At 45.8% G+C, this 144,179-nt stretch overlaps 1 protein-coding gene and 1 pseudogene across 1 annotated transcript; both read right to left on the bottom strand.

Annotated features, from left to right (window-relative positions):
* Positions 1–54,894: 54,894 nt before the first annotated feature.
* On the bottom strand, positions 54,895–55,951 carry LOC111751513 (zinc finger and BTB domain-containing protein 2-like; annotated as a pseudogene).
* A 4,610-nt stretch (positions 55,952–60,561) lies between these two features.
* Positions 60,562–138,491, bottom strand: TMEM51 (transmembrane protein 51). The gene is made up of 4 exons (XM_003413456.4): positions 138,328–138,491; positions 76,181–76,255; positions 71,558–72,090; positions 60,562–66,022 (listed from the first exon to the last, which is right to left on the bottom strand). Exons 3-4 carry the CDS (start codon positions 71,899–71,901, stop codon positions 65,617–65,619), a joined length of 750 nt encoding a protein of 249 aa, XP_003413504.1. The 5' UTR covers positions 71,902–72,090; positions 76,181–76,255; positions 138,328–138,491; the 3' UTR covers positions 60,562–65,616.
* Between the last annotated feature and the right edge of the window lie 5,688 nt (positions 138,492–144,179).

Below are 144,179 nucleotides of genomic sequence, written 5' to 3'. Positions count from 1 at the left end.
CACTCAGGAGGAAATGCTGCATTTCTCCTAGCCGTGAGGCCCTAGAGAAATGAAAGGAAACATCCCGGCTGTGGGCTGCAGGGCACACATGGTGTTCATCTTTTCAGGACACTGCCTATGGGACAGCCATTCCAGCCTAACACTTTGTAATTATCTTCCAAGTTCATCTTCTCAGGACGCCCCATCCAATTTTCATACAGAGCATTTGCACTTAGAAATCTACACTAAAGTTCCATGTAGATAATAATGAAAAGCTTATATTAATTTAACATTGTTGTTGGATGATGTTGAGTTGATTCTGACTCATAGCGACCCTACAGGACAGAAGAGAACTGCCCCACAGTGTTTTCTTGACTGTAATCTTTATGGAAGCAGATTGCCAGGTCTTTCTCTCATGGAGCCGCTGAGCAGGTTCAAACTGCCAACTTTTTGGTTGGCATCGAGGGCTTAACCATCGCACCACCAGGGCTCCTCAATTAAACATTACATGCCAGGAAATGTGTTAAGTGCTTTATTGCATTATCCTAGTTCATCTTCACAACAACCCAACATGATAGCTCTCCATTTCGTAGATGAGGAAATGGAAGCACAGAATGATTTTTAATTCGCTCAGAGATACCCAGCTCAGCAAGGCTGGCTCGCACCTAGGTTTTCCTGATTCAAAAGTCTCTGCTCTTACCTGCTATGCAAATTTCCACCAAACGCTTTGACATTGAAAACATTAAAACACAAGAGAAAGCTGGGGTAGCTGAAGTAATTTCAGACAAAGTAGATTTCAGAACAAGGAAAACTATCAGGAATAAAGAGAAACATTACATAACAAGCAAGGGGTCTATTCTCAAAGAAGACGTAACAATCCTTAAGGTGTATACACCAACCAACCAACCAAAACCAGCCCACTGCTGTTGAGTCGATTCTGACTCACAGCCACCCTATAGGACAGAGTAGTACTGACTGCCCCATAGAATTTCAAGGCCGTAACCTTTACGGAGGCACACTGCCACATCTTTCTCCCACAGAGAGGCTGGTGGGTTTGAACTGCCGATCTTTTGGTTGGCAGCCGAGCGCTTAGCCATTGTACCACTAGAGCTCCCACCAAACAATAGGACATCAAAATACGTGAGGCAAAAACAGAACTGCAAGGAGACATAGACAAAACCTACTATTATAGCTGGAGTTTTCACCACACCGATAGATGCAGCAGGCAGAAAATCAATAAGTATATAGTTTAACTAAACAACATTGCCAATCAACTGAATCTAACTGACATTTATGGAATACTTCATCCAACAACAGCAGAATATACATTCTCCTCAAGCTCACATGGAATATTCACCAAGACAGATCACATTCTGGGCTGTAGAACCCACCTCAACAAATTTAAAATGGTTGAAATCACACAAAGTATGTTGTTGTGGGTTGAACTGTGTCCTCCCCCGCCACCGCCCCCCCCCAGATCTGTGTTTTAAATCCTAACCTCTATGCCTATGGTTATAATCCCACTTCGGAACGCGCTGTATTTGTTACGCTAATGAAGCAGGATTAGTGTCCCTTGTATCTTGAGTCAATCTCTTTCGAGATATAAAAGTGATTAAACAAGCCAGCAGAAGACAGAAAAGGTAAGAGAGATGCCAAGACCCATGAAGATCTCCAAGGAACCAGGAAGTAGAAGCTGAAGAGACAATGACCTTCCTCCAGAGACAACACAGAGAGAAAGTCTTCACCTAGAAAAGAGCCAGTGCTCTAAATTCAAACTTCTAGCCTCCTAAACTATGAGAAAATAAATTTCTGTCGGTTAAAGCAATTCACTTGTGGTATTTCTGTTACAGCAGCATTAGATAACTAAGACAGTAAATTGGTACCAGAAGAGTGGGCTGCTGCTCTAACAGATATCTAAAATGTGGAAGCAGTTTTGGAATTGGGCCATGGGTAGAAGCTGGAAGAGTTTTAAGGTGCCTAATAATTTTAAGGTGCCTAATAATTTTTTTTGTTTGTTTTAATAGTAAAAGCCTAGACTGCCTTGAAGAGACTCTTGGCAGAATTATGGATGTCAAAGGCATTCTTACAAGGGTTCAGAAGGAAGTGAAGAGAGCAATAGAGAACGTCTCTATTGTCTTAGAGAATGCATACGGTGTCCGCAAATGTAGCTAGAAATGTGGACGTTAAATGTGCTTCTGGTGAGGCTTTAAAAGAAAATGATGACCATGTGACTGGACAATGGAGGAAGGACGATGCTTTTTATGCAGTGGCAATGAACTTGTCTGAATTATGTTCAAATGTTTGGTAGAAGGTAGAACTTGTAAGTGATGAACTAGGATATCTGGTTGATGAGATTTCTAAGCAAGGTTGTAAGGGCAGCATGGTTTTTCCTTGTTTATAATAAAATGCGAGAGGCTAGATATGGACTTAAAAATGAACTGTGCAAAATGAAAACACAACTTAGACATTTGGAAAATTCTGTTGTACAAACTAAGGACACAGGTCCTAGAATGTTCACCAAAGACATAGCTATACAATCTTTTGTTAAAAAGATTAAGCCTGTGACTGATTGGTCCAACCAGCTACCACAGCAATGACCTTTTCAATAATTTGATTAGACAATTCTTCCTTCCAGAAAGAAAAAATTTTTTAAAATAATAATAGTAGAAAATAAATAATGATGTTAGGATCCTCGGTGATTTACATTACTGCTTTGTTGTTGGTAAGTGCCATCAAGTCACTTCCTCTCATAGTGACTGAACAGCCCTGTACAGGCGGTTCTATTATTATCCCAATCTTAGAAGTGAGGATGGTGAGACTTTGGTCTGCTTACTTAGGACATGTCATCAGAAAGACCAATTGCTAGAAAAGGACATTATGGTTGGTAAAGTAGAGGGTCAGTGAAAACAAGGGAAACCCCTCAATGAGATGGATTGACACAATAGCGACAACAATTAATTGAAACAGCGACAATCATGAAGATGGCACAGGACCAGGCAACATTTCGTTCTGTTATACATAAGGTTTAGGAGCCCTGATAGTACAATGGTTAGGCGCTCTACTGCAAATCGAAAGGTGGAGGCACTTCGAACTCACCAGCAGCTCCGCATGAGAAAGACGTGGCAGTCTACTTCCGTAAAGATTAAGCCTTGAAAACCCTATGTGGCACTTCTACTCTGTCCTATAGAGTCACTGTGAGTCGGAATTGACTCGACTGCAAAGGGTTTGGTTTTTTGGTTTTATACATAAAGTTTCCATGAGTCGGACACGACTTGATGGCAACTAACAACAATAACAACAACATAGATGAAGCAGCTGAGACTCAGAGTGGTGAAGTGACTCATCCAAGGTCAAGTTACTAGCACATGGCAATGTCAGGATTGGAACCCATGTCTAATTCCAAAATCCATACTCTTGATATATATCCTATGCTTTTCAGGGTAGAGAGTGATTTAATAATAAGAGAGGGAAGGGATGGAACTGAATATAGAAAACAAAAACATTTTTAAATGTTTCCTACATTTTAAATATTTTATTTAAGTACATAGTAAGTCTTTAAAATACCTAGACTTCAGAAAGAATCTACTAACAACACACATCCACTCCAATGACCACAGGGCTCTGTAAAGTCTCCCTGAGAAGCTGACCGTTAATCACAACATGCCAAGGCTCCACCTGTATGTGGAGCCAGTTTTTTATCTTGTATTGTCTGGAACTTGGAAGCCCATCCTCCACCATAACCTCCCAGCCTCGAGACTTCATTCATCTTGGTCTTTGCTTCCCTTCCAATCCCTATTGGTATCCCTCTACCTCTACTTCCTCCTCCGCAGCCTGGGTCCCTGCTCTACCTCCCTAGCTCCTTCAAGTCTCCCCACTCCGAGTCATTGGTCCATGGGCTGTTCCCCTTGGGCCCCTGGTCTTTGCCTCCATGCCACTTCATTAACAGGCTCCAAGATCTTCCAGAAGATTGGTGACTTGGACCCACCCAGTGGCACGGCAGAAGACAGGCCAGTTGATCTGCTTCCATAAAGATCACAGCCATGAAAACCCTGTGGAGCACAGTTCTATTCTGTCATACATGGGGTCGCCGTGAGTCGGAATTGACTTGACAGCAACAGGTTTAGATCTTCTACCTCGTCCTCCACTCCAGCTGCCAGGCGCCTTCCATTTGCTCCCCTGGATCTTCCCTCCTCCTGTCTCCACCACCCTCTGGCCCAGCAGGCTGGCCTGTGTGGAGGCATCAGTGGCCTCCTCGCCTCTGGTTTCTGGTTGAGTTTAGCCAATGGGGGATGGGAACAGGGAGAAGAAAGGTGAGGAGGGGGGTCACTCCGGGCAAGCTGTTACCCTCCACCAAAAGCCACAGCTCCCCAGGCAGCTCTCTCCAGCCAGCCCTCTTTGTCTCTGGGTTCCACAAAATGCCTCTTCCCCCCTCCAGGTCTGGGGGTGGGACCGCCCCTCACTCATGCTAGCTCTAGGCATTGCATTCCCCCTGTGGCTTCTCTAAGCCCTGCCTGCCCTCTGTAAAGAGACCCTTTGCTAAACTCCCTCTGTCACCTCACACACACTTTGGGGGTGCCCTCTGCTCCCTGCCAGGGCTCAGCTTCCCCAGCTTAGAGAGGCACTCAGATACAACAGCTCTCAACTCCCCTTCCCTCAGCCACCAGGGGCTCAGTGCCATCTTGCCTTTGTTCCCTTTCTTCCCCAACGATCTTCTCTTTGTATTTGAAGCCTCACCTTGGACACCCACAGGTGACCTCCACCCAACCTATGAACATGCTCACCATGGTCCCTAGCCTAAAAATGCCTCCCCCTCCCCCTCCCCCATTCCTTTCCTTTATTGTCAAATGGCTTCAAGAGGAGCTCCGTTCCCCTGAGTGCTCCACCTCCGGCCATTCAGTGTCCCTCCTACCACCTCCCTAAATCTGCCCTTGTGAGGATCACCAGTGGCCTCCTGGTGGCTCTCACTATCCCTGGCCTCTCCATGGCACTTGAAATTGTCATCAGAGGGAGGCATGTGGCCTATGGGTAAGGCATTAGGGAGGCAGGAGAGTGTGGTGGTTATTTGGCTGGCTTTTGAGGTGGGTGGCCTGGGTTCAAACTCCAGCTTTCCTACTTCCTAGCTGGATGACCTTGGGCAAATGACCTATTCTGCTGGTACCTCAGTATCCTCATCTGTAATCAGGGATAATAACAGACCAGCCCTTGTAAATCTGTGGTGACGATTAAATGAAAGGATACCTATGAAAGCTCTTAAAAGTACCTTGAAACATAGAGCAAATGTCAAAATGTTTAGTATTATTATCAAGAGGATGGCTCTGGAGTTAGAAAGCCTGGAGTTCAAGTCCGTCTTCTACCACTGTCCAGCTGTGCAGCCTGGGGCAAGTTTCTCTGCTTCTCTGAAGCTGCTTTCTGAACTGCAAAAATGAGTGTGATATGCTGCACCTCGTAGGATTGGCAAAAGATACTGCTGGGCGCATTGTCAACGTGGTAGGATAACTTTTTTTGTTTTTGTTTTAAATTAACTGTTGTGTGTGTGTGTAACTGTATTTCTTTACCTTTTGGTCCTTGGCCATGTCACCTCCACTCTCACTGCCTTGAGAAAGAGATGGAGTAGAGAAGCAGTGAAAATGGGGTTTTCAAAAGAATAAGGATGACAAGAAACAGAATGGGCTCTGGTGAGGCAGAGGGTCTGGGAGGCATAGGGAAAGAGGAAACTTCTCTGTTTTCCTCCTGCTAACTAGCTCCTACCTCAGCTTCCCTGGGGGAGCCCAGAGGAGCGGGGAGAGGTTGGTTCATGAGGTGTCTCTGAGAGCTCCCTGGAATCTGTGCAACCTCTGAGAGGGGATGAGGCGCATCTAGAAGTGACAGAGATTCAGTAACATTCGCCTCAGTGCACTGGGGACTTGAAATAACCGGAACCTGAAGAGTGAGCCGCCATCTGTGCCTACTTCCTGGGCATTCACAATAGAACACCAATTGCTCACACTGGTGTCCACACCCCCATCCTGAAAAGCCTCTCTTCCAGAAGCTTCCTGCGTGGTGCCAGCTGCCTGAGCATGTGTCCCAGCTCTCCACATCCTCCCTCTGTGACGTCAGCCAGGCTACTTAACTGCCTCTGCCTCAGTGCCCTCATCTGCGAGACGAGGAAAACGGCAGTCCTGACGTCAGAGGCTGCCATAAGGATCAAATGAGTTAATAGGCACAGAAGTACAACAGTGCCTGGCGAACGTCAGCCCGCCATAAACATTTGCTATTTCTGTAACTAATGTTCCCCCAGGCGCGGCGCCAGCTTTTCTGACCTCCTCCTGCCTCTCTACTTCTAGGTTGCCATATGGGGTTTCTCCATCTCTGCCAGCCCCTCGAATGTCACCATTTCTCAGATTTCAAGGGCTGTCATCCTTCTCACTCTGCCCACAGGCTGGGGCAGCTGCACCAGCCTTTCAATTCTCAGACATGTATTTGCAGCCCTCAGTTAACCTACAGGCTCCTAACTGCCCACCTCCCTCTGGGTGTTGAGGCACTCACATGACTCCAGCCATCTTACCTCCTGTATAACATCTCTTAGTGATATTAACTCCCTCCCAGCTCATCTGGTCATTTTCTTCATTGCTCTTTGCATTGATCCATACCGATTCTTCTGGAAAGTTCTCAAATGAAATCCATAACTCCCCTCCCATACACACACTACAATAGTCCAGGCAAGAGACAGGAATAACTGTGGTAGACAGAAGAGTCCCTGGGTAGTGCAAACAGTTAAGCGCTTAGCTGCTAACCAAAAGGTTGGAGGGTTCAGTTCCCCCAGAGGCACCTCAGAAGAAAGGCCTGGTGATCTCCTTCCAAAAAATCAGCTATTGAAAACCCTACCGAGCACAGTTCTACTCTACACATATGGGATCACGATAAGTTGGAATCAACTCAATGGCAACTGTTTTCTTTCGCTGGTGGCATACAGAATGGTCCTCTGAAGACGTCCACGCCCTAGTCCCTGGGGCCTGTGAATATGCTACATTGCGTGGCAAAAGGCACTGTGCAGATGTAATAAGGATTATTTATCACTGACCTTAAAATAAGGAGATTATTTTGGATTATCTGGGTAGGCCCAATCTAACCACCAAAAAAACCAAACCAAACCCAGTGCCGTCGGGTCGATTCTGACTCATAGCGACCCTATAGGACAGAGTAGAACTGCCCCATAGAGTTTCCAAGGAGTGCCTGACAGATTCAAACTGCCGACCCTTTGGTTAGCAGCCATAGCACTTAACCACTACGCCACCAGGGTTTCCAATCTAACCACATATGCCCTTAAAAGCAGAGAAATTTATCTGGCTGGAAATGGAACGAGTAGTCAGAAAGGGAGGTCAGACAGATTTGAAGCAAGTGAAGGACTCGATCTGCTGTTACGAGCTTTGACGATGGAGGAGGCCATGAGCCAGGGAATGTGGGCAGTCTCTACAAACTGAGAAGACCTCCAATAGCCAGCAAGGAAACCAGACCTCGGTCCTGCAACCATACCACATGCAACTGAATTCTACCACAACATAAATGAGCCTGGAAGAGCCTTCAGATAAGAGCCCAGGCCAGCCAACAACTTGATTTCAGCCTTGGGAGACCTAGAGAAGAAAAGCCAGCTGCATCCACTCAGATCCAGCCTGAGACTGACCTAGAGTACTGTGAGGTAATAAACGTGTGTTGTTTTAAGCCATTAAGTTAGTATGATTTCTTAGGACAGCAATAGAAAATTAATAAAATAGTTGAAATTTACGACAATATTTCCCACCCACTAGTCATTGCTCTCAGCATTTCACAGTAATTCAGTCTCATCACACTGCGATTATCTCCATTTGTTGTTGGTTTTAGCTGCCATCGCTTCTGCCCCTGATGTATAGTGACCTCATGCACAACTGAACGAAACACTGCCTGATTATGTACCATCCTCATGATTGGTTGTGATCCACTGGGTTTCATGGGCTGATTTTTTGGAAGTAGATTGCCAGGCCTTTCTTCCTAGTCCATCTTAGTTTGCAAGCTCTGCCGAAAGCTGTTCAGCATCATAGCAACACGTGACAGATGAGTGGCGACCGTACATCAGGTGCACTGGCTGGGATTTGAATCCAGGTCTTCCACATATGGAAGGCGAGAATTCTACCACTGAGCCACCATTGCCTGCGAATATACAGAAATCCCAACCAAGAGTGGCTGACTGGCTTCCTGAGATCCTACAGCTCACCAGGGGCAGGGCCAGGCTCTGAGCCAGGTGCTTACCTGCTCTGCTCCAGGTCCGCTCTGCCCGCTCCTCTCCCACCCACTCTGTTCACTGTCACCAGTGTTTGCTCTCAAAATGACAATCAATTCCTCCCCAGGTTAAAAACCTTGGAAGGGGAGGGAGTTTCCATCTTCTAAACAAGTTAAGACTTAAATGCTTAGCAGGCCTTACAGGACCTTCTTAGACTTTGGAACCAACATGCCAATTTAGCCCTCTCCTCCCACGTCAATGATACACCAAACACCTCCAGACCTTTGCACATACTGTTTCTTACACCTGGATGCCCCTTCCTGCCTCCACGCCTGGAAAATTCCCAGGCTTTTCTTTAAAGAAGCAGTTCAGCTTGGTCTACTCCGAGGAGCAGCACTTCTCTTTCATCCGCACAATCGCGCAGCCTGGGTCAGCATTTGCTCTTTACCCAAATCGCCCACTAGATGGAGCCACCTCAGCTTGTTGCGTGAATGAGAATCACCATTTCACTGTATTACTGACAATCCTTATTTCAGATTCCACACTGCGGTATTTCCCTAGCTTGGTTATCTACCTTTTATTGATCCCAATTAATTCACGAGGAATTTCAGATATTTAGATTTTCAGATGCTTCCAAAAGCCAAAATTGCATCCAAAGAATGAAGCTTCTTTTTGTAGAAGCTCTGAAGTCTGACACTCAGCCCTTTCCCCTACTAGCTGGTGACTTTGGGCAAGCTACGCGTAGCTTTTCTGAATCTCATTTTCACATATTTAAAATGCGGAGAATAAAAATAGTAGCTCCTACTCCATACGGTGGTTTTGAATATAAAATTCTGTAATACGTATACGACGTATTGCACGGGGCAAACCTGCTGCAAAAAACCTCTTTAAAGCGTTAAAAAGCAAAGATGTCACTTTGAGAACTAAGGTGCACCTGATGCAAGCCATGGTGTTTTCAATCACCTCATATGCACGTGAAAGCTGGACAATGAATAAGGAAGACGAAGTATTGATGCCTTTGGATTGTGGTGGTGGAGAAGAATACTGACTATACCATGGGCTGCCAGAAGAACAAATCTGTCTTGGAAGTACAGCCAAAATGCTCCTTAGAAGTGAGGTTGGCAAGACTTCATCTCAAATACTTTAAACATGTTATCAGGAGGGACTAGTCCCTGGAGAAAGACATCATCAGGCTTGGTAGAGGAGAAAGTCAGCAAAAAAGAGGAAGACCCTCAGTGAGATGGACTGACACAATGGCGACAACAATGGGCTCAAACACTGCAATGATTGTGAGAATGGTGCAAGACCGGGTAGTGTTTTGTTCTGTTGCACACAGGGCTGCTCTGAGTTGGAACCGACTCAATGGCACCTAACAACACAACATATACAGGACATACATAGAATGCATCTATTAAACTGTGCGAGATACATAGTAAATAGTGTATAAAACCAGCTGGCATCAAGTCAGCTCCGACTCGTGGCAACGCCATGTGTGCCAGAATAGAACCGTGCTCCATAGGGTTTTCAATGGCTGACTTACAGATGCAGATCGCCAGGCCTTTCTTCTGAGGCACCTCTGTGTGGACTCAAACCTCCAACCTTTTGGTTAACAGCTGAGCGTGCGTTACCCAGGGACTCCTTAAATAGTTTACAGATGTGCACTGTAACTATTTTTATTATTTGTGGTATTCAAAAGATTATGATCTAGTCCTCTTCTCAGAACTCTTTCCTCTTGGAGGCCCTCCACCTGCCGGAAGGAAAGTAGGCCCATGAAGTGGGAACCGAACGATGAAATCTGCCTGAAGTCTAGCTGCCAGCTCTCAAGCAGGGGAGTGAAAAGTTCCCTGAGGACGATGAGAACAGACAGGGTGAGTGCCCAGAGCAAGAGCACTGGGTGAAGCCAGGGCAGGCGTGGGAGTCACGTCTGGGCACGAAGACAAGCAGGCAAATTCAGGTGGGAGAGGAGGCAATTTGACTTTTCCCTCAGGCTTGTTTCTTTCTGTGGACTTTCTCACAGAGACAGAGGAGGGGCCAAAATCTTTATTCGAGTCCACGTCCTAGCCCTCAGGACCTGCCACCTGATCTCTCAAAATTTAGGCGTTCCTGCCTATTAAGAGAAATGCAAGTTAAGAATGGCATGGATACTATATTTCACCTCTTCAGTCAGTAAAGATCAGCCAGTGGGTAACGTATTGCACTGGGGAGGGAGTGGAAAAGAGGCGCTCTTTGCTGAGGGGAGAATAAATTTGTGAGCTTTCTCTGGAGGGCAATTTGGCAATGCCCATCAGAGTTCCAGGAGCCCCGTAGTGCAGTGGTTAAGAGCTTGGCTGCTAACCGAAAGGTCGGCAGTTCAAATCCACCAGCTACAGCTTGGAAAACCTATGGGGCAGTTCTACTCTGTCATACAGGGTTGCTATGAGTTGGAATCAACTCGATGGCGATGGGTTTGGTTTTCAGTATGAGAGTTACTACTGGGCATGCCCTTAAACAAGCAGATGTACTCAAACATAGGCAACCCTGGTAGTGTAGTGGTTAAGTGCTACGGCTGCTAACCAAAGGGTCAGCAGTTCGAATCCGCCAGGCGTTCCTTGGAAGCTCTATGGGGCAGTTCTACTCTGTCATATATGGTCACTATGAGCTGGAATCAACTTGATGGCAACTGGGTTTGGTTTTTTGGTTTACTCAAACATAGGACGGGAATAAAAGGATAATCACTGCAGCCTTGTTTAAAAAAAAAAAAAATTATCATCTAGGCTTCCACGGCTCTTTTCTAAGTGGCGGTCCAGAAACGTCAGGTGTGGTTAAGCACACAGCTATTAACTGAAAGGCTGGCAGTTCAAAACCCACCTATAGGCACCCTGGAAGAAAGGCCTGGTGATCTGCTTCCAAGCAGTCACAGCCACTGAAAATCCTATGGAGTGCAGTTCTATTCTGACGCACGGGGTCGCCATGAGTCTGAATTGACCCAAGGGCAACTGGTTTGTTTATTTGGTTTAGGCAAAGTGATAGGCTTATTTGGCTGTATGGGCTCTGCAGTGTTTGTTAAATCGGTCTCGCGCCAGGATCCCAGGATCGTCTGATTCCATATGAGGACGGGCTGACACATGCTACAGAGAATGTTCCACCAGTGAGAAGTGGCAGCTAGCAGGAAGCTGACCACGAAGGGCAGAGACGCAGGCACCAGTGCGAGTGTTTCACTCCCCCGTCATTTCTGCCCTTCGCTTTTCTCCATCTCCACCCCTCAGCCCTGGTACTGCATTCGTTCCAGTTGCTCTACAAAAAAAAAAAAAAAAATAGTTGTCATCTCATCAACCTGACTCATGGCATCCCTGTGCGTATCAGAGTGGAAATGTGCTCCATAGGGTTTTCAATGGCTGATTTTCAGAAAAAGGGCACCAGGCCTTTCTGCTGAGGTGCCTCTGGGTGGACTGAAACCTCCAACCTTTTCGTCAGCAGGGAGCTTGTTAACCTTTTGCACCACCAAGTGACTTTAGCTGCCCTTCAGTTCAGTCTTAAAGGGAATCCTGACACCTCCCCAGCATGGGGCTGTGCGAATCATTGGGCTGGGGCTAGGGTCTGTCAGCTCTGCACTGTTCAACAATGCTTCTCTTTTCCTCAAAACAACCTTTATTGAAATAGTACACACACACACACACACACACACACAGACCAAACAGGAGCTCCCCCACATCAGAAGAGAAGAAGCACAGGTAAGGAGAAGACCTGGAAGCAAAAAAATACAGATTCCTGGGCCCCCCAGAACTCCTGGGCCAGGATGTCTAGGAATTCATATTTAAGAAGCATTCTTAAAAAAAAAAATAAGGACATGGAAAATTCAACCACCATTGGGTTAATTGTGGTATTTCTTCATTCCAGAAGAATTGAGCCCTGTCTCAGCAGAGTTTAAGCAACGGCCACAACCAACTATAAAAATGAGAGTTCACAAAGCCACATACAATTATACAAATTCCAGTTCACAAGGTTTAGCTGAGAAGGGAGTGAGGCTAGTGGGCCAAGGCTTTCCAATGGTGTCAAATGGGGGAAGGGAGACTCTGAGCAGGGCTCCTCTTTTCCAGTCTGCACCTGGCTGTCAGAACTCTCATTTCAAAGGGCAGGTCGTCTCTTTGCTTAGAATCCTCCAGTGCCTTCCTCCCATTGTGCTTCAGATAAAGACCAAAATCCTCATGGTGGCAAGAAGTCTACCTGCGTCTTCAGCCTCCCCCTTCCTGCTTTTACTTCCACGCACTGGTCTTCTCTGTCCTTTGTGCTCCCCACACTCTCTTCCCCCCCCCCAGGGCCTTTGCACATGCTGTTTCCCTAATCCCTCCCTTGTCTAGTTAAGCTGTCTTTCTCCATACTCCTTTTCTTTGGAGCCCCAACCTCAGTGTATAACTTTATACATGCCTTTGTGGGGTGCTTTGACCTATGTCCCTCCCTCCTGGCAGCTTCCTGATTGTAGGATCATTTTTCCTATTGATGTGCCCCAGGCTAGGCTCAGTGCTGAGGCTCCAGGTAAATATTTATGCAATGCATGAGTGATAATAACAGATAACCCTGAGCCAGTGAAAACAGGCTTCCTATTGCCATTAGGGAACCAAACTCCTTACAAAATTTAGAAAAAAGTCAGGAAGGCAAAACCCTGCAAAAATCAATGTTGATTGTCCCTGAGCCAGGTGATTACAGGTGACTTTTGTTTTCTTCCTTGTACTTTGCTGCAGTCTCCCAATGTTTTTTGACAATAAGTATGTCACTAGCAGAAAAAGTAAATGATGTCAAAATATAATAACAGCAACCAAAATAATATGTCAGCCTTGCAAATGAGAATACATCTTCAGAAGCATGGCTTCCTATTCTTTAGGACTTACCCAGGTAAGTAAAACAAAAATCTCTTTTATTTGCTAGGTGTACCCTCTGGGAAATTACCAGGCTGGCTTACTTTTTCAGATTTCTGAACTTTATTTAGTAGAATGACTTCTAGCAGCACCAATAGTACAAATTATAAATTGATTGTTGAATTATTACTCAGGTGGCCTGTAGCTGATCAAGGGTGACTCAGGTAAATTAGAAAGGCCCAGTTTTCAGCAGAGAGGCGATTTTCACCTTGCCTCCTCTCATACAACTGGAAAATGTTGACATGTCTGCACGTTTCAGTTCTTTAAAACAGACCCATGTTCCCGTACCCCTATTTTAAAACAAGTCTCCTCTTCAAAACCCATTTAAGCTTTGGGCAGAGGATTTGTTGAAGACAAGATATAAGCACTCACCAAAAGTCTATTCAGGAAGCATTTGGCAATCCGTGTCTCATCCGCCCTCTGGGGAGCCAATGTGAGCTCACGCTTCTAGAAATACGGCTGATTCCTTCATAAATCAATGTGACCATCGCTGGCAGCGAGGACTTACTTCTTAAACTAAGGCCGAGGCGCAGTAAGCGGTCAATTATTTTTATACAATGAATGCAACTCAACCTCTCTCTGTCTAATGATTTGCCCCATTAGTTTCTCTTTCCAAACATCAGCGGGTCCCCATTTCGACACTGTGTCTCCCTGAAAATTCCTCTCAGTCTCTCTTTTATGAGACCGTAATAGTGACCACGTGCGTGCCTTTACCGAGCACCAGGAGCCAGGCCCTCTATACCCACTGTCTTGTGCAGTCCGCATCCCAGCCCCAGGAGCTAAGTGGTTGACAGACGGGAAATACGAGCTTGCTTCAAGTCACACCACCAGAAAGTGACCTAAGGAGATTCAAACCCAGGTCCATCTCTAAAGCCTGTGTTCTTCTTTACTACTGCTGTTTTCTAACATCATAAAAACAAAACAGAAAGATGCCCTCGAATTGGTTCTGGCTCATGGCGACCCCATGTGTGTCAGGGTAGAACTGTGCTCCACAGGGTTTTCACTGGCTGAGTTTTTTGGAAGTGGGTTGCCAGGACTTTCTTCTCAGGCACCTCTGGGTGGACTCGAACCTCCAACCTTTCTGTTAGCAACTGAGTGTGTTAACCGTTTACACCATCCAGTACTCCTCTGACACCATAGTCAGGTTCAAAACAGAAACTCCCTGTCTCCATCTTGGCCAGTCAGAAAGTAAAAATACCTAAAACCTACCCCTCATTATGATAAAGAAGAAATTGCAACTCTTTTTCCTTTTTTCCTCATTTGTACCTAGAACAGATGTTCTGTGTCCTTGTAGGGAGATCGTGTCACGGATGAGAATCGCAAGGGGAGGTTCTTTATTTTAAAATCTGTTGAGCTCATGATAAACACTCCCAGGAAACTAGGAATAGAGGGGAACTTCCTCAACTTGACAAGGCACATCCACAAAAAAACCTACAGTTAACCTCAGACTGGTGAACGCTTTTCCCCTAAGATCAGGAACAAGGCAAGGATGTCTGCTCTCATTACTCGTATTTAACACAGTCCTGCAAGTTCTAGCCAGTGCAATAAAGCAAGAAAAGGGGATACAGATCATAAAGGAAGAGTAAAACTGCCCCTATTAGCAGATAATACGATTGTCTATGATCCCAAGAAATCTACAAAACAAAGCAAAACTTTCTAGGACTAGTAAGTGAGTTCAGCAAGTTCAGAGGATTCAAGATAAACATACAAAATCAATGGTATTTCTATACTGGCAACATGTGGATGCCTACATCAGAAATACAAGATCATTTGCAATTGCTAAAAAAAATACTTAAGTGTAAACCTAACAAAACATACACAGGGCTTGTATGCTGAAAACTACAAAAACACTGATGAAAGAAATAATAAAAAAAAAATCCACTGCCACTGAGTCAATTCCAACTCAGAGCAAACCCATAGGACAGAGTAGAACTGCCCCATAGAGTTTCCAAGGAGCAGCGCCTGGTAGATTCGAACTGCCGACCTTTTGGTTAGCATCCGTAGCTTTTAACCACTACGCCACTAGGGTTTCCGAAAGAAATCAAAGAAGGCCTAAATAAATGGATAGACATACCATGTTCATGGTTTGGAAGACTCAACATAGTGAAGATATCATTCTTCCCCACACTGGTTTATAGGTTTAGCACAATTCCTAAAAAATCACGGCGAGATTCTTTGCAGATATAACCCACTGCCGTTGAGTCATTTCTGACTCATGCAACCCCCTGAGTTACAGAGTAGAACTGCTCCATAGAGTTTTCTTGGCTATAATCTTTACGGAAGCAGATCGCCAGGCCTTTCTTCTGTGGCACTGCTGGGCAAGACTGAGCCACAAACCTTTTGGTTAGTGGTCAAGTGAAAACCATTTGACCTACCCTGGGACCTTTGTAGATAAACCTAAGTTCATACTAAAATTGATAGAGAGAGGCAAAAGAACAAGAATAGGTCAAAACAAGTTTGAAAAAGAATAAAGTGGAAGCAACCAGTTTATCCAATTTCAAGACTTATTATATAGCTTCAGTCATCAAGACTATGGGGCACTGGTAGAGGAACAGACACATAGATCAATAGAACAGAACGGAGAACCCAGAAATAAGCCCATACAGGTACAGCTAACTAATTTTTGACAAAGGTGCAAAAGCAACTCAACAGAGGAAAGACATTCTTTTCAACAAATGGTGCTGGAACAAGACATCCATAGACAAAAAAATGAACCTCAACCTAAATCTGACATCAAATAAAAAAAAAAAACAAACCCATAATGGATCATAGATTTAAACATAAAACTATAAAACATTTAGAAGAAAACATAGGAGAAAATCTTTAGGATTGAGGGCTTGGTGAAGTATTCTTAGACATGACACCAAATGCATGGTCCATAAAAAAAATTGATAAAATGGACTTGATCAAAAGTTGACCCTTTCGCTCTGTGAAGGATTCTGTTAACAGAATGAAAACAAAGGAGAATGAAGAAAACTGAAGAAACAAGGAAAATATTAGTCCAAAGGACTAATGAAACACATGAAACACAGCCCTCCCCACCAGCCTGAGTCCAGAAGAACTAGATGGTGCCCAGCTACCACTCTGACATGGGTCAGAATAGTACTAGAACAGTAGAGGGTCCTGGGTAGAGCGGAAGAAAAATGTAAAACAAAATTCAAATTCACAAAAAAAAAAAAGACCAACTTACTGGTCTAACCCAGACTAGAGGAACCCCTAAGCCTATGGCCCCTAGACACGCCACTAACTCAGAAGTGGAACCACTCCCGAAGTCTACCTTTCAGTCAAAGACTAGACAGGCCTATAAAACAAGCAATAATATACATGAGGAATGTGCACCTTAATTCAATCAAGTATACGAGATGGGCAACACCTGCCCAAAAGCAAAGATGAGAAGGCAGGAAGGGACAGGAAAACTGGACAAAAGGACATGGAGAATCTAGAGTGGAAAGGGAAAGAGCGAGAGTGCTGACACATTGGAGGGATTGCAACCAATGTCACAAAACAATTCGTGTGTAAATTTTTGAATGAAAAACCAATTTGCACCATAAACTTGCACTTAAAACACATTAAATTTAAAAAAGAGAGAGAAAGAATGAAAAGACACACCACAGAGTGGGAGAAAATGTTTGCAAATCACTATTCTGACAAAGGACTCATATCTAGAATATATAAAGAACTCTCAAAACTGAACAGTAAAAAAATGAGAAAATGAGCAAAAGACATGAAGAAAAGACTGTCAACATTAGTAGCCACTAAAAACCAAAAAAGAACCCCAAGCCTGTTACCAGTGAGTTGATTCTGACTCATAGCGACCGTATAGGGCAGAGTAGAACTGCCCCATAGATTTTCCAAGGAGCACCTGGTGGATTTGAACTGCTGACCTTCTGGTTAGCAGCCGTAGCTCTTGACCACTATGCCACCAGGGTTTCCCAGTAGCCACTAGGGAAATGCAAATTGAGACCACCATGAGATACCACTACATACCTATTAAAGAACAGCTTTAAAAAAAAAAAAAAAAGCAAACGTTTGTGAGAATGCAAAGCAACCAAATCTCTTCTATATTGCCGGTGGAATTATAAAATGGTACAGCCATTCTGGAAAATAGTTTGGCAGTTCTTCACAAACCAAACAGAATACTTACCAGATGACCCAGATATCACATTCTAGGGCTTTTATCCCAGAGAAATGAAAAACTTATGTCTAGACAGAATCCTGTACACTAATGTTTATAGCAGCTTTATTTGTAACAGCTTCAAATTACAACCAACCAAAATGTCATTCATACCAGGGACTGTTCCTTAGCAATAATAAGGAACAAACTATTGTGACACGTAACAATCTAAGTGGATCTCAAGACAATTATGCTGAGTGAAAGAAGCCAACCTCAAAAGATCACATAGTGTGTGATTCCATCTATATAGCATCCTTTTTTTTTTATTGTTATTATAAAAACATATAAACAACATTTGACAATTCAACATTTTCAAGGGGTACAATTCAGTGACACCAATTGCATTAATCATGTTGTGCAACCATCACCCATAACTGTTGCTAAATTTCCCATCGCCAGGTTTTTATAGCATTCTTGAATTACCAAAATCAGAGACAGAGACCAGACTAGTGGTTGCCCGGGGTTAGGGATGGTGGGCGCGAGGGGGCGTCGAGGTTATACGGGGGTAGCACAAGGGAGATCTTCATGGTGATGGAATCAAGTTCTGTATCTTGATTGTGGTGGTGGTTACACCAATCTACACAGGTGATAAAATGTCACAGAACTGACACACACACACCATACTAACGCCGATTTCCCGGTTTTGAAATTGTTATAGTTACATAACCATTGGGGGAAGCTGGGTGAAGCGTTCACAGGATCTCTCTAGACCATTTGTTGGAACTCTCTGTGAATGAATAATTATTTCAAAACAAAAAGATAAAATAATTTGAATACTCTTTTGAGGGAGGTCTGAGACTCGCCACCTTTCACACTTACAAAGAGATTCCATCTCATTTCCTTTTCCCTTGCAATACTGAATCCCCTCCAATGTTTAAAAAGGCTCAAGGCCACTGTTTTTATTATTCCTCTTTCGTCTACCTTCCTTGGCTGTTAATAAGCTGAGGCTCTGGACCAAACTACAGCTAATTCGGAGGATGAAATGAAGTGAAAGAACGCTGAGGCTAAGCCCAGGGCTTACCCTGATGCCCCACGTGGCAATCCATGGGCTTCGAGGGGCCCAGAACAGTGCTGGGAAACTATGAAAAGGACGAGAGGCCCTTGCCCCAGCTAGGCACTCCTGGTGGCCCTGGCTGACTGGCCAGAGCAGGTAAAGGCCAAAACACCAGGTTTCCACCCTGCCCTCCAAACCACCCATCAGGCTGCTGGGGCGAGGGTGTTGGGTGGCAGGGAGACAACCACAGACAAGCCCATTCAAGGATGGAGGGCATACCCTGTTTGGCTTATGTCCATTTTCACTACCTCTGCCTGGGAAACCCAATTCGATGGGTGATTGGGAGCATATCAAGGAAAGATGTGGCTGTTAGAGGTTGTGCTTTCAAAGCGATTTGAGTCCACAGGCCAACAAGAACCTTTTAGGGAGCACAAAGGGCTGTCTAGGTTGAGGGAGCTGCGGAGAGCAAGGAGGAAGCGTTCTTACCTTTAAAACAAGGTCTGAATCCTCGTGCCTTCCAATCGTCGTACTCTTATTCAAGACGAAAAAGCCTTCTGCGCTCTTTAGATAGGCTTTCATACTCTCTTCTTTCCCTGTCAGGTTTTCAGAAACAAATCTTGTTAGAAAAATGTAGTCCTTAAAAAAAACAAAAACAAAAACGCAGTCCTCTAATTATTCAAAAACACAACATTTAGAATGAATGGAATACACTGTAGAGCAATGGCTAGAGGGAGAATTCAGCAGAGGTGAGAGTGGAAAGATGGACATAACAATGATCACAATTACAATTCTGCATGTTATTAAAGACTATCTTTTTTAAAAGTGATATTTAGTAAAGATGAGCTCGGTACTGATAATCAAACAGAGTACACACTACACATTTTAAGTAACTCAGGACACAGACAAACAAAGCTAAAACAACCCAACAACAAATCTGAATTCTACTGATAAGTGTTCTCTACCTCTCATTAAGCTTATTTGGGGTTAGTTAGCTGACTATATCAAGTATTCGCTCAATAGTCCTCTTCTACCACTTACTAGCTGTTGGGGATTGAATTGTGTCTTCCCCCCACCCCAAATATGTGTTGGAATCTTGACCCTATACCTGTGGATGTGAACACATTTGGGAATAGGGTTTTCTTTGTTCGGGTGGGTCCTAAACCTAATGACTTCTGAGTTATAAGAAGCAGCAGAGACACAAAGACAAGCAGCAAAACCAAAACCAACCCTGTTGCCATCGAGTCAATTCCGACTCTTAGTCACCCTATACGACAGAAGAGAGCTGCCCCATAGGGATTCCTGGGGTGTGATCCTTATGACAGCAGATCGCCAGGTCTTTTCTCCTGTGGAATGGCTGGTGGGTTTGAACCACCGACCTTTTGGGTAGCAGGCAAGCACTTAACCACTGAGCCACCAGGGCTCTTTAGACAAGCAGCACAAACGGGAAAATAGATGCCATGTAAAGATCACCAAAGAACCAAGGATTTCTGGCAATTGGGAGCTGAAAAAGAAGAAGAACCTCCCCCTAGAGTCACATTCTGAATTCAGATTTCTGGCCTCCTGAACTGTGAGAAAATAAATCTCTGTTCTTTAGAGCCACCCACTTGTGGTATTTCTGTTACGGCAGCACTAGGAAATAAGACACTAGCTCTATGACCTTGGGTGAGTTACATATTCTCTCTTTACGCCTCAGTTTCCTCATCTGCAAAATGGAGATAATAACACACTGCCTCCCAAAGCGTTCTGTGAGGGTCAAAAGTGATAATACAGTGAGGCATCTAGAACAGTGCCCGGCACACACTAAACACACATTTGTACTGTTACTATTATTGCTATTGTTGTTAGCCCTGGGCTTCTTGAACTCTGAGCCAAAGAATCCTAGGCTTCTACAAAAAGCTCTTGAAGTGTCAAGAGTCAGTCACTGAAGAAGGGGGCATTAGATAATACTTTCTTTTTAAATCACTGCATTTCTTCATATTTTTAGTTAGAAAAAAAAAAATATATATATATAATTTCCAAAGGCAGAGTATTAAGATTAGAGCTTGGCCATGTGACCAGGACCCTGTATGTATTTTTTTTCCAAACACTTTATTATGAAAATGTCTAATATATAGAAGAGCTGAAAGAAGTGGATGGTGAGCTCCTATAATATACCATGTAGATTTGACATTTTGTTCCATTTGCTTTATCACATAGCCATCCATTCATTTGTCTATCTATCCATCCATTTTACATTTTTGATTCATTTCAAAGAAAGGTCTGCACATGGTTTTAAAATATAAACATTTCGGTGACATCAGAAGGTTCCAAAACGTTGACCCTTCATTTTGATGCTTGAATTCTGATTTCAGATATGTCCAAGTAGACAGTGTGACATCTTCCATCAACTGAAGAAGTCACTGAAATCCAAAGTTGTGAGACTGTGGATAAAAACAAAGATCACCTCATGGTGATCATAGAGACTGTCAGATTTGGTTCTGTTCTTCATCACCGTCTCTGTCATCATCTACTGAGACCTCACTAAGTGCCAGGCACTGTGATATCCTTTTACAGACATGGCTTCTTCTGATTCTCGGAGTAATCTTGAGAGGTAGGTATCATTAACGTCACCATTTTACAGATGAGGAAACTGATGCTCAGAGAGGTTAAGGTCATACAACTGTAAGTCACAGGGGAGAACGCTGAGCCTTTGTACCTGACTACTGTACTATCCTTCAAAAGAAAAGAAAAAAAAAAAAACCAAGCCCATTGCTGTCAAGTCGATTCTAACTCATAGCGACCCTATAGGATAGAGTGGAACTCCCCCCATAGAGTTTCTAAGAGGTGGCTGGTGGATTTGAACTGCAAAACTTTTGGTTAGCTATGAAGCTGTTAACCACTACACCACCAGGGCTCCATACTATCCTTCAAAAAACAAAACAAAACTCGGTGCTGTTCAGTCCATTCCAACTCATAGCGACCCTATAGAACAGAGTAGAACTGCCCCATAGAGTTTCCGAGGAGCACCTGGTAGATGTAAACTGCCAACGTTTTGGTTAGCAGCTGTAGCACTTTGCCATTATGCCACCAAAGCTTCCTGTACTATCCTTAGGCAGCTCTATTTTTCACACCTCCCTTGTTGCTGGGAGGGGCGCGTGTGGGAGGCTGGAAGAGTGGGGGAGGGAGGGTTGCACTGTTGGTTGACAATTGGGGCATGTGATAACAAAAAGTCTTGAAACCAGGACTCCATCCTCTGAAAGGAAGAAAAGACACTACCTGGGGGTAAGAGAAATAGAAACAAGCCAAATAGTCTAATAGTTTCATTTTATGTTTGTAAACTCTGAGGCCTATTAGAAAGACCCCCCTCCCCACATCCAAATATGATGCTTTCATATAATGAGAAATAAATTTTACTGTTAAGTTCACTGTCATTAATATGTTGTTGTTAGGTGCCATCGAGTCAGCTCCAACTCACAGCAACCTTATGTATAACAGTACGAAACACAGCCTGGTCCCGAGCCAACTGCACAATAGTAGGTATGTTTAAGCCCATTGTTGTAGTCATTGTGTCAATCCATCTTGAGGGTGTCCCTCATTTTCGCTGCCCTTCTAATCTACCAAGCATGATGTCCTTCTCCAGGGATTGGTCTTTCCTGATAATATGCCCAAAGTAAGTGAGACAAAGTTTCACCATCCCAGCTTCTAAGGAGCATTCTGGCTATACTTCCTCCAAGACAGATTTGTTCATTCTTCTGGCAGTCCATGGTTTATTCAGTATTCTTCACCTACACCATAATTCAAAGGTGGCAATTCTTCTTCAGTCTCTCTTACTAATTGTCCAGCTTTTGGATGCATATGAGGCCCCGGAAAATACCATGGCTTGGGTCAGGCCACCTTAGTCCTCAAAGTGACATCTTTACTTTTGAACACTTTAAAAAGGTGTTTTGCTGCAGATTTGCCCAATGTCATGTGTCTTTTGATTTCTTGACTGCTTCTTCCATGGGCATTGATTGTGGATTCAAGTAAAATGAAATCCTTGACAACCTCAATCTTTTCTCTGTTTATCATGATGTTGCTTATCGGTCCAATTGTAAGGATTTTTGTTTTCTTTATGTTGAGGTGTAATACATACTGAAGGCTGTAGTCTTTGGTCTTCATCAGTAAGTGCTTCAAGTTGTCTTCATTTGCAACAAGCAAGGTTGTGTCATCTGCATATTGCAGATTGTTAACGAGTCTTTCTCTAATCCTGATAAATTTCCTTTTCCAAGAGAACAATGATTGGTTGTCAGTAAAATCCCTTGAGTTATTCATCTTTAATTGCAGAGGGTCATGCCATCAGGCAACACACCTAAGCCTAATAACTTGTGAGGGGCATGTCTCTTCTGCAGGAAAACCACAGGAAATGCCTCTAGACTAAAGCCCCAAACTTGGATGATATGCATATTAGTTTTCTAGCTCTTCCCTCAGATGTTCCCAAGGCTGATGCCTTCTCTCTGCTCAGGAGCCCACCCCTTTCCACAGGCTTCCCTGACCACCCTGGCTAAAGATGTCCTCCTGCCATTTTAGGGGCAATGGCAGTTCAGTGGTAGAATTCTCGCCTTCCGTGCAGGAGACCGGGGTTCAATTCCCAGCCAAGGTACCTCATGCACAGCCGCCAGCATGCTTGCGTGTTGCTCTGATGCTGAACAGGTTTCAGCAGAGCTTCCAGACTATGATGGACTAGGAAGAAAGGCCTGGAGATCTACTTCCAAAACTCAGCCAATGAAAACCCTCTGGATCAAAATGGTACAATGTGCAACTGATCATAGGGATGGTGCCGGACCTGGCTGCATTTTGCTCCATTGTGCATGGGGTCGCCATGTGTCGGAGGCCGACTCAACAGCAGCTAACAACAACCTGTCACCTTCACTTTCTAGCTAACATATCTTACTGCAATTTATCTTGTTCCTTTATTTAGTTATGTGTTTGCTATTTGTTTCCCCCTCACTATGATATATGCTTTAAGAGAGCCGACTGTGTTGCTTTGCTGGGAAACTATTCTCCATGGGTCTCTTGTGTCATTATCCATCTTCTGAGCAAACTCATTGACTTTGTTCTGGATAACCTTTCCAAGAATGTATGACAAACAGCCTGGGAAGATAGTGTGCCCTTCCAGGGCAGAGGGCAGATTTGTTTATAATAAAGATAAAACTTTCAGTACGGATTGTGTGAACGTGAAGAAAACAAAAACCTTACAACTGGACCGATAAACAATATCATGATAAATGGAGAAAAAATTGAAGTTGTCAACAATTTCATTCTACTTGGATCAACAATCAGTGTCTACGGAAGAAACAGTCAAGAAATCAAATGACATACTGCACTGGGAAAATCTGCAAAAAAAACTCTTTAAATTTTTAAAAAGCAAAGATGTCACTTTGATGACTAAGATATGCCTGACCCAAGCCATGATCTTTTCAATTGCCTCATATGCGTGCGAAAGCTGGGCAATGAAAGAGGAAGACAGAAGATTTGATGTATTTGAATTGTGGTGTTGGCAAAGGATACTGAATGTACTATGGACTGCCAGAAGAATGAACAAATTCAGTGTTAGAACGAATGCAGCCAGAATGCTCCTTAGAAGTGAGGATCATGAGATTTTGGCTCACTTACTTCGGACATGTCATCAGGAAAGACCAATCTCTAAAAAAAGGGCATCATATGTGGTAAAGCAGAGGACCAAAAAAAAACAAGGGAAACCCTCAATGAGATGGCTTGACGCCATAGCCACAGCAGTGGACTTAAACATACCAACAATCAGAAGATAGTACAAGACCTGACAACGTTTTGTTCTGTTATACACAAGATTGCCATGAGCCTGTGCCAACTCCATGGTAACTAACCAGGGCCAGATTAAGGGATATGAGGGCCCTAAACACTGATAATCTGTGGTGCCCCCTCCTCTCCTTACTCATGCCTTCGAATGGGATTTGTGAGTTACACATATAAAAAAAATTTTTTTTTTTATTATACCCTGTTTATTAGCATACAGAGAGTAGTATCAAGCACCGTGTATTGCGCAACAGATAGTAAAAAACAAAACTTGCTTGATACATAAATTAAAACCTCTCATGTTAAATATACATTAATATTTCCAGTAATTTTTCGGCATTTGCTATGTTAGTATTATAGAAAGTTATTACTTATGTTAGGATTATATTAAATTATGCTAGACTGCATCTGTGTGTATGCCAAACATGTTTTAAAATTAAAAGTTATAAATATGATTGTTTACAAAACTTAGGACATAACTCTGTACATAAAAAGTAACTTGGTTGAATTCACTACAATGGTTGACTTATTCGAGTTCCCTTGCTTTTGTGCATCATGTGGGACCAGAGCTCCCATTGACTGTTTACCCCGTGTTTGTTTCATGGCAAAGAGCACTGCTGGCCCTCCTGGATAGCGCTGCTGGATCAGCAGATGTGGATACACAAAACGGTTCTCTGAAAATGTGTTACAGACCTGTTATCTATTAATATAATCCGCCCTTGCCCAGTAACTGCTCTTGTTAGGTTCAGTTGCATACTGGGTGAATGTAGCAAGAGTTAAACTCGACAGCCCACCCCCAACTCTTGTTTATTAGAAAGGAATTGTATACTCCCAAGAGGCTCGTCAAGATAAGGAGTTTCAATTACAAGGGAGGGTGCTTTAGGAGACATATGTCAATGAAGGTGTTGAAGTGGTAGGGGCCTCATAGCTTAAACAACCGTGCTCACGGGTGTCCTTGTGACCCTGCGTGAACTTTATTTCCAGCTGGCACATTCTCATGCATCGGTGGTGGTGGTTGTTGTTAGGTGCCGAGTCGGTTCCGACTCATAGCAACCCTATGCACAACAGAACGAAACACTGCCTGGTCCTGAGCCATCCCTACAGTCGTTGTTGTGCTTGAGTGCCTTTCAACCGGGGAGCAGGGCGGTCATCTTCCAGCACTATATTAGACAATGTTCTGCTGCTGTTCATAAGGTTTTTACTGGCTAATGCTTTTCAGAAGTAGACTGCCGGGTCCTTTTTCCTAGTCTGTCTTAGTCTGGAAGCTCAGCTGAAACCTGTCCTCCATGGGTGACTCTGCTGGTATCTGAATACCGGTGGTATAGCTTCCAGCATCACAGCAACACGCAAGCCCCCACAGTAGGACAAACTGACAGACATGTGGGGGTCATGCACTGGAGCTGGTATCAATTTCATTTAGTGCTCTGCCAGCTCACTTTTCCTTGTGTCCTGTCTGGTTGGCATCTATGGGTGTTTCCTTTGGACAACTGGTGCCTCTGTTTTGTTGATGCCCTGGATACATGCTTACCTTGCTTATTGGGTAATCCATCCCTGCAACTAATAATAACAACAATGTCTCCTTACAGGGCAAACATTGGGCAGTGTTATGGATTGCCTGTGTCCTCTAAAAGTATGTGTTGTAAATCCTAAACCCCTTTACCTGTGGATGTAATTCCATTTGGTAATAGGACTTTCTTTGCTATGTTGAGGAGAAACAGAAGCTGAAAAGAGATAAGGGTCTTCCTCCAGAGCCAACAGAGAGAGAAAGACTTTTCCCTAGAGCCAGTTCCCTGAATTCAGACTTCTATCCTCCTAGTGAGAAAAATGAATTTCCGTTCATTACAGCCACTCACTTGTGGTATTTCTGTCATAGCAGCACTAAGAAATGAAGGCAGGTTTACCAGCAGCCCCTGTAAGACTGAGTTTTCCTGGCTCAGGCTCCTCAGCTGGGCTGCAGACCCACTGTGTACACAGCATCTACCTGGGCTGTTCTGCATCTCCCAAGAGACTTTTGGGACAAGGGGAACTAATTCAAACACGAAGCTCATTCTGCCTGTTCTACCTGCTATGCCATCCTTTGTATCTGACCTAAGAATCTTGTTTCTTCTGTCAACATGTATGAAACTAGCAGGTTAAAGTTAGTTTGCAAGTAGAGTAAAATTTCAGGCCCTCGTCAACTGATGGTTTTGTTCGTTACTCCATCTCCAGCACCCAGAGTAGCACCTGACACATAATAGGTGCTCTGTAAACACTTGGTGAGGCAATTGGCGATACATTGGTAGAATTCTCACCGTTATTCGGGAGACCTAGGTTGGATTCCCAGCCAATGCGCCTCATGTATAGCTACCACCCGTCTGTCAGTGGAGGCTTGCATGTTACTATGATGCTGAACGGGTTTCAGCACAGCTTCCAAACTAAGAAAGACTAGAAAGAAAGGCCTGGCGATCAACTTCTGAAAATCAGCCAATGAAAACCCTATAGAACACAATGAAACAATGATTAATCTATAACCAATCACAAGGCTGGTGCAGGCAAGGCGATGTTTGGCTTCACCGCAGGCAATAACAACAACAAATACTTGCTGAATGAATGAAAATACAAAATGAAACCTAAAAGCAAGTCAGTCAAGCCAGCTGGCTAGGAATCTTTGGTGGTAACTCATTTTTCCCTTCAGTATCTATCCTAGATGATTCCTTGCAAAGGTAAATTCGATTTCTTTAGCTGTCTGGGTTGGTCAGTATTTCTCCACCTTCCTTTTGCCCTCTGCCATCACTATTCTGCCTGAAAACACTGCAGAAAGTGACTTGAATGTGTTGAACTCTAAATTAGTTCTTAGTCAGTACCACAGAGCACCAGACACAGGAAAGAGCAAAACAGCTTCGTTCATCTGCATCCCCCTCCCCGACCACTTGGGATGGGTCAGAATTGGGCTAAAGGAGCAAAGTCTCTTTTGAGGGTCGCAAGGTTTTAAGTGGCCCGGGAGCTGTTCTCAAGGTTATAAATGGGTGTGTCATTAAACCAGGCGAAGCAGAGGGTGCTCCTCCCAATCCCAGGTGTTACTCCCCAGGGCACCCAAGAGCAGCTGCAGCAGGTGCCAAAGAGGGGTGGGCCTAGGGTAACCCCGGAAGTGGGGTGGAGGGATGCACGTAGGCTTCAAATGTTTCCTCTGGGGTGACCCTGGGACCGCAGCCCGGATCGGAGAAGAGTTCGGGCCCCGGATGCGGCCCCTTAACCTCGTAGGACCTACCCCTGTCTGTCCCTGGTCTCGGCCCGTTGCCTCCTCTAGTCCCGCACTCACCTGGCCGCAGGAAGAAGCCTACCCTGCGTCCTCCGCCGGGAGCCCTGCCGGCTCGGGAGGTGCGGGGCCCGCTCGCGGGCGAGCCCGCCCGGCCGCGCTCCCGCGGAGTCTCCAGCCCGCAGCCCGCACCCGCGCGCCCGCCCGGCCTGTGTACGCACGTCGCCATAGCAACGCCGCCGGGCCAGGCGGGGCCGATGAGGGGCGTGGCTTGCGCGGCTGCAGCCGGGAGCGTGGGGGCCGCTGGAAGGGACTCCCTACGGGGTTACCACCAGGCTCAGTGCCCGGGGGCGTTTTGACCTTGCATTTAGAGGCCTACAGCCCCACTTCACAGATGGGGAAACGAGTCTCAGAGGTTACCCAAGTGGCCCGAGGTTTTACAATGAGGAAGGAGCAGAGAGGGGATTTGACTCGAGGATCCTTATCCTTTCCATCACTTTTGCTCATGGCTGTGGACAGTGGTCGGGGGCTAATTGGACTCAGGAGAAGCTTGGAGGTTAGTGTTCCCCTACCTTTTGTTGTTCTTAGGTGCCGTCGAATGGATGACTCATAGTGACCCCATGTGACAGAGTAGAACCGCTCCGTGGGGTTTTCTAGGCTGTCATCTCTAATGGAAGCAGATAGTCAGGTCTTCTCCCGGAGCCGCTAGTTCCAACCTCCAGCCTTTCAATTAGCAGCCAGCGCTTAACCAAAGTGCCACCAGGGCGCCCCCCCCCCCACCAACCACCCCCACCCAAATCTCTAGGCCTCTCTGTCGAAGACCACAAAGTAGAAAGAGTAAATTGAGGGGACCACCACTTCTGGGGTGTGGGAGATGGAGATTGGGGAAGGGACAGGGTGGAATGAGCAATTTTGTTTTGAGGTTTTCTTCCATGTGCTAGGGAAAGGCTATTACCAACCCTACCAGCCTTCTGCTCTTTGCTTTCCTACTCAAACAAAAAATAAATAAATAAACCTGTTGCTATCCTGTCGACTGACTCAGTCAAAAGTGACATTTATTCTCTGCTGATGGGGAACCCAAAGTCGAGAAGGGGACAGTTTTAACATGTAGTGGTGTTGGCAACCAATGTCACAAAACAACATGTGTCTTAATTATTCAACGAGAAACTAATTTCCTCTGAAAACCATCTAAAGTACAATATATAAAAAAAAGTGACGTTTATTCGTTCTTTTGTTCTTCCTTAATTACAGCTCCTGTAACTGTCAGGCTGTGGACCAGTCATTGTCCCAGTGGGTATGACTAGGGGATGGAGTGTCTCGAGGAAAAGACAGGCAAATCTGAGCTGTCTCCCCTTGCCCCCCACCCCTTACCATTTTCAGACCAATTCCTTCTGCCTGTGAACAGAACAACGCGGCCAAATTCCACCTAGACGAAGTCTCCTTTCAGTGGCAGGAAATGACTGAAAAAGTGCTTCAAGAAAAACTGAAAATGATTTTCCAAGAGAGGTGAATTATGGCTGACGCTACCCTGGTCAAAGAGCCCTAGTAGCGCAGTGGTTAACTGGTTCTAACCCACCACCCAATCAGCAGAATAAAAATGTGGCAGTCCACTTCTGTAAAGATTTACAGCCTTGGAAGCCCTATGGGACAGTTCCATTCTGTCTTACAGGGTTGCTTTGAGTTGGAATCCATTTGGCAGCAATGGGTTTGGTCTTGCTTATTCTACCCTGGTCAGCTAGAATAAAAGAGAGAAATAACATGGAAATGGATCTGAATCAATCTATGGGGAAGTTCTCAAACATACCTGGAGGCTCCTAAAATGCAGCTGCTCAGGCACAAACCCTAGAGCTTCTGATTGAGCAGTTCTAGAGCATGGCCCTGAGGAGTCCTGGTGGCACAACAGTTAAGCACTCAGCTGCTAACTGAAGGGTCATGGATTAGAACTCACCAGCAGCTCAGCTAGAGAAAAGACCTGGCTATCTTCTCCTGTGAAGATTGTTGTTGTTGCTGTTAGGTGCCATTGAGTTGGTTCCAACTCATAGCGACCCTATGTATAACAGTACGAAACATTGCCGGGTCCTGTGCCATCCTCGCAATCATTTTATGCTTGAGCCCATTGTTGCAGCCACTGTGTCAATCAATCTCATTGAGGGTCTTCCTCTTTTTTGCTGACCCTCTATTAAGCATGATGTCCTTCTCTAGGGACTGTTCCCTCCTGACAACATTTCCAAAGTATGTGAGACATACTCTTGCCATCCTTGCTTTTAAGGAGTATTCTGGTTGTAGTTCTTCTAAGACAGGTTTGTTCACTCTTTTGGCAGTCCGTAATATATTCAATATTCTTCCCCAACACCTCCCTGGAACTCCATCACAGAGCAGGCCCTCAAGAATATTTGTTGAATGAATGAATAAATGACTGAATTAGCAAGAGATGGCATTCCAGGCAGAGTGTGCAAAATCTAAGCTGTCTTGCTGGACCTGAAGGCTTGCAGCCCCTGACACCCTCCCACAGCCTGCCCCTTGACCCCTGAGGCTACTGAGCCAGCCTGCTCTTACCCCAGGATGTCAGTTTCTCTAGCCAGCTGCCCAGCTAGTCAGCTTTATAGGTGGGTCTGAGCACCCCTCCTTTGTGCTGGTCTTTACTCAAACTCTTGTCGTTCACATGAACACAAGACACAAATTTGTTCACTACCAGACAGCCATCAATGAAACCCAAGCCGGCCAGGAGCAGGAACAGTCCCATGACCCACCAGGCTTCAGAAATCAGATGTTGCAGTTATTCGATCTCTCAGTAAAGAAATATTAAGCTGAGAGCAAAGCTGATGTTCAGATCCACAGGAGCAGAGATGGCCACGTCTTGATTGAACTTCCCCCACCCCAACCCAGGGTGCCGCAGTTATCTCAGAGGGCGTGTCAAACTCTTGAAACCCAATTCCATGTAATCCATTTTAATTTCAAAAACAGAAAGTAAAATACCCTGATAACTTCTGACTTACAATATCATTTCCTGGGCCAAGTGAGAGATTTGTGCCTTGTGATTAAATGATGGTGTGTTAGAAATACTGCCCCTGTAGAAAAACAGAGGCTTCTAGGTTATTTGGCTCCTTGACGGTGTCTGTAAATCCTCTGTTTTTATTGAGCTCTGGGTAGCTAGGAAGGCTGTATTGTGGCCTGGTCAAAATCAGAAGCCCTGAAGTCTGAAGGGCCCAAGTTCGCATCCCAGTTTCATTGTTCCCAGCTGTTTTGAGTTGAATTGTGTCCCTCCAAAAGTTATGTTGAAGTTCTAACCCCTGAACTTGTAAATATGACCCTGTCTGAAAATTTGGAAAGGAGTCCTTGGGTGGTGCAATTGGTTAATAAGCTGGGCTGCTGTCATGGATTGAATTGTGTTCTCCCCAAAACGTGGAAGGTTCCAGGAGCTGATGGAATACCAATTGAGATGTTTCAACAAATGGATCCAGTGCTAGAACTGCTCACTCGTCCATGCCACGAAATTTGGAAGACAGCTACCTGGCCAACCGACTGGAAGAGATCCACATTTATGCCTATTCCCAAGAAAGGTGATCCAACAGAAAGTGGAAATTATCGAACAACATCATGAATATCACACAAATTAAAATTTTGCTGAAAGTCATTCAAAAGTGGCTACAGCAGTACATAAACAGGGCACTGCCAAAAATTCAAGGCAGATTCAGAAGACAATGTGGAACGAGGGATATCAGTACTGATTTCAGATGGATCCTGGCTGAAAGCAGGGAATACCAGAAAGATGTTTACTTGTGTTTTATTGACTATACTAAGGATCATAACAAATTATGTGTGGATCATACTTCAAATAATGGGAATTACAGAACACTTAACTGTGCTCATGAGGAATATGTACATGGATCAAGAGGCAGTCATTTGAACAGAACAAGGGGATACTGCATGGTTTAAAGTCAGGAAAGGTGTGTGTCAGGGTTGTATCCTTTCACCATACCTATTCAATATGTATGCTGAGCAAAGAATCTGAGAAGCTGGACTATATGAAGAACGGGGCATCAGGATTGGAGGAAGACTCATTAACAACCTGCGTTATGCAGATGACACAACCTTGCTTGCTGAAAGTGAAGAGGATTTGAAGCACTTACTGATGAAGATCAAAGACCACAGCCTTCAGTCTGGATTACACCTCACCATAAAGAAAACAAAAATCCTTACAATTGGACCAATAAGCAACATCATGATAAATAGAGAAGAGATTGAGGTTGTTAAGGATTTCATTTTACTCTGATCCACAATCAACACTCATGGAAGCAACAGTCAAGAAATCAAAAGACGCATTGCATCGGGCAAATTTGCTGCAAAAGACCTCTTTAAAGTGTTGAAAAGCAAAGACGTCACCTTGAGGACTAAGTTGCACCTGATCCAAGCCATAGTGTTTTCAGCTGCCTCCTATGCATGCGAAAGCTGGACAATGAATAAGGAATACCCAGTAAGAATTGATGTCTTTGAATTATGGTGTTGGCAAAGAATATTGAATATACCATGGACTGCCGGAAGAACAAACAAATCTGTCTTGGAAGAAGTACAAGCAGAATGCTCTTTAGAAGCAAGGATGGTGAGACTATGTCTCCTATACTTTGGACATGTTATCAGGAGGCATCAGTCCCTGGAGATGGACATTATGCTTGTTAAAGTAGATGGTCAGTGAGATGGATTGACACAGTGGCTGCAACAATGGGCTCAAGCATAACAACAATTGTGAGGATAGTGCAGGACCAGGTAGTGTTTCGTTCTGTTGCACATAGGGTCGCTATGAGCTGGAACCAACCACTTAACAATAACAAACTGTGAGAAAATAAATTTCTGTTTGTTAAAGCCATCCACTTGTGGTATTCCTGTTATAGCAGCACTAGATAACTAAGACAGCTACTAACTGAAAGGCTGATGGTTCAAGTCCACCCAGAGGCACCTCTGAAGAAAGGCCTGGTGATCTACTTCTGAAAAGTCAGCCGTTGAAAACCCTATGGAGCACAGTTCTATTCTGACACACATGGGATCACCGTTAGCTGGAATCAACTCAGCTCCCAACTGCTTTGGAAATAGAAGGGTTTTTTGTTGTTGTGTTAATGAGGCCATACTGGAACAGGGTGGTTCCTAAGCCTAATCCCTTTGGAGTGGTGTCTTATGAAAACAGAAAACAGACACAGAAAGACACACCCAGAGGAGCGGAGGCAGATAAGCCTATAAGCCCAGGGTGTGCTGAGGATTTTCTGCAGCTACTAGAAGCTGAGGAAACCCTGGTGGTGTAGTGGTTAAGTGCTATGGCTGCTAACCAAAGGCTGGCAGTTCAGATCCACCAGGTGCTCCTTGGAAACTCTATGGGGCAGTTCTACTCTGATGTATAGGGTCGCTATGAGTAGGAATCAATTCGAAGGCAACGGGTTTGGTTTTTGGTTTTTACTAGAAGCTGAAAGAGACAAAGAAGGACCTTCCCCTAGAGCGAGCACCCTGAATTCACACTTCCAGCCTCCAGAACCGTGAGAAAATTAATTTCCTTTCTTTACAATCACGCACTTGTGCTGTCTTTTGCTATGGCAGTCCTAGGTAACTAAAACACCAGCTGCCTTAGTAATAGTGAAACAAGTGATGTTTGCGGAGGGCTTTCTTTCCAGGCACTACTCTCAGTACCTCACCTGGGTCATCGCATTTAATCCCAAGGATAACCTGTGCAGCAGGTATGCGTGAAACCCCAGAACAGTGAGCAGTGCAGAGAAGCACACAAAAATGTCAGTGACCATAATTTCTGTTAAATCATCCCCCATTTTCACAGGAAAATGAGGCTCAGAGACATAGGAGGATGTGCCCAAGGTCACACAGCTAGAAAATCTGGCAGGATTTGACTCTAGGTCAGTGTGACAGGAAAGGTATTTCCCATGGGGCCAACAAGTGACAGCTGCCGAAACCACAGATGACAGTGTGGCACCTGTTGCCTACCTGCTTTCGCTCATCTCTGAATAGGCGGGTCTTCTGTCCTGAAGGTCCCAACAGTCCCTGAATGTCTTAGTTACATTTGTTGTTGTTGTTCATAGGTGCCATCGAGTCAGTTCCGACCCATAGCCAACCTGTGTATCACAGAACGAAACACTACCTGGTCCTGTGCCATCCTTAAAATCCTTGCTCTGCTTGAGCCCATTGGTGCAGCCACTGTGTCAATCCGTCTTGTTGAGGGTTTTCCTCTTTTTCCCTGACCCTCTACTTTACCAAGCATGATGTCCTACTCCAGGGACTGATCCCTCCTGACACCATGTCCAAGGTATGTAAGATGCAGTCTCGCCATCCTTGCTTCTAAGGAAAATTCTGGTTGTACTTCTGAGACAGATTTGTTCATTCTTTTGGCAGTCCATGGCATAGTCAATATTCTTCGCCAACACCACAATTCAAAGGCAACAGTGCTTCTTCGATCTTCTTTATTCATTGTCCAACTTTCATGTGCATATGATGTGACTGAAAATACCATGGCTTGGGTCAGGCGCACCTTAGTCTTCAAGGTGACATCTTTGTTTTTCAACACTTTAAAGAGGTCCATCGCAGCAGATTTACCCAATGCAAAGTGTCTTTTGATTTCTTGACTGCTGCTTCCATGGCTGTTGATTGTGGATCCAAGTAAAATGAAATCCTTGACAACTTCAGTCTTTTCTCCGTTTGTCATGATGTGGCTTACTGGTCCAGTTGTGAGGATTTTTGTTTTCTTTATGTTGAGGTGTAATCCATGCTGAAGGTTGTGGTCTTTGATCTTCATCAGTAAGCACTTCAAGTCCTCTTCACTTTCAGCAAGCAAGGTTGTGTCATCTGCATAACACAGGTTTTTAATGAGTCTCCTTCCCATCCTGATGCCATGTTCTTCTTCATACAGTCCAACTTCTCAGATTCTTTGCTCAGCATACAGATTGAATAGGTATGATGAAAGGATACAACCCTGACACACACTTTTCCTGACTTTAAACCATTCAGTATCCCCTTATTCTGTCTGAACAACTACCTCTTGATCTACGTACGGGTTCCTCATGAGCACAATTAAGTGTTCTGGAATTCCCATTCTTCGCAACATTATCCATAACTTGTTATGACCCACACAGTCAAATGCCTTTGAATAGTCAATAAAACACAGGTAAACATCCCTCTGGTATTCTCTACTTTCAGCCAGGATCCATCTGACATCAGTAATGATATCCCTGGTTCCACATCCTCTTCTGAAACCAGCCTGAATTTCGGGCAGTTCCCTGTCAATATACTGCTGCAGCCATTTTTGAATGATCTTCAGCAAAATTTTGCTTGTGTGTGATATTAATGATATTGTTCTATAATTTCCACATTCGATTGGATCACCTTTCTTGGGAACGGGGATAAATATGGATCTCTTCCAGTCAGTTGGCCAGGAAGCTGTCTTCCATATTTCTTGGCATAGATGAGTGAGCACTTCCAGTGCTGCAGCCGTTTGTTGAAACATCTCAACTGATATTCCGTCGACTCCTGGAACCTTGTTTTTTGCCAATGCCTTCAGAGCAGCTTGGACTTCTTCCTTTAGTACCATCGGTTCCTTATCATATGCTACCTCTTGAAATGGTTGTACATCGACCAATTCTTTTTGGCATAATGACTCTGTGTATTCCTTCCATCTTCTTTTGATGCTTCCTGTGTCATTTTCTATTTTCCCCATAGAATCCTTCACTATTGCAACTCGAGGCTTGAATTTTTTTTCAGTTCTTTCAGCTTGAGAAAGGTCAAGTGTGTTCTTCCCTTTTTGTGTTCTATCTCCAGCTCTTTGCACATGTCATTATAATACTTTATCTTCTCGAGCCGCCCTTTGAAATCTGTTTGGTTCTTTTACTTCATTGATTCTTCCTTTTGCTTTAGCTGCTCAGTGTTCAAAAGCAAGTTTCAGAGTCTCCTCTGACATCCATCCTAGTCTTTTCTATTTCCTGTCTTTTCAGTGACCTATTGCTTTCTTCATGTATGATGTCCTTGATGTCATTCCACAACTCATCTGGTCTTCGGTCAGTAGCGTTAAACATGTCAAATCTATTCTTGAGATGATCTCTAAATTCAGTTGGGATATACTTAAAGTCATATTTTGGCTCTTGTGGACTTGCTCTGATTTTCTTTAGTTTCAGCTGGAGCTTACATTTGAGCAATTGATGGTCTTCTGTTCCACAGTCAGCCCCTGGCCTTGTTCTGACTGATGATATTGAGCTTTTCCATCGTCTCTTCCACAGATGTAGTCAGTTTGATTCCTGTGTGTTTCATCTGGTGAAGTCCATGTGTATAATCGCTGTTTATGTTGGTGAAAGAAGGTATTTACAGTGAAGAAGTTGTTGGTCTTGCAAAATTCTATCATTCGATCTCCAGCATTGTTTCTGTCACCAAGGCCATATTTTCCAACTACTAATCCTTCTTCTTTGTTTCCAACTTTTGCATTCCAATCACCAGTAATCAGTAATGCACCCTGATTGCACGTTCGATCAATTTCAGACTGCAGAAGCTGATAAAAATCTTAAATATCTTCGTCTTTGGCCTTAGTGGTTGGTGCATAAATTTGAATAATAGTTGTACTAACTGGTATTCCTTGTAGGCATATGGATATTATCCTATCACTGACAGCACTGAACTTCAGGATAGATCTTGAAATGTTCTTTTTGACGATGAATGCAACACCATTCCTCTTCAAGTTGTCATTCCCAGCATAGTAGACTATATGATTGTCTGATTCAAAATGGCCAATACCAGTCCATTTCAGCTCACTAATACCTAGGATATTGATGTTTATGCATTCCATTTCATTTTTGACCCCCACGTGTCTGTCAGTTTGTCATACTGCGGGGGCTTGCATGTTGCTGTGATGCTGGAAGCTATGCCTCTGGTTTTCAGAAACCAGCAGGGTCACCCAATGAGGACAGGTTTCAGCTGAGCTTCCAGACTAAGACAGACTAGGAAGAAGGACCAGGCAGTCTACTTCTGAGAACAATTAGCCAGTGAAAACCTTATGAATAGCAGCAGAACATTGTCAGATACAGTACCCGAAGGTGAGCCCTCCAGGTTGGAAGGCACTCAAAAGACGACCGGGGCCGGGGTAGAGGGGAGAGAGCTGCCTCCTCAAATTAGAGTTGACCTTAAAATTACGTGGATGGAGTAAAGCTTTCAGGACCTTCATTTGCTGATGTGGCATGACTCATAATGAGAAGAAACAGCTGCCAACATCCATTAATAATCGGAACCTGGAATGTACGAAGTATGAATCTAGGAAAATTGGAAATCATCAAAAATGAAATGGAATGCATAAACATTGATATCCTAGGCACTGGGTGGCTTTAATGAACCGAAATTTATTTCTCACAGTTTAGGAGGCTAGAAGCCCACACTTAGGGCACTGGCTCTAGGGGCAGGCTCTCTCTCTGTCAGCTCTGGGGAAGATAATTGTCTCAGCTTCTGCAGCTCCAGTATTCCTCGTTCCTTGGCAGTTTCCTCCTGGCAACTACCTTCCGCTTCTTTTGCACTTACTTCTCCATGGAATTTGACTCATAGACAATAGGTTTTCTCTGTGTCTAATTGGCTCCCTTTATATCTCAAAAGTGAGTAGGTTTAAGACACACCCTACACTGATATGGCCTCATTAACACAACAAAGAAAACCCTATTCCCAAATAAGAATTAAAAAACCAGAGGAAACCCATTGCCTCCAGTCAATTCGGACTCTTATCAACCCTACAGGATAGAGTAGGACTGCCCCGTAAGGTTCTCAAGGCTGTAATCTTTATGAAAGCAGACTGCCACATCTTTTTCCTGAGGAGATGCTAGTGGGTTTGAACCATTGACCTTTTTGGTTAGCAGCCGAGCACTTAAGCACTGAGCCACCAGGGCTCCTTATCCACACATACAGGGGTTAGGATTCCAACACATATCTTTGGGAAACCCAACTCAATCCATAATACCAAGACACGGAGAAAAAGGGAGAATAGGCTATGAGGGGGCAGTTCTGACCTGTCACCCACTCCATCCACCAGACACTGAGTGCTGGGCTTCCTTCTGTAAAGTCTCCTTCCTCCTCAGCCACATTCCTGGGCTGCCCTTGATGGATGGGAGCCCACTCACTGTGCTCCCTCCCTGAGGAAGATCTATGGGTTGTTTTGCCTGCTGTCCTGCATTCCAGCACAAAATGAATGCTGGCCTCAGGCCCCAACCCAGCCACCAGGACAGGTAGGGAAGCAGCCCCAGCCTCTACTGTGTGATAGAGCCAGAGACAGAGAGAACAAGAGCAAACGAGAAAGAGAGCAAGCAGGAGAACTGGAAATGGCCGAGCTGTTGCCTAGGGTGATGGATGACAGCAAAGGGCCCACTAGAGACTCCACGACCCATTGCTAACCTGAACATATAAGCTGAGGAAACACAGGTTTTTATGTATGCACTCACACAGACTCACAAAAAGAAATCAAACCACAGAAAGAGTGACTGGTAACCGAGGCCTTCTGTGGCTGTCCTCACCCCCTCCTACTGGCAAGAAAATGGTAAAAAAAAGAACCCAGGTTTTCCTCAAACCGACTCTGCTGTGGCTTGTTTGGGGCATTTATTTCTCTTTCACATCAGTCTGCAAAGATAGTTCCCCTGGATTTCTTGTGCTTTCCTGTGGGAGTCTGTCTGTACTTTTGAACACTGTGGAAGTGTGCCGATCCCACCTTTGATGGTCTCTTCTGTGTTTTATTGCGTTCCTGACTCACTTCCCTCTTCTGTAAAATGGGGAAATAACTGTAGTGACCCTAAGGATTCAATGGGTTAATACATGTAAATCCTTAGAACAGTGTCTGCTAAAACAGAAGTGCTCTGTGAGTGTTTGCCGTTGTTATAGTTAATTGTCACTGTCTGTACTATTTTTACTTGGATGATAATGGGTGGACAGCGCCAGGCTCAGCCAGATCACAAACACCTTGGGAAAGTTTTGATTTGCATCAAGACTCAGCCTCACCCCAAAGCAAACCTGACCTTCTGAATAATCCCCCATCATCTGGCCTGCTACCCTGGGACTTTTCTGGATGCATACTGGGGACAGGCTGAGTCTCTACTCTGGTGACCACCTAGAGGGCATTCCTGGGAGCCCAGCTGGTCTCTGTGGGGTGGTTCCTGCTAGACAACACCATAAATTCTACTCCGAGGCAGCTGGGCAAACTTCCGCTCTTTTTTTCAGATAACAATGAGCCTTTATGAATGCGGTTAACGATAAATATAGCTAATATTTATTGAGACTTACTAGGTTTCAGCTGCCATGCCATGCATTTTATGCACAATTTTATTCTCCGTCTAACCCACTTTACAGAAGGGGAACCTAAGGCACCCATACCCATTGCCATGAGTTGATCCCGACTCACAGCCACTCTATAGGACAAAGTAGAACTGCCCCATACAGTTTCCAAAGCTGTAACCTTTACAGAAGCAGACTGCCACATCTTTCTCCTGTGGACCAACTGGTAGGTTCAAACAGCCAACCTTTCAGTTAGCAGCTGAGCACTTAACCACTACGCCACCAGGGCTTCTTAACCTAAGGCACAGATAGATCAAATAACTTGTCCAGTCACAAAGCTTGTAAGTCATGGGTCCAGGATTCAAACCCTGGCTATTTGACTCTTTATCGTTGTTAGGTGCTGTTGAGTTGGTTCCGACTCAGCAACTCCATATACAACAGAAGCCAAATTTTTTTTTTTTTTATAAATAGATCGCCAGGTTCTTCTTCCTAGTCTGTTCTCAGTCTGGAAGCTCTGCTGAAACCTGTCCTCCATGGTTGACCCTGCTGGTATTTGAAATACCCATGGCATAGCTTCCAGCATTACAGCAACACACAAGCCACCACAGTATGAGGAGCAAGTCGTGGTGTTTGACTCTATAACCCTGTATTTTCTGTAAACTGTTTATTGAAGAATAACATACATATTGAAAGACGCATAAATTGTAATTGTACGCTTGGTGAATTTTCACAAAGTATACGCACCCACCTAACCAGAACCCTGGTGGTACAGAGATTAAGAGCTTGGCTGCTAACCAAAACCTCGGCGGTTCGAATCCACCAGCCCCTCCTTAGAAACCCTGTGAGGCAGTTCTACTCTCTCCTATAGGGTTGCTACGAGTCAGAATTGACTCGATGGCAACAGTTTTTTTTTTAACCCAGAACCCATGTCAAGAAGCAGAACATCACCAGCACCCCTAGAATTCTCCTCCTGCTCCTTTCTAGTCATTACCCACCCCCAAGGGTAACTAGTATCCTGACTTCCAATGCCATAGATTACTTCTGCTTGGTTTTGAACTTCATATAAATGGGATCATACAGATTCTATTTCTGTCCACATTCTTTCCTTCAACATTATGTTTGTGAGATTCAACCATGTTGCAGGTAGCTGTGGTTTGTTCATTCTTATTGCTGTATTGTATTCTGTTGCGTTAACTATCTGTGGCTGGGTAACAAATTACCATAAACTTCGCGCTTAAAACAGCATACATTTTTCACCTCACAGTTTCTGTGGGTCGGGAACCTGGGCATGGCCTAACTGGGTCCTCTGCCACAGGGTCTCCCACAAGGCTGCAATCAAAGTATGGGCCAGGGCTGGGGTCTCACTGGAGGCCCAAATGGGGAAGGATCCATTTCTAAGCTCTCGTGGCAGGATTCCATTCTTTGTGCGTGGCTGGACAAAGTGCCTCAGCTCCTTGCTGGCCAGAGGCCACCTCTGTTCCTTGCCATGTGGGTTTCTCCACATGGTGGCTTACTTCATCAAAGCCAGCAAGAGTCAACAGAAAGCCTTTTAGCAAGATGGAAGTTATAATCTGTTGACCCTGCTCATAGTGCTGAACTGTCAAGCCAAGGTCTGAGGTCACCAAAAAAGACATGGATCACACACAGACATTGAATGGAACAATGCATTCTGCACATAAAGAAGAGACAGAGCAAGATCAGCTTCAACTGTGGTTGTGGGTCCCCCATGGCCAGCAGATACAGGACTGGTGGTCTGCATACACACCTCCCCTCATGTTACAGTTGATGGGCCCCATTGCCTCCCCACTGGAAACAGATATAGTAGTGGGGTTGGCCAGGTGCCATATGATACTCATGCATAAGCAGAACAAAGAGGTACTCATCAGGCCTGTAACAGGAAAAAAGTTTCACTGATAAGTAAAAAGAAAAAGAACCCGGGACAGAGGAAGGCTTGGTTCCCGGCCTCCATTATCAGGGAATATTCTGGGTCCAAGGCTCCTGATTAGGAGTCTCAGGTGAGAGTCACAAGGGCCATGGCAGACTGTCCCCCATAACACAATCTTATGTAATTTAATCATGGAAGTGACATCCCAGTTACCTTTGCTATTCTATTGTTTAGAAGCAAGTTACATATCCCACCTACAATTAAAGGGAGAGGGTTACATAGGGCTATTGTGTATGTCTTTTGATATGCACATGCACACATTTCTGTTGGGAATTTACCTAGGGGTAGACTCCCTAGGTCTTAGAATCCATGCATACGTCCAGTTTTAGAAGATTCTGGCAAACATTTTTCCAAAGTGGTAGTACCAACTTACTCTCTTCTAGGAGCTCATCAACGTTTCAGTCAGAGCACATGATTTAAACATTATTCTCCACTCTCTCCTCATAGATGGTTTTTTAAACCTGGCTGATTTAACAGAATCAGAGGCAGTGGTGGTTGCACGAAGGAGATCTGGGTTTGATTCCTGGTCAGAGCACCGCATCTGCAGCTACCACCTGTCTTTCAGTGGAGGTATTCATGTTGCTATAATGCTGAACAGGTTTCAGCAGAGCTTCCAGACTAGGACAGACTAGGGAGAAAGGCCTGGTGACCTACTTCTGAAAATCAGCCCATGAAAACCCTATGGATCACAACAGTCCTATCTGCAACCCATTATAGGGATGGTGCGGGACTAAGCAGTGGTTTGTTCTGTTGCGCCTGGAGTCACCGTGAGTCAGGGCTGACTTGACAGCAGCTAAAAACAGTATCAGAATCACCTGGGGTGCTTGTTAAAAACACACATTCCTGGGCCATGCCTTCAGACTTTCTGATGGCTTCAGGGCTAGAATGTAAACTAGACTGCACATTCCTTGGGGCCAGGACCCTTGTCTCTTTTACCAAAGTATCCCTGGTGCCTAGAAGTGTTCCTGGCACATAGTTAGCACTCAATAGGTTTTTTTTGGGGGGGTTAAATGAATGAGTTTAGGAACTATTGTCCAAGGGAATCTACAGATGGGCCTCAGGGAGGGTGTGAATCCCTGAAATCAGGAGAAAACTTTGGTGTGTCGGAGCCCAGGCACATTTTTCTCGGAAGAGGGCCCAGAGTTTAATCAGATCTCCACCCTCACCCCCCAAAATGGTTAAGAACTTCTGTGATTGGATATGGTTTGGCTTAGTTGTTTTATCACATAAAGAAAACAGTTCCTCAAAAATTTAAACATAGAACTACCCTAAAACAAAACCAAACCCAGTGCCGTCGAGTCGATTCCGACTCATAGCGACCCTATAGGACAGAGTAGAACTGCCCCATAGTTTTCAAGGAGCGCCTGGTGGATTTGAACTGCCGACCCTTTGGTTAGCAGCCGTGGCACTTAACCACTACGCCACCAGGGTTTCCAGAACTACCCTATGACCCAGGAATTCCAATCCTAGGTACATACCCAAAAGACATGAAAGCAGGGCCCCCAGCATGTACCTGTACACCAATGTTTACCGCAGCATTATTCACAAGAGCTGAAAGGTGGAAACAGCCTAGATGTCCATCAACAGATGAGTGGATAGACAAAATGTGGTACATACATACAGTGGAATAGTGTTCAGCCGGAAAGAGAAATAGAGTCCTGATGTATGCCACAACATGGATGAACCTTGAAAACATGACGCTGAGTGAAATAAACCCATTGTCACTGAGTCGATTCTGACTCACAGTGACCCTGTAGGACAGAGTAGAACTTCCCCATAAGGTTAGCAAGGAGCACCTGCTGTACTTGAACTGCTGACCTTTCGGTTAGCAGCTGTAGCTCTTAACCACTACACCACCAGGGTTTCCTTATTATACATGTGTTACCACAATTAAAAAAAAAAAAGTTGGTCCCAGGGAAGGAGGCATAGGAGCTGTGTACAAGGCTCCATGGTGCTTGCTGGTGTTTAGAAAGTGGTAAGAGAGAGTGGTCGCCTGGGATAGCTGATAAGCTGATACGCTTGCTTGCTTTGACCTCTGGCCTTTGACCTCTTTGGGCACATGTAGCCACTGCCTGGTTCCTGGGGCCCTCCTCTCTGCCTGCTTGTTAAACAGTGAATTCCAGAAGGCTTCGGTTGCCCTGAGTTCCCATCAGTGGCAAACCAACATGAGCACCACCTTTGGAGAAAGCCTCTGTCAATCGTCAGAAAGCCTCCCTGCTTATCCAGTTGGAGGTGACCTCATCCTTTGCCATGTACTCTAACGTTCTCCGGAGGTTTGCAGCGTCTTGCTGCTGCTGTCTGCGTTCTTTTCTCCTTTGAACAGGGCTACTCATCGAGCATTTTTTTGTTTCTGGTCATTCCGGTCACTGGCTTTTTATCTCCCCCTCTAAGGCAGATCAACCTTGCGCCTCTCTAGACATTTCTTCTCAGGTTTCCTCTGAATCATTTCATTTGGCCGAAGTATATCCTGTTTTTCCTCCTTCCTCACAACACTCAGCATAGACCTCTTCTTTTCCCCAGAACAACTGTTCTTTTCTTTCAGCTCCCTTACCCAAATCCTCATCTTTCACCATGCTCTCTGACCTTTCCTGAGAACAGATTGTTTTTTGAAACTGAAGCCGCAAAAAGCATCTCTTCTGATCTGGGTCTGATCTAGGATCACTGTCAAGAAGTAAGGGAGACAGGAATGTTTCTGGGTAATTGGGATCCTCATCAGAGGGGCCTGGTGCTGCAACGGGGGCTCAAAGGGATCTGGGGACAGAAGCTGGAAGGAGATCCTTCTGCTTGGGATGGACCTCGGGGGTCAGGAAAGACGCTACGAAAAAGGAAGACTTTGACCTAAGTCTTCAAGGATAGGTGGGATTTCAGGAGGCAGAGGAGATAGAAGAGCATGGTGCAAACACAGAAGAGTGGGAATAGAGGCTCAAAAAACTCAAACCCGTTGCTGTCCAGTCAACTCTGACTCATGGCGATCCCATATTTTACAGAGTAGAACTGCTCTATAGGGTTGTCCTGGCTGTAATCTTCTCAGAAGCAGATCACCAGGCCTTTTTTCTGGGGCACCACTGGTTGGGTTTGAATCACCAACCTTTAGGTTAGCAACCGATGGCAAACCACTTACGCCTCCCAGGGATCTGGAATAGAGGCTTGTAAAAAACGGCTTGAGGCAGTGTCTGACCTCCTCTAACTTCACCAGGGGAAAGGAGAACCAAGGTCAACAACCCAAGGCTGATTCCTATGAGGTAAGGATCAAACACGCCTCCTCTCTCCACCAGCTTTACCGATTCCAACACCAACAATTCAGCACTCTCTACTTCTCTGCTGGGTTTGATAATTCATTGTAGAATTCACAGACAATACTCACAATTATGGGGTTTATTAGAGAAGTAACAGTTACAGTATTCCTGGCTCAGGAATACTCAAGGATACAGTTCTTCCAACAGGACAGCTTCTTCCCAGCCATGCTTGCAGGTACACCTCTCCCTGGCCCTAGGTGTCTGCCCAAAGGCACTCAGCTTTCTCTCTCTGTGAGCCGGGAAGGGAAGCCAACTCCTGCTGCCAGGTCTCTGCTGTTGGGTCTCTTCTGCCACCACTTCTCATGGTCTTAAGGGTAACAGCTCTCTCTCTGCAACTCTGCTTCCGGGAGCTTCTCAACACAGGAATCCCAGGTCCAAAAGACCTGCTGGCTCTTGGCTGTTCTTCCTTGGTGGTGGTGGGATTATTCTCTTCTCTGCCTCTGGGGTGGCTTACCTCAAGCCCAGCGGGATGGCAAAACTGACCAATCCACTTAATGGGCCATAATCGCCATATCTGCACAGTCCCACACTATCACTTGGATGGAAGTTATAAGACCATGTCTAGAAAAGCCACACACAAAAATGATCCATCACATGGAAAGCCTAGAAGATGGGTAATAAGAGAAGCTAAGTACATGATACAGAGGGAGAGGGAAGGCCAGGTGCTGAGATCGCAGATGGAAAGTGCAGGGTCAGCCTTCAGACATGTTTGTTTGGCTTGCCCAGTGTGTTAAAAGACTGAACTAGTTGGTAGGTGTTATGGATTGAATTGTGTTCCCCCAAAATATGTGTTGTAATTTCAAATCCCTGTATCTGTGTGTGTGTGTTTTTTTTTTTTATATCTGTGGTTATAATCCCATTTGGGAATGGATTTTCTTTGTTACATTGAGAGGTCATATCCATGTAGGGTGTGTTTTAAGCCAATCACATTTGAGATATTAAAAGAGCAGATTAGGCATAGGGAAGTGTCATGGATTGAATTGTGTCCCCCAAATATCTGCCAACTTGGCTTTTTTTTTTTTTTTTGGCTAGGTCATGATTCCCTTGTATGGTTGTCTACCATTTTATCTTCTGATGTGATTTCTCTATGTGTTGTAAATCCTATCATTATGATGTAATAAGATAGATTAGTGACAGTTGTATAGATAAAGTCTACAAGATTAGATAGTGTCTTAAGCCAATCTCTTTTGAGATATAAAAGAGAGAAGTGAGCAGAGAGACATGGGGACCTCATATCACCAAGAAAGCAGTGCCAGGAGCAGAGCACGTCCTTTGGACCTGAGGTTCCTGAGCTGAGATGCTCCCAGACCTTGGGAAGACTGATGACAAGGACCTTCATCCAGAGCTGACAGAGAGAGAAAGCTTTCCTCTGGAGCTGATGCCCTGAATTTGGACTTGTAGGCTCCTAGACTGTGAGAGAATAAATTTCCCTTTGTTAAAGCCATCTACTTGTGGTATTTCTGTTATAGCAGCACTTAGATGACTAAGACAGGAAGCAAGCAGAGATGGGAGAAGATAGATGCTATGCCACATGCAGATCACCAAAGAGCCGAGGAACAAGGAGCTTCCCCCAGAGCTGACAGAGAGAGAAATCCTATGCCTCCATTGTCTTAGTTATCCAGTGCTGCCTGAGTCAGGGGCACATCCAGTCAGCAGCTAACAATAACAACAACATGTTCGTACAGCATTTGTGTAATCTTTAGGCAAATATCTTTCCCTCAGCTTCCTTCCTTGTATAAGGAAGTTGGGCAAGATATACTCTAGAACCATTCCTGCTCATAATTTGAATTTTGTAGCATTTTCATATATATTTGCTCTTTTGATTCTCCAGTGTTGCAACCTAATGCTGTTATCAACGTCTTCATTTCGTTGTGTTGTTGTTGTATGCTGTCGAGTTGATTCCAATTCATAGCGACCCTATATAACAGAGTAGAACTCCCCCATAGTGTTTCCTAGGCTGTAAATATTTATGGGAGCAGGTCACTTGGTCTTCTCCCCCTCGGAACAGCTGGTGTGTTCGAACAGCTGACTTTCCAGTTAGCTGCTGAGTGCTTTAACCATTGCACCACTAAGGCTCCTTGTCTTCATTTTAGACATTGGAAATGGCCATGCAGGTGACAAAGTCCTTTCTACTTTTCTAGACTGCATGTTTTTCATTAGGCTTAAAGTAGTGATTCTCAACCAGGGGCAATTTTTTTCCCCTCAGGTTACTTTTGACAATGTTTGGAGACATTTTTGGTTGTTGTAACTGGCATCTAGTTAGCAGAGACCAGGGAAGCTGTTAAACATTCTACAATGTGCAGGACAGCCTCCCAACAACAGAGAATTATCCTGCCCCAAATGTCCATAGTGCCGAGGCAGAGAAATCCTGACTTGAAGTAATCCGTAGAGATAAAATCACGTTCCATGCAATTCAATGTTTATTCAATGAAAGGATGTATAAAAATGTCCACATCTGAGAACCCAACCATACATCAGGTAGAACAACGGAATAGTCCCTTTTTAATATATCCACGCAGCTTAGCCATCTGATATTCTTCTGCACTTTCCCCTTTGGAATTATTTCTGGCTTCTATTTTGCCTGTTGAGGCCTCTCTATTATTGGCCAAAGGGAAGATTAATGGATATTTTTTTATTGCTTTCAAGCCAATGGAAGAATTTTAGACCTTAAAAATTTTTTTTCTTAATTTGGAAAATAAACTGCAAAATAAATTTAATTCCAAATAGCAATTAAATTTTTGGGGTGGTCACGATTCCTCTTTGCATTTTGTTGGCTTAATGGATATTTTCAATAAACTATTAGCATTAACTTTTTTTTCTATTAACTTTTATTGAGCTTCAAGTGAACGTTTACAAATCAAGTCAGTCTGTCACATATAAGCTTATATACACCTTACTCCGTACTCCCACTTGCTCTCCCCCTAATGAGTCAGCCCTTCCAGTCTCTCCTTTCGTGACAATTTTGCCAGCTTCCAACTCTCTCCATCCTCCCATCCCCCCTCCAGACCGGAGAAGCCAACACAGTCTCAAGTGTCCACCTGATATAATTAGCTCACTCTTCATCAGCATCTCTCTCCTACCCACTGTCCAGTCCCTTTCATGTCTGATGAGTTGTCTTCGGGGATGGTTCCTGTCCTGGGCCAACAGAAGGTTTGGGGACCATGACCGCCGGGATTCCTCTAGTCTCAGTCAGACCATTAAGTATGGTCTTTTTATGAGAATTTGGGGTCTGCATCCCACTGATCTCCTGCTCCCTCAGGGGTGCTCTATTGTGCTCCCTGTCAGGGCAGTCATCGATTGTGGCCGGGCACCAACTAGTTCTTCTGGTCTCAGGAGGATGTAAGTCTCTGGTTCATGTGGCCCTTTCTGTCTCTTGGGCTCTTAGTTATCGTGTGGGCTTGGTGTTCTTCATTTTCCTTTGCTCCAGGTGGGTTGAGACCAATTGATGCATCTTAGATGGCCGCTTGTTAGCATTTAAGACCCCAGACGCCACATTTCAAAGTGGGATGCAGAATGTTTTCATAATAGAATTATTTTGCCAATTGACTTAGAAGTCCCCTTAAACCATGGCTCCCAAACCCCTGCCCTTGCTCCGCTGACCTCTGAAGCATTCAGTTTATCCCAGAAACTTCTTTGCTTTTGGTCCAGTCCAATTAAGCTGACCTTCCATGTATTGAGTGTTGTCCTTCCCTTCACCTAAAGCAGTTCTTATCTACTAATTCATCAGTAAAAAACCCTCTCCCACCCTCCCTCCCTCCCCCCTCCTCGTAACCACAAAAGTATGTGTTCTTCTCAGTTTATACTATTTCTCAAGATCTTATAATAGTGGTCTTATACAATATTTGTCCTTTTGCCTCTGACTGATTTCGCTCAGCATAATGCCTTCCAGGTTCCTCCATGTTATGAAATGTTTCAGAGATTCGTCACTGTTCTTTATCGATGCATAGTATTCCATTGTGTGAATATACCACAATTTATTTACCCATTCATCCGTTGATGGACACCTTGGTTGCTTCCAGCTTTTTGCTATTGTAAACAGAGCTGCAATAAACATGGGTGTGCATATATCTGTTTGTGTGAAGGCTCTTGTTTCTCTAGGGTATATTCCGAGGAGTGGGATTTCTGGGTCTTATGGTAGTTCTATTTCTAACTTTTTAAGATAACGCCAGATAGATTTCCAAAGTGGTTGTACCATTTTACATTCCCACCAGCAGTGTATAAGAGTTCCAATCTCTCCACAGTCTCTCCAACATTTATTATTTTGTGTTTTTTGGATTAATGCCAGCCTTGTTGCAGTGAGATGGAATCTCATCGTAGTTTTAATTTAGCATTAACTTTTAATGTTATTAAAATTATTGCCCTCTTCTGTTCCTAGCTTCTCCTGCAAAATATAGATTCCAGTATCATTTTTTCTGCTGTATTTGCACTGATTTAAAAAAATACAGTTGGTGATAAATTAATTTTCTATTGGCCCCTGTTATAATGGAAACCCTGGTGGCATAGTGGTTAAGAGCCATGGCTGCTAACCAAAAGGTTGGCAGTTTGAATCCACCAGGCACTCCTTGGAAATCCTATGGTGCAGTTCCACTCTGTCCCATAGGGTCACTATGAGTTGGAATTGACTCAACTGCAATGGTTTTTCTTTTTTTCTTACTGCTATGGTGTCATGTCTTTTTCTATTCAAAGAGTCAATTTCTGCACTAATACTTTGGATCTGATTTTTAAAACAGGCAAATAATTTGTCAGAGACAAAAAAAATGCAGCTTTTTCTCCTTTTTTTTTTTTTTTTTGTTCAACTTTGAAGGACAGAAGTGCTTTTATTCCCTTTATATATTCACACAGTTTCTCTTACAAAAACATATACTCACAGCTTGTTATACTTTATCTACAAATTAAAAGAAAAAGTTTGCTATCACATTATGACATTGTTTTGTCTCTCTTTTGTGTTTTGTTAAAGTGGATGTCATAGCTAAGGAGTTTTCTTGACTGGACACAATCACCAAGGACGCATTCTGAAGTAAGGCACCTTGAGAATAAATACTGAGAACATTTTCTTGGATTTAAAGTTCGCTCACATCTCCTAAATTTTATACAGTACCAAGGCCAGCTGGCTATCTGTGAAGTATGCTGTATTATCTGACATTGCTTTCTGAGAAGAAAACTTACAACCTGGAAAATGTCACGTCTTCATTTCTACTTCCCAAATTTATTCTAGAGATTTATATATCCTTTAGAAATCCCTAGAATAAACTTTTTCTAGAGATTTTATTTTTTTATATATCCTTTCTTCCACGTGTCTGTCAGTTTGTCGTACTGTGGGGGCTAGCATGTTGCTGTGATGCTGGAAGCTATGCCACCGGTATTCAGATACCAGCCAGGTCACCCATGGAGGACAGATTTCAGCTGCGCTTCCAGACTAAGACAGACTAGGAAGAAGGACCCAGCAGTCTACTTCTGAAAAGCATTAGCCAGCGAAAACCTTACGAAAAGCAGCGGAACATTGTCTGATATAGTGCTGGAAGATGACCCCTCCAGGTTGGAAGACACTCAAAAGATGACTGGGGAAGAGCTGCCTCCTCAAAGTAGAGTCGACCTTAATGACGTGGATGGAGTAAAGCATTTGGGACCTTCATTTGCCAATATGGCACGACTCAAGGTGAGAAGAAATAGCTGCAAACATCCATTAATAATTGGAACCTGGAATTTCCAAAGTATGAATCTAGGAAAATTGGAAATCATCAAAAATGAAATAGAATGCATAAAGATCGATATCCTAGGCATTAGTCAGTTGAAATGGACTGGTATTGCCCATTTTGAATTGGACAATCATACACTCTACTATGCTGGGAATGACAACTTGAAGAGGAATGGTGTTGCATTCCTTGTCAAAAAGAACATTTCAAGATCTATCCTGAAGTTCAGTGCTGTCAGTGATAGGATAATATCCATACCCCTAAAAGGAAGAACACTTAATATGACTACTATTCAAATTTATACACCAGCCACTAAGGCCAAAGGTGAAGAAATAGAAGATTTTTATCAGTTGCTGCAGTCTGAAATTAATCGAACATGCAATCAGAATGCATTGATAATTACTGGTGATTGGAATGCAAGAGTTGGAAACAAAGAAGAAGGATCGATAGTTGGAAAATATGGCCTTGGTGATAGAAACAATGCCAGAGATCGAATGATAGAATTTTGTAAGACCAAGGACTTCTTCATTGCAAATACCTTCTTTCACCAACATAAACAGCAGCTATACACATGGACCTCGCCAGATGGAACACACAGGAATCAAACTGACTACATCTGTGAAAAGAGACAATGGAAAAACTCAATATCATCAGTCAGAATAAGGCCAGCGGCCAACTGTGGAACAGACCGCCAATTGTTCATATGCAAATTCAAGCTGAAACTGAAGACAATCAGAGCAAGTCCACGAGAGCCAAAATATGACCTTGAGTATATCCCACCTGAAGAATAGATTTGATGCATTGAACACTAGTGACTGAAGACCAGACGAGTTGTGGAATGACATCAAGGACATCATACATGAAGAAAGCAAGAGGTCATTGAAAAGACAGGAAAGAAAGAAAAGACCAAGATGGATGTCAGAGGAAACTCTGAAACTTGCTCTTGAATGTTGAGCAGCTAAAGCAAAAGGAAGAAACAATGAAGTAAAAGAACTGAACAGAAGATTTCAAAGGGCAGATGGGGAAAACAAAGTATGATAATGACATGTGCAAAGAGCTGGAGATAGAACACAAAAAGGGAAGAACACACTCAGCATTTTTCAAGCTGAAAGAATTGAGGAAAAAATTCAAGCCTCAAGTTGCGATACGGAAGGATTCTATGGGGAAAATGTTAAATGACGCAGGAAGCATCAAAAGAAGATGGAAGGAATACACAGATTTATTATACCAAAAAGAATTGGTCGATGTACAAACATTTCAAGAGGTAGCATATGATCAGGAACCGATGGTACTGAAGGAAGAAGTCCAAGCTGCTCTGAAGGCATTGGCGGAAAACAAGGCTCCAGGGATTGACGGAATATCAACTGAGATGTTTCAACAAACGGATGCAGCACTGGAGGTGCTCACTCGTCTATGCCAAGAAATATGGAAGACAGCTTCCTGGCCAACTGCCTGGAAGACATCCATATTTATGCCTATTCCCAAGAAAGGTGATCCAACCAAACGCGGAAATTATAGAACAATATCATTAATATCACACACAAGCAAAATTTTGCTGAAGATCATTCAAAAACGGCTGCAGCAGTATATCAACAGGGAACTGCCAGAAATTTGAGCCGGATTCAGAAGAGGACGTGGAAGGAGGGATGTCACTGCTGATGTCAGATGGATCCTGGCTGAAAGCAGAGAATACCAGAAGGATGTTTACCTGTGCTTTATTGACTGTGCAAAGGCATTCGACTGTGTGGATCATAACAAATGATGGATAACACTGTGAAGAACGGGAATTCCAGAACACTTAATTGTGCTCATGAGTAACCTTTACATAGATCAAGAGGCAGTTGTTCGGACAGAACAAGGGGATACTGATTGGTTTAAAGTCAGGAAAGGTGTGCGTCACGGTTGTATTCTTTCACCATACCTATTCAATCTGTATGCTGAGCAAAGAATCTGAGAAGCTGGACTATGTGAAGAAGAACAGGGTATCAAGATTGGAAGAAGACTCATTAATAACCTGCGTTACGCAGATGACACAACCTTGCTTGCTGAAAGTGAAGAGGACTTGAAGCGCTTACTGATGAAGATCAAAGACCACAGCCTTCATTATGGATTGCACCTCAACATAAAGAAAACAAAAATCTTCACAATTGGACCAATGAGCAACATCATGCTAAACGGAGAAAAGACTGAAGTTGTCAAGGATTTCATTTTACTTGGATCCACAATCAACAGCCATGGAAGCAGCAGTCAAGAAATCAAAAGATGCATTGCATTGGGTAAATCTGCTGCAAAGGACCTTTTTTTTTTTTTTCAGATTTGAAAAGGTTAGTTTATTAAAAAATAAGTCATGTGGCAACCACATAATTTTTACAAATTCACATGCAATCTTGCATTTGTTCATTTCTTATTTTTCTTCCCAACCTTTATCCCTGGGCATACACAGCTCCTACTCTTGTCCAAATAGCACATATACAAATTTCTGCTATTGCATCATAAGTGTCTTTATTCATTTGTTTTAATAATTTTTATTGAGCTTTAAGTAAACGTTTACAAATCAAGTCAGTCTGTCACATATAAGCTTATATACACCTTACTCCATACTCCCACTTTCTCTCCCCCTAATGAGTCAGCCCTTCCAGTCTCTCCTTTTGTGACAATTTTGCCAGCTTCCAACCCTCTCTACCCTCCCATCCCTACTCCAGACGGGAGATGCCAACACAGTCTCAAGTGTCCACCTGATACAAGTGGCTCACTCTTCATCAGCATCTCTCTCCTTCCCATTGTCCTGTCCCTTCCATGTCTGATGAGTTGTCTTCAGCAATGGTTCCTGTCCTGGGCCAACAGAAGGTTTGGGGACCGTGACCGCCGGGATTCCTCTAGTCTCAGTCAGACCATTAAGTCTGGTCTTTTTATGAGAATTTGGGGTCTGCATCCCACTGATCTCCTGCTCCCTCAGGGGTTCTCTGTTGTGCTCCCTGTCAGGGCATTGGTTGTGGCCAGGCACCATCTAGTTCTTCTGGTCTCAGGATGATGTAAGTCTCTGGTTCCTGTGGCCCTTTCTGTCTCTTGGGCTCATAGTTATCATGTGACCTTGGTGTTCTTCATTCTCCTTTGATCCAGGTGGGTTGAGACCAATTGATGCATCTTAGATGGCCGTTTGTTAGCATTTGAGACCCCAGACACCACATTTCAAAGTGGGATGCAGAATGTTTTCAAAATAGAATTATTTTGCCAATTGACTTAGAAGTCCCCTTAAACCATAGTCCCCAAACCCCCACCCTTGCTCAGCTGACCTTTGAAGCATTCAGTTTATCCCAGAAACTTTGCAAAGGACCTTTTTAACGTGTGGAAGAGCAAAGATGTCACCTTGAAGACTAATGTACGCCTGACCCAAGCCATGGTATTTTCAATCGCATCATATGCACGTGAAAGCTGGACAATGAATAAGGGCGACTGAAAAAGAGTTGATGCCTTTTAATTGTGGTTTTGGCGAAGAATTTTGAATATACCGTGGACTGCCAAAGGAATGAACAAATCTGTCTTGGAAGAAGTGCAACAAGAATGCTCCTTCAAAGCAAGGATGGTGAGACTGTGTCTTACATACTTAGGACATGTTGTCAGGAGGGATCAGTCCCTGGAGAGTGACATCATGCTTGGCAAAGTACAGGGTTAACGGAAAAGAGGAAGACCCTCAACAAGGATTGACACAGTGGCTGCAACAATGAGCTCAAGTATAACAACGATTGTGAGGATGGCGCAGGATCAGGCAGTGTTTTGTTCTGCTGTGTATGGGGTCGCTATGAGTCAGAACCTACTCAACAGCAACTAACAACAACAATATATCCTTTATTAGTTCCGAGTATGCTTTTTAAGTAATTCACAATTTCTGAAAATCTATTTGAGTTCATAAGTAGTATACCAATCCAAAAAAACAAATCAAACCCATTGCCATCAAGTTGATTCTGACTCACAGCTACCCCACAGGACAGAGTAGAACTACTTGTAAAGCTTCCAAGGAGTGCCTAGTGGACTGGAACTACCAACCTTTTGGTTAACAGTCTTAGCTTTTAACCAGTACACCACCAGGGTTTCCAAGTAGTATACCAGTTGCTGTCAGTTCTGACTTATAGCAACCCTACAGGACAGTGTAGAACTGCCCGATGGGGTAACCAAGGAGCGGCTGGTGAATTTGAATTGCTGACCTTTTGTTAGTAGCTGAGCCTTAACCACAGCACCACCAGGGCTCCAGAATACGTAGAAACCCAGTCTAAACCCTAAAGAGGTCACACTCTGACGCAGTTAAGGTATACATGTGCCCAAATCCTCTCCTGGTGAGGGCTGGTAATCAGCTGATAAGTACATGACAGCCGGCTGGTTGTTAAAATATAAAGGTAACTTCCATATCGGTTGGCAAATAGCTGCTGCTGTCTGTCACTTTTTGTCTAGGGCAAGGGTTCTCAACCTTAGTGCTATTGATATTTGGGGCCAGATAACTCTTTGTTGTGGGTGCATTATAGGATGTAGGATAATTCTTTTTTCTGTGCATTGTGGGATGTTTAGTATCATCCCTGGTCTCTACCCAGGCTATGCCAGTAACCCTCCCCCCTCCCCCCAACACACACAGTTGTCACAACCAAAAATGTCTCCAGACATTGATTGCCAAATGCCAGTTGCAAAATCATTCCTGGTGGAGAAACACTGATCTAGAGTGAAAACGTCCAGCTCTGGTGTGGGCGTGAATGGTTAACAGCCTGACTGGGAGCTGAGAACATTTGGCCACGTGTGGCACCTGGGAGCTGGTTGGTTTGTTCTGGTGTGTGGTCCATCTGACTGCCTTCCTTGAACGTGCAGAGCTCCAGGGTCTGCTCGTCACCCTCTGGTATGTTCATGTTGATGCTCTGGTTGGGGCACATAGCGGTGGGCAGTCTGGTTGGATCTGTGAAGCTTCTTGTCTCAAGCGTTGCATTTTAAAGGCTTCAGGTGTGTATCCATTTGTTCCCTCTGGTGGCTTTTCCGGATAAATTTATGTCCACACATTATGGGTTCAAACTTCTGTCTCTTTATCTCTCTCTTGGTCAGCTTACTCCAAGTTGCCCTTGCCCATATTATGGACTGACTTGTGTCCCCCCAAAATACGTTTTGTAAATCCCAACCTTTATGCCTGTGGTTATAATCCCATTTGGGAATGGGTTGTCTTTGTTATGTTAATAAGGCAGGATTAGTATAGGGTGTATCTTGAGTCAATCTCTTTTGAGATATAAACCAAAAAAAAACCAAACCCAGTGCCATCGAGTCGATTCCGACTCATAGCGGAGATATAAAAGAGATTAAACAAGCAATCCAGAGGTGCAGAGATGGGGGAAGAGAGATGCCAAGCCACATGAAGATCGCCCAGGAGCAGAAGCTCAAAGAGACAAGAACCTCCTCCAGAGCCAACAGAGACAGGATGCCTACCCCTAGAGCTGGCACCCTGAATTCAGACTTCTTGCTTCCTAAGCCGTGAGAAAATAAATTTCTGTTTGTTAAAGCCACCCACTTGTGGTATTTCTGTTATAGCAGTGCTGGATAACTAAGACACACCACGCCTGAAGAGAGTGGGTTTCCCCACTACCGCTGCCCAGCAATTATTGATGTGCTGAAGCTCACTGTCACTTGTTACCCCAGCTTTAGGCTCTCTCAGACATCATTTCTTAGATCATCTGTGTTGTTACAAAGATGCAGGGGAATGGCTTCCTCCATGTTGGCTTGATGTGAAAGGTACTCCTGAATGAACCTGGAGGTATTCTCGCAAATCTCCTGGAGGGCAAGCCGCAGTCCACATAGGTGGCAAGCACAGAACTATGGAAAGTGTCCACTCCTCTTTATGGTCTTCAGCTTGGCAAGGGCTATCGTGAGGGATGCAGGCTTCTCATCAGAGGAAGAAGCTTCCATACTGCGAAGTGGACACAGGTTCTGAAGACAGGGAGGTCTGCAGTGGCTCTGAGAGCTGGGAGGCCTTAGGCACCTGTGCCTGGCTATCCTGGATCCATGGCCTTGGTCTTCCAGGTTGTCAGGTACCAAGGCCATCTTAGTGGCCTGCCTTAAGTGATCTGTGATCTGAATGCCATACAATGAGGAAGATAACATAACCTGGTCAATGATCCATAGGACTTCAGACAAGTCTCTTGTCTTCTCTGGTCTGTTTGTGTCCCTGTAGAATGATTGGGTTGGGCTGTATCAGAATTCACTGAAGGCTGTCCAGTGGAATGCTGGCCATGGAAGATGCTTGGTGGGGACAAAAGAATCTGTGGCCAAAGAGGCTCAGGAGACACCATGTCCTCCAGCATCTGCTAGAGACTCATAATGTGCATAAACATACAAGAGGCTCTCTGGAACCCTCTGCACCCAGATATCCATGTGGCTTACTCCTTACTTTTCTCCAATGTCACCTCCCCAGAGATTTTCCTCATCACTCAAGCGCAAGATCCCCCCATCACCTTCTATTCCATCCCCTGCTTTTTCATCACAGCACTTCTCATTTTCTGATATATCATGCTTTTAATTGTTCATTATCTGCCCACCTCCCCACCCAGAATATGAACCCCATGAAGTCAATGGTTTGGTCCATTGGTTGCCAGTTTTAATCCTAGCACTTAGTAGACACATAGTAGGTGCTCAATAAAAAATGTATTGGGGTGCCCGGCCACAACTGATGACTGCCCTGACAGGGAGCACAACAGAGAACCCCTGACAGAGCGGAACAGTGGGATGCAGACCCCAAATTCTCATAAAAAGACCAGACTTAATGGTCTGACTAAGACTAGAAGAATCCCGGCGGTCATGGTCCCCAAACCTTCTGTTGGCCCAGGACAGGAACTATTCCTGAAGCCAACTCAGCAGACATGGGTTGGACTGGACAATGGGTTGGAGAGAGATCCTGATGAGGAACGAGCTACTTGCATCAGGTGGACACTTGAGACTATGTTGGCATCTCCTGTCTGGGGGGGAGATGGGAGGGTAGAGGGGGTTAGAAACTGGCAAAATTGTCATGAAAGGAGAGACTGGAAGGAGGTAGCAGGCTGACTCATTAGGGGGAGAGTAAGTGGGAGTATGTAGTAAGGTGTATATAAGTTTATATGTGAGAGACTGACTTGATTTGTAAACTTTCACTTAAAGCACAATAAAAATTATTTAAAAAATATGTTGAACAAATAGACTTTAAAATGGGAATTCCCAAAGTGATTTAATGATGGGCCCTTCTTTACATCCATTCATTAAAATGAGGGGACATGCTCAGGAAATCACCAGGTGAGAGGGTCTCTAAAGTCCAGGTAGCTGTGGTCTTCTAGGATTCACGTACCTGATATGAGCCATTTGGTTCTAATATACTGACGATATGGCATTAAACTAAAACCGGACAAAACGGACTGACTCGTCCAACTATCCATGACAGGAGTGGCTGTCTTGTGAACTGGGAGCCAAGCTGTGTGCGAGGCGGACCCCAGGACCGGCTCAACTGGCTGAAACCACGCGGTCCTACAGCTGCATTCCTGAAGCTAGCTTTCTGCAAAGATTCTTCACAAACTGCTCATGGCACTTGGTGAATTTTCTCAGAATATGTTTTCAGAAATGAGTGTGAAGCTAATGGTTATGGGTTGATTTCTGTCCCTCAAAAAGAGACATACATTGAGTCCTAACCCCCAGTACCTAAGTGTGGCCTTCTTTGGAAATAGCATCTTTGCAGATAAAATTCATTAACATGAGGTCATTCTAGAGAAGGACGAGCCCTAATCCAATGTGACTAGTGTCTGTATAAAAAGAGAAGAGACACAGACACAGAAAGACACGGGAAAGATGGCCAGTGAAGAAGGCAGAGATTGAAGTGAGGCTGCCAAAAGCCAAGGAATGCCTGGGGCCACCAGAACCTGAAAGAGACAAGAAGCGATCATCCCCTAGAGCCTTCACAGAGAGCACGGCCCTGCCAACATCCCGAATTCAGACTTCTAGTCTACAGAACTGTGAATAAATTTCTGCTGTTGTAAGCACCCAGTTTCTCGTGATTTGTTAGAGCAGCTGCGGGAAATAACTACATTCTCCCTTTGAAGAAGTGCTTATATCTCAGACCAGTTCTCCATCTGTATGTTGTGGGAGAGTCATAAAAATAAATAAACAAAACCCGTTGCTGTCAATTCCAACTCACAGTGACCCTATAGGACAGAGTGGGACTATCCCCATAAGGTTTCCAAGGAGCACCTGCTGGTTTCAAACTGCCAACCTTTTGGTTAGCAGCCATAGCTCTTAACCACTAGGCCACCAGGGTTTCCGGGAGAGTCATAGCTGTCACTTATTCCACACTTTCTCCATGAGAGGTGCAGGGTATGCATTTTTCTCACATACCCACAATAAAACTACTAATCCTCATTTTACTGGTGAAGAAACTGAGGCTCAGAGTGGTCAGAATCCTTGCCCAAGCTCACACTTTTAGCAAGTGGCAGTGCTAGGCTTACAACTGAGTCCTTGCACAACACAAAGATTGAGCCCTAATATAAACTATGGACTTCAGTTAATAATAACGTACACCTGCTCCTCACTTATCAACTATCTTGTTCTGCGAAATTTTGTATTTACAACAACAGTAAAAAATCTGCTATCTGGCTATTTTGTACATTAACAACGTACGTCTGGCTGTAACGAATCCTGAGGTGTGAGGCAAGAGTAATGCTGGCTGTGATGGTTAAGATTATGTGTCAACTTGCCTGGGTCATGATTCTCAGGGGTTTGGCAGTTATGTAATGATGTAATTTGGAAGTTATGTAATGATGTAGTCATCCTCCATTTGGAGATCTGATGTGATCATTCTCCATTTTCATATAACGACCTGGTCTTTGGAACCTAGTCAATAAGTGAGGAGTTGGTGTATTAATATTGGTTCATCAGTTTCAACAAATATACCACAGTGATGCAAGATGTTACTAATGGGAGAACTGTGCAGAGAGAGAGTGAACATACGGGAGCTCTGTACTTTCTGTGCAATTTTTCTGTCAACCTAAAATGGCTTTAAAAAATAACACATACCACAATATGAACGAACCTTAAAAACATCATACTAAGCGAAATAAGTCAGTCACAGAAGGACAAATACAGGTATGATCTCACTTATATGAAATAAGCAAATATAGAAACCAAAGATTATTAGTGGTTACCGGGAGTGTGAGGGGGAGGGGGAAGGGGGAGCTTTTGTTTAGAGGGCAGTGAGTCTATGTTAATAGTGGTGGAATGATTTGGAAAAGGATAGCGAGAATGGTGGCACAACTTGAAGAATGTGATCAATGTCACTGAATTGTCCATGTAGAAATTGCTGAATTGGTGTATGTTTTGCTTTGTATATTTTCACCATAAAAAAGTAAATAAATAATAATAATAATTAAAAAAAAAAAAAAAAAAGCCCCGAGTCTTCCCTGGTGAAAGCTGTCTCTCTCCCTCCATGCTCACAGACAGAACTGGGGCTGCCCTTTTATAACTCCGCATAGGTTTGTCTGAGGAGTTAAGGGCTCTTGTCGGAGCTTTTAAGACAACAAACGTGCCCAGTAATCTCCGTGTACTGCCTTTTGCAGCCTGTGGTGCAATCGATCCGTCCATTTCTGGTGATACAGCAGTGTCCTATTGTCAGTATTGCTGCACACTTGCGGATTTATTTTGGCTTTGCCATCTCACGCTAGTCCATACAGAACTGAGTTATCTCAGGACAGCTGGCCTTCAGTAACAGAAACCCACTCCAGCTTGCTTAAAGAAAGGCAGGACATTATCGAAAGCAAACTTCAACAAGGGGTAGATGCAAAGGGCAGGGAGTGTGCCCAGGCTGAGGCGTGTCCAGAGCCGGGAAATGCAAACCAGCTAACCTCCAAGTCTCTTTCTGGGTAGGCTGTTTGCTCTGTAACCCTCTGCTCCATTCGCCTCTTTTTGCAAACCAGTTTTCTCTGTGGACAGGGCTACCCTGCAGCTTTCAAGTTTACTGTATTCAATTTAAGTAGCCAGTCCAGATGACCACAGTCAGTGTTGCCCAAGGCTATGGGACCTACTTTGGGAAACACTGCCCAAGCCATAACCCTTCCTATGGAGAGCAGGGCTTTAACTTCACTGCTGTATCCCAGAGCCTAGAATAGTGCCTGACACGTAACAGGAGTTCAAAAAATATTGCTGGAACAGAAGAATCCAGTTGGTTCAGCAGCACAAACCAGGAAGCACTCTACACTGCAAGTTAAGGTCATGCTTCATGCTTCAATGCCTCAATCACCTGGGGTGGCTCCCCTTGGCCAGGATGTAACCAGCCTGAGAACAGTGAAAATAAAAACCAAGTTCAGGTGGAGTATCAACTGCGGGTCCAGCGCTGAGGACAGCGCAAAGGCAGCCCCTGTCTTCAAGGACTTTAGCTAAATTTAGGATCAAAGCTAAAAAGGGGAATTTATTGGAAGGTCACAGTGTCTGTCATGGAACTCAAGGGTAGTATTATAGCTGGGCTTACCACAGGACAAGGACCAAGGACCGGGGAGTCATCAGGAAATGAGGCACCCACGCCTGAGACCTCATTTTTCCTGTCTGAGTTAGCATCACTCTCTCTGCAGAAGTTTCCCATTTCACTCACTTATGGTCTGGCATGCTGATCCCCAAATGGCTCTTAGCTCCTGTTCCACATGACCCAGCCCGCCTTTAGAGCCCAGGACCCAATGCCTGGGAGAGACTGGCCCCGTCCTGCTAGGCTTCTGATTGGTTCTCTTTGGTCAAGAGGACACATACCTCAGGCCCAATCAGCTCCGGCCTGGGGGGGCGGTGGGCGGGGGGTGGAGGTCACATGATGCAAAGATGGCTACCAAGATTTATCCTTCAGGGTGGGGTGGAAGTCTTAAGAACCCTTAATGAGTTCAGGTTTTTTCTGTCTGCTCTTTCACAGCCCCAGGGACATTTTGGGCCCAAGACTAGACAGGCAGCTTGTATTTTCTCCCTCATCTCTGCCTTCTTATATTTACCCCAAGAGCAAAGGCGTGGTGCAGAGTAAAGGAAAGGGCTAGCGTCTTCCTTCTGGTTTTTGGCTTTTTTTTTTTTGGGGGGGGGGGATAGTCAGAAGACAGAGTTCTGAGGATAAGGATAGACCTCAGTGGCATCACTAGTGGGATGTGGACTGCATCAGGTGACACTGTCAGGCAGTGACACTAAAATGATGGTCTACGAAATTTTCATGCAGGGTTTCAGCCGAAATTTACTAATTTTTAAAAAATATCCCTGTAGTTAGTTATAACAACAAAAACATTTTTCATAAGCCCAGCTTAATCTTATCAATATACCTACAAGGCTAAAAATCTATGCTAATTTACTTTTTTTTTTTAATGCCCTCTAGTCAGAGCTGTCATCATAACCCAATTACAATGACGCTTCGAGTCGTGTGGTTTTTTCTGCACCTGCTACAAGCAAGCACTGTTTTTTTTATTGCTGTTGCCGGTGTTTTTATAATCGCTGATTGTGTCCAATTTTCTGGTGTTTTAGCTACGATATGATGGTAATTAGTATTTGTGAACCTATATCAATAATTTTTTGGAGTTGCTGATAATGCTATAACTAATAACGTCATAATTCAACGCAGAAAGATTTTACAAAATAATTTTGTTGTTCGTATTCATATAACCTAAGAAATATTACATTTGAACAATGTACAACCATATTTATCACACATTATTCTATGATTAAAACTAGTAACATTAGTACAAAAAACATCACTAAGGATTTTGTATGGTCTGGTTCGGGAGGAGGTCCAAGGGAGGAGGAGTGATACCATGAGTGACTGTGCTGGGTGACACCAACTAAAGTGACACCACTGATAGGTCTGTACCAATGAGCAACGGGAATGAGAGCACCTGGTGGAATTTAACTTAATATTATAGGTAATTTCCTCACCTTTCTAGGCACCATCTCAGGCCTCCAGTCTATGGTTCACATTTCCAGCTAACATTCTCTCTGCCTTCATTTTAGACAGAGGTGAACCTATACACTATGTTTTGCATATCACATTGTTGTTCTTAGCTGCGCTCAAATTGGCTCTCGATTCATGGTAACCCCTTGCACAACAGGATTGGACTGTTGTGATCCATAGGGTTTTCATGGGCTGATTTCCCAAAGCAGGTGGCCAAGCCTTTCCAGTGCACCTTAGTCTGGAAGCTCCAGTGAAACCTGTTCAGCATCACAGCCACACGCAAACCTCCACTGACACACGGGTGGTGGCTGAACATGGGGGATACTGGCCAGGAATCGAAGCGGCGTCTCCTGCATGGAAGGCGAGTTATGTATCATATATTCTCTGAATCATATGAATAATTTTCCATGTGATCATTTCCACACATACAAAACAGTCGGGGTCCCCAACTGCTATTCCCACAGCACTCCCACCCTCTAGGGAAAGTCACCACAGCATGCAGGTACAAAGGGCCCTAGTGTCTAATGAGTTGAAGATCGAATCCAGTATTACTTTCCTACAGTCACTATAAAAAATGACCACAAAATTGGTGGCTTAAAACAACAGAAGTTCATTTTCTTACAGCTCTGAAGGCCAGAAACCCAAAATCAGTGTCACTGGGCTGAAAACAAGGTGCTGGCAGGGCTGCACACCCCCTGGAGGCTGTAGGGGAGAATCTGTTCCTTGCCTTTCCCAGCTCCTGGAGGCTGTCTGCGTTCCTTGACTTGTAGCTGCATGACTCCAAGTCTCTGGCTCTGTGGTCACACTGCCTTTTCCTGCGTGTGCGTGTGAGAGAAATCTCCCTCTCTCTCTCTTAATTTAATTGCACCTGCAAAACCTTTACCATGGGAGGTAACTGTCTTAGTCATCTAATACTGCCATAACAGAAATACCACAAGTGGATGGCTTTTACAAAGAGAAATATATTTTCTCACAGTCTAGTAGGTTACAAGTCCAAATTCAGGGCGTTGGCTCCAGGGGGACGGTTTCTCTCTCTGTCAGCTCTGGAGGAAGGTCCTCGTCTTCAATCTTCCCCTGGTTGAGGAGCTTCTCAGACTCAGAGACCCCAGGTCCGAAGGACATGCTCTGCTCCTGGTGCTGCTTTCTTGGTGGTATGAGGTCCCCAACTCTCTGCTTGCTTCCCTTTCCTTTTATCTCTTGAGAGAGAGAAGTTGGTGCGGCCCACACCCCAGGGAAACTCCCTTTGTGCGGCCCACACCCCAGGGAAACTCCCTTTACACAGGATCAGGGAGGTGACCTGAATAAGGGTGGTGTTACAATCCCACCCTAATCCTCTTTAACATAAAATTACAATCACAAAATGGAGGACAACCACACAATACTGGGAATCCTGGCCTAACAAAGCTGACACTTATTTTTGGGAGGCACAATTCAATCCATGACAGTAACATCCACAGGTTCCACTGGATTAGGGTCTGAGTGTCTTTGGCGGCCATTATTCAACCCAATACAAGCTCCAAACCTCTTTCTCCCTCAAAGAGGGTCAAAGATGGGCAGACACCCCAAAAGATGCCTACCCAAGGCCAGACTAAGAGCACTTTTAGAATGTTGTTTCTCAGCTCCCTTGGGACCTCACTATTCTCCTTTGTTTTCCCTCCCCCTTGGCCCTTCCTTAGGAAGAAGCATAGGGAGAAACTGGTGAGCAAAGTCCAGGCAGGAAAGGATACACAGAAAAGCTCAGGTTGGCTCAGAAGTGGGCTGGGGAACAAATCAGCTCTCTAGGACTCCATTTCATGAGGCCGGATTTTTGTCTCTTCTTTTTTAAATAATTTATTTGCATAAAGAAAGTGAAAGGTTGGAACTGTAGGTACTGATGCCAAGACTGAGATAAGAAGGTAATTTTCACTTCCTCACTGCTGCCTCTTCCCTCCCGTGGGAGCTTGTTAGGAAACATCCAAACAATCAAACAAACCCATGGCCATTCCCTCTGTTATAGAGTAGAACTACTCCACAGGGTTTTCTTGGCTGTAATCTTTATGGAAGCAGATCTCCAGACCCTTCTTCTGTGGAGCAGCTGGGTGGGTTGAACTGCCGACCTTTAGGTTAGTAGTTGATTGCACCACCCATAGCTAAGCATCTACTCTTCCAGCAAAGCACCTAGTTGCATAGACCCCTCAGCAGGCCCACTCCATGCTCGACAATACCAGGAATCCACCCTCTGGACTTGTGCTCCAGGGTTAAGACCTTGGCCCCAGACATCTCTGCTCCCAGCTTTAGTAGTCTCTGATTCCCTGGGCATTTCTCACTGGTGAAACTGCTTTCCTGGGCCCCAGAGGTAGTCAATGTCCCCACTCCATGAGGACACACTCACCCACCCCATATACTCATATAGCTTGTCAGTGAGCTCCCTGCCTGGGGCCAGTTGTCAGGAGTGGGATGTAGGAAGAGATGCGTTTAAAGCCCACGTAGAGAGCTGCTGTCTAAACAGCCAAAACTTTCTGTTGGGCACATGGGTCACTGGGGCCAGTCTCAGGTCTCAGCGAATGGAAGTCCTCATTCACGTCTAGAACAGCTCTTTACACAAAGCTGCTCAGGCCTTGGAGCTGGATGGCCTGGGTTCAAATTCTAGCTCCGCCACTTACTAGCGGGCTATTTTAATTAAACTAAGCAAGCTAACCTACAAAATCTCAATAATACCAGGCTTTTTTTTTTGTAGCAGAGTTTAAATAAGATAACTTAGTTCAGTGCCTGGCACATATTAAGTGTTGAGTACTGGTGGCATAGGGGTTAAGAGCTACAGCTGCTAACTAAAAGGTCGGCAGTTTGAATCCACCAGGTGCTCCTTGGAAACTGTATGGGGCAGTTCTACCTCTGGCCTATAGGGTCGCTGTGAGTTGGAATCGACTCAACAGCAATGGGTTTGGTTTTGGTATTTTTGGGGTGGTACAAGGAGTCCTGGTGGTGCAATGGTTAAGCACTTGGCTGCTACCCCAAAGGTTGCTGGTTCAAACCTACCAGATGACCCATGGGAGAAATACTGGCAGACTGCTTCTGTAAAGACTTATAGCCTTGGAAACCCTATGGGGCAGCTCTACTCTGTCCTATAGAGTCACTATGATTTGGGATCGACTTGATGGCAGTGAGAACAGGGATGGCACAAATGGTTTGTGCTTGGCTATTAACCAAAAGGTTGGGGGTTTGAAGCCGCCCAACGGCACCTTCGATAACGCAAAATTGCAGCCACTTGAAAACCCTGTGGAGTGCAATTCTACTCTGAAACACGTGGGGTTGCTATAAGTCAGAAATGACTCGACAGCAGTGGGTTCAGTTTTTTGTTTTACATATTAATTTTTATTATTGATATTTCTCCTAAGGGAGTCAGTCTTGGAAGAGCTCCTAAAGCAATTCAACACCCAAATGAACTACATATAAAATATTTTATTATGAAAAGCACAGTTGCGCGGCATTTTAGAAGGAATAGAACATCTCATACGGCTTTCCTTCTTTGCGGTTACGGGAGAGTTGTAAAGTGTACCAATTAGGATGATTATATTATTCATCGTTTGCTGAAGTTCATCAGGCCTTGGCCCTCATAGAACCAACACCTTCGTGGGCTATGAGAGAGCCACCACCTGGGCCTCACCCCTTGCAATCATCTCGCCTGTTTCGCTCAATTAATGAAACGCCCCACGCCCTTTCTCCAAAGCTGAGTCATATTTCCTATCCCCCAGGTGAAGACTCCAGTGAAGAAAGCAAAGGCAGCACTTGTTTTCTTCTGGAAACAAAACAGTCCTAGTGGAAGCAACACAAAACCCACCATGATCTAAACCAGTCGCTGGGTGTCCTTTCTTACTCAGTAAGAGGAGTGTTCTTGTCACCAATTCTGAGTTGAGGAAAGACGAGAGAGAAGACACATATGACAAGCCCTTTGACATGATCCATAAAACATGAATCCAGAGGCACCTCTCTTCCCAGTCTGCCTGCTAGATAAGGTCCTGTGGGACATCAGAGTCACCCACATACACAGAACCCCCCCACCCTGCCCACACCCCACCCACAGAGTTAAATTTGCATCTGGCCCACCTGCTCCTTAGTGTGGCTGAAGTGGCTTTGTGTGGAGTCTGTGGTGCCAAGGGTGTGAGAGGACCACAGGGCAAATGGCTGAGGGGACACTCAGTCGGGTGGCCGGGCATCTGGGGCCTTCTCCTGGACCTCGTCGTACTGGGGAGGAGGGGTCAGGGGCTCGATGGAGGGAGGAGGCACGTTCTTGTCTGGGAGGTTGATCCTAAAGTCTTTGAGGTGAAGCTTTTCGGATTTAATCCTTCGAACTTTCAGAGGCTTCAGGCGTTTGGCCAGCTTGGAGTTCTGTCTGTCGGGCGGGTTCCCCGGGCTGGTTTCCACGTCTGCCCTAGTGGTGGTGGGCATCGTCTCGTCCAGCCCTGTCAAGGACTCGTAGGAGGGGAGGGACATGCTCATCCTGGGGTTCTGGTCCAATTCCCTTGCTCCAGAGTAGTCTCTGTTCATCACTTCCTCATAACTGGGAACGTAGTACCTTGAGGTGACCTCTTCCTCCTCCTGGCTGCAAGACAACAAATAACAACAGGCAATGTTAGCACCTGCTTAGACCACTTCAGATCACAAATAAAAGGACTCTAAAGCTCACGTTGGCACTGGGTCCACCAGACCTCATACCCTAGCCATGTAAACAACCAATGAGCCCTAAAAGCTAACACTTAAAACGTTTGCTACGGGCTGGGCACTGTTCTACGGACTTTAACATATATGAACCAGTTCAATCTTCTTAGCAACACTATATCGAGGTCAGTGGTGGTTCAGTGGTAGAACTCTCGCCTTCCACACAGGCAACCCAGGTTCAACTCCCAGTCAATGCACCTTCTGCGCAGTCACCTCTCAGTGGGGGCTTTGTGTGTTGCTATGACGCTGAACAGGTTTCAGTGGAGCTTCCAGACTAAGATGGACTCGGGAGAAAGGCCTGGTGATCTGCTTCCGAAAATCGGCCCATGAAAACCCTATGATTCACAATGGTCCAATCCTGTTGTGCGTGGGGTCACTGTGAGTTGTGGGCTGACTCAACAGCAGCTAACAACAATAATAATGCTATGACATAAGTATATTATTATCGCCATTTTATGGATGAAGACACTGATACACTGAGGCTAAATGACTTAGTCATACCTTTAGGAAGAGGGCAGGAAATAAAGACCACACTCTCAAGTACTACACTCTATTATCTGGATGTTAAACCCCTCTTGCCCTAAGCCTCACACTTAATAACAAGCAGGATGGGCTACTCCAGTGCCCAGGAGGTCCTTTGGCCAAAAGGCAACATAAAAATGTAGCCGCCAATTTGAAGCAAAACAGTTGTCCCCAGGAAGAGAAGGAATTATCTAAAAATGTACACATATTTCAAATTATTCAGTAATTTTATTTTGTGAGTTCAACATGAGACTCAAAGGACAGGTCAGTTCCTCAACCTTATTCTCACTTGACTGTGGAAAGAGAAAACTGAAAAGGCAGGATGAGTTTTACACATTGTTTTTAGTGCCCTTGAGTCCCCCCTCCCTTCCCCAAGTCTCATGGTGACTCCATGCACAACAGGATCGGACTGTTGAGATCCATATGGTTGTTATGAGCTGATTTTCTGTAGATAACCAGGCCTTTCCTCCTAGTCCATCTTAGGCATCATAGCAACAAGCAAGCCTCCACTGACGGATGGTAGCTGTGCGTGAGGTTCATTGGCAAGGAATCAAACTAGGGTCTCCCGCATAGAAGGGGAGAATTCTACCACTGGACCACCGATGTCCCCCTTTTAGACATTAAGTAGGGAATAAAGCCAATAACCATTTTCCAGGACCTTACACTTGAATCTGGGAGGTGGCGATGGCCAACATCAGAAACTTCATTTAGTTCTACATATTAATTAAGGTCCCTGGGTGGCATGAGGAGCCCTGGTGGGACAATGGTTAAGCACTCGGTTGCTAACCCAAACATCTCTCTGTCCATATTAACCTCATTGGCCTAGCTGTCCCCTCAGCCTCCTTATGAACTCTTGTGTGCTCGCGACTACGTACATACCTGTTCCCGTAGAGTTGATTCCAACTCATACTGACCCTAGGGGACAGAGCAAAACTGCCCCATAGGGTTTCCAAGGAGTGCCTAGTGGATTCCAACTGCCAACCTTTTGGTTAGCAGCTGAACTCTTAACCACTGCACCACCAGGGTTTCCATGCTCATGACTAGGTGGGGTAATTATGGGTGATTGCTTTTTCCTTCTTTGTTCTTTTCTAAATAAGCATGTATTATCTTTTATTATCAGAAAATTAAGTTCAATTTTTCCAAAACAAAAACAACTCCACTCTCACTATAAAGCTAAGACATGCTTTTTGTAGAAAATTCAAACAACACAGAAAAATCTAATAAAGGAAAAACATCCCCGTGATGGTTAATTTTATGTGTTAACTTGGCCAGGCCATGGTGCCCAGTTGTTTGGTCCATATTAATCTCATTGGCCTAGCTGTCCCCTCAGATGCTGTCATGAAGTAGTTACATGTTGTTATGGACTGAATTGTGTACCCCCAAAAATGTGTGTCAATTTGGCTAGGCCAAGCTTCCCAGTATTGTATGGTTGTCCACCATTTTGTCATCTGATGTGATTTTCCTGTGTGTTGTAAATCTTAACCTCTATGATGTTAATGAGGCAGGATTAGAGGAAGCTATGTTAATGAGGCAGGACTCAATCTATAGGATTAGGTTGTATCTTGAGTCAATCTCTTTTGAGATATAAAAGAGAGAATCTAGTAGAGAGGAGAGGGACCTCATATGCCCAAGAAAGAAGAGCCAGGAGAATAGTGTGCTCTTTAGACCCAGGGTCCCTGCACTAAGAAGTTCCTAGACCAGGGGAAGATCGATGACAAGGACCTTTCCCCAGAGCTGACAGAGAGAGAGTCTTCCCCTGGAGCTAGCTCCCTGAATTCAGACTTTCCGTCTCCTAGACTGTGAGAGAACAAATTTCTGTTTGTTAAAGCCATCCACTTGTGGTATTTCTGTTATAGCAGCACTAGATAACTAAGACATGTGTGATTAATTAATTGACCTTAAGAAAAGCAGATCACCCTCCATAATGTGAATAGGCCTCATCCAATCAGGTGCAGGCCTTAAGGGCAAAAAAGGAATTTTCCCTAGGGAGTATTCTACCTCCAGACCATAAACAGACATTTTTCCAGAAACTTCTGCTCTTCCTGTAGCCTGACCTATGGATTTTGGGTCACAAGACTGGTGAACTCTCTAGCTTATTGCCTAACCTACAGATTTTGAACTTGCTAGTCCCCACAACTGTGTGAGCTAATTCCTGAAGACAAACCTCTCTTTCTCTCTCTTTCCATATAAAACCAACCAGTTGCTGTTGAGTCAATCCTACCTCACGGTAACCCCATGTGTGTCAGAATAGAACTGACATACGGTTTTCAGAAGTAGTTCGTCAGGACTTCCTTCTGAGGTGTCTCTGGGTGGACTTGAACCTTGAACTTTTGGTTAGCAGCCAAGCGCATTAACCACTTACACCACCTAGGGACTCCTTCTCTGTACCTTCCTTCCTTCCTACCTACCTACCTACCTATCTTACTGGTCCTGTGTCTCTAGAGAAACCTAAGGTAGTCTCAGATCCCACCACCTGAAGATAAACACCGTCAACGTGCCAGTATATATCTTCCCAAATCCCTCTCTAATCCCACATTCGCATTGGGACCTTACCAAAGATGCTCTTTTATAACCTCTTTAGTTCAGTGTTGGATATGGTCCCACATTAATAAATATAGATGAAAAACAGCTGCACAGAACTCCACGGAATGGATATGTCATTGATTTGACTCGATTGATGGATACTTAAGCCCACTGCCGTGGAGTCAATTCTGACTCATAGCAGCCCTATAGGGCAGAGTAGAACTGCCCCATAGAGTTTCCGAGGAGCGCCTGGCGGATCTGAACTGCCGACCTCTTGGTTAGCATCTGTAGCACTTAACCACTATGCCACCAGGGTTTCTGATGGATACTTAGGTTGTTTCTAAGTTTGTGCTATTTTAAACAATGCTCCCTTGTATACTTGTGAGATTGTCTTCCAAGAATAAATTATTAGAAATAGAATGGATAGCCACACACATCTTTAATACTGTCCCTTATTGTGACACTTCTGCAGGAAGGTTATGTCAATTAATACTCCCATGAGCAACCCATCTTCCCTACAACTCTTCAACATCTTGGCCAATAGGATGCAAAATATGACTAACGATGTTGAAGATCTATTGGTTGAATATCTATGAAAAACTTGTTCGTCTCTTTTGTCCCTTTTCCCACTGGTGTGTCCATCTTTCACATTCATCTGTAAGGGCCCTTTTTATAATGGAGTAGTAACATTTATCCTATCTTCCCCAAATGATCGCTTATATTTTAAAATTATTTGTGGCATTTCCATTCAAATAGAATACTTCCTCCCAATTGTACTGGATTGAATTGTGCCCCCCCCCCAAACATGTCCAAGTCCTAACCCCACAGTACCTGTGAATGTGACCTTATCTGGAAAAAAAGGCCTTTGAAAATGTAATTAAGTGAAGGATCTCAAGATGAGCGTATCCTGGATTAACCAGGTGGGACCTAAATCCAAGGGACGCGTCCTTATCAGAAGATGTCTTCGTCATCTAGTGCTGCTATAACAGAAATGCCACAAGTGGGTGACTTTAACAAACAGAAATGTATTTTCTCACAGTTCAGGAGGCTAGAAGTCCAAATTCAGGGCACTGGCTCTAGGGGAAGGCTTTCTCTCTCTCTGTCGGCTCCGGGGGTGGTCCTTGTTCTTTGGTTCCCTGGTGATCTTCATGTGGCCTAGCATCTACCTTCTTCCATCCCCGCTTGCTTCTCTGCGCCTAATCTGCTCTTGTTATATCTCAAAGGAGTTGGCTTAAAACATACCCTACAATGCTAATGGACCCTTAACATAACAAAGAAACCCATTTCCGGATGGGATTATAACCACAGGTATAGGATTTACTACACATATTTTGGGGGGGACATAGTTCAATCCAAAACAGAAGAGGAGAAACACAGGGCAGGAGTCCATGTGAAGACAGAGGCAGAGATTAGTTTTGGTGCCACAAGCCAAGAAACGCTAGGAGCCACCAGAAGCTGGAAGAGGCAAGGACGGATTCTCCCCCCTGGAGCCTTCAGAAGGAGTACAGCCTGCTGGCACCTTGACTTTGAACTTCCGGCCTCTAGAGCTATGAGAGAGTAGATTTCTGTTGTTTCAAGCCACCAGTCAAAAACAGAAACGAAACCCACCACCGTGGGGTCGATTCCAACTCATAGCAGCCCTAGGGGGCGGAGTAGAACTGCCCCACAGGGTTTCCAAGGCTCTAAATCTTTATGGAAGCTGACAGCCACATCTTTCTCCTGCGGAGCGGCCGTTGGGTTTGAACCATCGATCTTTAGGCTCGCAGCCGAGCGCTTTAACCACTGCACCACCAGGGCTCCTTCCTAATTTGTGGTAATTTGATTTGACAGCACTACCAACCTTCTTGAATCCAAGCATATATATACAGCACGCTGGATGAACAGACAAGCAACCAGTCTGGGAACCCTGGCCACCCCAGATCCCGTTAAGCTTTACCTGGGGCTGTCAAAATCCTGGCACATCTATCATTCATTTACGTCACCTCATTTAGGATGCTCTGCTACAGAAGCGCTGTTATTTGTAAAATTATGAACTGTTTCACAAAGCCTTAGTGGAAGCAAATAGGGGCTGGGGTGGCTGCTTGGCTGCTAACCAAAAGGTTGGCTGTTTGAAACCACCGGCCACCCCTCGGGAGAAAGATGCAGCAGTCCACTTCCGTAAAGATTTCAGCCTTGGAAACCTTATGGGGCAGCTCTGCTCTGTCCTACAGGGTTGCTGTGAGTCAGAATTGACTCAACAACAATGGGTTTGCTTTTAAGGGAAGAAATTGTGAATGCAAAGCCTCCTAGACTAAAATATTCTAACCACTGAAGCATGTATATATGAGCGTGTGTGCCCACCCTCTGGTCTGGGGGGTGGACGCCCCATCCTCACCTGTCTTCCTCCTGGACGCGAGGCACGGCCCCTGCCTGGGGCTGGATCCCTGCGATCTCCTCGCCGTGCTGCTGCTTCCTCTTGTCCCGGATGCTCAGGCAGATGGAGAGCAGCAGCAGCATCACCCCGGCCCCAACCAGCACATAGGCCACAGAGAAGGTCTTGCTCTTGAGAATGCCACTGCCTATCTCGGTCTTGTTGTTCCCCTGGCCCGTCGGCTTTTCTGTGGCACTGAACCCCGGCACCAGGTTCCACATGGCCATGATGACCCCTAGGACCAGCATGCCCAGGCCGATGGCAGTCAGTGCATAGTGTGAGCCGTTGGCTTTGGACTGGGCCATCATGCCAGCTGGAGCAGGGAAGGCCCAGTGAAAAGAAAGAAAGAAAAACCCCAACAGCAGCAAGAACAAAAACTTCTTAAATGTGGTCAACAAAATCTCTAGCGTCACACTAAAAAAATATCAACCAAACTCTTGAAGGATGGTTCCAAGTATACGTGAGACATCCTGTGTGGACAGCTGCAGCCGAGAAGTCTGAAAGGCAAGCAGAAAGAGGAGAGAGGAGTGAGCTCTGATTCAACACGCTCCGCTGGAAGGAGTTAAGGGGCAGTGCTGTGCTACCGGCTCCCGGCTGGGCCTCCCTTTGATGCTTTCCAGATGTCTTCCGCGCATTCTCTGAGCCTGCAGAAGGGAGGCTGGGCTGCCTACCCCCACTCCAAAAGGAAAAGCCAGACCTTCCCTGCAGGAGGCCAGAAAGGTCAGAACTGGGGCCAGTCAAACATTTTGTGGAATTTAAAGGAGTGGAGTGGAATCTCAGCTCTCACTGGGTGCAGCAAGGAGAGTGAACTCATGGCATGAATGAGCTGTGATCGAGTCTTAATGGAATCACCTGGGCGACAGCATCCAGCCCATGTTCAAATAGCCTACTGCAGTCAGTGCACCATCCTCAATGGCTCCCCATTTCCTGCAGGAGAAAATCTAGATGCCTTAGCATGACCTACAAAGCCGCCTTAACCTGGCTCCTGCCTCTCCCACTTCCTCTCTCTGTATCCCCCGTCAGCACTTCTGCAGTTTGCATCCCTCGCACCCTTCTTTGCACTCCCCTCCAGCTCCCATGTGCTCCCAGAAGCCCCCCAGCAACTATGGGGGCAGTCTCTTCTTCCTGTGACTGCACCTTCCTCATCTGTGAGCCTGGCACATACCAGGGACTCAAAAAATGTTTGCCTACTGAACATTGGTGTTTGAATGAAATGAATAGAAGCCACCCAGCAAGACATGCTTCCCTTCACCCACACGGAGTTTTCCTTTTCTTAAAGAGGCAGAAGCCTGCGTTCCCCTCCCCTGAGCTCTGTGCCCAAGCTGGATGAGAAATCCCCTTCCTAGGAAGCAGCTCAGGGACCTTGTGCCAAAGGGAGCAGCCAGCAGTCCTGGGATTCCATGAGCAGCTGTTGGCTGGGTGTGTGGGCCAGAGAAGCAAGTTGTCTTAAGGATTTCAGTTAGAACACTCTCAGGGTCCAAGGAGGGGGAATGAGCCATGCTCCTTGCTGACCACTCCTCAGCCAGTTATTCCTGAGGCAGGCGCCTTTGGAGAACAGTAAAACTTTACAGATGTTTGGATGGGCACGGTCCTGTCTTCAATTCTGTGTGCTTTCCAATCTTTCCATGAAGGATGGCTAATGAGGCTGCCTGAAACCCGATGCTGCGAAGGTATTTTCTCATCAAACAACTGGCTTAATCTGGCCACTCTGTTAAAGATACTATAAAAACATTTGGGGCAACATCACTGAACAGCTTGAAGCTTGTTCCATCTTCTTTTCACTCAGCAAACATTGATTGGGCATCTACTATCTGCTAAGCAGTGTGCCAGAAACACTGATGAGCAAGGTAAGGAGTGGTGGGGCTTCGCGGTCAGCAGAGAAACCACCAAGGAGGAATAACAAAGTGGGAAGAAAGTACAGGAATTGGGGGATTAGGTAGCAGGTGTCCTAAGCCAGCCCAGGGGACACAGGAAGACTTTGTGGGAGAGAAGCCCTCTGGTGTAAGGGGCCTGCGCTCTACGTGTACTATACCACCTATGTGCACCCAAGTACGCACACATCTGTAAGCACAAGTGTGTGAGTGCACGTGTGTGTATGCATGCTTGTGTGCAGGGCACTGAACACGAATCCTGCTGCAGACAGCTGGAATGGGACCACTTGGCAACTGTCTATAGTACACACAGGGGTACTTGTTTCTGAGAATATCACTCATGGCCAGTGGCTTGGTCATCTGGTGCTCCTATAACAGAAGTGCCACAAGTAGATGCCTTTAACAAAGAGAAACTTATTTTCTCGTAGTCTAGTAGGCTAGAAGTCCAAATTCAGGGCTTTAGCTCCAGGGCAAGGCTTTCTCTCTCTGTTGGCCTTCTCATCAATCTTCCCCCAGACTAGGAGCTTCTCCATGCAGGGACCCTGGGTCCAAAGGATGCGCTCTGCTCCTGGCACGGCTTTCCTGGTGGTATGAGGTCCCCAACTCTTTGCTTGCTTCCTTTTTATCTCTTCTAAGAGAAAAGGTGGTGCAGGCCACACCCCAGGGAAACTCCCTTTACATTGGATCAGGGATGTGACTTTAGTAAGGGTGTTACAATCCCACCCTAATCTTCTTTAGCATAAAATTACAATCACAAAATGCAGGACAACTGCACAATACTGGGAATTATGCCCTAACCAAGTTGATACACATTTTTGGGGGGACACAATTCGATCCATGACAGCCAGCAAACATGAGTGAGGGGTTTGACAGCCGCAGGGATGCGTCAGTTCTGCCAAATGGATGAGACGAGATCAGACTTTGAAGGGTCAGTGGCGAGAGGTGCACGACTCGAAGTAGGAGAGACGAGAAACCCATTTGTTGAGCACCTGCTGAGCGTCCAACAGGCAGGCCCTGTACATGGAGCGTTGACACTGCGTTTATTAGATTCAGTAACTGGGGCCACTTTAACTTCCCTCACCCATACCCCATGGTAATTCTCAAGTTCAGCTTTGCCTTCACTGTCACGTGGGTAAAACAGGCCTCAGATGAGAATCAGGCTTCTTGACATGGGTTCTGGTAAACTGTTGTTGTTGAGATGATTCCAACTCGTGGTGACCCCATGTGTTACAGAGTAGAACTGCTCCATAGATTTTTCCAGGCTATAATCTTTACTGAAGCAAATTGTCAGGGCTTTCCTTCCTTGGTGCCACTGGGTAGGCTGGAACCGCCAACCTTTAGGTTAGTAGATGAATGCAAACTGTAGCACCCAGGGATTTTAGATTGCCCCCAACTGGGCAAAAATTGGTTCTTGGTGGGGGGGTGTGTGAAAACATCTTGGTTATTACAGTGGTTTGTGGCCTCCCCAAAGAGCCACTGTGCATAAACAGATATACGACATATCTGTGGTATTAAAATTTCATGGGTTGGGGGAGCATTTAAAAAGAGTTTCTAAGAAAGACTCCTTAGGGGAGTGATAATGGGAGAAATAGGTTGAGAAACACAGATTTAATGTGCTGTATTAAATTTCAAAGCCTCAAATTATGTATACCATGATGCTTATAGTTACCTTCTTCATGAGGTGAGATTAAGGGTGATTCTCCCCCGCCCCGGGAAAATAAGAATTGGAAAACCTAGAAACGTGCATAATAAGAAAGTAAAATACAGTTTTTTTCTTTTTTGGGTTAATGGCAAGGTTATGTGCCCAATGGTAGCTTAAAATTGTTCACCAGATTCAGCCCGCCCTCTGGAGACCAGGGTTTTGATGGGTTCGCTGGGGTATGTGGACTACCCGAGATACAGCCAGCCAGCTGTTTATCTTGTTACTGGCTTGTTGACCCTGGATGGAATCAGTGTTATATTTAGTACAGTGTTCTTTCCTTTTCAAAGTATGGAAAAGAAGCTAATTTTGTGCTCAGAGGATTTGGGCCACATGGCTTCTGGCATGTTCCTAAAACGGAACAGCCTTGATGGGCAGCCTCGGGTCCCAGGTCTCCCAGACCCACCGCTAGATCCCAGAATTGACCCGTCACTGCTCATGTTTAAGGCAGCCCTAAGGAGCAAGTGAATGATCCTGTACCTGGGTACTTAAGAGAAAAGAGAAATACCACAAGCTGATAACTTTAACAAAGAGAACTTTTTTCTCTCACAGTCTAGGAAGCTAGAAGTTCGAATTTAGGGTGTCAGCTCTAGGAGAAGGCTTTCTGTCTCTGCTGGCTCTGGGGGAAGGTCCTTGTCATCGATCTTCCCCAGGTCGAGGAGCTTCTCAGAGCAGGGACCCCGGGTCCAAAGGACGCACCATCCTCCTGGCTCTTGTTTCTTGGTGGCATGAGGTCCCCATGTCTCTCTGTTTGCTTGTCTCTTTTATTATATCTCAAAAAAGATTGATTTAAGACAAAACCTAATCTTGTAGATTAAGTCCTGCCTCATTAACATAACTGCTGCTAATCCCACCTCATTAACATCAGAGGTAGGATTTCCAACACTGGAAAATCACATCAGATGACAAAATGGTGGACAATCACACAAAGCTGGGAATCACGGACTAGCCAAGTTGACACACATTTTTTGGGAGGACACAATTCAATCCATAACATCAGTTAAGAGTGGCACCTACCTGTTGTTACCTGGGGAGATTCAGGACATGCCTGAAAACAACTCTTCATGCTAAAATCTTGAGTTAAGGATCCACCTGTAAAAAACCACAGCGAGTATTTCAATGTTAGGTGCTCAGGGCTGAGGCATGTTTTCTTGGGTTTTGTTTTTGGAGGCAGGTGTTGGGGTGGGACAGATGCGAGAAGAGTAGTACCAAAAAAAGCCAAGATTATGTATAAAAAAACTTGGTTTGCAGAAGGATAACAATATGGTAGATAACGCTTACGAAACCCTTCAATGGTTTATCAAAAACTCGAGAGAAAGTGAATTCCACCTTCCACAAGTGCTCTAGAGAATAAAAAAAGAAAAAACACCCCATCTCCCGTCATTTTTATGTGGAATGTATAACCTTGTTGCCAAAGCCAGAAAAGGACAAGAAAGTAAAAATAGAAGCTGAGCAGATGTACTGGCACAGAAGCAAAATTCTAAACAAAATTATCAGCAAATGGAATCCAGCAGTGTTAAAAAAAAAAAAAAAAAAAAAGACAATACATCACATTGAAGTTCGCTTTATCCCAAGAATGCAAGGTTGGTTCAACATTCCATAAAAAACAAACCCACTGCAGTGGAGTCGATTTCCGACTCACAGCGGCCCTGTAGGACAGAGTAGAACTGCCCCACAGAGTATACAAGGAGCGCCTGGTGGATTCAAACTGCCGACCTTTTGGTTAGCAGCTGTAGCACTTAACCACTACGCCACCAGGGTTTCCGGTTAAACTGAAAAATGTCATGTCCGAGGAAAAAGGATAAACCATGACAGCAGCATCTACATGCACCAGTGTGGGCGATCCTGACAAAGAAGATGTTGAACAGAAAAACACTGCAGAAGGATATGCACAGCATGGCGCCATGTATATGGAGTTTAAAACCAGGCAAACCAAGCAACATATTGCTGTTTTTTTTTTTTTAATATTATAAAGAAATTCAAAGATCATAAACTCAAAATTCAGGATAGTAGCTACTTCTAGGAAGGATCGAGGAATGAGACTGAGAGGACAGGAGCAAAGAATACATGGGTGTTTATTTATTATTATTATTCCTTCAACTTCATATATATCTTACATGTACTCTTGATTTGCTTAAGTATTTAATAAGAATTTCTAAAAGCCCACCTAAAAAGTCTAAAAGTCTTTCTACTACACTTAGTATAAAATTCACACTCCTTTGTCATGGCCCGCAGACCTCACAGATCAGACTGGACTCTTGCCTCTCTCATATCTCATCTTTCACCAACCCTCAGTGGCTTCCTTTCTGTTTCTCAATCACACCAAGAACTTCCAGCCTCAGGACCTTTGCACATGCTGTTCCCTCTGCCCAAAACACTATTCTACCCATCCCTTTCATTTGGTTAGTTCTTTACTACTTCTGTGTCTCAGTTCAAATGCCACCTCCTCAGGGAGGATTTTTCTGATCACCGTATGTAACACACCTTTCCCTCACCTAGTTATCCTCAAGCGCTCTGCTTAGGTCCTTGATACCCTTCCATCATTATCCATAACAGTTTTGTTTTCCTTTTCTCGTTCACTGCCTGTCTCTTCTACTGCAGAGTAAACTCCCCGAAAAGGTTCTTTTTTTTTTTTTTTATCGTGCTTTTGGTGAAAGCTTAGAGAGGAAATTAGTTTCCCATTTGATAGTTTGTACATCAAGTGTTTTATGACCTTGGTTTCTTTCCCCACAATGTGTCAGTACTCTCCCCATTTCTGCCCTGGTTTCCCTATTTTCTTTCATCCAGATTATCTACCCCTTCCTGCCTTCTCATTTTATAATTGATTGTTCTAAGGAGCACATTCCTCTCAGGTGTTATATTGTTTATCTTACGTGCTTGCCTACTTTTGGCAGGGAGGTGGTCTCTGGGAATGGCTACATCTCTAGGCCAGGAAGTTGTCTTAGGGCCATAGTCTCAGAGGTTCTTCTAGCCTCTGTCAGACCAGCAAGCCTGGTCTTTTGTGTGAATTCAATTCTTTTGTTCTACAATTTTCTCCTGCTCTGTCCAGGACTCTCTGTTGTAATCCCAGCCAGGGCAGTTGGTAGTGGTAGCCAGGCACCACCTAGTTCTTCTGGTCTCAGGGTTGTGTAGGTTGTGGTTCATGTGGTCTGTTAGTTCTTTGGACCAATTGCTCCCTTGAGTCTTTGGTGTCTTTCACTCTCCCTTGCTCTGGATAGGAAGAGACCAATAGTTGTATCTTAGATGGCCGCTCACAAGCTTTTAAGACCCTAGACACTAATCACCAAAGTAGGATGCAGAACAGTGTCTTTATGTATTATGTTGTGCCAATTGATGTACATGTCCCCCTGAGCCTATGGTCCTTATGCTTCTAGCCTAGGAACTTCATCCTACGAGGTCCGAGGGGGAGATTCTTGCCTGCTTTGTTCACTACCATAGCCTCAGCCAAGAAACTCACAGGTGCTATTTGTAGAATGAAAGAATGAGCATCTGGTAAGTTAAGAAGTTTACCTGATGACCTGTATCAATTAGGGGAAATTCCCAGTCCTAGGTGGGCAGCGAGGAAGGAAAGATTAGTAAGAGCTACGTTTCACAAATACCAGGATACTCAAATCTTATACGCAAATAATTTGTTGGCAACATGCCCAGGTTAAATGAAATTTCCATTCTGATGGGCGAAGGCGACTCTATGGATAGTCCCTGGTGGGGTCCCACATTTCAGTGGGAGGCTGAGAGCCCTAAGCCATGCTCATACTCACTCTCCTCCAACCTGGGTAGCTGCTGCGTTTCCTACACACACTTGGCCAACCAGAGCCTGGCGGGGAGGAGGGGGGAGAACTCTCCCTGAGGGCGGGGAGAGGCAGGGAGGTGCTTTGCCCAAGATAGGGTAGTCATGGCACCCAGTCTTCACTGTTCTGAGACCCTAGTGGGGGTAGTCACTGCCAGTCCATATTTGGAATGGCCTCTCAATGAGCTCAAACACTGTTATGGATCAAATTGTATTCCCCAAAATGTGTGTCAACTTGGCTAGGCCATGATTTCCAGTATGGTGTAGTTGTCTTCTATTTTGTGAGCTGATGTAGTTACCCGTGTGTTATAAATTCTGACCTCTATGATGTTAATGAGGCAGGATAAGAGGCAGTTATGTTAATCAGGCAGGACTCAATCTATAGGATTAGGTTGTATTTTGAATCAATTTCTTTTGAGATATAAAATAGAGAAGTGAGCATAGAGGAGAGGGACCTCATTACCACGAAGTAAGAAGAGCCAGGAGCAGAGCATGTCCTTTGGACTCAGGGTCCCTGCACTGAGAAGGTCCTAGACCAGGGGAAGATTGATGACAAGGACCTTCCCCCCAGAGCTGACAAGAGAAAGAAAGCCTTCTCCTGGAGCTAGGGCCCTGAATTTGGACTTCTAGCCTTCTACACTGTGAGAGAATAAATTTCTTTTGTTAAAGCCATCCACTCGTGGTATTTCTATTATACCAGCACTAGATAACTAAGACCAATATAAAGAGAATGAGTTAAATAAAATCAAACCAAGGTCCCTAGGTGGTACAGCTTGTGTATGTCTACTAATCAAAAGGTTGGCAGTACAAATCCTCCCAGCAGCACCATGGAAGAAAGGCCTGGCGATCTGCTTCCTTAGATTACAGTCGTTGAAAAAGAGACTTTAGATAATATCATCCAAATACAATGTGCAGACTTCATCCGAATCCTTGTACACACAAACCAAGAATAAAAAATATTTAAATAAAATAAAAGCATAGGAAGCAGAGCTGCTCAGGCTAAAATAGGGCAAAGGGCCCCAGCATTGATGGCCGAACCCCTTGCCCACCTCCCAGGGAACCGCAGATGCCCCCTGGAACAGTTTAGAAACCAAGGATCTCACCTAGACCCTTTACTTTACAGATAAGGAAACTGAGGCTCCAGGCTAAATAGCTTGTGGGGGTCATGTGGCCATTGAGCCCTGTGGTGCGGCCCTGGAAGAGGTCCCCCAGGAACACTGGCCCAGCCCGTCAGTGGGAGGAGATATTGCCTGCTGAGGTGTCTGGTAGCACCACCAGCTCCCAGGACAAAGAGGCTCCTTGACCATTCTCCGTGTGTCCACCTCTCCCTGCCAAGCTGCATAATTGGAATGCGATCCCCAGCCCAATTCGCAAAGGAACCAGGCCACACAATATTCGCATCACAAAGGAAGAATTCAGTGGAGCCCTTCTGCCAAGTTTCAGTCCACAGTCACTTCTGTCACCAAGTTCCAGTACCATCCCTCCTGGGAGGGAGTTTCAGGCCACCTCCCCACAGACCAAGGGTCTCAGGTTCCTGTTTCAACAGAGCCCTGGTGATCTTTTCCATTGTGCATTCGGAAGAAATGAAAAGCCATATGCAAATGAGTCATAAAGGGAGAAGAGAGGGAAAGGAAAGCTGCCTGAATCAGAGAAAGACAATGGGGAAAGGAAAAAGAATGGAAGTTAAGTGATAGGCAAGGCAGACTAATAATAGCAGTAATAACAGTAATAATAGCAGAAGTACTGGTAGTAACAATAATGACATCAGCAGCTTCCGACATTCACCAGGTATTAGGCACTGTTTCTAAACTCATCTAATCCTGATAGCCACCTTTCAAGGAGTGATTAGTCCCACCATCTCTGAGGCTGAGAAAGGTTAAGTAATTTGCCTTAGGTCACACAGCGAGTGAGCAGCTGAGTCAACATTCACAATCAAATCTAGCTGGCTCTGAAGTCCACCTTCTGTCCCTTGCACACTGCTGGCTCCCACAAGGCTAGGTCCCTGTGGGCCACCCTCTGGGTCCAGCATGCTGGCCAGAAATGGGTGCTCCGCAATACTAACAGGAGAACGTAGCCTGTTTAACCTTTGAGGTATCTCATTGCAAAAGCATGTGCATTTCTTTTCAAGTGACTTTTTAAAAGAATTCTATTCAGACAATTGCTGGGGCCCTGCTGTGTGCCGGGGGCCTTGGGGATGCACAGACGGGTGAGACGTGTTTTTATAATCCAGCAGGAAGAAAGTAGAAGAGAAGTCAAAATCAGAGTAAGAGCAAATGTGTACTGAATGCCGACTCTGTGCCAGGCCCTGCGTTGAGCTCTTTCCATGTACAATCATTCCATAGTTACGACTTCTATTTTACAGATTAAAAAAAACCAGGGTTCAGAGAGGTAGAGTAGCTAGTCCAAAGTCACACAGCAAGTACGAGGCAGGGCTAAGGTATGTCTGATTCTAAAACCCATGCTTTGAACCACTAAGTACTGCTTTTAAAATGGGGCATGTATAATGAAGTTCGGAGACCCTGAGTGGTACAAAGGGTTAACGTGCTCGGCTGCTGACCGGAAAGTTAGAGGTTGAAGTCCACCCGGAGGGGCCTCAGAAGAAAGGCCTGGTGATCTACTTCCAAAAAAAAAAACCGGCCATTGAAAACCCTATAGAGCACAGTTGTACTCTGACACTCACGGGGTCACCATGAGTTGGAACCGACTTGACGGCAACTGGTTTGGTTTTATAATGAAGTTACAGAAAGAGTGACAAATTCAATTTGAGGAGAGTGGGGAGGAGGAGGAGAAGATGAAGCTGCAGCTTTGCAGGGTCTTGAGGTGTATGTGAAATGCCCATGGGTGGAGTGTGGGGGTAAGAGGAGATTGGGGTATCCCAGGGGAAGGGTTCAGCCAGTAATCCCATGCAGATGGGGAAAGTAGACATCTCCCAGAAGGTACCACTGCCTACAGAGCAAAGAGGCAGCCTCTCGCCCTGCCCCAAACACAGATGTCAGTGAATTCTATGAGGCCTGGCACCTCCAGGCTCTGTGCTAATCCGTTTTAGTGTTGGCAAGTTTAAAGAAGAAAGGTTTATTCTGTAAACAGAAGGCACAAGTTAACAAACCAGATATCTTTAGGAGCGTGGGATGGTGTCTTTATCTAAGCAGGTGGCTGGCGTATGGCCTTATTTAGGAGCCTGGCCCTGGGGACCTCTGTCTTGGGGCCTCCTGTCACATTCAATATTTCTCAGGAGTTGTGTCTTCCTCTGCCAAGACAGAGCCTGGTACTTGTGGGATGCAGGGTGGCAGCCGGATCACCTGTTGCCATCAACTCAGATTGAGTCTGATGTCTTGATTCTTTCCAGGCTCTCGCCTGGGCATCTCTGGGGATGCAGCCGCCACTGGTCTCCCTCACTCTGGCAGGCCAGGCCAAGAACAGGTGCTGACCACCTACTCCCAGCACATGGTTAAAAAAACCCAATAAAACCAGTTGCCATCGAGTCAATTCTGACTCATAGTGACCCCATGTGTGTCAGAAAATTGTGCTCCACGGGGTTTTCAGTGGCTGAGTTTTCCGAAGTAGGCTGCCACACCTTTCTTCTGAGGTGTCACTGGGTAGACTGCAGTCTCCAACCTAGCAGCCAAGCGTTCAACTGTTTGCACTACCCATGGACTCCAGCGCGTGGTCAGCAACAGAAATATCTGCTGCTATTTAAAAAAAAAAAAAAAAAATTTTTTTTTTTTTTTTACCAGGCACTCACTATGTGCTGGGCACATACTAAGTGCTTTAAATGAATTAGCTCATTTATTCTACCCAACCACCACAGGGTTGCTGTTGTTAGGTGCCGTGGAGTTGGTTCTGACTCACAGTGACCCTGTGTACAACAAAGTGAAATATTGCTAGGTCCTGAGCCATTCTCACAATGTTTGAGCCCATTGTTGCAGCCACTGTGTCAATTCATCTTGTTGAAGGTTTTCCTCTTTTTCAATGACCCTCTACCAAGCACAATGCCTTCTCCAGGAACAGGTCCCTCCTGATAACATGTCCAAAGTATGTGAGATGAAGTCTTGCCATCCTTGCTTCTAAGGAGCATTCTGGCTGTACTTCTTCCAAGCCAGATTTGTTCATTCTTCTGGTGGTTCATGGTATATTCAATATTCTTTGCCAACACTGTAATTCAAAGGCATCAATTCTTCGGTGTTCTTTATTCATTGTCCAGCTTTCACATGCATATGAGGCAATTGAAAGCAACATGGCTTGGGCCAGGAGCCCTGGGGGTACAGTGGTTAAGAGGTTGGCTACTAACCAAAAAGTTCAGCAGTTTGAATCCGTAAGCTGCTCCTTGGAAACCTGAGGGGGCCGCTCTACTCTGTACTAAAGGGTCACTATGAGTCGGAATCGACTCAACGGCAATGGGTAACAACCAGAGGAGGGAGGAACTACTATCCAGTTGCCTGCTTGCCCATTTTATCAACAAATACACTGAAGCATAGAGAGACTTGTCCAAGGTCTCACAGCCTAGTAAGTGGTGGCCCCTATCTAGAAAGTCTCCTTGTTTAGGTCTTCCTCATCCAAAGGGCAACAGAAAACAGGCCTTTCAGCCAAGCTTGATTAACTCAAACCAAGACAGGGCAGCATTCCTGTTAATAAGGGCTGACCTCACAGTCTACACCACCGAGCCCACCCTCTGGGCATGAGGAGGAAATTAAAGTGAGATGTCAAAGCCAAACATTCCCAAGACAGGAACAGCTGATTTTTTGGGACTCAGCTCCTCGAGTCTGGGGTTGGGAGGTTGGGGAGTGGCTGACGGGCATCATCCCTCGCTGCTTAGAGTCAGTGCCCCTGGCTGTCAGCCAAACTCTTGAGAACCTGGGTGCCATCTGGACCCAGCATTTGTCTTTGGGCACCATGTGGTTTTGGACATGAACTTGATTCATTGGGTTCTCTTCCTCCCCAAGAGGCATTCGTTTTTGTTCATTTAAAATTAAACTTGATTTATTTATTTTTGTATGCACTTCTATGGAGGAAAATTAAAAGCCTAAAGGTGAAAATAAGAATCACCCCCAAATTCTAACACCTTAACATAATCACTATTATCATTTCAGCATATTTTCTTCAAGTCTTTGTAAAAGTATGTTTAGAGTCAAGATTATTCTACAAACTAAAAAAAAAAAAAAAAAGTCTCTTTATTGCTTTTGCCCAAGAGGGACTTTGTAGCGAATTGTTTTGTGGTGGAGGGGGGCAGAGATAAGAAATTTAAAATCAGAAACCTGCAGAGGGCGATAGTGAGCACCTATGCCCTCTGATCTGGGCATTGGGCCAGATGCCTGGTTCCTATCTCACTTCTTCTGCTTAACAGTTAACTAGACAAGTTAATTCTTTAACTCTCACAGCCTCAGTTCTCTCATCTGTAAAAGGGGAAGCAAACTGGTCTCTATCTCACTAGGTCATTGGATTTATTCATTCACATGACGAGTATTTATCGAGCATTTACTCTGTGCCTGGCCCTGCTCTGAGTGCTGGGGATTGAGTAAGGGATCAAAACAGACAAAAGGCCTTGCCCTCATGGAGCTCCGGACAACCAACCTGTTATGGATTGAAGTGTGTCACCCTAAAAAGAAATGTGGAAGTCCTAGCTCCTGCCCCTGTAAATGTAACCCTGTTTGAAAACAGGAGTTTCTTTGGTTATGTAATAATGACGTACTAGAGTTGGGTGGGTCCTAAACCTGATCCCTTCTGTGCGATGTCTTAACAAAAGAGCTGAGTGGACACAGAGACACACACAGGGGGAGGCGCCAGGTGATGACAGAAGCAGGTGCATCTGTAAGTAGCAAAGGAACGCCAAGGATTACCGGAAGTCACCAGAAACAAGGAGAGAGGCCCGTGGAAGGAATCGACATGGCTGAGACGCTGGTTTAGATTTTTAGCCTCCAGAACTGTGAGAAAATAAATTTCTGTTCTTTAAAGCCACCCACTTGTGGTATTTTTGTTACAGCAGGACTAGGAAACAGACACGACCTAATAGAGTAAACTCTACTCAGTGTAGATGGTGATAGATGCTGAATTCTGTCGACTGTTAGTGGGTGGTACCCACTGCAATCGAGTTGATTCTGACTCATAGTGACCCTATAGGACAGAGTAGAACTGCCCCACAGGGTTTCCAAGGAGCAGCTGGTAGATTCGAACTGCTAACCTTTTGGTTAGCAGCCAAGCTCTTAACCACTGTGCCACCAGGGCTCCTAGTGGGTGATAGATAAAATAAAGCCGAAAGTGGGGAGGGAGTGCTGGGGGTAGGATTTCAAATATGGTGGTCAGAGAAGATAATAATGGATTCCCCGTTTGGTTCCCCCTTAGAGCCTCCTTGGTTAAGAGCTACGGCTGCTAACCAAAAGGTTGGCAGTTTGAATCTACCGGCTGTTTCTTAGAAACCCTACGGGGCAGCTTTACTCTGTCCTACAGGGTTGCTATGAGTCAAATCAACTCCATGACAATGGGTTTGTTTTTGGTTTAGATCCTCTGGAAGGAAGCAGTCCTGATTTCCGATTTCCAGCCCCCAGATCTGTAAGAGAATAAACGTGTGCTGTTTTCAGCCATCAAGTTTGCGTGAATTTGTTACAGCAGTCACGAGAAACTTCCACAGGCAGAATCGTGTTCATTACTTTATATGGCACTGGCCAACACTCAGACTGCTCACTACCCACAGTTGGTTTAATTGGGCACATTTCCTTAATCCTGATAAAACCGATCACTTGGTAAATGCTGTACCCTCTCCTCGCGTGGTCAGGTTCGAGAGACTCAGCAAACTGGCCCTCCTAACCAGGTTTGCATGATTCCCCAAATGAGCCAAATTTGCACTTGTTCTAACTTTGCAGGGATAAAAACCACGACAAACGCATCCTCATGTCTGTGTCAACAGACCACTTCGTTTTCTTGTTGGCTCAAACCTACAGATCCAAAGCCCTTGCGATGAGGCTGAAGTTTATCTTCCGTGCTCATCAGAGGAGAGTTTTTAAACTAAAGCAAGAGGTGTGTGGAGACAGACCTCTGCAGGCGAATGAATCCTAGGAAGCAAGCCCTCCCCGTTCCCAGACCTTTATGAGGCCGGCCCAGTTCTGGAGATGAGGACATTGTTGAGACAGTTTGTCCTGCCCTTATCAGGGCATTTTCTTTTTTAGCCACAGCAGTGCTGCCACCGTGCACTGGTTCCCAAACCTCCTGTGCCAAGGCCCTTCTGGTGTCCAGCTGGGCTTGTCCGGCCCTCTCCCCACCCCCTCTTTTCCACTGTCCATCTGCACTTCCTACTTGAAGCATTTTAGCCAGGGCTGCTTTCTCGAGCCCCAGTTTCCTTCCTGCCTCTGATTTTTAAGAAGTCACTTATCACACCTGATTCCTTCCAAACTGTTACATTTTGGAATTGTGGCAGCAACAGTTAACATCCTCCTGAGCACTTACCATGAGTCCCTGGGTGGCATAAATGCTTCAGCACTCAACTACGAGACAAAAGGTTGGTGGTTAGAACCCACCCAGAGCTGCCTCGGAAGACAGGCCTGGTGATCTGCTTCGGAAAGGTCACAACCTTAAAAACCCTATGGAGCAGTTCTACTCTGCACACTTGGGGTCGCCACTTGAGTCAGAATCGACTCAAAGGCAGCTAACAACAACAACAAGCATTTACTAAGTGTCACACCCTCTGCTGGGTGTTTTTAAATTTCCGAAGAACCCTATGAGGAAATTTCTGGAATAATCCTCACTCCACATGAGGAGCCTGAAGTTCAGAGAAGTTAAGCAAACCACTCAAAGTCACACAGAGAGTGGCACAGCAAAGATTCAAATAGGCATGTCAGCTCCAGAGCTAGCTGGCTCCACCACCCGTTGCCTCCCAGCAGCAACCCCCTCACAGACAGCCCCCTCCCCATGCCCGGCTGCCGAACCCTCCCTGGCGGACTCCACTCCTCCGTGGTCAGGAGGTAGAATTCCTTGTTTTCCTTGGTGTCATTTCCCCTCCATAAAACCCAACTTCCCAGTGTGAGTCACTCAGGCCTCCGCAGCCCTGATATTCATCAGGACAAATTGTAAATAATTGATGCTGGGATGTTTAATCATAAAACAGGCACCAGGGTTAAAATGGGACAGCCCAGGGATGGGGAGGGGAGGCTGACAGCCCTTGGAGGGGGCTTGCTTCTGGATCTTGGCATCTCTTTCATGTTGGAAAATAAAACAAGAACTACTGGGAGCCCTGGCAGCGCAGTGGTGAAGAGCTCGGCTGCTAACCAAAAGGTTGGCAGTCCGAATCCACCAGCTGCTCCTTGGAAACCCTATGGGGCAATTCTACTCTGTCCTATAGGGTGGCTATGAATCAGAATTGACTCGACAGCAACGGGTTTGGTTTTTTTGTGTTTTTTTTTTTTGACCTTTTACTGAGTGATTACATCCTCTGAGGCCTCGTGTATACTTTTCACGCATCATCTCATTTGGTACTCCCGGCAGCCCTGTGAGCACCATCTCACATCAGCCAGAAGTCTCTGACACATTCCTGAGGATGGGTCGCCCCCCCACCCCCACTTTATAGGGAGATCAAGGCACAGAGCAGTGGCTGGAATTAAATCCCCTGTTTCCCCAGTGGCGATTAGAATAAAACACAAAAACCTAGTGCCGTCAAGTCGATAGCCGACTCATAGAGACCCTATAGGACAGAGTAGAACTCCTCCATAGGGTTTCCAAGAAGCGCCTGGCGGATTCAAACTGCTGACCCTTTGGTTAGCAGTCATAGCACTTAACCACTATGCCACCAGGGCTTCCCGGTGATTAGAATAGACGGCATTAATTTCCTAGGACTGAAATACAAATATTTTATCCTGTGGAGTACACAGTAAGTGCAAACCATTGTGCAGGGGAAGGATGACATTTAGATTCCCCCAGCCTATTGCTGGCCCACCGTCACCACCTCCTATGTCTCCCACACCAGCTCCACGAGGTTTTAAAGTCTCCTGGGAACCGAAAAAGCCTCATTTTGCTTTCCTTGTAGCGAACTTGTAATACTGAAACGGCCCCACTGTCTACAGAGGGACCCCGATGACACTCCCAAGCTGGAAAACAGAGTTCAGAGGTCAGCAGTCCAGGGTTGGATGGGCAACTCTGTGATCACCACAGACCTAGGCTGTTTTTATCTATTATTCTGCCAACCTCTACCTCACGTTCCAGTATGGTTGCTTGAGCTCCAGTCATCACATCTTTACTACGGCTAATAGCAAGGAGGAAGGGGCAAAGAAAGGCATGCCCCTTTCAATTAAGGCCATTTCCTTAAAGTCCCCACACACATGGTTTCTCAGGGCCCTCACTGGGCACATCTCATGCCTCTCCTTTTTGCCATTTTGATCTGAAGATGCCAATCAGGACCTGACTAAGGGCCGGAAGAGGCAATGACCCATCCTCAGGAATGCGTCAGAGACTTCTGACTGAGGCGAGATGTCATTTGTAGGGCATAGCTCACCCCCAAGCACACTGAGCTTCCTGATCTTTTCTGTGCCAGGGGGAGAGAAAGAAGAGAAGGCGACACTGACTCACTAGTCTGATATTCTCTTTTGGTCAGCAGGGTGGTTTTGTTCTGCCTGCTCATATCTGCTTTCCCCTCCTCCTTAGTAAGCAAACTCTTGATGCTCGGCTGGGACCCATGGCTTCCCAGAATACAGATGGCCTCCTGGGCAGCTAGCTGTGCCATGTGACTAAGTTCTCTGGCCAATGGGATGTAAGCAGAAAGGTGTAGGGACTTGCCCCTTTCTCCCTCCTATTGGCTATAGTGCAGATGTGATGGCTGGAGATCAAGCAGCCATACTGGACACGAGGCAGAGGTTGGCAGACCAACAAGATAGAAGGAGCTGGTGATTGTACAGATGCCCTTCCAGGCCTGCTAACCGCTGGGCTCTGCTTACATGGGAGGAATGAAAAGTTTATCTTGTTTAAGGTTCTATCAGTTAGGGCTTTTTGTCACCTGTAGCTAAACCAGCCCAGGTCTGGCAACTAGTAACAGTAATATCGTCATTATTTATAAGACTAATAGCTGTACCAAGGACAGTGCTACAAGCCTCTCCTATATTAGCTTATTTAATTGTCACAAGCACCCTGAAATCCAGATGGTATTGCCACATTTTGTTGTTCTTAGGTACTGTGTAGATGGCTTTGACTCGTAGCGGCCCCACATACAACAGAACAAAACAATGTCTGGCCCTGCACCATCCTCACAATCGTTGTCATGCTTGAACCCATTGTTGCAGCCACTGTGTCAACCCATTTCACTGAGGGTCTTCCTCTTTTTCACTGACCCTCTACTTTACCAAGCATGATGTCCTTCTCCAGGTACTGGTTCCTCCTGATACAAAAAACCAAACCCGTTGCCGTCGAGTCGATTTTGACTCATAGCTACCCTATAGGACAGAGTAGAACTGCCCCATATGGTTTCCAAGGAGCGCCTGGTGGATTCGAACAGCCAACCTTTTGGTTAGCAGCTGTAGCTCTTAGCCACTATGCTACCAGGGTTTCCGTTCCTCCTCATAACATGTCCAAAATAAGTGAGACGAAGTTTCATCATCCTTGCTTCTAAGGAGCATTCTGGTTGTACTTCCTCCAAGACAGATTTGTTTGTTCTTCTGGCAGTCCATGGTATATTCAATATTCTTTGCCAATACCACAATTCGAATGTGTCAGTTCTTCTTTGGTCTTCCTTTCCCATTGTCCAGCTTTGGCATGCCTCATTTTACAGATAAGGAAACTGAGATCTCGCCCAAGGCCAAACAGCTAATCTCTGACTCTCCTCTCACTCCGCCACTAAGAAAGGATAACCAGAGAGAAGAGATGGCAGACAGACTCATTAGGTGGCTCCTGTCTCCTGGTGTACATGACCATGTGATTCCTTCTCTTTGAGTGTAGTGAGACTGTGACTTGCTTCTGGCCAATGGAATATGGCAAACGGGATGGGATGTAGGTGATTATGGGCATAAGATTATATTACATATGACTGTAACGCCCACCTTGCACGGAGATATTTTCTTCTCCTTTCTGACTCTGAGGAAGCAAATGGCCATTTTGGGAGACCCACAGGGCAAGGAACTGAGACAGCCTCCAACTAACAGCCATGAGGACAATGAGGCCCTTGCTCCTACAACTGCAAGAACTGAATGCTGTCAGCCACAGGAGTTTGGAAGCAGGTCCTTCCTCAGTCAAACCTTCAGATGAAACTCCAGCCCTGACCTACACTGTGACTGAAGCGTTGACCCAGCTAGGAGTCCCTGGGTGGTGCAAAGGGTTAAACATTCGACTACTACCCCAAAAGCTGGCGGTTTGAACCCACCCAGAGACACCTCAGAAGACAGGCCTCGTAGTCTACTTCCAAAAGATCACAGCCTTAAAAATCCTATGGATTCCTGAATATAATCAAACACTTCAAGGGACAGAGTAGCAGGGGAAGGTGTCTGGGGACCATGGTTTCAGGGGACATCTAGGTCAACTGGCATAACAAAGTTTATTAAGAAAATGTTCTGGATCCACTTTGGTGAGTGGCATCTGGAATCTTAAAAGCTAGCAAGTGGCCATCTAAGATGCATCAGTTGGTGCCAACCTACCTGGTGCAAAGGAGAATGAAGAACACTGAAGATATAAGGAAAATATGAGCCCAAGGGACAGAAAGGCCCACATAAACCAGAGACTCCATCAGCCTGAGACCAGAAGAACTAGATGGTGCCCAGCTGCCACCAATGACCACCCTGACAGGGAACACAACAGAGTCCCCGACAGAGGTGAGAAGTGGGTTGCAGAACTCAAATTCTAGTAAAAAAAAAAAAAAACTAGGCTTAATGGTCTGACTGAGGACCCCGGAAGACATGGCCCCGGACTCTCTGTTAGCCCAAAACTAAAACCATTCCTGAAGCCAACTCTTCAGACAAAGATCAGACTTGACTATAAGACATAAAATGACACTTGTGAAGAGTACGCTTCTTAGCTCAAGTAGATACATGAGACCAAACAGGCAGCTCCTGTCTGGAGGTGAGATGAGAAGGCAGAAAGCGACAGGAGCTGGTTGAATGGACACGGGAAATCGTGGGTGGAAAGTAGTGTGCTGTCACATTATAGTGAGAGCAACTGGGGCCACATAACAATGTGTGTATAAATTTTTGTATGAGAAATTAACTTGAACTGTAAACTTTTACTCATAGCACAATTAAAAAAAAAATCCTATGGAGCAGTTCTACTCTGTACACGTGGGTTGCCATGAATCAGAATAGATTCGATGGCAACTAACAGACCCACAGAAACTGAGATAACAAATGTAAGCTATTTTAAGCTGCTACGCTTGTAGTAATTGGTCACGCAGCAAAAGATACAGAGGGAACTTTATGAAGAGGGTAAGAGCCTGCTTTCTGTGGGTTGTGGAGAGATGAGGGGAGGCCGGAGAGAGGGCATTATCCAGAAGAACTAGGGGCAAAGGTGGCCTGGGTGGGACAGTCTGAAAGGCGGGCTGAGAGGTTTACAACCATGTGAGCAAAGCCTGGGAGACTGGCTGTGGGTAGAGGCAGGCCTGTGAGGTGTACGAGGGGCCTTGGTGACAGGCACATAGAGATCAGTGAAGTGAGGACTAAGGTGGTTAAAAGCAAGAACTGTCGAGTCAGGCGGTCCTGGTATGACCCTGGCTCCTTTGCTTAAATAGCTGTTCCTTACACCCCTCGGAGTCTCAGTTTCCTCATCTGTAAAATGGCAATAACAATACCTTCCTGAAGGGTGACATAGTATTTCCTACAGAGATAATGTTGTTGTTAGGTGCTATTGAGTGGGTTCTGGCTCATGGCGACCCTACTCAAAGAAAAAGCAGAGACAAAAGGCAGAGAGAGAAAATCCCGAAGACACCATTTGCAAATCTGAAGACCAACCCTTGGAATGTTCGGTTACAAGGGCTAATTCTTTATGTTGGGTTTCTGTCACCTACAGCTCTAAGAGTCCCTGGCTAATACAGAAATCAAAAGAAAGGAGGACCAGGACAAGAAACTAAATTCCAACCAAAACCCAATCTGAAAACAAAATGTTGCTGTCGAGTTGATCTCTATTCATGGTGACCCCATGTGTGTCAGAGTAGAACTGCTCCATAGGATTTTCTTGGGTGTAATCTTTATGAAAGCAGATCGCCAGGCTCTTCTTCCGTGGCACTGCTAAACCAAAAAACCCAAACCCTTTGCCGTCAAGTCAATTCTGACTCATAGTGACCCTATAGGATGGAGTAGATGTGTCCCACAGGGTTTCCAAGAAGCGACTGGTGGATTTGAACTGCTGATCTTTTGGTTAGCAGCCAAGCTCTTAACCACTACACCACCAGGGGGGTTCAAACAGCCAACCTTCAGGTTAGTAGCCAAGAGCAAATGATTTGTGCCACCCAGGGACTTACTCATCAACCAAAGCATATCTTATAGAATTCTGCACAACACACTTAGGCTTAAAACAACCCATATTTATGAGTCACTGGGTGCTGCAAATGTTAACACGCTCAGCTGCTAACCAAAAGGTTGGCTGTTCAAGTCCACCCAGAGGCACCTCAGGAGAAAAACCTGGTGATCTATTGCCAAAAAATCAGCCATTGGAGAAAAAATAAACAAAAAACCCAGATTTATTCTCTTATAGTTATAGAAGTCAGAAGTCCAAAATGAGTCTTAAGGGGCTGAAATCAAGGTATTGACAGGGCTGGTTCTATCTGGAGGCTCCAGAGGGAAACCTGTTTCCTTGTCTTCTCTGGCTTCTGGAAGCTGCCTGCATTCCTTGGCTCCCGACCCCTTCCTCCATCTTCAAAGTACATCATTCCAACCCCTGCTTCCATCATCCTATCTTTTTCTGTAGTTAAATCCCTCTCTGCCTCCCCTTTTTACAAGGACCCTTGTGATTTCATTGCTCCCCTTGCCCCCTGGGAAAGTGCTACCCCAGTCTCAGACAACCTATTTGCCTAACGGGGTAACGATATTATCTACAGCGAGGGGTCAATGGAAGACAAAGTGAGATATGACATCCAAGCCCAGCGCGTAGTAAGCTCAGAACTCAAGGAAGAGTTAGTGAGTCAGAGAGTGAGCCAGACTGAGGGCAAAACCCATTTCTTTGAGGTGTCCTAAAAGAAGATGAACCGGGTAGAAGCTTGTGGGAACAAACTTTGGGGACAAGAGAGTCTCAATAAACACATGTTCAGGAAAATAAGAGAGAGGGATGAAAAAAGTAAGAAAGAGAATGAGAGACACAAAGCACAATAACATCCGTGTGAATTAGAAAGATGTATGCATAAAACTGTAACAAATAAAATACACATTAAATATATTAGGATGGTTCCCCTTGGAGAGGAAAGGAAAAAGGAAGTCAGGGAAGGGAGAAAAGGGGGAATAAAATAATAATGTTGCTGTTGTCGTTAGCTGCTGCCGAGTTGGCCTCGACTCATGACAACCCCATGTACAACAGACATTGCCTGCACCTGTACCATTCTCATAATCGGCTGGGGATCAGGCCATCGTGATCCATAGGATTTTTTTCTAGATTTTTAGAAGCAGATTGCCAGGCCTTTCTTCCTAGTCCTTTTTAGACTGAAGGTTCCACTGAAACCTATTTAGCATCACAGCAACAGACAAGGCTCCAATGACAGATGGGTGGTGGCTGTGCGTGAGGAGTGCTGTCTGGGAATTGAACCTGAGTCTCCCACTTGGAAGGAGAGAATTCTACTACTGACCTACCACTGCCCCCCTTCAAATACTTACTAGGGCAAAACAAGTATCTCATTAACATTTATTATTATTACTATTAATTACAAGCGGAAATGATAATATTTTAGATATATTAGGCTACGTAATTTTATTAAAATTAATTTCACCTGTTTCTTTTTAAAAATTTTAATTTCTTTTATTTTTAAATGCGGTTACTAAACCTGTTGCCATCGAGTCAATTCCAACTTATAGCGATCCTATAGGACAGAGTAGAACTGCCCCATAGGGTCTCCAAGGAGCACTTGGTGGATTCGAACTTGTGACCTTTTGGTTAGCAGCTGTAGCTCTTAACCACTATGCCACCAGGGTTTCCATAATGTGGTTACTAGGAAATTTAAAATTATAATGTGGCTCACATTCTACTTCTATTGGACAGTGCTGTCCTAGAATGCATGCTCCATGAGGGCAGGGAGATTCGTCTGTTTTGTCCACTGCTTCTCTCCAGCTGGAGCACAGTGAATATCTGCTGAATGAATGAATAACATGACATGGCGGTAGAGTGGGAAATTCATGGATTGTGGAGTCTGTCAGATCTCTAATTCTGTGTGTGCCTGGCAAGGCACTTCGCCTTCTGGAGCCTCAGTTTCCTCATCTGTAAAAAGGAGATGCCACTTCCCACCCGGGCTGCTTCTGAGGGTCCAGTGAGATGACCAATGCCAGGTCCAGCATGGAACAGGCACATGGGCACCTTCTAGCTGTTGCTGCTTGATGTGGGAACCTGGGGAGGAGGCCGGGAAACTCCCACAAAGGGCTGTTGCTATTTTGGGCATGTGAATGATCGACCCATGTTAGGCGCCAGCCTGTGACCTCGAACAGCTGCTAGGAGGTTTATCCCAAAACAGAAGTGCCTGTACTATCCTGAGGCCTGAACTGGGGCCAGTTTCCCCATTAAGACAAGTAGGTAGCAGCTCAGAGAGGGAGGCCTAGAGCGGGGCGTTGGGCATGACTGGGGTCCAGAGGAGGCATGCTCCATGGGCACCCACAATAGCCCTAGTTTAGGAAGCCCCAGGGCAATAGGCAGGCTTTTTTGTGGGGTTTCTCAGATTCCTTTCCAGAGAAAATAGTGGAGCTGAAAAACATATCTGCATTTTAGATGTGCCTCACAGGACATGGAGGCCCAAGGAGGAAGGGGTCGTGGTTGTATTACAACCCAGCAGTGGGACTCCCCGGGCCAGATGGACGCTTGGACCAACAGCTGTTCATCTTTTGGCTGTCACTGCAGGTGAAAATCAGATAAACAGCCACCTAGTCTCCCCTGAAAGGGCTGCATGAGCTTCCTACTGTTATTGTAACAATTACCACAAACTGAGTGGTTTAAAACCACACAAATTTATTCTCTTCAATCAGAAGTCCAAGACCAAGGTGTTGTCAGGGCTGCATTGCTTCTGGAGGCTTCAGGGGAGAAATCTGTCTCCCTGCCTTTTCCGGCTCCTAAGGGGCGCCTGCACTCCTTGGCTCTTGGCCCATTCTTCCATCTTCAAAGTACATCATTCCAATCTGTACTCCATCTTCACATCTCCTTTTCCTAACTCTGACTCTCCTGCCTCCCTCTTATAAGGACCCTTGTGATAACATTGGGACCACCCTGACAATTCAGGCTAATCTATCTCAAAATCCTTAATTTAATCACATCTGCAAAGTCTGTGCTGCCATGTAAAGTGCCATAGTCACAGGTTCTGGGGGTTAGGATTTGGATATCTTTGGGGGGAGGGCACTATTTCCATACTATGAAGGTCCTAGGCACAAATCCTGTACAATTTCAGGGGTTCACTGTCCTTCCACAGACCACCCCCAGGATAAAAATCCCAACTCTGGAATCCAATGGCATAGGTCTTGGAGCTTTAGGTGTCACGTACCTGATGTGCCCGGATATAGGTAGTATGCATCATATTACAAACCAGGGAGGGGAGGGATTATACACTTTCCAAATGGTCTTTGTTTTCAAAAGTCTGCATCTTTAAATCCTAATAAAAGAAGCAAGCATGTATTAAATGCTGACTCTGAGCCTGAATCATCTCATTTGATCCTCATGAGGAAGGTGCTTCCACCATTCCCATGTTACAGATGCAGCCACTGAGGCCAGAGATGTTTTGTAATTCCCCAAAGTCTCACGTTAATAAGTGCCAGACAAGAAATGTGAACCCAGATCCCAGACAGTCTGAGTACGGAGGCCAGGCTCTCACCCACTCTAGTATCTTGTTCTCACCTGCCCCAAGCCAGGCTTTAAAAGAATGAGCGTCATAAACTTCTATACACACTTCCATGAACAAGGCTCTCCTCTGTCTGACGTCTGAGGCAGAGTTTTGCTGATGACAGAGAGGTGGGGAGCAACGAGGGTACAGGGGTCTTGGAGGACCACATCCCAGATCACTCAGTAACAAACGCCAGTGTCTAAAATGACCTCCGCTGTAGAAGCTGCACATTAGGCTGAATGCTGACCCTGGGCCTCTCTGCCACCCAGCTCAGACCCTGCACCTGGGCTCACTGGCTGCCTGAGCCTGACCTCACGTCCAAGGAGCTGTCCCTCTTTGAGCTGCCACCACGCAGAGGCCTTCCTGGGTGCCAGGCATCGAGCTACATGCTTCTGCGCATCACCTTTATAAGCTGAATCCTCAAACGCTCCCTGGCTGGTATCTCTTCCCCACTGTAAGAGGGGGGAAGGGAGGCCGAGGGGGTGACCTGTAAGAGACCAAAGGCTTGGAACCAGAGTCACCCAGACTTGAATCCGGATCCCCCTCCTGAAAGTCCCATGGCAGGTGTCACAGTCTGTGGTACGTCTGTGTGTTCCTGTTATGCGCCCTCTCCCCTCAGGCCAGGAGTTCCCTCAGCATCATCTCCAGCCCACAGGGGGCCTGGAAGATACAGGGATTTATTAAATATCTGCAAGGCTGACCCTTGATCCACCCTTTGGGGCATGTAGATTCAAAAGACCAGCCGAGGAATCCTAAATTCCAAACATTTTGGCATAGAAGGGAATGACCGAAGCAAAGATAACTAGAGGGGTGCCCACCGGCAAGGCCTGGACTGACCCTGGAACCAGGACAAACTTCCAGACTGAACAACGACAACAGCCATGCTATCACAACAATGGCAACGATAATGATAAAATATCAGCTGCTATTTCCTGAGTGCCCCGCGAGCTGGCATAGATGGTGCTGTGTGTGGAGGGTGGGCCCTGGGGGGCAGAAACAAAACTGCCGAACGCTGGCTTCTGCCTCTCTTTGCTGTGTCATTCCTTCAACAAATATTAACCAAGCATCATCCATAACGTGTTGGCCAACCGTCCATCTCAGAGCTCTCTTCCGGCCTCCTGCAGAAATGCCCCAGTACCAGGGATCCCACAGGATTAAAAAAATCCAATAGCAAATATTGCTCTTATTAGGTGTCATTGAGTCGGTTTTGAATCATAGTGACACTATGTACACCAGAATGAAACAGCCTGGTCCTGCACCATTCTCACAATTGTTGCTATGTTTGAGCCCACTGTTGCTGCTACTGTATTAACCCATCTCATCAAGGGTTTTCCTCTTTTCACTGACCCCCTACTCTACCAAGCATGATATCCTTCTCCAGAAACTGCACCCTCCTGATTACATGTCCAAAGTATGTGAGATGACATCTCAGCGTCCTTGCTTCTAAAGAGCATTCTTATGTCCAAATAGAACATCCCAAACTGAGGGAGGTTTAGTAGTGTCACAAAAGAAGTCACTGCCGGGACCCTTCAAAGACGGTGCAGCTGTGCTCTCCAGAGAACGAAGTTATCCAGAGCCTGGAGTCCCTGAGTGGTGCAAACAGCTAACACACTCAGCTGCCAGCTGAAAGGCTGGAGGTTTGAATTCACCCAGAGGTGCCTTGGAAGAAAGGCCTGGTGATCTCCTTCTGAAAAATCAGCCACTGAAAACCCTGTGGAGCACAGTTCTACTCTGACACACATGCGGTCGCCATGAGTTTGAGTCAAAGCAATGGCAACTCATTTAACTGGTTGCACGAGAGGCTCCCCAGCAGTTTCTGGAAGCTCCTGACGAAGGACTGTGCCAGGCTGGGGGAGGCCAGCCTGGCCCAGGGCTAAGTGATAAGTGTTTAGCACGCGAGATTGGCACCACCTTGTAACCAGGCCTCTTTTACAGCTCTGAGACTGGGTGTGGCCTGCCCTGGCCAATCAGATCTCCCCATTTCCCTGGCCTGAGTGATTGACTGAGAGAGGGTCCGGCCCAGATGGAATCAGTGAGAAAATTCTTTTATGACTGAGGAAATGCTAGTAAGAGAGACTCCCTCCCCCTTTCCTGCTGGGTTTATTAGGAGGACAGGATGTAAGCCCTGAGCAGCTGGTCCAGCCTCCTAGGGGAGAGGCTGCCTGAGGGTGGAGCCAACATGGAGGAAGTAAGAGCTGCATGGAGAGGGACTGAGACACCCCCAAACCCATGGACTCCTCTAGACGTACTGATGTTTCAGTGTGTGTATCAACAATACTACTCTTTTCTGCATAATAAAAAAATAATAAAATTTTAAAATAATGACTTAAAAAAAGGGGCAGCTGTCCCCAAACTCCCTTTTCTATAGTTAGCTGGATGCTGACAGAGCAAGCATCAGGTGCCCCCTCCTCCTGCGAGTCCTCCCAGGTTGCACAGCCACTAGCATCTGCAGGGTTGGAGTTCTAGAACACAGGCCTAGAGTCAGGCCTGGATTCCAGGGTTATTGCATCTGTTTCCTCGGCTGTGCTGTTTTGAGGACAACAGTTATGGTCACTCACTAAGAGAGGGCTGTGGCCACAGTGGTGACCAAGGAAGGACGTGGCCCCAGCGATGGAGGTTGGTAAACCTCTCCCAGGCTACCGTTGGCCCAGAAAAGTCCTCCATAAACGATGTTATAAATCACGGAGTTGGGAATGCCTCTAGGCTGTGAGCAGAAAATAGAGGGCAGAAGAACCAGGTCCTGGCCTTGAAAACTTCATGGCCAAGGTTAAAACATGCATGTAGCGAATAGACCCACTCAAAGGAAAAGAGACAGGAACAAGGAAATGAACCTGAAGGGCATGTTGGGACAGGCAGATACATGCAAGGGGACCTCCCTCTCTCCACCCACGGGCCAGGCACTGTGCTGGGCTCCAAGACGCCCATCCCTAGCCTCCTGCATACCCAAGAGGGGGCAAAGGAAAGAGGGGAAAAAAGGGAGACAAATTGGGAAGGGAGGGCAGGAGGGACAAAAGGAACGAAGAGCCCAATGAAGGAGAGAAATGTGAGCAGAGATGGCAGTGGGCAGAGTGAATGCACAGAGGAGGAAGAAATGGAAGGAACAGGAGAAATGACAATCCAGTCCCCAAGAAGGCAAGGGAGTGGCTGGGGGATCACAGGGGAGCAGGGGAGGGTGGATGGTGGGATTGGGGAATGGAAGGGGTAGCCTGTAGGATGGGGGCGTGGGGGTGGTCCCACGCTGGGCCTCATACTCTCACTGGGCAGCAGCTGCCTCTCTGGTTGTCCCAACGGCTGCCAGGGGACCAGTCCAGGGTACAGCTGTGGACACAGATCCTGCAGCAGTCAGGGAGAGCCCCTTAGTAGGTTGCTGGGACACATGCCTCCCAGCCTGCATTCACTCACAATGGTTGCCCAAACACAAAGGGGAGGCAAACAAGCAAGCAGAGCTCTGGGGAGAGAGGGGCGAGGCCATGCTCAGGGATGCCACACCCCCGCCCCCCCCCCGCCCCGCACCTCCTGCTTGATCCAGGCCAACGTCATGCGTCACCTGGACACAGACTGCCCTCTTTACACTGGTCTCAGAGGGGTCTTTTCAAAAGGCAAATGTGATCACATTATCCTCAGTCAAGATCCCTCTATGGCTCCCTATTGACCCCAGGATAAAGCTCTGCTTAAAACACCTTCGGGGTCCTACTGCCTGCCTGCTGCTCCAGTCAGGCCCTGGGTAAATTTCCATGCATGTTCCATGCACAATTTCATTTAATGCTCCTCACAACCCTGTTTAAAACCTCATTCTATAGATGACTTAACTGAGGCTGGGAGAGATTAAGTATACTCTGGCAGTTTTCACATTGGCTGAGTCGCAGAGTCACTGTCCTTCTCATCTGGGTTTAAAACTGAGGTCACCCATGATTCCTGCCTCACCCTCATTCAGGTCAGAGTTCCACCCATTAGTCCTTCCTGTCACAAATGCCCACCTCTTCCTTCTTTTTGGAGCCTTGCTGGTGTAGTAGTTAAGAGCTACAGCTGCTAACCAAAAGGCTGGCAGTTCAAATCTGCCAGCTGCTCCTTGGAAACCCTATGGGGCAATTCTGCTCTGTCCTTACAGGGTCCCTATGAGTCAGAATTGACTTGATGGCAACAGGTTCAGTTTCCTCCTTTTCTGTTTCCACTGCCTCCACCCTGGGGTGGGTCCTTATACATCACGATAGCTACCTGGCTTCCCTGCCCCCCACTCTTTTCTTTCTATCCAACTCATTCAGTGCGCTGCTGCCATTTTAATCTTCCCGAAATAGCATATTAGTTTTTTTTAACTTGTTAGTCCCCTGCTCAGAAACCTTCAGGGGCTCCCCAGTGCCAAAGAATAAAAGGCCAAACTCTTTAGCTTGGCATTCAGACCCTTTGACTTCCACCTGAGAGGCCTGAAAAAGCAGAAGTGGGGAGGGTTCCCAGGAAGCCTTCCTGTTCCACCCCCCAAAGGTTTCCACCTTCTTCCATTGGCTAGGGAGGGGGTCCAATCCCTTCCTGGAATGGGGGGGACACAGGCTGATGGAGAACAGGGCTGGGATTCCAGGGGCTGGGACCTGTCTTAGTTACCTGGTACTGCTGTAATACAAACACCACAAGTGCGTGGCTTTAAAATACAGAAATTTCCTTACAGTTTTGGAGGTTGAAAGTCCAAACAGGGTCTCAGCTGTGTAGATTCCTTCCTTATAGGTAGCCCTGGGCATTCCTTCATTCCCTGGCTTGAAGACAATTCTCACATGGTATCTGTATCCCCCCCCCCGCTCCCCCATTCTGTGTGTTCGTTTCTGTGTATCTCATCTGCTGTTTTTATAACTTAGAAGTAATGAGATGTAGAACCCACCCTATTTGGGTAGGAGCTAATTAATATAACAAAGAACCCTATTTCTAAACAGGTGGCGTCCACAGGTATAGGGGTTGGGATTCAAACACATATTTTGGGGGGACACAATTTAAGCCATAACATTCTACCCTTTAATCCCCCCAAAAGTCATGTCCTTCCCACATGTAAAATACATTCACCCTATCACATCACTCCAAAAGTCTTAACACATTCCAGCATCAACCCTAAATCTGAAATCTCATCTTCTGAGTCATCTAAATCAAGTTAAGGGTGAGAGGCTGGGTGTGTTGCATCCTGGGGCAAAATTTCTTTCCATCTGTGGTCTTGTGAAACTGACAATACAAATTGCCTGCTTCCAAAGTACAATGACGGAACTGATGGAGCACATACAGGGTAGACATTTCCATTCCAAATGGGAGAAACTGGAGAGAAAGAAGGGGTCATGGGTACCAAGCAAGCCCAACACACAGCAGGGCAAATTTCATTAGCTCTCAAGGCTTGAAAATAATCCTCCATTTTTCTGGCACATCTGGGCAATGGCTCTGCCCTCCAGACTCTGGGCATTGGCCGCTGTCATGGACTGAATTGTGTCCCCCCAAGATATGTGTCAACTTGGTTAGGCCATGATTCCCAGTATTCTGTGGTTGTCCTCCATTTTGTGATTGCAATTTTATGTTAAAGAGCATTACGATGGGATTGTAACAACCTTACCAGGTCACATCCCTGATCCAATGTAAAGGGAGCTTCCCTGGGGTGTGGCCTACACCACCTTTTATCTCTCAAGAGATAAAAGGAAAGGGAAGCAAGCAGAGAGGAGGGACCTCATACCACCAAGAAAGTAGCACTGGGAGCAGAGCACGTCTTTTGGACCCAGGGTTCCTGTGCAGAGCAGCTCCTAGTCTGGGGGAAGATTGATGAGAAGGCTGACAGAAAAAAGCCTTCCCCTGGAGGTGACGCCCTGAGTTTGGACTTATAGCCTACTTTACTGTGAGGAAATAAACTTCTCTTTGTTAAGGCCATCCACTTGTGGTATTTCTGTTATAGCAGCACTAGATTACTAAGACAGCCATACTCTCCAGATTCTGGGTGGAGGGCCCTTGGCCCTATGTATCAGCCCTACCTTCCAGGCCCACTGGGAGGGCAGCCCTACTTCCTTGACTTTAGGCAGTCCCAGTTTCTTTTTTCTTTTTTTATTGTACTTTAGATGAAGGTTTACAGAACAAACTAGTTTGTACTAAACAGTCAGTACACATATTGTTTTATGACATTAGTTAACAACCCCACGACACGTCAACACTCCCCCTTCTCAACCTTGGGTTCCCTATTACCAGCTTTCCTGTCCCTTCCTGACCTCCAGCTCTTGGCCTGGGCTGGTGTGCCCCTTTAGTCTTCTTTTGTTTTATGAGCCTGTCTAATCCCTGGCTGAAGGGTAAACCTCTGGAAAGACTTCCTTACTGAGCTAAAAGGGTGTCCAGGGTGGGCAGTCCCATTTTCATGGTCCACCTGAGACGTGACCTCACCCTCTTGGCTCTGGGTAGCTCCATTCTCATGGCCTACTGACACGGCAGCCCCACCCCCTAAATTTGGGTGGCAGCCCCATTCTGCTGGCCCACTGGAACGGCAGGCCTGTCCCCTCCCTTTAACATTAGACACCTTTTAGATTGGGAATTTATTTGGCGTTTAATTCAGTCATTTGTACAATGAGACTCTGGCTTTGGTCTTCGGCAGTCTCAGCTCTGTGGCTCCAGCAAATATGACTTTCTTTAGGGCACACATAGCAAGTTTTAGGTCCTTTATGTGACACTTAAGCTGGGAATTTGAAGCCCTGAGCTCAACCTGTCCTTTCCCCACTCTGTCCAGCAAAAGTAGGAGCAACCAGCCAATGTTCTTATGCTCGTTGGCTTGACAAAAACGTGCTGAGATATCAAATTCGTGATCACCTAGAGTCTTGTCTCTCAGAAGTATTTGATTAGAAGTGTCCAGTGGTGATATTTTGCATCTTTCTATTGCCACATCATGCCAGGGACTAACAGCTCTCTTTACTAATGGAAATAAAGTCCTTAGTGCCTTTAAATCTAACTAGGTTTGAGAACGAATTTCAGAAACCCCAAAACCGATTCAGAGAACTCACCCTTAAGATTCTGTTCCATCAAGGCCAACTTGGTTACAGCCACTGCTAGGTGCCCAATCTGCCAGCAGCAGAGACCAACACCAGGTCCCTGATATGGCACCATTCCCTGTGGTCATCAGCCAGCAACCTGGTGACAGGCTGATTACACTGGATCGTTTCCATCATGGAAGGGGCAGCATTTCACTCTTACTGGGATAGACATGTACTCTGGGTACAGGTCTGCCTTCCCGGTATGCAATGCTTCTGCCACATGTGGCCTTACAGAATCCCTTGTCCACTGTGATGGTATTCCATGCAACACTGCCTTGGATCAAGAAACTCACTTCATAGTTGCAGAAATGAGGACTGTAATTGTTATTAGTATTTCTTCCTTGTTTTGTTATGAATACTCTTGTATGTATGCATATATAGCTATACTTTATCTGTTTTCTCCCCTTTTATTCCATTACTTATTAGACTACTCTGACACACGTGGGGTTGTCATGAGTCAGAGTAGGCTCAACAACAACAGGGGTTAACGAGTTTTTGACTGCATGCATGTTTGTTATATCATGTTGGGCAGAAGTATGACTTTGCTATTGTCTTTATTTGGAGATTACATATGATTTAAGGAGATGTGTATGAGTGCTGAGACCCTGGGTAGAGCAAAGAGCGAATGTACTGGGATACTAACTGAAAAGTTGGTGGTTCGAGTCTACCCCGAGGTGCCTTGGAAGAAAGACCTGGTGATGTACTTCCAAAAAATCAGCCATTGAAAATCTATGGAGCACATTTCTACTCTGACATGCCTGGAGTATCCATGAGTCAGAACTGACTCAACAGCAGCTAGTTTACTGGCATGGGTGCCAAGCTGACAAGGTGAATTCTGGTGGCTAATATTATGTATCAACTTGGTTAGGCTATAGTTCCCAGTTGTTTGGCCAAGCACTAGTCTATGTGCTGTTCCACAATACAGTCTAACATAAAATATAACTACCTTCCAAAATGTTATCTAATGTAATAGGACCAATCAATCAGTTGAAAAGGGAGTTTCCTTAGGATGTGCTCTGCCTCCAGAATGTTTGTTTGTTGTTGTTAGGTGCCTCGAGTCAGTTCTGACTCATAGCAGGCCTATGCACAACAGAAAGAAACACTGCCCGGTCCTGAGCCATCCTTACAATCGTTGTTACACTTCAGCTCATTGTTGTAGCCACTGTGTCAATCCACCTCCTTGAGGGTTTTCCTCTCTTCCGTGAACCCTGTACTCTGCCAAGCATGATGTCCTTCTCCAGGGACTGAACCCGCCTGACAACATGTCCAAAGTATGTAAGACGCAGTCTCGCCATCCTTGCTTCCAAGGAGCATTCTGGTTGTACTTCTAAGACAGATTTGTTCATTCCTTTGGCAGTCCGTGGTATATTCAATATTCTTCGCCAACACCACAATTCAAAGGCATCAACTCTTCTTCGGTCTTCCTTATTCATTGTCCAGCTTTCACTTGCATATGATGCGATTGAAAATACCATGGCTTGGGTCAGGCGCACCTTAGTCTTCAAGGTGACATCTTTGCTCTTCAACACTTTAAAGAGGTCCTTTGCAGCACATTTACCCAATGCAATGCATCTTTTGATTTCTTGACTGCCGCTTCCATGGCTGTTGATTGTGGATCCAAGTAAAATGAAATCCTTGACAACTTCAGTCTTTTCTCCGTTTATCATGATGTTGCTCATTGGTCCAGCTGTGAGGATTTTTGTTTTCTTTATGTTGAGGTGCAATCCATAATGAAGGCTGTGGTCTTTGATCTTCATCAGTAAGTGCTTCAAGTCCTCTTCACTTTCAGCAAGCAAGGTTGTGTCATCTGCATAACACAGGTTGTTAATGAGTCTTCCTCCAATCTTGATGCCCCGTTCTTCTTCACATAGTCCAGCTTCTTGTATTATTTGCTCAGCATACAGAGTGAATAGGTATGGTGAAAGAATACAACCCTGACGCACACCTTTCCTGACTTTAAACCAATCAGTATCCCCTTGTTCTGTCCAAATAACTGCCTCTTGATCTATGTAAAGGTTCCTCATGAGCACAATTAAGTGTTCTGGAATTCCCATTCTTCCCAATGTTATCCATCATTTGTTATGATCCACATAGTCAAATGCCTTTGCATAGTCAATAAAACACAGGTAAACATCCTTCTGGTATTCTCTGTTTTCAGCCAGGATCCATCTGACATCAGCAATGATATCCCTGGTTCCACGTCCTCTTCTAAAACCGGCCTGAATTTCTGGCAGTTTCCCGTTGATATATTGCTGCAGCTGTTTTTGAATGATCTTCAGCAAAATTTTGCTTGTGTGTGATATTAATGATATTGTTCTATAATTTCCACATTTGGTTGGATCACCTTTCTTGGGAATAGGCATAAATTTGGATCTCCTCCAGTCAGCTGGCCAGGAAGCTGTCTTCCATATTTCTTGGCATAGACGAGTGAGCACATCCAGCGCTGCATCTGTTTGTTGAAACATCTCAATTGTTATTCCATCAATTCCTGGAGCCTTGTTTTTCGCCAATGCCTTCAGAGCAGCTTGGACTTCTTCCTTCAGTACCATCTGTTCCTGATCATATGCCACCTCTTGAAATGGTTGAACATCGACTAATTCTTTTTGGTATAATGACTCTGTGTATCCCTTCCATCTTCTTTTGATGCTTCCTGCGTCGTTTAACATTTTCCCCATAGAATCCTTCACTATTGCAACTCGAGGCTTAAATTTTTTCTTCAGTTCTTTCAGCTTGAGAAACGCCGAGCATATTCTTCCCTTTTGGTTTTCCATCTCCAGCTCTTTGCACATGTCGTTATAATACTTTGTCTTCTCAAGACGCCCTTTGAAATCTTCTGTTCAGTTCTTTTACTTCATTGATTCTTCCTTTTGCTTTAACTGCTCGGCGTTTGAAAGTTTCAGAGTCTCCTCTGACATCCATCTTGGTCTTTTCTTTCTTTCCTGTCTTTTCAGTGACCTCTTGCTTTCTTCATAGATGATGTCCTTGATGTCATTCCACAACTTGTCTGGTCTTCGGTCACTAGTGTTCACTGCGTCAAATCTATTCTTGAGATGGTCTGTAAATTCAGGTGGGATATACTCAAGGTCATATTTTGGCTTCGTGGACTTGCTCTGATTTTCTTCAGTTGCAGCTTGAACTTGCATTTGAGCAACTGATGGTCTGTTCCACAGTCGGCCCCTGGTCTTGTTCTGACTGATGATATTGAGCTTTTCCATCGTCCCTTTCCACAGATGTAGTCAATTTGATTTCTGTGTGTTCCATCTGGCAAGGTCCATGTGTATATAAAAAAAAAAATGTGTATAGCTGCTGTTTATGTTGGTGAAAAAAGTTATGTATTTGCAATGAAGAAGTCGTTGGTCTTGCAAAAGTCTATCATTCGATCTCCGGCATTTTTTCTATCACCAAGGCCATATTTTCCAACTACTGATCCTTCTTCTTTGTTTTCAACTTTCACATTCCAATCGCCAGTAATTATCAATGTATCTTGTTTGCATGTTCGATCAATTTCAGACTGCAGCAGCTGATAAAAATATTCTATTTCTTCATCTTTGGTCCTAGCGGTTGGTGCGTAAATTTGAATAATAGTCGTATTAACTGGTGTTTTTTGTAGGTGTATAGATATTATTCTATCACTGACAGCATTGTACTTCAGAATAGATCTTGAAAAGTTCTCTTTGACGATGAATGCAACACCATTCCTCTTTAAGTTGTCTTTTCCAGCATAGTAGACTATATGATTGTCTGATTCTAAATGGCCAAATACCAGTCCATTTCAGCTCCCTAATGCCTAGGATATTGATGTTTATGTGTTCCATTTCATTTTTGACGATTTCCAATTTTCCTAGATTCATACTTCGTACATTCCAGGTTCTGAGTATTAGTGGATGTTTGCAGCTGTTTCTTCTCATTTTGAGTTGCACCATATCAGCAAATGAAGGTCCTGAAAGTTTTACTCCACCCAGGTCATTAAGGTCGACTCCACTTTGAGGAGGCAGCTCTTCCCCAGTCATCTTTTGAGTGCCTTCCAACCTGGGGGGCTCATCTTCTAGCACTATATCAGACAGTGTTCTGCTGCTATTCATAAGGTTTTCACTGACTAATGCTTTTCAGAAGTAGACTGCTGGGTCCTTCTTCCTAGTCCGTCTTAGTCTGGAAGCTCAGCTGAAACCTGTCCTCCATGGGTGACCCTAGTCGTATTTGAATACTGGTGGCATAGCTTCCAGCATCACAGCAACACGCAAGCCCCCACACCCCACCACGTGTCTGTTATGTCTGCCTCCAGAATATAAATAGATATTTTGACAGAACTCTGTCTTAACTCTGACCTTTTACCATTACCAGACCTACAGATCTTGGACACAAGCTTACAGCAGCCTCCGGTCTGTCTGTCATCTGACCTATGAATTTTGGACTCACCAGCCCCCTACAATCATGTGAGCTAGCAGGAGTCTCCAGCCTGTTGCCTGATCTATGGATTTTGGACTTGCCAGCCCCTCCCTATCATGTGAGCAAATTCCTTGAAGTAAATCAATCTCTCTCCCTCTCTTGCTCTCTCTCTATATACATGAATACAAATATAAATATATACATACATATGTGTACATACCACTGGCTGTTTCTTAGAGAACCCTGACTAAGAAACTAAGACAGAGCCCTTCACTACTGCCGTGGAGTTGACCTCCCTGAAGTTGGAGACCTCACTTGGGATCCTCCAGGGGCGGGGCATCATTCTTTGCACTTGGAGTCCTCTATAGGGCCTCCTAACAGATATGAGCAGAGTGGCGAGAGGATGGCCATGGGCTGCAGACCCTCCATGTCTGAGGCTGAGCTGAAAACTGACCTCCACAGTTATTTGAAGATGACACTAAGGCCTTGTCCATGAAAAGAGATTAAACCAGCATTCCCTAGACTGGGGCTTTCACAGACCAGCAAAATTCCCCAAACTTCTAAGGACTGACTTTGGGTTGTGGCCTTTCTCTTCTACCAAAGAAAGGGTGTTAAAAAGACCCTGCCTCTTCTCCACTACTATTGCCATCATTTCTTAACAGAAAGGTCAATTTAAGAGTAAGTAAAGGGTTGCTACAAGCCAGAATCAACTTGACGGCAATGGGTTTTTGGGGGGATGTTGTTAGGTACTGTCAAGTCAGTTCTGACTCATGGCAACCTTATGTACAACAGAACGAAACACCACCTGGTCCTATGCCATCCTTGCAATCGTTGTTACGTTTGAGCCCATTATTGCAGTCACTGTGTCAATCCATCTCATTGACAGTCTTCCTCTTTTTTGCTGCCTTACGAAGTCTCACCATCCTTACTTCCAAGGAGCATTCTGGCTGTACTTCTTCCGAGACAGATTTGTTCATTTTTCTGACAGCACACGGTATATTCAATATTCTTCGCCAACACCATAATTCAAAAGCATCAATTCTTCTTGGATCTTCCTTATTTGTATGCATGTGAAGCAAATGAAAATACCATGGCTTAGGTCAGGTGCACCTTAGTCCTTAGACATCATGGTTGGCAAAGCAGAGGGTCAGCAAAGGTGAGGGAAACCCTCAGTGAGATGGACTGACACAGAAGCTACAGCAATGGCCTCAAACATACCAATGAGCATAATGATGGTACAGGACCGGCAACGTTCTGTTCTGCTATACCTAAGGCTGCCGTGAGTCACAGCCGATTCAACAGCAACAGACAACAACAATAATTATACAGATGAGGAAACGGAGGCTCCGAGCTGGTGCTAGGCAGAGCTGGGTTCCACCTCAGGGCAGGTGGGGTCCATGACCTGGCTCCTGTGACCACATTTTTTACCACTGCACCACACCGTCATCTTCTGTAAAGCAAATAGCACTTAGATGCAGAGTGATGCTTGACACTGAAAGAATTTCCTAGTGAATGCTTCTCTAAAACAAAGAATTCTGCTGTTTGGGAATAACTACCTTTTCATGTGATTTTTGGCAAATTACACCTTTGCGTTCTGAATCCATTTTGGTAACATCCGTATATCGTATCTTCCCAAAGAGTGTTGATATAAACCACTTATCTCCAGACATGAGTCCATAAACAAACTCATCAGGGAAGCTGCTGCAGGGCCACTCAGCTTAGGAAGCAGTCGACCCTTCTGTGAGCTCTGCTGTGGCACAGCCTCACCCCTCAGTGCCACCAGCTGAACGTGCTTTCATCTTTGGACACCTAGCACCTTCCTTCTCTAGTCCTTCCCACCTGTCCTCTTTATCACTCCAAGTAGCACCTTCCATACCCCTCCTGGGGCCACACCTGGTACCCACCGCCATCGCAGTTCAGCTCAAGGACACTTCAGGGCACTTATGATCTGTTCCACTCCCTGGGGGTCAGGGCCATGCGTCCCTGGCATCACATCAGCACAATAGCTACCGTCTCTTGCACTTGTAAGAATGTGCTAAGCTTTGTGCTAAGTTCCTTCGGTAGTTATCTCCCTTAATTTAATCCTTAGGACAATCCTTCATATAAGGAACACGCGGTCTCAGTTTTGCAAATTGAAATTCAGAGGAGTGAAGCAATTTGTCTAAGGTCACACAGCAATCAGTGAGAGCCCCATGAGTTGGAGAGTTTAACTCAGAGTGGTCCTGGCATGATGATAATCATGTTAACTAGCATTTATTGAGCATGTATCATGTGCCAGGCACTGAGCTGAGACCTTGACTGCCTGACCTCACAATATCGCATGAGGTGTGTGTCATAATTATGTCCATTTTACGGATGAGGAAATTGAGGCTCAGAGACGAGGAGTGACACAGTCTCAAGATCACACAGCTGTGAAGAAAGAGATCAGGGATTTGACCCCGGGTGTGATGCTCTATCCTGTGCTGCCATTCAGCTTTCAAGCCAACATGGTCACACATTTTACATTTACAAACCAGCCTTCATGGGGTTTCATGCAGGCGGCTGGATGCTACAGTTTGATGGCTTGCTTTTTATTTCTTTTTGAAACCCACAGGAAACAGAGCAGCTTGAGAAACCCGCACTGTGGTTCCCCAGACACAGGCAGAAAGTAAACAAACAAAATAAACAAAAGGGCAGTTTGTTTACCTTGAGCCCTGTCTGGCCAAGTACCTGCTGCAGCTCCACCCTTGGGTCTAGAGCAGGGTCAGCGCAATGGGAAGCCATCCTTCATTTAGACACTAACTGTCACCCCAAATCTCTCCCGATAGAGAGTAAAACAAGATGGTTAGAAAACAGAGCCTGGGAACAAGGCTTTGAGCTTTTAAAATGAGACAGTCCAGGAGATGACTTAATAAAAGACCTTCAGATTCACTGGACAGGGTTCAAAAAGGCTTTTTGCTACACCTGTTACCACTGGCCACCCTGGAGACCGTCCTGTCACCTCCTCAAAGGCGTGAAGACAACTTCCTATCCTACCGCAGCTTGGAATCCGCCCAGCTCAGTCCCCAACCAGGAGAGAGGCGTGACCTTGCAGATGGCGTTAAATAAGAGCTGACAAGTACTACAGCCTTCTGTGTGCCTTACACCCAGTGGCTCATCTAGTCCTCACCTAGCCTCTTAGGGTACGGATTAAAACCAAAAAACCTGTTGCTGTCACGTCGATTTTGACTCAAGGTGACCTCACGTGTTACAGACTAGAACAGAGCTCCACAGGGTTTTCTTGGCTGTCATCTCTACAGAAGCAGATCACCAGGACCTTCTCCCACAGTGCCACTGGGTGGGTTCAAATCGTCAACCTTTCAGTTAGTAGTTGAGTGCAAATTGTCTGCACTGCCCAGGGACCTGGGGTAGGTATTAGCACCCTCATTTTACAGATGAGGAAACTGAGGCACTGGGCATTTAAGTAACTTGTCCAAAGTTCCTCAGCTGGTAGAGGTGGGATTGGAACCCACTTTTGTAACCACCACACATAGCCTTCCTGAAGAAGGGTGGATCTCTCACTTAACCAACAATAGATTCTCATTTCAGAACACGGAGGTCTTCTACGGTGACCCCCACCCATGAAGGCAATGGCAATTGGTGTAGTGAAAAGAGCCAGGAGTTAGGTACACCCAGTTTCAACTCTAGCTCCTCCAGCTTCTAGCTGTGTGACTTTGGGCAAAAGTCTTGACCTGTCTAAGCCTCAGTTTTTGCCCTGTAAAATGGGGATAAGAATTACACCTAACCCATAATCAAAAACCATAACCAAACTCGTTGCCATCGATTCCTACTCATAGCGACCCTATAGGACAGGTAGAACTGCCCCATAGTGTTTTCTAGGCTGTAATCTTTATGGGAGCAGATCACTAGGTCTTTCTCCTGTGGAGTTGCTGGGTGGGTTCGAATCGTCAACTTTTCAGTTAGCAGCCAAGCGCTTAACCATTGTGCCACCAGGGCTCCTTACGTAACCCGTAAAGCTTAACAAAAACCAAACCTGTGTCAGTCGAGTTGATTCAGACTCATAGCAACCCTATGGGACAGAGCAGAACTGCCCCATAGGGTTTCCAAGAAGCAGCTGGTGGATTCGAACTGTTGGCCTTTTGGTTAGCACCCTGAGCTCTTAACCACTGCACCACCAGGGCTCCTACCTAACCCATAGGGCTGTTAGAAAACAAAAAACCAAACCCATTGCCATCAAGTCAGTTCTGATTCATGGTGATCCTGTGTGTTAGAGAGTAGAACTGAACTTCATAGGGTTTTCTTGGCTGTAATCTTTATGGAAGGAGATCTCCAGGCCTTTCTTCTGCAACTCCATTGGGTGGGTTCAAACTGCCAACCTTTTGGTTGGTAATCAAGTGCAAACCATTTGTGCCACCCAGAGACCTTACAGGGTTTTTACAAACATTAAATTAGATAATAACAGCCAACATTTACTAAGTGTGTCTCATGTTTAAGGCACTATGAGGAAAGAATTATTACCATCTTCTTCATTTTACAATGAGGAGCTGAGGCTCCGAGTGCTTATTAAGTCACTTACATAAAGACACACAGCCAGTTGTGGAGATGTGGGGACTCTGAGCCTGAGCTTCTAAGAACTGTACAATGCATTCTCTGATAGAATTAAAAATGTACTTAAAACAACCAGTAGAGTGTCTGTAACACAATAAATCCTTAATATATGGCCTGAATCATTATTATCTGGAGGGTGGCCTGGGGACAGAACCCAAAGAGGGTCTGTCTAGTTCTGCCAGTGCCTGGCAAGTATCTGCAGGCCAGCGCGGGGTCCTGCCCTCTTTCCCAGCACAGCGGGCTCTGTGATGCCCAGCACGTGGCCAGGACTGCCTGGGGACTGAGGGTACTCTGTCCACAGCTTAGTGAGGGGCTTGTTGATTATCAGGACATTGCCTGGGGCCAGACTTGAACTCCAGCTAGGGTTATGCTTAAAAAGAGACTAAAAGTTTAAGTGAGCCTCAGTATCTTCAAAGACTCCAGCATCCTGGCCAGAAGAGACTTTGGCAATTAGGGCCTGGTGGTTCACAGTTTGCTCTTGGCTACTAACCTAAAGGTCGGCAGTTTGAACCCACCCAATGGAGTTGTGGAAGAAAGACCTGGCGATCTGCTTCCATAAAGATTATAGTCAAAAAACACTATGGAGCAGTTCTACTCTGTAATACACGGGGTCACCATGAGTTGGAATGGACTTGACTGCAACATGTTCGGTTTTTGGTTGATGCCCACTCCACCCCAGGCTGGGAACCAGCACTGCCTATGGGGTTTGTTGAAAATTGAGATGCCCCGAAGCCCCACCCAAGACCTGCTGCCTCTGAGTTGCCAAGGCTGGGGTGGAAGCATCTGCTCATTTACCTATTTGATTACTTGAGGTATAATTTACATATAGTAAAATGCACAGCTCTTAAGCGTACAGCCTGACGAGTTTTGACAACCAAATATATCCATGTGACCACCACCCAGACCAAGATATGATATTTCCATCACCCTAGAAAGCACCCTCGTGTTCTCCAGACATTTCCAGTTAACCTCCGCCATCCCCCACACCGGGCAGCCACTGCTCTGCTTTCTGCCACTATAGGTTAGTTTTGCCTGTACTAGAAGTTCATATAAGTATATACTTGTATGTCTAATTTCTTTTGTTATCCATGGTATTAGGTGTAACAGTAATCTGTTCCTTTTTATTGCTGAGGAGTAGCCTATGTATGTAGAAATACAGCCAGAATGCTCCTTAGAAGCAAGGATGGCGAGGCCTTGGCTCACTTACTTTGGACACAGCATCAGGAAAGAACAAGTGTCAGAAAAGCACATCATGGTTGGTAAAACGGAGCGTCAGGGAAATCGAGAGAAGCCTTCCAAGGGATGGATTGACACAATGGCGGAAACAACCACTCAAAGAACAACGATCATGAAGAAGGCACAGGACCAGGCGACGTTTCATTGTGTTATACGTGGGGTCACCATGAGTCGGAGCTGACGAGATGGCAACTAATAACAACAAGTAGTCCATGGTGTGGCTAGGTGACAGTTTGTTTATCCATTCACCTGTGACAGACACCTGGGCTGTTTTCTAGTCTGGACTATTATGCATTAAGCTGCTATGAACATGTTTATGCAGTCTTTGCATAAACAGATAATTTCCTTTTTCCCAATAAATTCCCAGGGGTGGAAATGCTGGGTCACGGGATTGCCGTTGCTGGTTGCTGTCAAGTCAATTCCAGCTCACAGCATCCCCATATGTGCAGAGTAGAACTGTGTTCCACAGGGTGCACAAGGCTGTGACCGTTCAGAAGCATATCGCCTGGCCTGTCTTCTGAGGCACCTCTGGGTGGGTTTGAACCTTCAACTTTTCATCTAGTAGTTAAGCTATTAACCGTTTGTGCCATCCAGGGACTTTAACCCTCTCTGCAGCACGACGGGCCACTGCCCACAGGGGTGGGATTCCTCAGTCTGCTCTTTTGACCCCTCTTTCCAGATGGGTTTTCTTGGCTGCAATCTTTATGGAACCAAATCACCAGGCCTTTCATCTGCAACTCTACTGGGTGGGTTCAAACCACCAACCTTTTGGTTAGCAGTCAAGTGCAAACCATCTGTGCCACCCAGGGACCTTAGAGGGTTTTTACCGGGAGGTTATGAGACCTGCCCAGGGTTGCAGAGGGAATCAATCTTCCTAAAGAATGATCCTTGAGTCATTCCATGTTATTATCTACGTCTTAGCATTTAAAGTTGAACCGAATGGGTGTGATTTGTTCTGACTACTGATGTCAGCTGTTCACAGCAGGGCTAAAAGCCCATGGAGATGAGGCAGGGAGTATTCTGGTTGCCAAGGCTTCCTGGCCTCCCCACCAGGTTACATGTCTCCTTCCCCTCCACTCTACAGATACAATGTGCTGATGAAAATGCGATACTCACAGTCCTTCCTCTCAGCCTACCAGAGATTCTCAGGGAAACACCATGCATCGCACATGGTGGATCCACACTAGTAATTCAGCAGAGGCAGTAGAGCAAGGTGGTTACAGTCAGTGGCCTTAAGCAAGTTGCTTCATCTTTCTGAGCCTTGCTTCCTCATCTGTACAACAGGAACACCACTAGTATTATCTCAAGGCATTGGCATGAGGATTAAACAATGTTGTTGCTAGCTGCTGTCAAGTTGGCCCCTGACTCGTGGCGACCCCATGCACAATGGAAAGAAATGGTGCCTGGTCCTGCGCTAGCCCCATGATCAGCTGTGCATCAGACTGTTGTGATCCATAAGAGTTTTCAGTGGCTGACTTTCAGAAGCAGATTACCAGGCCTTTCTTCCTAGTCCATCTTAGTCTGCAAGCTCCACTGAAACCTGTTCGGCATCAGAGCAGCATGTAGGTCTCCACTGGCAAATGGGTGGTGGCTGCGCACGAGGTGCACCGGCCAGGAATAAGCTTGTCTGGATCTCCCACACGGTTCTACCACTGACGACCGACATCCCCGTGATTAAACAATACGAGGCTGCAAAGGGAGGTGGTGGCAGCAGACTGAGCAGCAAATGCGGGTCAGGAAGTGGAGGATTTAATAACTTGAAACATCTCTGCTGTTTTCCAAGGGCCCCTGCATTAGTACCACTTGAGAAGGTAGGGTGAGGTTTGCAAAATACGCAGAGTCTTGGGCCCCAAGACGAACTGAAAGAATCTGAATCTTGGGTGAGGTCCAGGATCTGTGCTTGGCAAGCTCCCCAAGGAATCCTGCTCTCTGAAGCCTAAGAAACCCTGGTCCAGACTGTGGACCCTCAAGAGTCTGCTGAGCATAAGGTTGCACAGAAGGGGGTTCGGGGGGTGGGAGGAGACAGAAGGTCAACAAAGGATTGGAAGAACCACAGCTGAGAACCAGGCCAGGAGAGGACCAGGGAGAAGTAGAAGGGACTAACTTATTTCTCCACCAAGACTCTCTCCCTGTTGTGCCCCAGGAATTCTCTGCCCGCTCATCTAGCAAGACTTGAGCCCGGCCACGCTAGACCTCAGCCAGGCATGCCTCACCTGGTCAGATGGGTCAATATGGCAGAGTCCTAATGCAACGGAGACATTGTTGGGTCAGGGTTAAAAGTTCTAGCTCTGGAGTTAGGAGGCCGTAGGTTCAAATCCCAGCTCTACCACTTCTTGGTTGGATGACCTTGGGCAAGTTATTTCAGCTGGGCTATAAAAATGGTATAATAAAAAGCAGTATCTCCCTCAGAGGACTGTTGTGAGAATTCCGAGCTCATGTGGACAGAGCATTTAACATAATGTTGGACATGCGTACGTGGCTCTTCCCTGTACGGCACTAGGGACTTTCCCTTGCTTCCTTGTTAGGTTTGGGAATGGAGTTGGCTCATCTGTAGGTAACTGGGAAACATTCCACAATTCCTGGAGCCCAGGAACAGAGAACATGAGCCCCTTGTGCATCTGCTGAACAGCCACTTTCCTTCCACTGGTGTTTTCTCTCCTTTAAAGTTTAATCCATCACCTGCAAGACACTCTTAATCACCCATTTGTACACAGCAAGCAGCAGTGTCTCCTGAAGGCCAAGGAGGCTTGGCTCTGCAGCCCGCATGGGGGAGGGGAGGCAAATCACTCCACCGCTCTGAGCCTCAGTTTCTACATCTTTAAAGTGGGAATCATAATAGAACCTAGTTTAGTGCATTGTTGTGGGGCTTAAGTAAAACCGCCCATATAAGCCAGGTAACCCAATGCCTTGTTGTTAGGTACTATCAAGTCGATTTTCGACTCACAGTGACACCATGTCACAGAGCAGAACTGCCCCATGGTGTTTTCTAGGCTGTAATCTTTATGCGAACAGATCGCCACTGGATAGGTTCGAATCGCCAACCTTTTGGTCAGCAGCCAATTGCTTAACCACCGCGCCACCAGGGCTCCTTAATCCCTAGAGAATACTGAATAAACATTATCACTCACGTTTTATCTATTAGTATTGCCTCCTGAATAGCCACCCTCCCTCTTGCCAGGGACTGTTATTGTTAGTTGCTGATAAGTTGATTCCAACTCATGGCGAACCCATGCATGCAGGGTTTTCAAGGCTGTGACCTTTAGGAACCAGATCGCCAGGCCTGTCTTCCAAGGCTCCTCTGGGTGAGTTCAAACCACCAACCTTTCAGCTTAACCATTTGTGCCACATAAAGACAGGGCCCTTATCAAACAAAACTATGCTCACACAGGAGTCCAGGGCCTCAGGATGTTCTATGGCTCTTCTGCTCAGGGAGGCAGCTGTCAAGTGCTCTCAGGGCCCCTCCCCAGTTGGGCCGACAGCCAGGGCACAGCTATGAGCTAAGGCTCCAACACCTGTATTCTTATGCTGCTTCCTACCAGAGTCCCACGCAGTCGATCTTAAGCAAAACATGAAACAAAACAGAAGCCAGAGAGAGGGTCCCAGAGAGGCCATTTCCATCACCAATTAACCATACAAACAGGCTCTCCCTCCACTCACTGGCCAGCTACCTTTGGAATAGGCTGCTTCCCCAGGACAAGCCATTTTTGTCCACTGGTGTTTTCCTTCATCATATGGCCATCCACATCTCTTCACTACTTTCCACTCCCTGTCCCCAACCCACCCTCCACATTCTCTGTCACAGTGTGAGGCCACGTCATTCTCCCAGTGACCTGGGATCAGAATCTCAATGACCTTGAGTGTTCTCTCTGTTCCTCACTTCACCCCCCCAACACAGACACACTTCTAGGTCTCCTACGGGCAGCCCAGGGGCTGTATATGACCTGTGGGAATATCTTATTTGGCCTGGGAAGCACTGTTTATGACTTACTAAGTAGGTGTCAACATTGAGAACTTGGGTGATCTCACACACAAAATTTGAAAAGCTGGTAACCCTGGCCTAAATGTTCACATGGACCGAGCAGCTGATACTGAGTCATAGCTGTGTCCTAGGGAAGGGGCCTGCCCCCCACTTTGCCACAACCCGCACCACACCCTACTGTCTCATGCCTGGCCAGCCTCACCGCTTAACATCTCCTGTTGGCTCTTTCTAGACACGTGCATTTGCAACCCCTATTTCCACATTCTGTTGGTCCCCAACCTTGTTGCTTCTTCCTTCTAAAAGGCCATCTGTTCAGTTCCTCCTGCCCCCACCTATTTCCCTCCCACCTCTCAGGCCTGATTGATTGGGATGATTGTGATAACCGTTTCTCTAAGGCTTTTCCAGGCCTGGCCACACCACCCCTCCTAAAACAGCCAGCGTGTTCAGCAAAACTTGAAAGGAGTTCCTCAGAGCCTCCAGAAGAAAGTCCCAACTCCTCAGGGAGAGCCTGGAATACCCCATTCAATCTTAATTCTGATTTCAATGCTTCCTCAGCACCCACTTTGCGCAGGGCCCCGTATCAGGCACTGATGACATCACGGTGGATAAAAATGTGGTCACTCCCCAGAGGAAGGCCAGTGCAACGTCAGGGACACATCCAAGAAGACCTCCTGACCTCCTGACTCTAGTCAAAGGGGTCTGTTTTCCATCCTCTGTACTCCTTCCGTATTCCATCCCCTCGCCCTCTCTCCTCCCCCAGCTGACCCTTAAGGCCTCACTCCCTCCCACACCCAGCCTCCATTCCCCTTTCTCTGTGAAGACTCCCCTGATGGCTAGAGAGAAGCCTCCTGCTCTCCTCCCAAAATCAAAATGAAACCCATCGAGTTGATTCTGACTCATAGCGACCCTGTAGGATGGAGTAGAACTGCCCCATAGAGTTTCCAAGAAGCGCCTGGCGGATTCAAACTGCAGACCCTTTGGTTAGCAGCTGTAGCATTTAACCACTACGCCACCAGGGTTTCCCCGCTCTCCTCAGAGCTCAGATAATGCAGGTCATTTGTACTACCAATTGCTACTGACCCTTTACAGAGGTCGAGGGTATAATTTTCATTCCTCCTTTATCTCGCTAACTACATTTTTTTTCTGTTTTATTTTGTTGTTGTTGTTGAGAATACCAACTGCAAAACAGACACCAATTCAACCGTTTCTACACATACAATTTAGTGACACTGATTACATTCTTTGAGTTGTGCACCCATTCTCACCCTCCTCTTCTGAGTTGTTCCTTCCTCATTAACATACACTCACTGCCCCTAAGGTTCCTATCTAATCCTTTGCTGTTGTCAACTTGATCCCTTATAGACAGTTCTTAAAAGAGCATAATGTTCAAGTCAGACCTTTCTTAATAGTTAAGTTAAACTATTTTTTGGTTTTAAGAAGACTGCAGGGGATATTTTTGGTTTAGGTTTAAAGATTATCTCAGGGTGATAATTTTAGGAGATCATCCACCCTCCATGGCTCCAGAAAGTCTGGAGTCCATGAAGATTTGAAATTCTGTTCTACATTTTCCCCCTTTTGATTAGGATTCTGCTGTGGAATCTTTGATCAAAATGTCACTAACTGAATTTTAAGTTAAGCAAGCAGGGCTTGACACCTGTCTTCTTCTTACAGCTGCCTCTGGCCATTTTTATAATTCTCTGAGACTCCGCTGACACTGGGCATGAAACTTTGCACATAACAAAGTCTCAACAAATCTCTGCTGTCTTCATTCATTCATTCAACAAACATTTCCTGAGCAACTACTGGGTGCCGGGTACTATGGACACAGAAGTGAACAAGACAAAGTCCTGTTCTCACGAAGCTTCTATTCTACTGACACAAACTAGTAAAGGAATGGGTTAACAAGAGAAGCTCAGAAAAAGAAAACAGAATAATATAAGGATAAAGGCAATTCTAGGTATATGCCCAGAAGAAATGAAACCAAGAATGCAAGCAGAAACCTGTACACCAGTGTTCACTGCAGCACTATTCACAACAGCCAAAAGGTGGAAACAACCGAAATATGCATCAAGAGATGAATGGATTAACAAAACGTGGTATATGCATACAATGGAATATTACTCAGCCGTAAAGAGAAACAAAGCCCTGATGCATGCCACAACATAGATTAACCTAGAAAACATTCTGCTGAGCAAAATAAGTCAGTTGCAAAAGGGCAAATACTGCATGATCTCACTTATATGAAATAAGCAAATATATAGAAACCAAAGATTATTAGTGGCTACCAGGGATGGGAGGGAGGGGACAAGGGGGAGTTTTTGCTAAGGTGGTATTGAGTTTACGCTAATAGTGGTGGAATAATTTGGAAAAGGATAGCAAGAATGGTTTCACAACTTGAAGACTAATCAACGTCATTGAATTATACATGTAGAAATTATTGAATGGGCAAATGTTTTGTTGTGTATATTTTCACAATTTAAAAAAAAGAAAAGAAAAAAGGCAGAGGGTGGTTCTTTAGACAGGATGATCAAGGAGCTTCTCAGAGAGAGCAACATTTCTGCTGAGATTCATAACATGTGGGAGTACAGTGCAAAGGCCCTGAGGCAGTAATAACCTTGGAGGACGGGACAGGCCAAGAGTGGCAGTAGGCAGCCAGTTAGGAGAATACTTCCCTAGCCCAGGTCAAAGTTGACAGAGGTGAATTGGTGATAGATTGGTTGGGGGTTGGTGAAAGGGAGAGAAGACTTTTGCCAGAGCAACTGAGGAGATGGTAGAGAAATCTCGACATATAATGAATAGTTACATAAGGTCTCCAGGTTGAAAAATCTCTGAGACTAATATAGTAAAATGATGGCACTGTGTCAATGAAGGCTATAGAAGCATGCCTAAGGTGCAGAACCCTGCATTTCATCCGATATACCAGTACACATTTGTCTCTGACTCTTTGCCTAATGCTGATTGCTGTTCTTGAAAGGCCCCCTCCAGGATTTCTGATCATTAAAATCATCCTTCCCTTCCTTGCCCGCCTTTCAGCTGAAATGCAAAACCCTCTGTTGGCTTCTCACTGCTTTTGCTTGCTCTGGGAATAACTGCTTCTTTAAAACCACACTTCAAAGTCAGTGCTCCATTTAGCAACTAGCCCGGCCTAGGAGACACTGCTTTGATCCAGCAAGGAGCAGGCATTATGAAATGTTCCAACTTGATTTCTTGGAAAAGTATCTTGTTCTACCGATGTACACCACAACGATTTCACCAAGGGTAAAAATGACAAATGCAGAAGGAAAGGCAGGTATAGAAATGTTTAGAATGTGGTGAAAACCTCAAAGGTTTCAGGTATAAGAAAGGGTATTTTTAGGTAAACCAGGGCTGGGACTTGGGATGGTCTTGTTGGAAGATTTTTCAAGATGTAATTTGTGAAATTAACGACAATGGCCTAAAGGACTAAACAAGAGATATTTACATGAGCAATACCTAGGGTGTGAACTGAGACACAAGAAAAACAAGTCTAGTATCCATAATGTCAGAAAACAATCTGTATGATATGGGTGCGACCAGATTCCTAAGAAGACAGAGAAGACTTTGGGCCCATCTGAATAGAGTGACATACCGTTTAACTAACTACCTAACTATTTAACTAACTAACCAGTTGTCCTGAGTCAATTTAGACTCATGGTGACCCAACGTGTGTCCGAGTAGAATTGTGAACCATAGGGTTTTTTAATTGCTGACTTTTGGGAAGCAGATTGCCAGGCCTTTCTTCCGAGGCACCTCTAGATGGACTCAAACCTCCAACCTTCAGGTTATAGCTGAGTGCTTTAACTGTTTGCACCACTTAGGGACTCCCAGAAGCTTCTAACATGTGCTAAAATTTGAGAACCACACATGTAGGTACTTAAAAAGCTAATGACTGGGGCCTTCCGATTCAGCAGGCCAGCAGCTGAGGTGTGGCATTCTCTCTATAAGATCCAGCATCCACTGAGGCACTGCGCCAATGCTTCATAGCCACAGTGTCATTCAATCCTCACATCAACTCTACGAAAACCAAACCCATTGCCAATCGAGTCCATTCCAACTCATAGCCATTCTATAGGACAGAGTAGAACTGCCCCATAGGGTTTCCAAATAGTAGCTGGTGGATTTGAACTGCTGACCTTTTGGTTAGCAGCCAAGCTCTTAACCACTATGCCACCAGGGCTCCATGATATTAACAGCACCTAAAAATGTATTGAGCATTTACTATGTGTTAAGAAACCAGTTCCTGGAGAAGTACATCATGCTTGGTAGAGGGTCAATAAAAAACAGGAAGACTTTCAATGAGATGGACTGACACAGTGGCTGCAACAACGGGCTCAAACATAGCAATGATCGTGAGGATGGCGCAGGACCGGGCAGTTTCCTTCTGTTGTACATAGGGTTGCTATGAGCTGGAATGGATTCGACAGCACCTAACAAGTGCTTTGTACACTTATTAAATCCTCATAAGGAAAAAAAAAAATCCTAAAACTATCCTCCCCATTTGGAGAATTAAGCAATTGCCCAAGGTCAGCCAGTTAATTAGGCCATGCCTTGAACTTAAATCTAGTGCCATTGGTGGCTAAATTTACACTCAGCTGCTAACCGAAAGGTCGGTGGTTTGAGCCCTCCACCACTCCAAGGGAGAAAGATGTGGCAGTCTGCTTCCGTAAAGATTACAATCTTGGAAACCCTGTGGGGGCAGTTCTGCTCTGTCCTATAGGGTCGCTATGAGTCAGAATCGACTTGACGGCAGGCAATGGGTTAATACATGTTTCTCTGTAGGAAATCTAGAAAGTACAGGTTAAAAAGAGAGAGAGAGAGAGAGAAAATAAAGGAAGATTGAAGAAGAGCTGATGCATCTGAATTACGGTGTTGGCAGAGAATAATGAATGGGCCGCCAGAAGAACCAACACATCAGTCCTGGAAGAAGTATGGCCAGAATGTTCCTTAGAAGCAAGGATGGCGAGACTTCATCTCACTTTGGACACATAACCAGGAGGGACCAACTGCTAGAGAAGGACATGATGCTTGGCAAAGTAGATGGCCAGCGAAAAAGAGGGACACCCTCAATGAGATGGACTGACACAGTAGGTACAACAATGGGCTCAAGGATAGCCCCGATTGTGAGGATGGCGCAGGACTGGGTAACGACCGCATCCTGTTATACATCAAGTCGTTTTAAGTCTGAGCTGACTCAACAGCACTAACAACAATAACATTCCACCAGCAATAATCACTGGAAACGTCATGGTAAATATTCTTCAAATTTTATTTTAAACTTTGTATATTTAAAAAAATAAAATCTGGATTATTTTTATATCTGACTTTTTACATAGATCAGATTGACCTTCCCACGTCTTCTCCGGCACCGCCATTTTTAATTTCCACATGACATTCCCCTGTATGAATGTACCGTACTTTATTTTCTGGGCCTTATATTGGACATCTGGGTTGTTGCCACAACAAGACATTTCTACTGCTGGGCACGAGCGATTTAATCAGGTTGCTGAAATTTAGCAAACCTTCCTCCCTACAATGAGCAGCTACGTGAGCCCATCAAATTTGGAAGGTCGATATTCGCTGGTGGAAAGACCCGAGCACCAGGCAGCAACGTGGCTGATGCACATTTACTTCAGGTGCTCTTTCATTTTTAGGGATAATGTCTTAGAGTAAAGGAGCCCTGGTGGCGCAGTGGTTACGCACTCGGCTGCTAATTGAAAGGTCAGCAGTTCGAACCCACCAGCCACTCCATGGGAGAAAGATGTGGCCGTCTGCTTCCATAAAGATTACAGCCTTGGACACCCTATGGGACAGTTCTACTCTGTCATACAGGGTCCCTTTGAGTCGGAATTGACTTGATGGCGTTGGGTTTTTTTGTTTTGTTTTGTATTTTAAGAGTAGCTGAACTAGAAGTTCTCATCTGAAGACAGTAGAAATGTCTCTCAGATTTACCCATCTCATGCCTTAGAAAGAACTTGATTCTTTGGCAATGAGGAGATGTTCTCCAAACTCCCAAGTTATCTACCCACTTCCCAGTTCTGAGGTTACATACCACGTAAGTCAAGTTCAAAGCCAGAACTCCTAATTATCACCATGTGGTTGTTGTTAAAGGACCCTGGTGGCGCAATGGCTAAGCACTTGGTTGGAACTGAAAGGTCAGTGGTTTCAATCCATCACCTGCTCCGCAGCAGAAAAACTTGGCGGTCTGCTTCCCTAAAGATTACAGCCTTGGGACACCTATGGGACAGTTCTACTCTGTCCTGTAGGGTCACTGAGTCGGAATCGACTCCACAGCAATGGGTAACAGGTTTGTTGTTGTCAAGTGCTGTCAAGTCGACTTTTGACTCATAACGACCTCACGAGTCAGAGTAAAACTGCTCCATGGGGTTTTCTAGGCTGTAATCTTCATGGAAGCAGATCGCCGGGTCTTTCTTCCATAGAGCCGATGGATAGGTTCTAACAGGCCTTTTGGTTAGCAGTCGAGCATTTAACTGCTGTGCCACCAGGGTTCCCTTTATTTATAACCATAGGGTAGTGGTTGACAATACAGATTCTGCAATTAGACTGCATGGGTTCAAATCCCAGCTCCACCACTTACCAGCTGTGGGCCATGTTATGAGCTCACCAAACCCTTGGCAGCAAAGAGCTGAAGATGGAAACAGCCTGGGTCCCTGAATGACTGTGTGGAGTAGAGACCTTACCTTCCCCACCCAACACATTAACCTGAGTGAGTGTCTTAAGGCCCTGAGATGTGGGGTTGTTTGCACAACTGTTGGCATACTCTGTGCCTCAGTTTCCCCACCCATCAGAGGACATCCAACAGAGGACTGTTATAAGCATCACTGAGTTAATACACGCAAAGTGCTTAGAATAGTACCTGACACATAGTAGTTGCTTGCTATGTAAATTTTAGCTAATATTAAAAACACCTTGTAAGGTCAGACTACTCTCTCTGTCCACGCAGCCCAGGATCTGCCTCCTCCAGGGCCATGCCAGGACAGAGGTACCAGGAAGGCTTGGTTGTCTTCCCCGACCTCAGATACTGACCCCGTCAAGGACATTCTGTGACTTTCAGAGTGAACCGGATGTGGCTCTGCCTTCCAGGAATTTCCCTAAATTCTTCTTGACTGCCCTCTCTTAGGAAGTAAGTTTGTATATTCCCCTCTGTGAGAATTTCCCAGTAATTGGCTCATCCTGGGCAAGAGGCTACACATGTTATAAAGTCACCACCACACTTTCCCACATGTGACGAGTCAGTACAAACGCCGCAGGGCTCCAGAACTCCAGAAACGTCATCACGATTGGCTCAGTCCAGGCACAGCTCCTCTCAGCCCAAGACATAACACCGACACCACCACCACCACCGTCTGCCGTCAAGTTAATTCCGAATCATGGCACCCCCATGTGTTACAGAGTAGAACTCAGCTCCTCAAGGTTTTCAAGGCTGTGACTTTTTGGAAGCAGATCACCAGGCCTGGCTTCCGAGGTGCCCCTGGGTAGGTTTGAACCGCCAACCATTTGGTTAGTAGTTCAGCGCTTAATGTTTGTGCTACCCAGTGACTCCTAGCCCAAGAAAAAACTGTTAAACTAATGATTGTACCAGTTTCCAATCACAAAATTAAGGACCAGTAATACATAAAGTGGAGGCCTAGTAGTGCAGTGGCTTAGGAGCTTGGCTGCTAACCAAAAGGTCGGCAGTTCAAATCTACCAGCCGCTCCTTGGAAACCCTATGGGGCAGTTCTACTCTGACCTTTAGGGCCTCTATGAGTTCGAATTGACTCCACAGCAACAGGGTTTTCTTAATACATAAATTCGCAACTTGTACATCCCCCCAGCTAATAAGACTTTTATCTATCACTTATCTGTAATGGACTGCCTCTCCATACCTACTAGCCAGTGGCTCTTCCCTTTTATTGATACACAAATCTCTCTCAGAATCTGTTGAAAGCTCCTGACCCTCTACAGAAAAAACAAGAGATGGAATGTTTGACATAAACTTCAGGTGGTTAATGGGTCCTTAGAGGCAAAGTGAGGACCCTGACATGTGTTACTACAAGTTTAGAAGTATCCAACAATTTCCTAACCATCCTGACAACTATAATGCTTTACACCTTTGATTATAATGAAAACAACTAAAAGCAGCATTTAAAACTATCATGATATGCATAGAAAATTTCTAGAGCTATATACAGGAAGTTGTTAACTGGAGCTGCCTCTGGGAAAAGGGACTGGGGGTCAGGAATAAGGGGAGATTTTTTCCCCCCTTTGGATACCCTTTTGCACGATTTGATTTTTTTTTCTCTTACCATTTGTACATACTCCTTTTTGTAATTAAACAAAAAGTATCTATAAAAGATTATTTAAGAACTATACACAACCCATTGTTACTTCCATTCTTGTGGCCTGGGGAAGGACGAGGTCACCAATGGTGAGAAGGTTACTGAGTCTTATGACCTAGGAGGGTTGAACCCACTTCAACTGGGAAAAGACAAAAAAAAAATCCCTTGAGAGATTACATAATCGTTTCTGCTGGGCCATCATCGTAAGTCATTAAAGTTCCATAGTGGACGGCAGGGTGTTATCAATATTTCATTAGATCCTTCACAGTGTGATGCTGGGGGGTAGGTGCTGGCCAAAAGCTTCTGATGGAGGCTCTGGGAGTGCATGCTCAAGCAGATTGGGTCTGAGCTAAGCTGGAAGTCAAAAAAAATGCAAATGCTAGAAAAATGCTGGGGGGGGGGCGGGACACACAGAAGGGGCTAAACAACCCCCCACTACACCTCCCTCCAACTTCAATAAGAGCAGCTGTGCACTTATTAGATGGGCCACACAAAGTGGCTTTTCTATGGGTTGTCTGTAAAGAGAGCCAGGGCCTGTTCTCTCCCAGAGCTGGGGTGAGGAGCCCAAGGGGGGATACGTGCAAAGCTCCAGCTCTATGTGTGGCACACAGTAGGTGCTCAACAAGGGTGCATTCATTTCCAACAAGGGTTCATTCACTTTGTCCCTAGGACATCAGCACGAAACTTCCTGAATTTGGCCATTTCACATAAACGTGCGCTCGCTGTAACCAGTTGCCATCAAGTCCACTCTAACTCATGGCGACCCCATGTGTGTCAGAGTAGAACTGTGCTCAACAGGGTTTTCAATGGCTGATTTTTCAGAAGTAGACCACCAGGCCCTTCTTCCCAGGCACCTCTGGGTGGAGTCAGTTAACCCGGCCCAGTGTGTTAACCCTTTGCACCACCCAGGGGCATCATGCTCACCATACTACCTAGCAATCCCATGCCAGGTGTTTGCCCATGAGAAATAAAAACTTTGTTCATGCTAAAACCTACGCTCGAATGTTTACAGTGGCCTTAGTCATAATCACCAAAAGCTAGAAACAATTCAAGTGTCCTTCAACAAGTGGCGAGATGAACAACCTGCTCTATCTATACAATGGAAGACACACAACATGGATGAATCTCGAATGCATTAGGTGAGTGAGAGGACAGCCTCCAAAGGCTTCGTACTGTATGATCCCATTTCTACCACGTTCTGGGAAAGGCAATACAGGTCAGTGGTTGCTGGGGGGCAGGGGGTGGGGAAGGGTTAATTACCAAGGGGCAGCACAAGGACATTTTGGGGGGCCATGGAAGTGTTCCATACGTGAATTGTGGTGGTTATGTGACTGTATGTGTTTGCCAAAGCTCACAGAACTATATGTCAAAAAGAGTGAATTTTACTGTATGTCATTTTTTTTTTAAGAAGCATAGTGCCGGGAGGATGGTTTACAAGGGAGGATGTGGTGCTGTCGCAGCTTCCACCTTGCTCCTATCTCAGCTTCCTAAGTCTAGGAAAGGGGACCCAGATGCTCAAAGTTAAAATGGAAAACAAGCCACCAGGAATAAAAATAGGTTGTTGTTGAGTAGATTCCGACTCATAGTGACCCTACAGGACAGAGTAGAACAGCTCCACAGGGTTTCCAAGGCTGTAATCCTTACGGGAGCAGATGGCCACATCTTTCTCCCATGGAGTGGCTGGTGGGATCAAATCATCGACCTTTCAGTTAGCAGCCAAGCGCTTTAACCACTGTGCCATCAGGTTTCCTTATAACTATGGATAATATCTGCACTAGTCTCCAGATCTCCTTGTGTGTTGTATAAAAAACATACTTTTTGTTTTAAAAAAATGGGATTTTATTGCAATACGGCTTTGTGACCTAAATTAAAAAAAAACAAACAAACACAGTGAACAATTTTGCGCATCATCTAGGCCATAATTTTTAGTGGGTGGAGTGTTTTCCAGTATATGGGGCCCCTGGGCAGTGCAGACGGTTAAGAGCTCGACTACTAACAGAAAGATTGGTGGTTTGAACCCACCTAGAGGCATGTCGGAAACCCTGGTAACACAGTGTTTAAGAGCTATGGTTGCTAACCAAAAGGTCGGCAGTTCAAATCCACCAGGTGCTCCTTGGAAACTCTATGGGGCAGCTCTACTCTGTCCAACAGGGTCACTATGAGTTAAAAATCGACTTGATGGCAACAGGTTTAGTTTTTCTTTTTGGTTTAGAGGCACCTCACCGGCAAGCCCTGCAATCTGCTTCCAAAAGGTCACAGCTTTGAAAAACCCTATGGGGTGGTTCTACTCTGCACACACGGGTCCTTATGAGTTGGAATCCACTCTACAGCATCTAACAGCAACGACATCATTTATCTAACTGATCCCCTCTTGTGGGACACATAGTCGTTTTCTCATATTTTCGCTATTATTAAAAAAAAACAATGTTGAAACTACCTCCTTGCACAATCATTAATTGTTTCTCAGGATAAATTCCCGGTATTGAAATTGCTGAGTTTTTTAAAGCTTTCAACATACATTTCCAAGCTGTCCTCCCACCTCCACCACAAGCCCCTGAAAGCACCACCTCATAATATCAGTATTCCTTTCACTTAAAATTTTAAAAACTTTTCAAACCATTTTAAATTTCGGATGTGACAGACAGTATTGTTTTAGTTGGCATTTCCTTTATACGGTGAAGTTGAACGTTGTCTGATTTTTTTTTTTTACGTGCTTATTAGCCAACACGTCGTCTTCATCCTATTTCTCAATTAGGGCATTCAGCTTTTCCTTGCTGATCTGAAAAGCTCTGGTACGCGTTCAAAGAACAAGCCTCTGCCTGCCATACGTTGCAAACGTTGACCCAGTTTACCATTTGATACATCAAGGTTTTTTATTTTAGGAGCTTAATCTATCAGTCATTTTCCATTATTTCTTTTATGATACCTACTATCACGTTAAAAAAAAAAAAGCCCCTTCTGATAACTGGTAGCTTTCCAGTGGAGGAGTCCCTGAGTGGTGCAAACACTTAACACACCTGGCTGCTAACCAAAAAGCTGGAGGCTTGAGTCTACCCAGAGGTGCCTTGGAAGAAAGGCCTGGCAACCTACTTCTGAAAAATCAGCCATTGAAAATTCTACGGGGTACAGTTCTACTCTGACTTTGCCCTAAGTTGGAGTCAACTCGATGGCAACTGGTTTACAGTGGAGAAATATGGCAGACACCACCTTACTCAAGTGATCAAGGTTAACATCACCAATCAGTCATGTTGATACGACATAAATCCTGGGATGATGTCCCGAAAAGGACACTTAGCCTCTGTGGTCTTTTTCCCAAAACCCCAAAACTTTCATCTAATTGTGAGAAAACATTAGACAAGCCCAGACTGAGGGATATTCTACAAAATACTGCTAGTCTTCTTCAAAACTCAAGGTCATAAAATACAAGGAGAGTGACAAACTGTCACAGACCAAGGAGACTAAGGAGACGTGACGATTAAATGCAATGTGGGATTGTAGATTGGATCCCAGAGTGGAACACGGACATTAGTGGAAAAACTGGTGAAATCCAAATAAAGTCTGTAGTTTAGTTAGTCGTATGTTAACTTCTTAGTTTTGATAAATGGACTATGGTTACGTAAGACGCTAACATTAGCATCTGGGTGACGGGTAGATGGAAACTCTCCGTACTATCTTTGCAACTTTTCTGTAAATCTAAAATTACTCCCAAAGAAAAAGTTCTTTCTTATTTTTTTTTTAAGAGTTTTGGCTTGAACAGAAGCCAGTCTAGGCAAAAAGGCAGAAGGAATAGAGCAGGGGGAAAAAAAATCATCCAAGTTCATGATTACTGATGGGGGCGGGGTAGGGTAGGAGGGAGGCAGAAGTAGGAAGTGGCTCTTTGGTACTGATGTACTGAGTGGGGGAAGGGGCTGGGCCCACAGTAATGGGTATGGAAAGGCCAACTGAGGTTAGGCTCTAAGAAGTCTAGTCTTTAGAGCTTTGAAAGCTAAGGAGTTTAGCCTAGACTTGATTCTTCAGGCAGTGGGGCAGCAGAAAAGATTTCCATTAAGTGTCGTTAAGATATAGCTATTGGTTTGTTATTTTACTTGTTTATTCCCTAGTTCACTGGCTCTGTCCCCTATACCCCCATAAGGTATAAGCCCCATGTATAGGGCCTATACCTGTCTTGTGGACTGGTTTTCCCTCAAAACCTGGAAGTGCACTTGGCCCACAGAGAGGTATCAATGAATATTGGTTGAACCCACAACTGAATCTCACTTTCAAAATGACTTTTAAAAAGAAATTATATAAAAGGTTTTTCCCACCGCTGCCCTTCACAATGAGTACCAGCTCACGTGAATTAAGCTCTTTTGAAGCTCTGGGACTTTGCATAGGCTGTTGGCTCCGCCTGGAGCACCCACTTTTGCTGCTAAAGTTCTGCTCATTCCTCAGACTGCAGCTTAGACTTCACTCTTTCTGAAAATCCTTCCCTCACTTTCCAAGTTCAGGGTAAACCTCCTTCATGTTCCCATGCTTCCTCATCACTCATCAGCTGTATTGTAAGGAAGGGCACCGTCACGCCTGCCGGCCCCATGCTGGGATGGCTGGGGGGGTGGCCACCAAGGGGCAGGAGTGAACTCTCTCTTTTTCACCACTGGCCCGGAGACTGCCACATAGTACATATCCAATCTATTTGTTTAGACTGACAGCTACTGTAGCAAGCCAAAGAAACAGATGGCAAGAGACTATTTACCCCCAAATACCAGGATCTGCATCAATCACTGTTTGAAAACAATTACCAAAGGCAGTTCCAACACCTAATTGCTGTCCTTCAAACTGCAGTTAACGCAGCCATAAAATTTGGGGTTGCTCATATGGAGCTCTGGTGGCCCAGTGGTTTAGAGCTCGGCTGCTCGCCAAAAAAGTCGGCAGTTCAAACCCACCAGCCACTCCTTGGAAACCCTATGGGGCAGTTCTACTCTGTTCTATAGGGTCACTATGAGTCAGAATCTACTTGATGGTTACAGGTTTGGTTTGGTTTATGGTGGCCTTGGTGGTGCAATAGTTAAATGCTTGGCTGCTAACTGAAGGGTTGACCGTTGGAGCCCACTTAGCCGCGCTGAGGGAGAAGGACCTGGCGATCTGCTCCCATAAAGATTACAGCTTAGAAGACCCTATGGGGCAGTTCTGCTCTGTCACATTGGGTTGCTATGAGTCGTGATAGATTTGATAGCACCTAACCTAACAAAGGAAACCCTGGTGGCATAATGGTTAAGTGCTACGGCTGCTAACCGAAAGGTTGACAGTTCAAATCCATCAGGTGCTTCTTGAAACTCTATGGTGCAGCTCCATTCTGTCTTATAGGGTCGCTATAAGTCAGAATCAACTCAATGGCAATGGGTATGAGTAACCTAATAAAAATGGTGGTTTGGAGTCCCTGGGTGGCGCAGACGGTTAAGTGCTCAGCAACTAACCAAAAGGCTGGCAGGTGAAATCCACCCATTTGAATCCACCCAGAGGCACCTTGAAAGAAAGGCCTGGAGATCTTCTTCTGAAAGATTTTATGGAGCCCAGTTCTACTCTGACACACATGGGGTCACTATGAGTTGAAATCAATTTGACAGAAACTGGTTTAGTGGCTTAAAAGAAGGAAGTTTGAGTTTTTTTTTTTTTTTTTAATCATTTCCCCCCTCACTAAGTATCAACAAACCATGCCCACACCCTAACCAACACAAGCTGGGCTGGCGGGTGTGTGGAAAATATACAACAAGGGTAAGGCAAGTAAATATTTGGGGGAATGCTCTCTCTCACTCTCAGCAAACCAGATATGAAAAAGAGAATGTGGCAAAGGCACACAGCACACCCAAGAGCCAGAGCCACCTCCTTCTCCATCTTGAATAGAGGAAACAACAGAACCTCTGGAGACATCCTGAACTGTATACGATGTGAAACCATGACACCACAGGGAGTCATCATCCTGGTTCTACCAGGATTTTCTAGGTGACCCTGGGCCCATCGGAGTCCTGGTGGCACAGTGGTTAAAAGCTATGGCAAACTATGGCTGCTAACCAAAAGGTTGGCAGTTCGAATCCACCAGTCACTCCTTAGAAACCCTATGTGGCAGTTCTACTCTGTCCTAGAGGGTTGCTATGAGTTGAAATTGACTCGATGGCAAGGGATTTGGCTTGGGCCTGTCACCTCCAGGGCTTCTCAGGCCAGGAAAGGGACCTAGGCTACTTCCATGGGTGAAGCTCTAGGGAGGTTAAAAAAAAAAAGAAGAAGAAATGCCAAAATGGGGTTGCCAACCCTGTGATCTGTTGCAAATGCTGACACTGAACAAATGAAATGTCTCATGCGCTGCGGCAAAGAGCTGGCCTGTTCATGCGATGGTTCCAGGCTTTCTGATAAACATTAATTCCTAGTCCACATAATGATAGAGCCTTGTCAGGGACACAGGCTGCACTGTGAACATGTGTCTCTAGCCTGTTGCTCTGACTGATACTGACTTTAGAGCCTCGTTTGGAGAGGCTCAAATGTTCTGCCATCGAGTCAATTCTGACTTGTGGCGACCCCATGTGACAGAGTGGAACTGCTCTATAGGGTTTTTCTGGCTGTAATCTTTACAAAAGCAGATCTCCAGACCTTTCTTCCGCAGAGCCGCTCAGGTTCAGACCTCCAACCTTTAAGTTAGCAGCCAACTGCAAACCACTTGTGTCACCCAGGGACCTTCTTGGAGAGGCTCAGAGGTCCATATTTGGAGACTTTCATCAATGTGAGCTTCTGCCACTCCCACCCTCCTGCAAAGGCCCCCAATTTTCTGTCTTCTGGCCTCAGTTTCCTCTAAAAACGGAGACTAGTAGTGGTTTCCAACTTTCTGTTCTATTTTTAAAGTAACGGAATTTTTTTTTTTTAAGGGATCTTTCGCATCCCTAACATCTGGATCATTTACAGACAGAACTTCCTTCCTGCTGACCCTGCCTCCCACCACTCAACTTTGTCCTTGCCAACTCCTCAGTTGCTTCTGGAGCCCAGCCAAGGAATTCTGAGTTTGCTGGGATCACAGTATAAAAACCAGTGGACCAGAGCGGCACTGCCCAAGGTTCTTGCCACATAGAAATGTTATTTTATTTAGTGATTCAGTACAGACCCACATACAAATAACCGAGATGAAAATTCTACCCAAGAGTACTTATCACGACAGGAGACGCGCTCCATTTTCTAGTCTATCTCTTCTATTTCACTTAAAAAAAAAAAAGCTAGTGGAAAGCCAGTTAACTGATTTTAAAACCTAACCACTAATAAGTTGCTGCCCAGAGTTTGAAAACACTGAGCTAGAAAATCTCCAAGATCGCTTCTGGTACTAACAGCCTATGGCGTTAACAAAACTGCCATCCTGTCAGAGAACCAGAGACCCTGGGAGATCCTGTCCCCAGCTCAAGGAAACCCTCCTAAATGGCCTGACCAGGAAACGAATTCTCTGTGGTACATCTTTGCCCCTGTAACACCTGCTTGGAGACCTGTAAGCCAAATACTGATTTTTCTAGGGGTTCATACTTGCCACCCCAATGGCAGGGAGTAGCAGGTTGGGGGCACTTGGCTGGGTTAAAACAAACACAGCCAAAAATCAGAAGGAGCAAAGCTTTCTCCCTCCCTCTGTGTGATCTTTGGGTCATACCCATCCCACCCAGATGGATAAATCCCCCCATTTCCAGGAGTCTCAGGGACAATTGGTTTTTGCTTTAGTTGTTTTTGTTAGCTGTCATCTGGTCAGTGACCCATGATAGACTGAACTGCTGCCCGGTCTTGCACCATCCCCAAGACAGGCTGCAGATCAGACTGCTGTAATCCATAGGGTTTTCATGGCTGTTTTTAAGAAGCAGGTCACCAGGCTTTTCTTCCTAGTCTGTCTTAGTCTGATCCACTGAAGCGTAGAAGCTCCACTGAAACCTGTTCAGCATCATAGCAACACTGAAGCCTCCACTGACAGACAGGTGCTGGCTATGCATGAGGTACACTGGCCAGGAACTGAACCCAGGTCTCCTGCATGGAGGCCAAGGATTCTACCACGGAACCACCAATACTCTATGGTTTTTGCTTTAGATTTTAGACTTTGTAAATAGAGCCCTTTCCCAAACACCCATGATGATGTGGAGAAATGGCCCCCTGAAGTTCCACGGTGGAGGTGCATATAAATTTCTCAGGATTTTGGCCAAGGGAACGAACGTCCTGACCGAGCCAATGGTAAGAGCTGGACTCCGGAGTACTGGCTAGCCGCTGGATGGTAGAAGCACCTGGGACCAGGTTAGAGCTGGTGTGAAGGAGCTGTCACATGGGGATAGTACCTGCCGTGATGCCAAACAGGTAAACCACAGTGAACAAGCAACCACAAAATATAGCCAAATAAGTCACTGCAATAATAGCAGTGCTTGTCAGCACATCGTGACGTTTTCCTTTTTAACCCTTTTCTTCATTTTCTAGGAGCCTTGGTGGTGCAGTGGTTAAAGCACTTAGCTGCTAACCAAAAGGTTGGCAGTTCGAACCCACCAGCTGCTCCATGGGAGAAAGATGTGGCAGTCTGCTTCCGTAAAGATTCACAGCCTTGGAAACCCTATGGGGCAGTTCTACTCTGTCCTATAGGGTCGCTACGAGTCAGATCCCAGGGCAATGGGCTCTGGGCTGCATTTTCCAAGTTTTCTACAGTGAACATGTACTTCTTTTGTAACCTGGGGAAGAGAAAAACTTGAAAAGACTTTCAATTCAGAGGCGCATTATAAAGCATGGTTAAAGGAGTGTCAATTAGAGTTAATCACTAGCTTACTCCCTGGTGCTAATGCCGGTTTGAACAGGCAGGAGATAAAAATGCAGTCCTTGAAGTAAGAAGTAGCAGAATTTTTTTAAAGGAATCTTTCCTACCCTTAACATCTCCAACATTTATCAGCAAAGCTTCCTTCCTGCTGGCCCTGCCTTGGACCACTCACCTCTGTCCTCGCAAACCCACCACCTGCTTCTGGGACCCATCAGGGGTCCCGAGTGTCCCATGATTACCGTATAAAAACCAGTGGACCAGGGCACCCTTGTATTACGGTGCCCTCAGCGTTTACCCCTTCTGGGCATGTCATCATGATACCCCAAATACCTAGTAGTGCAGAGTTTAGAGAGAAAGGGGCCCTTGGAGTAGAAGGTACCGTGTTGTGAGTGTGTGCGCGCATGTGCGTGTGTGTGAGCACGTGCGTGTGTGTGCGTGTTTTCCCCCAAGAATTATCTTAAAAAGCTTTGACGACAAAATCAGGGAACTGGGTTCTACCCATGGCTCTGATCTCAGGAAAATCCCTACCCTTCTCTGGGCCTCAGCTTCCCCATCTGTAAAATAAGCAGGTTGGGCTTTCTCTCGGCTAAGGTCCCTTCTAGCGCCTACATTCTAAGGACCAAAGTGTCAGCATTCCCGTTTAAGGACTGCTGGGTCTGATAAATCTAGGGCAAGAAAGAAAAAGGAGACCATGGGCTGCTCAGCCCACGTAAACAACCCTAGAGGGAAGGTTTTGAGATTCCGGTAGGGGCTGAGCAGAGAAAGGAGTGGAGAATCAGCCTGGACTTAGCAAAGACCCTCAGAGAGCTCTCTCTGGCCAGTGTCTCCATGCTGTCTGGCCTGAAGCAGGGAAAACCAAACAAGTGACCTTCTTCTTACAGGGAGCCATAGTTCCCAGGAGGGGCAGCCCCTGCGCCAGGGGTTCCATCCAGGAGAAGGAAATGCACCGCCAAACGAAGCAGGGCCACCTGTCCAGACTGGGGAGGAACGAGATTCTCTGAGGTGGCCGAAAAGACTTTAATGTTAAAACCGCCAAACCTGGACTAAATTTGACACCAAAACAAGTGTTTTCCCTGAGTGTGGCTACACCTCTTATGATAATGCAAAGGACCCTAGACGGGGAGTCCAGACGGCTGGTTCCAATCCCAATTATGCAGCTGACTTGCTGTGTGCCCTTGGGCCAGTACCTTTGCCTCTCTGAATTCCTTGTTGAATGAGAGTGGTGGCTTTGATGACTCCCCCCCAATACCTGGACATCTTGGGATCCTCCTACATGTGGCGGGTGAAACGCAACGTGTGTCTCATCTCCCAGCAAAAGAATTACAACATGTAGATGGTCTCACGGCTGTAAATTCCAAGAAGGAATTCTCTAAGCTTCAGAGCAAAGACAACAAAAGTGAAAGCAAAAGCCAGCAGCCGGTGCAGATCTTTCACCATGGCCCCAGTCAGAAGGCATCTGGAACTTTCCTGGCACCTAGGGAGAGCACACATCTCAGTCCCTGGAATTCCATGCTTAATTTAGAGCTGGGGACAGAAAGGCCAAGAGCCGAAACTCCTTATATGCACCAGCCTCTTCCAACCCAAGAGTTCTGCGATGTTTACCACAAGCCTGTGCAGAAGGAGGATTCTAAAACATTTACTAGAACCATGGCCTGGTGACACAGGGGCCCTAAAAGGGGTGGCCGCCCTGTGCAATATCCATGGGAGACAAGCTGCCGGCTCCACCTCCAGCTCTGCCATACCTTACACAGACCTAGAAACCCTGGGCCAGGTGAAGTTAGAAGCCAGAGAGCAGAAAAGCCCCAGCTGGAGGGGGATGGGCCCTGCCAGAGTCCCAGGCTGTCACCAGCTCTCTCTGGTAAGAGAGAGGCCAGCAGTTTGGGCCTCACACATGCTCTGTTGACCAGTGGCCACGTGTTAATCTCTGCCTCCTACACAGGCTTCAGTCCAGGCCCTCGTTTTCATCCCCGCTACCCCCACCAACCCGCAGGCCAACTTTCTCTCTTCTCTCAGTCTCCTCTAAGCTGCCACCCGACTTCCACCCAGCCAGAATTATCTTCCTAATTATCTTCCAGTAAATCGGATCAAATGACTCTCCGGCTTAAAGACCTTAAATGGAATTTGTGTCTTTCTTTCTTTGCCTTTCTTGTTCAGTGACCTATACCGAGCACCTAGAACAGTGTGTGGCCCACAGAGGATGCTCAACATTTGTTAAATGGTTCCTAGATGTCTATTGATAAAGCTCCACCTGTTCTCCAAGGGGCCCTTCAACAACCTGCCCACCCCCAGCCCTGCCAACCTGGTCCAGCTCATTCCTGACTCTCCACTCCTTTTACTTTCTCCCGCCCTCCCACAAACCCACACCCCACTACCTACGCCCCTGTCCAGGCCCTGCACACACCATGCACCTTCTTACCTCTGACCCTTTGCTTGTGCTCTTCCATTCTGCCTGATATCCTTCCTCCCTCTTCTTCCTGAGGGACTCCCCAACTCACTGTACAGCCCAGCATTCTTTTCTTAGTGGGATCTCCTGGCACACCGCACCCTGAGTTGTTTTCTTTCTTCTGTTCTCCCCTAAGTCCTGTAACATAACTTGCTTCTGAGTATCTGCTATGTGCCAGGCATGTATGCCTCCCAACAACCTAGGAGGTTATCATTCCCATTTTACAGATGAAGAAACCGAGGCTCAGAGAGGTGAAGTGACTGCCCACAATCGCTAACAGCCTGACTACATTACCAGCTCTCCCTGACACTTGTCATTTCCTCCCTGCGACTCCCTCATGAGGCTGGGAGCTTCCCCAGGACCCTGGGCTCTGTATCACTAATGCCTGGGGGAGACACCTGAGGAACAGGTTCACCACCAGCCTCCTCTTCTTTCCCTCTCTTCGGCCTTTTCTCCCACTCTGGGGGGTACCTCTGGCTAGTAGGGGAAAGAGATATTTGGAAGGAAAGGGGCTCCCTCTCGTTTTCACTTGGCCCCATAGACCGACTTAGGTCTCCAAAGTGTGAAAGCCATTCACAAGGTCCCAGCCAGACCCTTCACTAAGGAAGCCATCCTGGAAGTGACCCATTCAAAACGAAACCCCAAAGCCAGCACCAAGAGGGCAATTCCTCTTCCTGCCTCCCCACCAGCCAGCTCCAGCAGCCTTTATTGACCGTCTAGCCCAGCGTGGGTGGCTGCGGCCCCGCCCACCCTGCTCCCGCCGCGCCGCGGTTCCCAGTGCCTGGACCTCCGACACTGCCAGGAGGGACCCGGCCAGGTGTCCCACACGCCTTCACCGGCGCATCCGAGCGCTGGCTGCACCGGGGGTCTGGTGGCTGTTCCCGGCCAGCGAGGGTCTGGGCGGGGCTGGGAAAACCCAACGAGCGTCCAGGTTTCCTAACAAACCCCCGCCCCCCCACCATACTTGGTTAGGAAAGATGCGAGGGAGCCTTTCTGAATCAGACTTGCACGCCCCGGCGACAGGCTCGCTGCGCACAGGGACTTGACTTGGAAATGAAGACCACGAGTTTGACTCCACTTCGCTAACGTCCGATTCCTTTCGCTTCTAGAACGTCAAAACAAAATAAAACAAGAATCTAAACTCCGAAGAAGCCTCCATTTCCAGGAAGGAGTAAGGGATGATGATGATGGTGGTGGTGGTGGTGGTGGTGGTGGTGGCGGTGCCTCATGCGGGCAGCGCCAGGGTGGCTTCCCGAGACCTTCTGGGAAGTTCTGCTCCTAAGCATCGGTGGAAAGTGCCTCTTTGTCGAGGCCAAGATATCGAATCCCACCAGGCCGCCGGCACCTGTCCCCACCAACAGGGAGCCCGCTAGGCCGGCTGCCCTCGCCCAGCCGAGGCCAGATGGCCTCGCGCAATGCCAGGGAGGCCGGGTGTCCCGCACTCGCTCCAAAGAGTGCGGGGTCCGGAGTCCTTCTGATCGCAGACTTCGTGCTGGAAGCTCTCAGACGATCAGACACACAGCCCCAGACCGGTCTCGGTTCCCTCCCCGGCTCTCCCCGGGAACCCATAGTCACTCGGCGGGGCGCGGCGGAGCGCGGCGGGGCGGAAGGCACAGCGGCGCAGACTCACCGGGCGGCGGCGGCGGCGGGTCGGGGTCCGTCTCCAGAGGGCGGCCTAGGCCTGGGGGCTCCGCGACCCCAGGCCTCCCGGGGCTGCCTCCTCGGGGACCTCTAGACCGAGAGAGTGCGCTGGAGAAGAGGGCGCGTTGCCGGCTCGGGAACCGGGACGGGGACGCAGGAAGCCGGCGTGCGGGAGGGAGGAGGAGGGAGGGGCGCAACAGCAGAGGGCGGTGCGGCCCAGCGGCCTCCAGACGGAGAGGCACCGCCCACCGTGGACCCTCCTCCAGGCCCTCCCGGTACCGCCGGGCTCCCGACGCCACACCCGAGTTCCTGCGGGCGGGCTCCGGGGCCTCGCGTCCCCTGGGGGCAAGGGCCCGGAGCGCAGAGGAGGGGAGGGTGGCCCTGGACCAAGCGCCGCCCCCACTCGGAGTTAGGTCGGACAGGGAACAGAGCCTTGACCTTCCCCCCACCGGGCTTCGGAGTTGGGCGCGGTGGGGGCAGTGTCTCGGGCCGGGAGCCCCAGGTCTTTATGGGCTTAATTAGAGTTGGCAGACCAGGCGCGGTGCAAAAGCACAGCTCTGCGGGTCGCCCCGCCGCGCCTTTACCTGGACGGGCCTTCACCTGGGCGCTCCTCCCAGGGAGGCCACCGCTGCCCTCTCCACCCTCCGGCAGGTTCCGGGCGCTGGGGCCCGCCCGTACCGCCCAAGGCTGCTGCTCTGCAAGGTGACTGACAGGCGGAGGTAGGGAAGGAGGAAGCGAGTTTTTAAAAAGCGAGTTAGCTCAGGCCCTCAGCCGGGCTCCTTGGGACCGCCCGGGTCCCTGGGGAGCCCTCCAGGTTGCGCGCCTGAGCCCTGGCCGGGGGGGCGTGGGTGGGGGGAAGCCCTGGTCTTCGGTCCTCCTCCAGCGAGGGCGCACAGGATGGGAGTGCCTGGCCCGAGAGCTTCCCTGCTGGGGGCCCGTTCCAAGCTTGGCAGAGAACTGTCCCGGCGAAGCACCGGCTGGCGCTCTCTTGATGGCCGGGTGGCAGGCGGGTCGCGCGTTTCTGCCCAGAGCCACGGACCTGCGGTCCGAGCCCTGGCGCCGGGGTGGATGAACCCTAGCTCGGCGTGGGCTCCCCTTACCTACGGCGCTGCTTCCGCACCCTACCTGTAGGTGTGCTCGGGAACCGCGCGGCTTGGACGCCTCTACTAGGGTGGGCTGGTCTCAGCCCGACTACCTAAAACCTGGATTCTAAACACAGAGGGAGGAGCTAGCCCTCCTCCGCTCTCGACCTCAGATTGTTTTGAATTCCAAGAGAGGTCAGGCCGAGGGCCCCCTTCTCGGGAGAGTGTCTAGAGCTTTGAAGTTCAAACCTTGAGAGAAGCCGATAGGCGGCTGGCGGGATGTCAGAGCAGCGAGCGGGGACAGAAGGCGCCTCCTACTGGGAATCTGCCGCTTCAGGAGGAAAACAAACAACCAGGTGGTAATTGCAGATGGGCTCCAAACTGCCAAGCTGAATTCCAAACCGCGAATTCATGGGTGCACATGGTCCGCACGTGTGTGTGCCTACAGAGTTGACAGACATGGCTCTTTTTCTGTTGTTGCTTTTTAGCTTCCACAGTAACAGTTCGAAAGGACCCGATGTCCACAAAAAGGCAAATTTGGGGCTGTCTTGTGATTTGGGGGTGAGGAAGGCATTGGAGAAACAGTAACGTGTCTCCATGACTACAATGATAATTGCTATTGTTCACATCCTTACGAAGAACCAGGCCCTGGGTTGCCACTTCACAGAGGAGAAAGCTGAGGCTTAAGGTCCACCAGACCAATAAAGGTGGGGTGGACTTCTGCTCATGGGGACTATGCTCCACAGGGTTTTCACAGCCTTGGTCTTTCCGAAGTAGATCACCAGGCCTTTCTTCCAAGGCACCTCTGGGTGGGTTTGACTCACCAGTTAGTGAGCAAGAGCTTAATTGTATGTACCACCCAAGGAGATGAGGTCATTTGTGCAATGTCACACAGATTGAAAGTGTCAGGCGGTGGACCCAGGTTGGTCCCCTCCAGAGGCTGTGCTCTTGTGCCCAAGCCCCCTGTACCCAGACCCCTATAGGCGCTTAATAAATATTTGTTGCTGAATGAAAGCCCCAAATAAAATAACATGTTATTTTAATGAACGGGAATATCCGTTTTGTAAGCAGGTGCCTGTAATAATATGTTCCCAAAGTGGAGACAATGAATTTGGGATCTTTTCCAGGCTCCAGCAGAGTGATGGGAAACAGTCACAGAGCTCTCAGATAAGACCAGGAACCTGGTTTTCATTTCATGCTGTGAGTCTGACTTGGGGAGGCCTGAGCTGGGGGTGATCATTTCAGCCAGCTGCTCTAGCTCCTACCTGGAAGCAAAGAGCCTGGTATTTTTCCATGTCTGGATCCAGCCCCAGACCCGCCCCATCTGCTGCAAACCCAACAGGGCAGGTCCTGTCTATCTCAGAAAATCATCTTCAGACTATTCCTTTTAAGCAGGCTCGCCCCCAGTTCATCTGGGGAGAGGCTGGAAAAATTCTCAGACAAAACTGAACCCTGGGCAAAGCGGAAACGTTGGCAAAGGAAGCTTCTTTCTCCTTGTCATCCTCCTCTTTAGACCTCTCTTCCTCTACATGGTTAGTTTCTCTGAATCTTCCCAGGTCCTCTGTGCCCTGTCAAGGAGCCCGACATCAGTTAACTGCCAGCTTATCCCACTGAGTATCAGCTGACAAAATTCTGAGATGTGTCCCTGCAGAAAAGACCCAAATAAATGAATTTTTTAAAATAATTTTTATTGTGCTTTAAGTGAAAGTTTACAAATCAAGCCAGTCTCTCACACAAAAACCCATATACACCTTGCTACACACTCCCAATTACTCTCCCCCTGATGAGACAACCTGCTCTCTCCCTCCACTCTCTCTTTTCGTGTCCATTTCGCCAGCTTCTAACCCCCTCCACCCTCTCATCTCCCCTCCAGGCAGGAGATGCCAACATAGTCTCAAGTGTCTACCTGATCCAAGAAGCTCACTCCTCACCAGCTTCCCTCTCCAACCCATTGTCCAGTCCAATCCATGTCTGAAGAGTTGGCTTTGGGAATGATTCCTGTCCTGGGCCAACAGAAGGTCTGGGGGCCATGACCACTGGGGTCCTTCCAGTCTCAGTCAGACCATTAAGCCTGTTCTTATTAAAATTTGGGGTCTGCATCCCACTGCTCTCCTGCTCTCTCAGGGGTTCTCTGTTGTGTTCTCTGTCAGGGCAGTCATCAGTTGTAGCCAGGCACCATCTCATTCTTCTGGTCTCAGGATGATGTAGTCGCTGGTTCATGTGGTCTTTTCTGTCTCTTGGTCTCGTAATCGCCTTGTGTCCTTGGTGTTCTTCATTCTCTTTTGATCCAGGTGGGTTGAGACTAATTGATGCATCTTAGACGGCTGCTTGCTAGCATTTAAGACCCCGGACGCCACTCTTCAAAGTGGAATGCAGAATGTTTTCTTAATAGATTTTATTATGCCAATTGACTTAGCTGTCCCCTGAAACCATGGTCTCCAGACCCCTGCCCCTGCTACGCTGGCCTTCAAAGCATTCGGTTTATTCAGGAAACTTCTTTGCTTTTGGTTTAGTCCAATTGTGCTGACCTCCCCTGTATTGTGTGCTGTCTTTTCATGACCTAAAGTAGTTCTTATCTACTTATTGGTGAATACCCCTCTCCCACCCTCCCTTCCTCCCCCCTCTCGTAACCACAGAAGAATGTCTTCTTCTCAGTTTAAACTGTTTCTCAAGTTCTTATAATACTGGTCTTTTACAATATTTGTCCTTTTGCAACTGACTAATTTCACTCAGCATAATGCCATCCAGGTTCCTCCATGTTATGAAATGCTTCACAGATTCCTCACTGTTCTTTATCGATGTGTAGTATTCCATTGTGTGAATATACCATAATTTATTTATCCATTCATCTGCTGATGGGCACCTTGGTTGCTTCCATCTTTTTGCCATTGTAAACATTGCTGCAATAAACATGAGTGTGCATATATCTGTTCGTGTAAAGGCTCCTATTTCTCTAGGATATATTCCAAGGAGTGGGATTGCTGGATGGTATGGTAGTTCTATTTCTAGCTTTTTAAGGAAATGCCAAATCGATTTCCAAAGTGGTTGTACCCTTTGACATTCCCACCAGTAGTGTAGAAGTGTTCCAATCTCTCCACAGCCTCTCCAACATTTCCAAATTAATGAATCTTGATTGGTGGAGTTTCAGTTACTGGTTACCATAGTAGGCAGTTGGGAAGTTACCGTTTATTGAATCAACGTTTCAAGTATTCTGCATAGTCTGTGTCATTCAGTCCTCACAATAGCCCTAGAAGGAAGATACTATTTTTCCTAAACAATAGTATTACAGGTGAGGCTGCTAAGACTCAGAGAAGCTCATGATAGAGGCAAGATTTGAACTGAGGTACACCTGATATCAAAACCTTTGCCCTTAAGCATTTTGCTAGGATTCCTAGTCTAGGAATCCCTGGGGTGTAAGCAGAATAATGGCCCTCCAAGGGTGACCCGAGTGTGTTTCCTGGCTAATGCGCCTCAAGCACAGCCACCATTCATCTGTCAGTGGAGGCTTGCATGTTGCTATGATGCTGAAAAGGTTTTAGTGGAGTTTCCAGACTAAGACTAGGAAGAAAGGCCTGGTGATTTATTTCTGAAAACCAGCCAGTGAAAACTCTGTGGATCACAATGGTCTGATCCTATTGGGCATGGAGTTGCCATGAGTCAGGGGCCAAAGCCACAGCAGCTGACAGCAACAAAGATGTCCACGCTCTAATCCCCAGAGTCCGTGAATATGTTTGTTACCTTACATGGTAAAAGGGACTTTGCAGATGTGATTAGATTAAAGGCTTTGAGGTGGGGGAGATAATCCTGGATTATCTGGGTGGGCCCAATGTAATCACAAGGATCCTTGTAAGAGGGAGGCAGGAAGGTCAAGTCAGAAGAGGAAATGTGATGATGGAAGCAGAGTAGCCCGAGTGATAGGATCTTTGGAAAGTGGACATGAGCGAGGAATGCAGGCAGCCTCTAGATGCTGGAAAAGGCAATGAATGGATTCTCCTTTAGACCATCCAGAAGGAGTGCAGCTCTGCTGGCACTTTGAATTTTAGCCTAATGAGACCCATTTCACACTAAGTCTGTGGTAATTCGTCACAGCAGTAATAGGAAACTAATGTTGTTGTTGTTAGCTGCCACCAAGGCTGTCCCTGACTCATGACAACCTCATACACAACGGGACAAAATGCTGCCCAGCCCTGTGCCATCCCCATGATTGGCTGGGGACCAGACATTGTGATTCGTGGCTACGCATGAGGTGGATTGGCCAGAAATTGAACCTGGTTTCCTGCATAGAAGGTGAGAAGTCTACCACTGACCCACCACTGCCTCTAGTAGAAAACTAGTACACCCTGCGAAATCAGCCATGGAGGCAGATGTCTACTTCACTTGTCCACTTCAACTGTCCACTATTATTAATCTCTTGCTCATTAGCTAATATCTACTATAAACTTTCAACTGTCCACTATACAATTTTTTTCGTGACAGTCGCCATGATACAGCCTGGAAAGAAGGCAAGATTTTAATCAGAATTTAATTTAATTGTCTCTGTTTCTGAATCCTCTGCCTCTTATGAGCTGTGTGACCTTGGGCAGTTGTTTGTCCTCTGTGAGCCTCAGTTTCCTTTAGAAATACCAATGCTAGTAATATCCACTTTGCAGGAACAATACAGAGATCAGTGAGTTAGTATGTAGCAAAGACCTTGTAAATAGTCCAGCGTTATCTGCACATGAGACATTTGGGGCATTAGCTCGTCCTGAGAGTCTAGATT

The sequence above is a fragment of the Loxodonta africana genome, chromosome 3 (assembly GCF_030014295.1).
Source record: "Loxodonta africana isolate mLoxAfr1 chromosome 3, mLoxAfr1.hap2, whole genome shotgun sequence".
Classification (NCBI taxonomy): Eukaryota; Metazoa; Chordata; class Mammalia; order Proboscidea; family Elephantidae; genus Loxodonta; species Loxodonta africana.
This window is presented reverse-complemented; position numbering and strand designations above follow the sequence as displayed.

Bases quoted from the DNA above. Each gene is read 5' to 3' on its own strand.
- TMEM51 (XM_003413456.4), bottom strand. From the start codon at position 71,901: ATGATGGCCCAGTCCAAAGCCAACGGCTCACACTATGCACTGACTGCC. The intron at 66,023-71,557 runs GTGAGGATGGGG...GTTGTCTTGCAG, and splicing joins CGCGTCCAGGAGGAAGACAG to CCAGGAGGAGGAAGAGGTCA.